Source organism: Paramormyrops kingsleyae, chromosome 21, assembly GCF_048594095.1.
Source record: "Paramormyrops kingsleyae isolate MSU_618 chromosome 21, PKINGS_0.4, whole genome shotgun sequence".
In the NCBI taxonomy this organism is placed as follows: Eukaryota; Metazoa; Chordata; class Actinopteri; order Osteoglossiformes; family Mormyridae; genus Paramormyrops; species Paramormyrops kingsleyae.
The window spans coordinates 4,119,042-4,261,538 of NC_132817.1; the positions used below are offsets into that span (position 1 = coordinate 4,119,042).

The 142,497-nt window shown below is 48.1% G+C and overlaps 3 protein-coding genes and 1 long non-coding RNA gene across 14 annotated transcripts; 3 read left to right on the forward strand and 1 right to left on the reverse strand.

The window, feature by feature from the left end:
* The first annotated feature begins 5,869 nt into the window (after positions 1-5,869).
* tgfbr3 (transforming growth factor, beta receptor III) lies at positions 5,870-72,654 on the forward strand. Of its 4 annotated transcripts, none has more exons than XM_023816622.2 (17): positions 5,870-6,084; positions 11,713-11,847; positions 26,212-26,399; positions 39,216-39,353; positions 47,484-47,661; positions 49,711-49,873; positions 51,535-51,682; positions 54,297-54,480; positions 54,857-55,089; positions 55,992-56,138; positions 57,650-57,802; positions 59,010-59,195; positions 60,240-60,536; positions 61,883-62,009; positions 63,820-63,864; positions 63,971-64,078; positions 70,470-72,654. In XM_023816622.2, exons 2-17 carry the CDS (start codon positions 11,787-11,789, stop codon positions 70,583-70,585), a joined length of 2,472 nt encoding a protein of 823 aa, XP_023672390.2. In that variant the 5' UTR covers positions 5,870-6,084; positions 11,713-11,786; the 3' UTR covers positions 70,586-72,654. The 4 variants fall into 4 exon arrangements, with proteins under 4 accessions (XP_023672390.2, XP_072560561.1, XP_023672391.2 ...); XM_072704460.1 differs by lacking the exon at positions 5,870-6,084 and adding an exon at positions 6,185-6,206; XM_023816623.2 differs by lacking the exon at positions 5,870-6,084 and adding an exon at positions 6,191-6,281.
* Positions 72,655-83,599: 10,945 nt separating this feature from the next.
* hfm1 (helicase for meiosis 1) lies at positions 83,600-112,067 on the reverse strand. Of its 7 annotated transcripts, none has more exons than XM_072704306.1 (51): positions 111,936-112,059; positions 111,667-111,697; positions 111,040-111,136; positions 110,774-110,919; positions 109,123-109,273; positions 108,344-108,624; positions 106,702-106,743; positions 106,011-106,081; positions 105,763-105,895; positions 105,257-105,408; positions 105,049-105,126; positions 104,779-104,934; positions 104,480-104,680; positions 104,307-104,395; positions 103,761-103,804; positions 103,528-103,629; positions 102,953-103,098; positions 102,723-102,817; positions 102,420-102,553; positions 102,289-102,336; positions 102,115-102,195; positions 101,813-101,904; positions 101,607-101,713; positions 101,468-101,515; positions 100,896-100,993; positions 100,462-100,596; positions 99,833-99,918; positions 99,654-99,737; positions 98,933-99,090; positions 98,723-98,826; positions 97,895-98,071; positions 97,651-97,743; positions 97,360-97,484; positions 96,840-96,919; positions 96,518-96,624; positions 96,199-96,279; positions 95,811-96,065; positions 95,515-95,575; positions 95,180-95,282; positions 94,755-94,894; positions 92,732-92,874; positions 92,461-92,547; positions 92,216-92,351; positions 91,400-91,493; positions 91,174-91,316; positions 90,000-90,219; positions 89,158-89,235; positions 88,361-88,539; positions 87,567-87,649; positions 85,962-86,111; positions 83,600-84,171 (listed from the first exon to the last, which is right to left on the reverse strand). In XM_072704306.1, the coding sequence occupies exons 3-51, from the start codon at positions 111,108-111,110 to the stop codon at positions 83,867-83,869; spliced, it is 5,973 nt and encodes a 1,990-aa protein (XP_072560407.1). In that variant the 5' UTR covers positions 111,111-111,136; positions 111,667-111,697; positions 111,936-112,059; the 3' UTR covers positions 83,600-83,866. The 7 variants fall into 7 exon arrangements, with proteins under 7 accessions (XP_072560407.1, XP_072560406.1, XP_072560402.1 ...); XM_072704305.1 differs by having other exon boundaries at positions 95,180-95,279; positions 108,994-109,273; XM_072704301.1 differs by having other exon boundaries at positions 108,994-109,273.
* LOC140581481 (uncharacterized) lies at positions 92,854-99,123 on the forward strand. The gene is made up of 2 exons (XR_011984562.1): positions 92,854-92,990; positions 98,800-99,123. It is a non-coding gene; the product is annotated as an uncharacterized lncRNA (long non-coding RNA).
* A 2,748-nt stretch (positions 112,068-114,815) lies between the features above and the next one.
* Positions 114,816-137,658, forward strand: LOC111846478 (zinc finger protein 644). 2 transcript variants are annotated; one of them, XM_023816675.2, is made up of 6 exons: positions 114,816-114,900; positions 128,243-131,116; positions 131,522-132,091; positions 133,368-133,493; positions 133,862-133,964; positions 134,861-137,658. In XM_023816675.2, the coding sequence occupies exons 2-6, from the start codon at positions 128,257-128,259 to the stop codon at positions 135,051-135,053; spliced, it is 3,852 nt and encodes a 1,283-aa protein (XP_023672443.2). In that variant the 5' UTR covers positions 114,816-114,900; positions 128,243-128,256; the 3' UTR covers positions 135,054-137,658. The 2 variants fall into 2 exon arrangements, with proteins under 2 accessions (XP_023672443.2, XP_023672442.2); XM_023816674.2 differs by having other exon boundaries at positions 114,820-114,940.
* The last annotated feature ends 4,839 nt before the right edge of the window (positions 137,659-142,497 follow it).

Consider the following 142,497-nt stretch of genomic DNA (forward strand, 5'->3'; position numbering starts at 1 on the left):
GTACTACCACAAACAAGCTTTTTAAGAGAAAATGCATAATTCTTTCAACTGATAGCTTACTGACGTCAACTACAGTTTTCTATTAGTTTGATGAGCTAATTTGTAAAATATAGATATGATCTTGTGCAAGTTGTCAAAAGAAATCAGTAGTCACTTTAACATACAATGTTGCATTTCTGATCAATACTGATCAATCAGTTTTAATTGCGCAAAAGATCACACAGCGACTCCGTTTAATCTAGGTCGGTAATTACAATTAAACTACGGGCCCTGTCACCGCAGGTTATGGAGTTAATAAGACACTGATATTTTACGTGACTGTTTGCTTGCAATGGCAGCTTCAGGCGGTCATTTCTGAGAAATGCCTGCTTATTCTTTTATACTATTTTTTTGTACTTACATATTGGGTCTTGATTTAAGGAGGTGTTATTATCGTAACTTAATCCATTAAAAATACTGTCACAGTGTGACCCGTAATTTTACTAAAACCGAGCTTTAAAATACAGGTGCTAAAACGTGTAGGCGGTAGTTTGAACGCCGCATTTTCTGCCACCGTGACATTACGCGTCTGCCGCCAAGACGCGGCCTAAATAAAAGATGCACCGGCTGTCGCCTGGATTTTTAATGCTGTTAAATAAAATGTCACACACACACACACACACACACACACGAACGAAGCCAAAGCCAGCGCGTACTGGGCTTTTCGAAAACATCCCATAAATCTGCCGGCAGAAAGAGTCCTATTTGTGCGCAATAACGTTTCTAGCAGAGTGCGGCCCAGACTGGTCACCAGGGAGCGTCTGCGCCGGGAGCGGAGCGGCAGCGCACTGCGTCTGGCCGGGAGCCTCGGACTCCTCCGCGGTCTCCTCCAGCTACAATAAGCCAATATGCACAGCGAAGAAATACTTCCAGCACCTCGCGAAAAGTGCATGCCATCAACGGACAACAAGTATTTTCACAGCCGTGAAAACATTTGAAGTCTCAAGAATCCTACTGGATATTTCGAATATCTAAAAATATGTTGGACATTTGCGGAATAGAATAGGAATATTGAGGCTTCGTGAATATCGTGTGTAAGGTCGAAAGCGCAGAACACTCCAGACCATTAAACATCATCCGTTGTGAGCGCAAACTGGGGCAAAACCATTGTGAGTTTATGGCAATGACTGGCAATAAAAATTAAGTGGAAATCAGTACGGTTCGTATTTTATTTTATTTATTTGACGAAATATATGAAGAAAGAGGCTGTAATATTATCTATAATCTCCCTTCGTGTACATGAAGGTGTCGTTTGGAACACCTGGGCCCCATTTTATACACCGTATATTAAACCAGACATATTTGTTTATTCCTTTTTGCTAACAGGAAACAGACAGAAAAATATGTATAAACACGCACTTGTAGTAGACAATTTTTATTCCAGTAAGTCCTCTGAATGCCTGATAAAATTACAGACCCAGAGTGGTGTTTTGGAGAGAAATGCTTCTTCATTGATTTTGTGCTAGGAAGCAGGACCGGATATTTCTGTGGTTTGGTGTCCAGGATCCGTAACTGCTCGTAAATACCAATTGTACTGTCGTCGTCATTCTAAACTTCAGAGATTGTCCTACAAAATGCTAAAATATAGAATTATGAGGTTTTTTTTTATAATGGGGAACATTCTCATTAATTATTAATTAAATGAAAGACTTGATATTGATTAAACGAAGTAACATTTGACCAGTTTCCGTATCTCTATGCAGGTAAGAAGGCGTCCATAGTACAGGTCGCCACAAGGGGGCAGTGGTCGCTGTAACCGACAGATTCTGAGTAAAGTTGTATGACATGATAGGTTTTTCTGAATAATATTTATGTCTACAAAAATCCAACAAGGCTGTTGGCTGAAATACTTTAGAATTGTAGTCCAGTATGTAAAATGTGAAATTAGCTCAGATTTAAGAAGAACGTTGTTGCAAATAATTTGGAAAATTTGGTTTCCAACGGCAATATGCAATAATTTCTGCAGTCTGAATAGCCTGCTGCTGTCAGGATTGGAGAGCGACAGACCGTTGGCCAGTTGACCCAAGCTTAGTGAGTTACGTTCTGTGTGCTCAGCCACAAGCCGCATCTCCTGTGTTGGCCTCTCAGTGACATGCTTGCGACCTCTGACCCCGGAAGCTCTCAGTGCTCATAGACACATCTCTTCCTGATTAATGCCTGAGGTCCCAAATAAAGCCACAATCAGCAAATCTGTCACGCCTCCTGCAGTGACCTCTGGAGGATTCCTGTAGATGGGGCGCGTGAATGACTCTGACGTTGATGACAGAGGCCTGGCGTGAAGTTCCTAAGACCCCAGGCCTGGGACGCCCCCCCCTCTCCAGGGATGCTGGGGGAGGGCTGTGGTGCTGAGGTCATTGCCCTCCCCGAAGACTCCTCAACCGTTTCTCTTATGAAGAATTCAGCAGGGAGTTCTGGTGCTGTGTCACACTGCTCTTTGTTTTTCTTGGATAATCTCCATTGACTGTCCTCTCGACCCCCCCCCCCCCCCAGCTGGTTAATTGAACCCCACCACATCCTCGTTGAGGACGTCTGTCCCCCCACTGCTCCTCCAGGGGGCGCTGATTTACAGCCACTCGCACCACAGACTCTCATTCATTGGCTCTTTTATCAGCCTGCGATGTATAACCAGCCATTCCTGCCCTCATCTCAAACCAAACATCTCAAAGGCACCAAGATCTATGAGAAGGACCTTAAATGGTGGGAGTTTTATGGGTCGAGGGTCTGGATGCTTTGGAGGGTAAGATTGCACCTCCAACGTCTGACAGAATGGTAACGAAAGTTTGACATGGAAGCTCAGTATCGTTTATTTGCCTCATAGAGAAATAATATATAAAAACAGTTGAGACTGCAGAGAGGGAACTCTGGACCCCGGCCCGCAAACCCACCTAGACCCCCCATGACCTGACCCAGCTTGTGGCCTGAGCTGCCATCTGTCCTGCGGGTGGCAGCGGATGTGGGACACGGTCGGTCTGCTGTTCTGAATATGGATTTGGTCACAGTGGTGTGTGCCAACCCAGCCCTGGCACACAGTAACCGGCCTTTTGGGGGAAGTTACTGCAGACCCACACGTGGATCCCTGCATTCCCCCAAGCTTCTCTGTGCCGTCGCCCCTGGGCGACTCTGCTGATCATGCAGATTGCTGAGTTTCTAACTAAATTCTTACTTGATTGCCACCCTAGAGGGAAAAAAGTGATGGCTATTGTTTGTGCAGCCCCATGTTGTTTGCGACAGTAAATAGAGAATTGAAAAAGAAAACACTGAAGCTTTCAGCCGATACGCTGGAACTGGCACGTGCCCGAGTTTATGTTGGTGCGGTCTGGCCAGAATAAATAGTGACCCCTGTCCGTTCGGAGGTGGGAGCGCCGTGAGCCTTGGCTGCGCTTTCATTGGCCGACGCGTCACCGGGGCAACACCATGCGGCCGGCGTCTCAGCCTTAACACGGAGCGCCGAACGCCTGGCAGGGGTGCCCCGCGCCTCTTGGTCTAACATTCACATATTCTTGTGGCGGGGCTAAGGGCCTGAACCCCATGACCATCTGCATTTTGACCTCCAGATCTCCCTCCCGCTCTCCACGTCTTTGCAGCGTTGCCGTTTTTTTTGAGGACATTTCGCAGACCTGCTATTTTGCCACCTCAAAGATGCAGTTTTCTGTTGGGAAAACAGCCGCCTGAGGAGAGGCAGAAGAAGAAGCGTTTGTCCAGAAAGACACAACTGGACCGATGGCTTTCTTTGTTTCTGTCTTTTAAAAAATGTAAAGCTTGCGTGAGGATCTTGTCTTCTGGTTGAAAGGGCAGGGAGTGAACGGGAGCGACATAAAGGCAGGCCTGCGGGGCTGAATCAGCCTCTATCGAACACGCACCGCCAGCGCAAACACCAACAGGCCTTAGCAGTAAACAGAACTGCACTCGGCACGGAGTGTTCTAGCTAAACATCCTCTGATGCCACCCCCCCAAGTTCAGCCCGTATATCACGCCAGACCGGCCCCCAGCTGCCACAAGGCGTCTGCGCCACAGGCCAGATCAGTGTAGTGGCAACAGGGTGGGGGGCTGGAAAACTGACATCAGCGTGAGTGATAGGGTGTGTCCTCCCTGACCTCCCTCCGAAAATGTGGCCCCCAACCCCAGTGCTAAACCACGATTTCAACAGAGCCCCCCAGGGACAGCTTGGCCAGACCAATAGATTATTTTTAATACTTTCATATCACCCCTGAAAGAAAGAAAGAGTAAACATTTGATTTAATGAAGAGAAAAGAAGCCGGTTACAGTTTCCAGTTTGATAGGGAAGTGTTTTCCCAGCGCAGTGTGTGCCATTATGAAGGCGGATACTGGGAACGTCTGCACGGTAGACAGTGAGACTCACTGCACAGACTCACGGCTTTTCAAAACACACGATGCTCATAGAGAGATTAAAACTATATGCACCTTAGATTTATGAATCTAGAAAAAAAAATTACTCATTTGCCTTACCAGCTGTCCAAGAGCAGTGCATGCTGGGAAAGAGGAAGTCACTGGCAGTGTTCAGTCTCGAAGGCGGCAGTGTTCAGCACCACTTAAATCACACATTTGGCCACAGTCACTACACTTTGCAAGGGGGCCCAAAATTACTTTTTGAGTGGGGGTCCCGAAACAAGAAACCCATCCTTAGCTACAGACACCCCCCCCGCCCAGCTAGCCTGCCCGTGCCATACCCCATACTGCCTCGGGGCCCCACGAGCCCAGACCTCCAGCTTGGGACCTCTGGCAACAGCTCCATCTGAAAACACCCAGGGGCCAGTCCCAAATTAGACCTGTGTGTGTGTGTGTGTGTGTGTGTGTGTGAGAGAGAGAGAGAGAGAGAGAGAGAGAGAAAGCGAGAGAGCGTGTGTGTACGTGGTTAAAGTTAACTACTGGCATTAAATAATTCGCAAACCGCAATGCTCATTTCCTCGCGAGACAGTAAGGTGGAATTGCGCATTTTTAAAGATGAAGCGATAATAAAACGCAGGCACATTGGTGAATTTTTATTTACATTTAAAAGCATTGCCTCCTTTTCACCGTTTTTAATCCCATCGTTAGATTGCAGTTAATCAAAAATGATGTGAATGGAAACAGATTCTGAGAGATTTCCAGAATTTGCCTGGCAGTCAATGGAGGATTAAACAGATTATATCAAAGACCAGAGACCACAGCAGCCCTGGATCCATTTTTTTTGTCATTTCCCCCCCTATTTTGCTCAAAATAAACTCCGTTTGAGATAAACCTCCCAAACACGTTATTTACTGCGCTTATAAACTCACACTAACGAGCAGTCACTCTGTATCATCACAGAAGTAGCCTAGATGTTATGGGAACACATTAGATCCACTGAGAAAGGTTACACGTCAATTTTACATTTATTGTTCATTATTTTCACATATTAGTTGCCGCTGATCGCCGCCCACGTGCGTGACGGGTGTCAAATTAAATGTGGCTCCCCTTCCCAACGAGGACTTCATGGGCTCTCACCATATTATATTAGTCTGGATCGAGTGCCCAGTCTGGCCAGAAAGCACGAGTTTGCAAGCAATGGGCATATTGAAATAGCAGCCGATCGCAGAGGGTTAGACCAAGTGCAATGATAAATATTTTACCCCACTTTTATTTGGGTCGCCAAGATCAACAATTGCGAACCGCCAGGCGCAAAGCGCTGCCTTTGGGACGCGCTATAAGGGGCCGAACCCGCTGTCTTACTCCGGGCCGTTTAGATCCCCCCCTTCGGCTGTTCGCTCCAATGAGAACCGAAGCGCAGGCTGAGTGACGGCGGCTGGACCCCCTCCAAGCCCCGCCTCGGTACGGCTCATCGCGCACGGCTCATCTTAAAAACTTTTCAACTTTTTCGGTGACAGGAGAGTCGCCGGCGTCAGCGTGGTGACCGGGCGTTTCCCCGCAGCGTTATAATCAGCAGGACCTGCGGACGGGCGTCTCGAGTCCGCCGGAATAAAGTTAAAAGTGAAATCGGCGAGCTTGCAGCCAGCGGGGCGGGACGCGAAGTTTGCCGTCACTTTTTTTGACAAGTTTCCTTCACGGGTACGTCTGCGATCTGCAGTAGGCGCCTGTGTCCGGTGCAATCTGTGTGTAAAGTTAAGGAAAAGCGCGAAACAGCGTTTTTAAAGTTATGCGAGTGGAACAGTAGCGCAGGATGTGTAGGAGTAAGTTAACTGCAGGCGTGTTTACTTCACGTTTGGCTGCTTTTGCTTCGCTTTCTGCTTGGTCGGGTTGTGCGGGTGAGCATTCCAGAGCATTCCACATCATTATTAGGCATTATCGGTTAATTGTTACTGCAGTGACAGCTGACCAGTATTTATGGACGGGGTGCTTACGGGGCAGCAGTGAAGGCATTTTTGCCCCTAGGATGAATATGACTTCGCGACTCCATCACACGCGAACTTGAAGCATTTGCTTCTTTTTGACTGCCGGCACAGTCTGATGAGTTTTACACTCATGTCGGGTTATCTGTAAATACAGTGTATGGTTACTTTGACGGGGGATATGTTTTTCTTAATTAACATGTTTTATGTTATTGAGTTTTGGAGGGTGAAAGCAGGGACAGTGAGTGCATCGCTAGTGTGTAATGGGACACTGAGCGACCGCTTTATCGTACTTGCTGGTTATTAGTGTTGAAAGTTAGTTATGTCCTGCTTAGAGTCAAATCGCTCTCTGGTCACAGGCGGCCAGTGCGCCTTTGAAGGAAAAATCTTATTATACATAATTGACAGTTTGTGATAATAAAACCACTAGGCAAGATCACATTTTAAGCCGTATTACAGATATATTCCAAAGTTATTATTGTAAAATAACATGCATGAATTTGGAACGCAAAGAATTTTTAAATGCTTCGCCAAATAGGTGGCTGTAATGCAGATACATTACACAGTCATTTTAGCAATTAATAAATCCCACCCTGTGTTGGTGCCGCGTGCGTGCCGCGTTCTGCACTCGCACCCACACACACACACGCAGCCACCACCTGGGAGTGTTTAGCTGGCCTGTTTTTTGTTTGCAACTCCAAGACAACGATTGGCACAGCCAGATATCATGCCAACTATTTTCTGTCAATTCAAAGCCCGTCTTAACGCATCTGGTAGCGTTTATACGAGATGTTACGGCTGCGTGTTTCCAGGTTTTGTTTTTTACGTGCTCAGAGTATTGCTGGAAATAATGCTTTAGTTTTGATGTAGATATTGATGCAGATGTTTCATGATGGCCACAAAAGTAAAAACCAACTTTCTGCTTTTTGCGCGAAGTGCACAGGCCTGCATATCCCGTTAGAAACAGAGTGGCAGCCTGGTTTTTGATGTTCCGAATGGTGTCACAAGGTTTCAGTATGTTTGCTGATAATATTCTCACAATAGCTGAACATAATGCAGATGACCCACTGTGCTGAATTGTCTTTGCAGAAAAGTGGCTTTATGTGTCACAGGAAGCATGAGACAAATTTTTCTTAAGCTGTTTCATAGGGCTGCTGAGACAGATCATGATTTGTTTGTTTGGCGGAGTGTCATAACCAGAACAAATTAGATATATCTAGTCGGACAGCATGTGTCAAAAACCCATGAAATTCTAACAACATTCATCTGTTTCTGACTAACAAATGTGCCTGAAGCTGACACAGTCTGCTGTTTTACCGAGTGATTATCTGTATTCAGATTCCTGAGCGGTGTGTGGATAAACCTATTCTGACTTGTAGCTTTCAGAGGGGCGTAATCGATGCTTCTGCCAGGTGTGATCGCCGTAACGACTGTTCACACTCGTACTGCTTGCGGTCCTCAAAGCAGGAAATGCACACGCCACCGGTTCCAAGCACATGCACGTTGCAGATAAGTCACGAGCAGCACGTGTGTGTGAGTGAACCCGAATGGAAGATTCCACAAAAACGGAACGACTTACACTTCAGATACAGTAATCAAATGATGGCCTCAGTTCAGCCTCGCTGCCTCTTCCTGCCTCTGTATAATTTTTACAGGTCGCCTCTGTCCGGTTCCCCCTGTTGGTTCTGGAAGGATCACTCCGCACACGGGTCATTTCTGGGATGTTTATTTGAATAGGTACTTTTTTTCCGAAGGTGGATGTGAGATGGCGATGGCGGGGCGGGGATTGGGGTGGGGGGCGGATAGTTCTGTCCAGCCCACAGGGGCCTGTGTGTTGCTTATATTTGTTTTGGGTGTGAAAGCGGCGTGTTGATCATTCGTTCTCCGTTCCACAAACGTGAGCTCAGGCCACGGGCGAGATTCAGGCTCCGGTGCTCCATCTATGCTTCCTTATTTATTTCATCCTGTTCTGTAGCTAAGCTGCTCTCAACCCTCAGGCCCGCTGTAAACTTATTTAATGCCATGTGACGTGTTCGCTGTCACAGCACTAGTCCCCGGTTTGGTTTGGCTGACGTCGGATCTGTGACAGGCAGCCAAACGGGCTGAGTCACTCCCTCAGGTGGCAGTCGGCCTGCGCACCTGAGCGGAAAGCTCCAGAAGAGCCGATTGGCCAATCGACGGCACATTGACGAAGAGTATGGGATGGAGGGTGTTGCCTAGCAACCGGCCTGCATGCTGGGACAGCATTAATGTTGGCGCTTACCTGAACGTGCCTGTTTTTCGTCATGCGGACATACATCTGCGACCACTTGGGTTTTTAAAGGGACAGTCTAAGCTTTATTTCTCGTAAGCAGCGTTTGAGAGTGAGGCAGGGTGCATGCCAGGGTGCATGCCAGGGTGCATGCCAGGGTGCATGCCATGCCACGGAGCGCGGGAGTGTGTGGGTGCGTGCGTGTGCGTGCGTGAGTCACACGGCGCTGCGGCTCTCTGCAGGGGGCCCTCGCAGCTGGCTGCTGGTGTCTGTGTGCCGGGGGTGAGGTCACTCGCAGTCTCTCGCTGGCGTGTGAGGGAGTTACTCCAAAGAGGCCCTGAGCGGAGGAGCAGATCCGCTCTTATAAACACATGACATCCCTGCGTTGTTTAGGCTGGGCCCCTCGGTTATTTATGAAAAAGCGCTCTGTGCTTGATTAACGTCCCCTGCGGGGCCGTTACACAGGCTCTGGCTTCTCTTCTTCAGACCTGCGGCGGGTGAGAGGCCCCCGTACCTGCGGCTGGGGGGCAGGGCTAACTCTTGGCCAGGTGTTCTTCACCGCTGCCATGGTTGGGAAGGGGGGGTGGCTGGGATATCTGGCCTGGTTCCAGTTTCATAACTTCATGCCGTAATAATAAATGACATATGGTGCCCGAGCTGAGCCTAGAGATGGACCCTAAGGATTAAACCTCAAGATGAGGAGGACGTCTGGCCTGCCGCTTCTAGGTCACCTTGGACTTGTGTTTCTCCTCTTTGCCACTAATAATGTTTAGCCACTTGTGTTTATAATGGGGACACATGAAAAGCGACCCCATCGAAGTACAGCCTGGGGTTTTCCTGTTTCTCCTTCCCCATGGCTCACAGATCGCTGGAGCCCTGCTTTTATTCTGTTCCGGCCCGGCCCGTCTGTAAAATGCGTAATGGTCTAGCGTGTCCCGGCCTGTTGACCTGCCTATATACGGTTTCTCCACCTCATCAGTACCTCGCGGCAGTTAATACTTCTGTGCTGTTGGGGAGAGTTCGGGGCTGATGTGGATCCCAGGCTCAGCGCCGTGGGCTTGCGTGCGGCCCGTGTTCTGCTGACGTTGGGGGGGATCAGGCCAGCGTGGGGATGCTTTGAGTAGAATTATTTGAGCGGAGGACGTTTGCTCTGCACAGCCTGACTGGGGCTCTGAACCCCTTTAAGACAGTTCATAGGTCCGTTTTAGTGTGGGTCTCTCCACCCCCTGTTCCCTGTGAGATTTGTAATGGAGCCCCCCCCCATGACACCAAGCCCCTGGGTTCTTTTATATATCCAGAGGGCCTCTGTTGGAGTCGGGGGTGTGGGCCACTTGTTGAGGTTTTTTAATTTCAGTCTGAAGAAGGGGGCAATAGGGATGCCCCTCCATGTTTTAGCCCAGAAATTCCCTTGCTCTGCAGTTTGAATCCCCCACGGCTAACCCCCGTGGACGATGAATCACCCCCCCACCCTCTGTGTTTGGAAGTGCAATATTTGTCAAGATATTCCAAAACCTCCGTTTATCTCCTGCAGCTGTCAGTGCGTAAAAGGCCCTTTGTCCGCAGTGGCCACGCCCCCCCCCCCCCCAGCGGCACTCCTGCTGCTTAGTGCTGCGCTTTAGCCTGCGCTGACATCACTGCTGTTCCCCGGCCGCCCTGCTCATTGGACGCGGCTTTGACCGTGATGATGGGGGTTTTAGCGCCGCGCTTTTGCGTAATTTGGACGCTTTCCCGCGCGCTCTGCTCATTGTTTATTGTCTTGCCTCTAGGCCTCTGTGCCCCGACCTCCTCGGCTGAGTCTTCATCTTCACACCCTTCTCTAATTCCTTCTCTTGAAAGCTGTGCCGCTCGAGGATGGCTGCTAACATGCTGCAGTAACACGGGGCTCAAATGGGACCCATCACACCTGCGACTGAAGTGAAGCAGCATCTTTCTTGGGTGCGGGGGGGAGCTGAGCATGGTGTCATTAGCTAAGCCGGTGCTTTCACAATGAGCGTTTCGGCGATAATCTCGCCAGCAGTCCGCAAGAGGTGACCAGCCCATCTGAGCTGGAAGGGCCAGAGGTCACGCTCACCCCAGAACGACAAGAACGACAAGGTTTATCCCCTTTCTTTTCAGGGGCCATCTTGGATCATCGGCAGATTAACGCTTGCTAAATTTAACTCTGAGTTCAGGAACGAGTGGGTTCTCCTTGCCTAAAAGTCTGTCTGGGGTTGGCTCAGTCACAAACTGGTTTAAGTAGGGGCTGAATCATGGGAATTCTTGTGTTCTTGATTCGGCCGATGGGAATCGTGTTCATGGTTGGTCCGTGTCCGCCTCGCCCTCGCTGTGGGACTCGCCATTCTGCTTCTTATTAAGGTTGCTCTAGCTGTCTCTTGTGCACGGTGTGCTCTTGACAAACCAAATTTAAGACGCTTCACATGGGAAGGACATTCTCTATAGGCCGCTGGGGATATGTTGTTGATGTGCTGTTGATGTGTCGTTGCTCGGTTGTTGATATTCAGTCAGAATTAAGCGGTGATTAATCGATCGGTAATGAGATACTGTGCTGGTTATTCTGTATGTTTTACTTGAGTCCCAGAGTAATATTGAAAGAATTTGGTGACTCATCAAAGCTAGCAGTTTTTCTGGCTCAGAACAAGGGCTGGGCCCTGTGCTGTAAATTCAAAATGTTATATCTTTTATTTGACATCGGTGACCTGCCAGGACCACAAATGAATTTTAGTGGTGAAAAGAGCAGGATGGGATGTCTGGGGTGACAGTGGGTAAGTTTACAGTGTCTCTCAGCTCTAAGGCTTTGTCAGCCCTAAGGTTATGGCCCTAAAGGTTACCACAGAACCCTGAGTAATTTGTTAACTGTTAAATAACTTAACAGAATAGAATGACATTCAAAAGCTCAGTTGAGTAGGATGGACTAATTGTTCATTGTTCCGGACATCACAGACTCCCCCAGAAGACCACTGACCACCACAGAGGTCACATGACTGGACTGTGGACTCATTTATCTCCAGACTCAGTGCGTCAGTTGTGGTGCCTTTTGTGTATGAGGTTGACTTGATGTTTGTCTTAGGTAGTGATGTACTTTCTGTTCCTCCACAGACGGGGATCTGAGAGTGACCACGAGAGGTTCTTTCTTCATTCTTGCACCTTGAGACAACCATAGCCTCACCAGAATGGCCATCTACCTTCCCTTCCTGTTCCTTCTCCAGACCCTTTGCCCCTTGACCACTGCAGGTAAGACTTGGACCACTTGGCGTTCTGAAAAAGTCCTTGTTGTGATTTCCTTAGCACCTCTGGAATTTTTGGAGTCGTTGTAACCCAGAGGTGTTAATGATTAAAAAGCAATCCTCCTTATAGCGGCTGGTATGTAGATTGACAAACATTCGATTTGAAAAGTGCTGGAAGTGGTTTTTGTTTGTTAAGTCCTCAAGCATATCTTGACGGCATCATTTGGAGAAGGTAATGAGTAACTCACATTTGAGCATTTTCTGGCGATGCTAAAAGCAGGCTGTAACTCTAGAAAGTTAGTGAAGCTTTTGGGTTGCAGTCCTGGTGAGCAGATCCTCCACTTGTGAGCTGCATCACCTTCGCCCTCTTCTAGGGGGAGGGCAACAGCTTTGCCATGGGGGATGACTACGATCTCTGGAACAATGGCTACTTGTTGGTGGGTGCTGGTGGGGGCAGTCAGAAATGATCTTTCCATTCTGGAAGTTGACCCAACGCCCACTCCATGTACCCAGCTGCCATTCCATCACTTTTAAGAGCACGAGGTCCTCTGGGAGCAGCACCAAGGAAGTGCTGACAGCTTAAATTCCAGTCCCCAGATATGTGTCGGGTCCCCGCTGCCCAGCGGCCCCGTCTCCTGGGTCAGCTCCAAGTCCCTTCCCTGACTTCTCAGTTCTGCTATTTATCATTGTCCGCTATATACATAGAAGTTTCTGAGTTATACTGCCGTGGCTCGGACATTGGGACTCACTTTGGTGAAAAGACGTGTTGAGTAATGCTAATTGCCCCCCCCCGCCCAGCCCCCTTCTGACAGAGACAGTGAGGTCATGCTCAACTTTTCCGCCCTCCCCCTTTTACAAGCTCTAGTGGAACAGTCTTGGCTGGGCCGGCATTGTTTTTCCTCACTCAACAGGCTGAAGTCAAATTGGTTAATATTCTCTGTGGGGTGGGGGGGGGGGGGCGTGAAGTGAGATGATGGGACACATAATGTTCTTGCAACATCTCCCCTTACACATGATGAGTAATGCTCGTGGTGAGCTGTACCACCTTGGGCAAGGGGGGGTTAGTGAAAATGAGTGGGGCGTTCTCCAGATGACTTTTTAATTACTACAGCAAACCCTGTTATTATTATTTTGAGGATTTATCTGCTCACCTGGCTCTGGTCTCCAGAGAAACCTCCTCACTACATTGCCCTTGAATTCGATGTGGAGAGATTCGGATTTGGATCGGTGAGGATACGGCACAGTTCCCACCACGTTAGGGTTTGGTGTATAGCTTGGATGTGTGAACATGATTCATCATTCAGCTTTTGGTTCTCCAAGGACTGAGGTATGTTCTTCTGGGAGCAGCTGGGTGGTCAATTTGGACCCCACACTGAATGTCATTAGCATAAGCTAATCTTTACTGTAGCGCAGTTGGAAATACTGAAAGGCCTGTTACAGGTTGAATGCCACCTGGCACTATTACGTTGCTGAAACCTAATAAATGTCCCTCAAAGGGGCTCTGCTGACCCCAGGGGTGTACATACACAGGGGTGGGACCACAGGGGCACTGGCCTTAGCTGAAAGCTGATTGGCTCCCAGAACGTCCCCTCCCCCATCAGTCACTGAATCAAAACATATCATTGGCTAATGATAAGGTTGACCCTGTTCTGTGAATTATGGCCCCTCTCATGCCCCCCCCCCCCCACTTTAAAAAGTCCTAGAATCACCCCTATGTGGCCCATCCGGGTGCTCAGCGAGGGACGCTGAATGTTTATTGAGAGTCGTCTATCAGGCCTGTCGTGTTGCAGTAGAAACGCTAATGAGAGGAGTTTGATTGGGGCTTGTTAGCAGGTTGCATTCTGGGCTATGTTTCTGTAGACGGCTAAATGCAGGTTTCGCTTTTGATTATAGGATATTAAAACCTTAATTTGACCACGTTCACCTTTTAGTCTATTTATAATGAGCCTAGGGGGTGTGGCTGAAAACACCAGGGACATTCTGAGCTGCACAACATGCATCTGACAGATTGACAACTTTTGTTTCTTAAGAGCAGTGAGGAAGGGCAATCGTGAGATCCAGCTGACGGTTAGCCGCTTTGAAGGTGCTGAAGGGACTGTAGGTTTAAGGTCCTGGATGTGAGGTGGGTGTTTAAGGCCCACAGCTACGTGTAGGAGTACTCATCTCTGTGATATTCCATACATAGGCACAAAACAAGTGTGTCTACATTAACCATTAACTTATTTATCAAACGCTTTTGTCCACAGTGAGGCAAATAGCATATTACAAGCATACATGCTGTCAGTCAGTGCAGCTAGACTGAGCTTCCAGTGAACGGCCAGTGTGAGCAGGATTGGAGCAGTAGCTACACTGCACCTTCTGACAAAGCAAGAACCTAAAAAGCCTAACTGTCGTTAAGCGTCACTTTTTTATTTGTTAATTTTGGGAGCAAGAGGTCAAAATGTTGATTTTAGTATGTCCGTACTGCTCGTTTGTCATCGGTGCCGATAGCTGACGGTTAGCCGCAGGAAGCTCGTCCTGTGAGGGTGCCGTCCGCTTCGCCAATCCCGTCTTCTCCCCCAGAATTCTGAGCGGCCTGCCTCCCCTCTAAGGTCATGGGAGCATCGCTAGGCAGTGGGTGGCCTAATGGTTAGGGAAGTGTACCAGTGATTGAAAGATTGCTGGTTGGAATCCTCGACCAGCAAGGCACCACTGAGGTACCCTGAGCAAGGTACCGCCCCCAAGCACTGCTCTCCGGGTGCTGAATTAGCTGCCCCCTGCTGTGTCACAACATAACATATGGGTTAAATGCAGAATTAGGACCCAAGGTGTTTCTCCTGAACTTCTAGACTTATCAGGCTTCATCTTAGTTTGAGAACCTGCACCGGGACAACATGGGGCACGAGGCGGTCCCCCCCCCACCCCCCCATGACTGAAATGCCAGTGAGACCAGCTGGACACCATCAGCTGGCACGGCCCAGGTGAAGACGTCACAATTAAGAGCACAGAACCCCTGGACTGTACCTTGGCCGTTGCCTCTCCTTTGTGTGAACATCAGGCTTCGGGATTTGTCGAGACAATTGTTACGTAACGCAGCGATTTGCGTGCGGCATGGCTGCCTCCGTCACTCACTGGCACTGGGCTTCACACGGCAGGCCGTCGCTCACTGGCGCTGGGCTTCACACGGCAGGCCGTCGCTCACTGGCGCTGGGCTTCACACGGCAGGCCGTCGCTCACTGACGCTGGGCTTCACATGGCCGGCTGTCGCCTCCACCCACTCTGAGTAAAACAGACCAGGAGAACATCCATATTCGTAGCTGTCGAGTAGTGATGGGGCATGAGGCCGGGGGGGTGTGGGTGGTGTGGGACCGGACTGGGGGGGGGAGTGGTGCCAGAAACACCAGCATCTCTCCTGCCAAAAAATGCCCCCCTGGGACGCCGGCGACACCAAACGCATCGGCAGGGGGGGGTTTCAGCGAGAGCACATTGCTATCACCAGTGTGCATGCCCCTCGCACGGCTGCTCACAAAGGGTGCAGGAAAGTCCAGGGTCGGTGGGGCGCCACGCTGACTCATCACAGAACTGGGTTACCGGTCTGTATGTGGTGCCGGTGGCACTCTGATAAACAGGATGTTGAGAAAGTCATGGGGGGGGCGGATGGTGCTGTTTCTGGCCGGCGCTCGATGCTCATGCTGTATTTATATATACATGTTTTCTGTCTTGTATCACTTTATATCCCGAAATCATCCTTCTGCACTGAGGGATGTCTGTTCCCGATTTTCTGCCGCACGCTCTATTTCCGTTATTCCCGTCGGCACAGCATCTTACGCAATCGGCGTAATCGGATACGTGTGTGGACCGCGGCCCCCCCCCCGTCTCCCCTCCCCCTGCACGGGCCCCAGCGAGGGCCCTCTCCCCGATATCCTGGGACCAGATGCTGCCTCCTGATTGGCTCTCCGGCCTCGGTGCTCGGCGATGAGGACGCAGCGTGTTTACATAGCAGCTGGAAACCGGTTGGCTGAGTGCAGGCGCTTAATTAGAGCCCTCGGTATTGCATCGCCGCCGAGGACCAGGCTCCCCGCCCCCCCGCCCCCTTTCCCGGCAACCGTCCCGGCTGCCCGCGGACTTGATCTTGGGCCAGCTGCGGGGCCCGGCTGGTACCAGGCCTCCGCCTGGGAGGGGCACGTGCATGGCTGCATGGCACAGAGGTACACTTCTTATAGCACACAGGGTATGTGTCTCCGCCCTCCCAGCCGCTGGGCCAGCTCGCTTGCACCTCATGAATATTTAAGGTAAATAAAGCTTCATCTGAACTGTGTGCTGCAGACTTTTTCCATTTTGTGCGCGTGTGCCTGCATGCATGTGAGTGCATCACACACATCCCCGTTCAGCCCCTGACAGTCCCCGGAACGGCAGCGGGTCTAGGGGCGCCACGGTCCGCTGGACTGGCTTTGCCAAGAAGCGGTCAGGCGAGGCTCCATTCCCGCTCGTTTGTGGGGCCGCCTGGAGAAACGCCGGCGAGTCCCAGCGGGATCTGGAACCGCTCCCTCCGGAATGCCGGTGCCGGATTCCTGTTGTGGAGTTTACCGCGATCCCCGTGCCACTCCGATGCTGGCCAGCTAGTCAGCCTGTTTGGATTTCGGAACCGGGAAATCGGGGAACTGTATCCGTGTTCTGCAGCCTTAGCAAAGGTGGGAATAGGTTGGTGCCACAGAAAGGGCATGTCGGAACGGTTGGGACCGGGAGCACGACGCAGCTGGACTGTAGCAAGTGAAGAGAGCTTTTACGGAGAGGGCTGCCCATTAGCAAATGAATCTCAGAATGTGAGAATTAATTTTATCGGCTCACCTACATGTCCTAGGAATTCGTCTTGACAGTCTTGGTGCATACATTTAAGACAAACACGGAAAAAGAAAACAATAAATCAGAAGATTTAAAAGCGTGAAAACTGCGAAGGAGCCCTTCTGAGAATCTAACCGTCCGCACATTTCTGACGAGGAGAAGATGGCTGGAAGGCTGTACTTTGAGGAAAGCTCCTGGGGGCTGGGTTCACCTTCTGAAGGTGTGTGAGCCTCACGCACCGTTTGGGGGGGCTTGGGGCAGATGTGCACAGGAATGGTCAGTGAACTGACGTGCAGCACGTTTTTTATTCTGGACGAAATTTTTCTTTACATGCTCCGGGGTTTGGCCAGTCAGCCTGCATGGGCCTTTCATGTGGGGTGTCGCCCCTCAGGGTAAACTTGGCTGCCTGCACAAGCTGTGGCCCCAGCCGCTACACACAGACACACACACACGCATGCAGACACGCACAAACACATGCATGCACACACACACGTATGCACACACACATGTATGGACACACACACACACACACACACACACAATTGCACACATGTGCACAAAGACTCACCCCAGGCTCTGCCTCCTTCCCCAGACAGATAAGAAGCAGTGGTCTGCAGACCCAGCTGTGGGTCTCGTCCCTGACACCTTCTCACATGGAAAACATGCGTCTGTGTGTGTGTTTGTATGCGTCTGTGTGTGTGTGTGTGTGTGTTTGTGTGTGTGCGCGTGCGCACGTGTGCGTTTTTGAGTAAGCGGGCCCAGTGAATGATTTTGGTTTTGCTGTAATGTGCTCCAGATGTGGCCATGCGGACTTTTCCATTGTATTCTGGGGAGCTGCCGAGTCTCGGCCAGCCGCTGGAGGCTGGAGCAGAGAGAGGCCTGCTCAGCCTGGGCCCCCGGTGACAGGGAGAGCCCAGGTGGCAGGTTGGGGAGCCCCCCTCCTGCTCAGCAGGGCCTGCTCAGGCTGACAGGTACAAAATTTGTTTTCCTCTTTTATAAACCAAAGGACATTTATTACTGTCTGATGTCCCCCCCCCCCCAGCTGGATCACTCCACTTTCCACTACTCTGCACCCCCGGTCTGGAGATGTTTTGATCCAGCCGCTCCATTTGCCAGGCCCCTGTCACATTTTCCATATCTTTCTGCTCTTGTTGATAACTCCATGTACACAGAGTCCGTCTGTAACACTCCAAGAGTTAAAAAGGATTTCTAGATAAATCTACATTTACATTGATTTTTTTTTCTTTTTTTTTGGTAGTTTATGTGGGTGTTTTTCTTGACACAGTTCAGGTTAAATACCAAACTGCTCCAGCAGACCCCTGAGTATCCTTAACTACTGCGCCACCTGCTGGCTGCTGTCAAGCGCACAACATGACTCCCCAAGAAAGCAGACTCAATATGATGTCGTCTTCTGTGATTGGTCAATTCAGTGTTGTCAGATTAGACCTTTGTTGGATATTTGAATGTTTGACAGATATATTTACATACCTTCCTGGCTGGGATCCTCCATTTTCAGACAGTTTGGGATTCCTGCCCTTTTAGCTGGGGAGTTGTCAAGGTCTCACTAGCTGTCACACCCCGCTCCGTCCGATCCTAATGTGTGCCACGCCCCCTCGTTAACCTCATGTGGAATCCCAGTGTTTTACAGCTGTTTTGGATTGGATGTCAGTGTATTTAGTCCGCGTTCCCGTTTGTATCCCTAGTCTGGTCATTGACGTTGTTTTGTTGCGTGCTTTGTGTGTTTGGCATTAAACTCCGTATTCCCCGATCCCTGGCTTCCGTTCGCCTGATTCCCCGATCCGTGCGGCACGCACCGTGACACTAGCATCTATTCAGTGACCTTTGACCCCTTGTGACCCGACAGCTACTGTCCATGACTTGCCCAGGAACCTCCCTCCTTCTCCCTCCTTTACCTCACATCCCATAATTTCTGCAGTCATGACTAGTGGAAAGATACAGTGGAAGATTTCACCATGTGTTTCCAGATAATGGCCTTAGGCCCAGGCTCTCGCCGTGTGCTGTTTTATTTTCATTCAGTGTCGTTTTGTTCTGTTTGATTTCATTTGAGCTTGTTTTGTTGCTATATTTTATGTTGTTCAGTGATGGTTTCGTCACCCAGGGCTCTGCATGCTGAAGTCGTTTCTTGTTCATTTTTGTTAATTTGCTTGTTTCGCATCCCCCGCCGTGGGTGGAGAGTCAGCTCGCTCGCTCTGTGGTGAGTGAAATCAGCACTCGTGCGGCTTCCTGTTACAAGAACCGGTGTGCGGGGCAGTCCTGGAGTGTGTCATCCGGCCCGCTGGTGCTGCGGGATCCCAGACCGAGCAGACCGTGGCGTCACCATGAGCACTGGCGTGTTTGTGCAGTGTCTATGCACGAGGCCACAGCGTGGGGGGGGAGACCATGAGCACTGGCGTGTTTGTGCAGTGTCTATGCACGAGGCCACAGCGTGGGGGGGGGGACCATGAGCACTGGCGTGTTTGTGCAGTGACTATGCGCGAGGCCACAGCGTGGGGGGGAGGGACCTTAAGCACTGGCATGTTTGTGCAGTGTCTATGCGCGAGGCCACAGTGTGGGGGGGGACCATGAGCACTGGCATGTTTGTGCAGTGTCTATGCGCGAGGCCACAGTGTGGGGGGGGGACCATGAGCACTGGCGTGTTTGTGCAGTGACTATGCGCGAGGCCACAGCGTGGGGGGGAGGGACCTTGAGCACTGGCATGTTTGTGCAGTGTCTATGCGCGAGGCCACAACATGGCTATCACCAGTGTACATGCCCCTCGCACACCCCTTGCACGGCTGCTCACAAAGGGTGCAGGAAAGTCCAGGGCCCTAGCTGAAAGCCCATGAGCACTGGCGTGTTTGTGCAGTGTCTGTGCGCGAGGCCACAGCGTGGGGGGGGGGACCATGAGCACTGGCGTGTTTGTGCAGTGTCTGTGCGCGAGGCCACAGTGTGGGGGGGGGGGGTGCTTCTTTGAAACTCTACCGCAGCTTTCACTGCTGAGTAAAAGTGTCCCGCTTAGATAAGTGCCACCTTGCACTGTCAGCACGGTGTAAAGATGGCCGCCTCTGAACCACGCGGTCGCGCTCACTCAGGATGGACCAGGTGCCATTCATGTGGGGTACAGCACTTGCACCCCCCATTACTCTTTCTCTAGTAGGAGGGAAGGGCGTTCTCAGACTGAGCTCTGTGGGGGGGGGCCTGCATTTCTTCTCTGTTAAAAGTGACAGTGCTGCCGTTAGCCTGGAATTGCTCTCGTCCTGCTGTGTGCCGCTCGTCAGGTCCGTCCATCTTCAGCAAGCTCTGGGTGGGGGGGGTAGAGGGGGTGGGGGGGGTGTTCCTGATCCTCACAGCTGCCCGAGTGAGATGTTTCTTCTTCACCATGGTGTCATCCTTCAGCACGAAGGCCTGCAAGATTTACACCCTGCGTCTCGAGGCTGTGGGGGGGGGGGGCACAGTGTGGCCCCCAATAATAATCCCCTTTTACTGGCTGTCTCGTCTCCTAGACAAACAGGCCGACTAAGAACATAAAACCCCGAATTGATTTCGCTTCTGCTTAATCTCTCCTAGAATCTCTGGCCCAGATGAATGTCTGAGCCTTATAAAAATATACGAGTCGCTGTCTCTTCTGCAGGACGTGTGTATTTGAGTGATGTGTCTTGAGAGTCCCCAAGAAGGTGAGGCCACCACTGTGTGCATGAGCCTCTTGTTGTTATCGGGCTTATTCTGCATGGCTTACGGAGTTCCCTGAAGATCAGCTCTGCTCCTCCTCCGCTCAGCCCGCTCAGCCCGCTCTGCTCCTCCTCCGCTCAGCCCGCTCTGCTCCTCCTCGGCTCGGTCCGCTTAACGTTTGTTACCAAGGTTTCTAACTCTTTAAAAAAGTCTCCGTGCTCTCTGTGAATTGTGGCCTCTGGCTGAGAGACCTCAGAAGTTGGATTTGTCTTCTGATCCTCGCGTGAACTTTTGTCTGTCCTCTGGGGGGCGCCCCCTGCGCCTCTGAGGCCTTCTTCTTTTGGTCCGAGTGCCGCTTTCAGACTGGGAATCAAACGGATGCTCTGCAGGCTTTAGACCTTGGTGGATCGTTTTATGTCCCTGTTGGTCCATCCCGGTTCAAGGAGTGACCTGCCCTGAGAGCCGGCATGGGGGGCAGGCCCCCAGAAGGAGGATTTATACCCGGCTCTCTTCCCCGCCTGGGACACCCCCACTTTATGTCTTCTCACAGATCTTCTCAGTGCTGTGTGGACGGCTGGAATCTCTGTCTATAAAATCGAAATTTGTTTTGTTAATTTTTGGTTGATCGTCAAGTTCAAAGGAACTATCCTTCCGGCAAATTCCCTCTCTCCCTATGTCGGTGAATCTCTTTTGGCCCTTCTGGGGGTACAGTCGTGTTTCAGATTTCATGTTTGGTCCGGGGAGCTTTACCATCTCCCTCCCTGATTAATGTTGGGCCTTCTCTTCATCCTCACCCCCCCCACCCCCGACTTCCTCCTGTCCTCCCCTGCTTCCACGGCCCCGTGATGCCGAATGCACGTATTTTACTCGCCCAACAACTCTAACACGTGTCGCGCTCACAAAAGAGCGTTATCACAACCCGGAGGCGTGCCCCCCCCCCACGCCACTCTGCTCGCCGATGATCTGAATAACTGTAATGTCCAGATAAAGCTTCCTGTCATTGTGCAGAATTAACTGTAAGGCTCCTACCCACTTTGAGAGCGATGAGTGCAGCAGAAAGCAAAGGGCTCCCCTGTCTCTGCCTGCTTGGTGAGATGAGCCTGTTTTCTGCCGTTTATCAGTGGAATTCTGTCCTCGGTGAGGCCCCTGACGACGGGGGCAGCGTGGCGTGGCACAGGGGGGCCTGCAGTGTTAATGTTTACTGTCGCATTTAACTACCTTACCAATATGGCGCTCGCAGAAAGTCTTGAGACGCTGGCTTAATTCAGAAAAAAATATTGCCAATATTTTGGTTTTATAAGAAAAACATTACTTTATTCTTTTGTTTACAAAATATATATATACCACATTAGAAACAATCAGTAGGTTTATGTACAACATTAATTTCAAGTAGTAATAAATTGAAACCCAAATTATAAATGAGCTGTTCTGAATTAAGAAGTTAATTGACAAGCAGTTTCATTGGGTGCTTTTTAATTAGTAACACATTTGCAATAACATAAAACACCATTTGTATTTAGTGTCCCTTTGGGAGCCAATGACTATGATTGCAATTAATGGCGAAATGGAAAGAACAGAACTGAATGAGTCTGTCAAAAAAATTGTGACAGTTCATAAAACAATATGTCCATGCAGAAGATACGGTGAACAATGCTTGTCAATGGACTTTTGTTAGAAGCTAATAAATGTGTAACATTGTTACAGAATTACACAAGACTTTCCGTGAGCGCTATATATGGCAGGCTTGTGTGCTTGGCGATGGGGGACGTTTACGAGGGATGCCTTGGTACCCGGCTCATGAACGGGCATCTGCGGGAGTATCGTGTGGATGCAGACGGAGAAGATGAGATAGTCAGAACGCTTAAGATTAAATCAAAATAATCCCCGTAGCACCAGTGCCTCCTGAGGGGAAAATCCCGAATCCCTCAGGCTGTAGTGTCTCTTTAGCCCAGAGGCTGTAGTGTCTCTTTAGCCCAGAGGCTGTGGAATCGCGTTTGAGGGAAAGTGTGTCCCCATCACATGACACAGGTGTCTCCGAACGCAGCTCTCTCACTGGCTTTCTGAGCCCAGTGACGGATAGTGCCGCGGTGCCAAATGGAGGTCGGACCGGCACCGTCCTTCCGCTCGCCATGACGATGGCGGTGTGTGTTTATGAGGGAAATGGGTGCTATGTGCTTGCTTGCTAACCTTGGTGTAGCCTGGATTCCCCCAGGCATCATAATGAAACTACACGTGTCATGCTGCAGCGACACTGCCACCAGATCAGCATTCTCACTTTCCCTACCCCCGCCTACGGGCCGTGGTCTTGGCGGGGCGACGCCCACGTGGCACGGGGTCAGCACGGGGTCAGCACGGGGTCAGCACGGGGTCAGCACGGGGTTGATACGTGGCGACCGGTGACCTGCTTCCTGCGGTCCCGCTCATCTGTGTTTGTGATCCTCAGAGTCGCCAGGAGTGCCGTCAAACTTCCGCACAGGCTTTTAAAAATGACTTTGCTGTGAGACGCTCTTGGAGAGCTCTGGGGGCATCAGGAAGTCTGGGGTTCAGTCTGAGTCTCACTCCATTATTTCTGGAGCGGGTCGTGAGGTCGGTGCCAGAAGGACAGAAGCAGTGTTCTGATCCCTGATCACCGTGTTTGTTTTGGTGATTGGCTGTTTTCAGCCCTAGACTGTTTTTGTTGGAGTCCTCCTGTGATGTCAGAAATCTCCTTTTAAAATTGATGCGAGCAGAAAAAAAAAGATGCACAATCCCGGCTGCATGCATTTTTACTGCGGCCACCAGGCACACGGCCCCGCGGTTTGTTTTCATTCCTGCTCTCGCCAGTCATCCGCCACGCGAGAGTCCATCCAGGTCCTGCTTCGTAAGGCTGACCACCTGAAGTGCCTGAAGACATTGGAGGTTTTCAGTAGATGTTTCTGAAGCACACTTGGCGATATGTTAGTATTTTTTCCCGGTTCTTCTGTGTCTTATGACAGAATATGTTAAAAGATCCACAGATAATAATTGAAGAGCATCATGTACTATATGATTTTCTTCACTGTTGCTTGGCTTGAAGGTGGTTAGAAAGGCACTGATACCTTTAAATCACTATCGCGTTTGCTGTTGTGGATCCAAAGCCAATGAATGGCACCCGAGTTCTGCAGAAGTTCAGCCAGGTTTTCTTGGGAGTTCGTTTCTGTGCGACGGCTGACAGCAGAGCCTAAGTACTTCAGTGTCTGTTTACAGCTGAACATCTCAGTCTCATCTTCTCACAGCCCACATGAGGGGCACCACGCGTCCAGTAAAGGTGTCTACCAGGTTTGACTCATGGACTTTGAGTCAGTTGGCTTCAATGTAGTATGGATGCAAAATGCAGTTTGAGCTCTTCTTGCAGAGGAGGTGCCTATGATGTCGGCCATTAGAGGCTGCCCCCCCAAGCAGCGGCGACAGAAACGGCTGCATTTGCTGCTCTGAGACCTGCTCTGTTACTGGCCGAGTAAACACGGCGCTCTTGCTGTATAAGTGTTTTTCTGCTGTTGGCTGGGGCTGCGTAGGTGCTCTGTGTTGATGTTGAGGTGGCCGAGTTTGGCTTCATCTGATAGGCCGTCACCCTCCCAGGCCTTCAGGAAGGTGCCGTTTAGTCTCACCACTGGGAAGGTCTTTCGGCCTCCTGCGCCGCCTCTCAGGGCCCGACTTCAGTCCGTATCGGAGGAACCGCCCGCCTCTCTGGTGGTGGCGGCCATCTTGGTTTCTGTTTACACCTACCTGCCACATGCCGCGCTTCACAGCCACGCACATTCGAACCGGGTTTAATTTGCCCTTATGTGCCCGTGGTGGGCGTCGAGCCTGGCTAGACTGAGCTGGGGACTGCAGGGACAGGGACCGGTTAAGGGTGGATGGGGAGTAGGTGGCAGGAGAGATAAACCATCCTCAAAGCCAGCAGGCGGATAAAGGGCCCTTACGCCTGTCCTCTCAACGGACTGATCGCTGCTCCAGATGTGAGATCATTTATGCACCGTTTGCTTCTCTTTCGGTTAGAATAACAGGGAGAAGGATGTGTCATCCCTGTGATACTGCCAGCGCACGCAGGAAGAGTCGCATTGTGAAAAGCACCATTGATTCTTCACCCCCGAGCGTGTCCCAGAGCCCCTCGGGGTGCGTGTGCCGCGTCCCTGCCAGGTTTTCCACTCTACGGGTCAGGTTGTCAAGAATGGTTTCGCCAGATGTGTGTTGCGACACGCCGAAAAAATCCATAAGGGATCTGACGTGAAATTTCAGGATTTTGATTCTTTTTTGCAAGGCTGCCCACGCACTGGAGGCCCGAGCGCACAGTGGGACCGTACTCGTCCGCGCGGCATCCCTGGCATTTCTTGCAGCTTGATGGTGTTTGGCTTGTGACCTTTACGGCCCCTGTTCCATTTGGGCCGGGGTGGCTTTGAATAGATGCCCTGCATTTCAAAAACAACATTCCTCGGAGCCTGGGAACGTGCCTTGTTTACTGCTGCCCGATTCAATCCCATTTGTTTTAGCGCTGGAAAACAAACGCGGGCTTCCTATAGTTATCTCGCAAATCTTACGTATTCTTTTTCTGATGTACTTTTTTGTTTTTTGTCTGGAAGCACTTGGATGAAACAAAAAATGAATGTAATCTGTCGCCTATCTTCAAGGGAGCCTCTTGTTTTCTGTCTAGCTGATAATGGCCGATCCGCAGCTTGGTGTCTGCATGCTTTTGGCCGGAGTGTCGCTCAGCTGCAGGATTCTGTGGGTAAAATGCGGCACTGCAGTGCACTGTACGACTTACCCCCGCTAATTAGAAATCTGCAGCTCTCTGTGTGTCTGGTGGATTCATTGACCTCTTCCAAGAGGCCTGATATGAGGTTCCTGGATGTGTTATGGGCTTATCTGTGAATCACCAGCACTGATGTTACTCAGATTTTCTTGAAAAGGAATTTCTTGTTGCAGTCATGCTTCTCTGGTTTCTCTGCTTTTCCACTTCTCCAGAGTGTCTCCACGCAGTCTTGCAGCATTGCGTTTGTGCCATCGTATTGCCAAAATGTTAGGGAAATATTGATGGCGCCCCCCAGTGTCCCCTCTGCATCCATACGCCTGGAGGCCAGCTGCCAGCAAACACAGCATGGCCCTCATTGTTTTCCACAAAAGGAGCTAGTCAATACTTAGGAAAACATTGTTTGTATTGTTTGCCACCAAAATTATTCCGTACATCCCTTCCGGGTGGTAATGTGTTTGGACCACAGCCCTGACTGACACTGACCAGGTCCATATCAGAATTAAATCAGCACAAGGAGGAATGTATGATATTAATGCATGCTGTTAAATAAGGAGGATTCAGGCCCTTTAAGAAGTTGAAGAGGAGATGTAGAGTAACCTGTTGGAGTTTAAGGATCCTCCCCCGACTTGATAGACTGTTGCTTGGATGTTACCCAAGTTAGTGGTGCATTAAAAAAACACAGTAATTCCCAAAAAGGTAAAACAAAAGGTTCCTTATATTAGTGCGGAGAGGGGGATGTCACAGCGGTCGTAAAGCAGAGCAGCGTTCTGCTTTCTGAGCCAAGTCTGAACATGCAGTCAGTCCCCGTCTCTCCAGAGGCCTTTGAAGATGACCTCGACTCTTCCTGCCCCCTTGGTCCCTCACGCATGCCCCTCTCCAGACCCCATGTGTTTGATTTGGAAGGTGGAGATCAAGAACGTCACGAGACAGGAAAGGCAAGTCCTCTTGGTAGGGGCATCTGCTGGGTAGCCTGGATCCCCCTGAGAACCAGCTTTGCTCTCCATAGGCCGCATTGGGAATGGTCAATAATTAGATGCCCAGGTTTGTTGTTGTTGACATCATATCCTGTTCTCTCTGAAGGTATATCCTTTCCTTGGTCTGTTGCCCCCGCAGGCCCGTTCTCCCGGAGCCCATGTGAGCTGTTGCCCGTTGGGGAGGGCCACCCGGTGCAGGCGGTGCTGAAAAGCTTCACCGTGTTATCCGGCTGTGCCAGCAAGGGCACCGTCAGCCTCCCACAGGAAGTACACATCATCAACCTGAGGAGGAACGGCCCTAACAGCGGCTTGGAGAAGACCATGGAGGTACGGCATCACCCAACCTGCGAATGGTTGCACACATAATATTTAGTTGATGAATAACTTAATTGACATATCATCGGTTTTGCATTTTGAAACCCCGTTTCGCTGTAGTTGGCCCATAGCCTTGGGGGAAAAGTGGACGTTTATGTCAAGCCGGATGTTCTGGATTTTTCTGAGCCCTGCTGGGTTGAAGCGAGGTGAAGCGATCCTGCTTTGATAAGTGGCCTTTGACTGCGGCTCAGGTTTACTTTGGCCCGAGCAGAATCCCCTCAGCAGGGTCTCCACTGCACAAACACACGCCTGTACCGGCTAAGGAGATTAGCATTGTGCCCTAGTGGGTTCATTTAATTAAGAGCAAAGGTGTAGGAAGTGTCCTGCCATGACTAATGGATGACTGTGTTAATGGCCGGACAGCTCTCCATGCTGACCGCAGCAGTTCTCTGGTGGCGAGAAATGTTTCAGCCTCTTTCACCGTCTCAAACGAGGCCTCTGTGACATCCAAGTGCGAGACCTCGGTCCGGCCTGTAGCCTTGGTGCTGACACCCCCGGGATTCTTCAGACTCCATTGTGGGAGTAGCTGGCTGGGCCCCGCTTGTGACAGAGCAGAGGTCCTATTGCTCGACGGGAGCAGGGGCGACTCATGTGGGTCAAGGTTCTGCGTTCTCTTGGCGGCTGAGAGACGAGGGCTTAAATTGCGCTGAAACTGAATATCTGCCCCAGCGTCGGACACAATGGAGGATTTAATTTGCTCCATTGCCCTCTGTACTTCTCGTACTTTTCTGCTCCGGTGATGCGGAGTGATAAGAGGCCATTCTTACAGCGAGAACAGACCCTTGGAATCGGGCAGCCCGGACAGCCTGGTCCCTTGTCATTGTCCCTCAATGAAGCTCAGCTTAAATGTCTCCAGTAACCCTTGCATGAATGAATTAGACAGTTAGCTGGTCATTTTGTAAGAGCATCTGCCAAAGTTAATGAATGCTAGTCTGAAGAAACACCTCACAGAGGTTAGCAATGAAGCTAAGAGTTGACATTGGTTCTGTGTTGGGTTGGTAGATGTTTACCAAGTTCCTGGTTTGTGTACTAAATTCAAACCGTCCTGGTTTGATGTCACGCCCCCACCAGATCCCTAACTATCACACGCCCGTTTGCATGAAGATAGATAACATTGTTCTCGCTGCTCCTCCCCTGCATCCTTCTTTTCCTGCCAGGGGCTGCCCCCGGAGGCCTGTGTTGCCCCGTTCTGGCGTCTTTTCTCTGCCCCCTTTACCCGCCCCCCCCCCCCATGTGGCAGCAGGCCGAGGTGCCTCCCATGTAAACATCCATAAGAGATCAGATTGAGGCCAGCGACCATGCAGCAAGAAACAATGGTGGAGAATAGAGATGTATGCTATCTTGGTAATTTCACTAGGGGGGAGGAGATAGCTGGCCCCCAGCCTGAGAACCATGATGCTTAGCGAAAATACAGAATCTAAAATCCGTTTGAGCCGTTGTAGTAACGACGTAAAGAAAACAAAACCAGACGTCTGTTCCACGCACAGAAAATGGCGTGATCATTTCATTGGGGGTAAAACATAAATAATTCCATAATATGGAATTACCACATTGGGGAACAGCTGAGAACGTCTGTGCTGAAATCTCGTTAAGTGGAGAAATTTCAACATAATTCGTAATCTCCACGATCATTTATCTCAGCGGCACAGATTTCCTCATTCAGCCGGGGTCTTATTGGCCGCTAGAGTCGTCCACCCCTGTGTTGTGTAGGGAGGCCGCTGACATGGGCAGTGACGCCGCACGGCGATGCCGAGCCGCTTTCGGCGCGCTCCCTGTGACTCACCATGCACCAGTTGTGTTTTTAGCCCGAGGAAATATCTGTCAGTGTGTTAGAATCTAAACTTCACCCATCAGCTACGTGCGAAACATGCTGTCCAGGCTTGTCACGGACGTTTGGGTGCTACTTCGCTCTCTTTTGCCTTCCGATTGTGATTGGAAAGTCTTTGGTTTCCATAAAAGAATCCTGCCATAATACGTGATCAGTTGAGCGTCTCAAATTCCTAAGCGCTGAAAGTTAAGCCATAAGCTGGACAAATTCAATACTCCGGGGGGGGGGGAGGCTCTGATTTCCTCACAGGAATGAGTCATTAATTACTTTTATAATTCAGATAAAGTATTTAAGGAGAGTTTAAGATCTCATCAGTTTAAATGGAAAGCATGTTCACTCCTTGATTAAGACCTCTACGTGAAACTCTGGCCAGATGTTAACTGCTAAACAGTGGAAATGGTATCTCAGAGATGCTTTGCGTCAGACCGATTGCCCATCATTTAATATGCCTGACGCACAGCAGAAAGCCTGTGTACTTACTCATCGAGCTGGTGCCCATACACAGCCACATGCACTCACCTGAAGTCAGATTTCACAATATACAGATATAAACCTCTTATTTCATGTACAAATTTTAAATTTAACAAACTAGCTTTAACAATCTGTTGAAACCAGGGGTTATAATTTTGCCTTCTTCGTGGAATAATCTGCATTTTGCTAAACAGCGGTAAGTAATTGCCTTATATAAATGATAATTGGCTCTTACTGATTTGGATGATTATAAAGGTTGATTTTTTTGGATACCTGTACCTGTTTTTCAGCATAGTGAGCTCAGTAAATTATAGACCAAATGGTAATATAAATGCTTGCCTGTATACCAAAAAAAAGGAGAAATGGACTTAATTGTTAATTGTAAAATCATGCTGTTTTAATGAGGATTCAATCAGAATGTTCTCTGTAGATATTTGGCACGCCAAGCATGATTTCCTGGAAATAAAGCATTTATTGTCTGTCTCTGTTTCTGCCAGTTTTGTTTTCTGGCATTTGCTGGGATTCAGACCAAAAGCAAATTCTATATGTGTTGCATCATATTAAGAAACTAGCGCCTGATTGCCTGTTTTATTGAAGAATGTGATGCAGAGAAGATGTAAGAAAGGTGACCTGGATTGTTTCCTCTTAGGCCCAAACATTCATCATCCGTAATGAGCAATTTTGTTCACAGTCAACATTGTTCATCATTTTATCTTGATTCATCATTTGTTTGATTTGGTGAAATGGAATCCCACTTGTAGAAGCAGATTATTGCGTTGAACTGAGTTGGACATCCCACTGCGGGGTCCCCTGAAGGACAGCATCGGTTTTCTTTGGTTTTGTCATGCTTGCTAGAGTTCTGTTTTTTATGCCGGGGATATCCCGTGCTGAGACGCACTGTAAGTAGGTACCGTTAAACAGTCTGCGAGGAGTTAAACACTGCGAGGAGTTAAGCACACTGTGAGGAGTTAAACACACTGCGAGAAGTTAAGCACACTGCGAGCAGTTAAACACACTGCGAGCAGTTAAATACACTGCGAGGAGTTAAACACATTGTGAGGAGTTAAATACACTGCGAGGAGTTAAACACTGCGAAGAGTTAAGCACACTGCGAGCAGTTAAACACACTGCGAGCAGTTAAATACACTGCGAGGAGTTAAACACATTGTGAGGAGTTAAATACACTGCAAGCATTTAAACACACTGCGAGGAATGAAACACACTGCGAGGAGTTAAACGGACTGCACTTTGTCAGCTGCGGGTCACAGATAAGGTGCTGCACTCAGGTGTTTAAGGTCCTCTATGTCTGTGCACCCTGTACCTGCACTTGACTCTTGATGGGCCAAGAAGAGGACCTTGATGATCGTTGATCTGTTAGCCTTGGAAGCCAAAACATTGAAGGAACATGAGGGTCAAAACGGCCTCTGATCTCTGCACTGAAGCCTTTTCTATATTCTTTCAAGGTCCTGAGGAGATCTTGCTTTTTATTTGTGTCTGTGACACCCAGAAGTGTGGTCATGGTCCACTTAAACTAAACCAGCTAATTCCCACCATGAAGAAATTTCCTGGGTTTCACTTCTTGCTCTTTGGCTTCCTAAAGACTTATGAAACATGACTCCTCTTGGTGCTTCGGGCCTGTGTGGTCCCGGACAAGCTCGCTCGTCTGTGTTGTTCTCTGCAGGCGGGCCAGTTTGGGCACTACGGTCTTGGCTGGTCAGTCCTCAACCGTGAAGGCTCAGCTTAGAGATTAGACACCGCCCATAAAACTGAGGGACACATTTGACAGCTGGCACTCAGCGGTCAGGATCCTGTGGCTCTCATTGGCTCCCACCTGACCATGGGTGGCAGATGCGGCCAGTATTCATTTATCCCCCCCACCTAGAGTGGCTGTTCTAAAGCCACGCCCACCCCAGTGGCAAGCCTGGGATTGGCTGTCTGCTGATGACAAGCCCCTGAGTCAAAGTAAATTTTCCTGCACACATAAACAGTTGGAGGATGAGTGATTTACTGATCTTTGCCGTTGACCAAATGGCTGCACTGGAAACTGAGAAGCCTTATAAAGTTGCAGCTTGGCGATGCCCAGCCTCCTTCAGGAATGCCAAAGAAGCGGATTTTGTTCAGAGGATGCCGGGAGGAATGGGAGACCCGCAGAGCTCAGGACATGATTTTGCTGAACAGTTGAGTTAACCCATTGTGATTTGATTTATGTAGTGTTCTGCTTGCCTGCTCCTGGCTTTTACTGAGACTCCTACAGTTTAAAATATCTGGTATCTGGTGTCTGGCTGTGAAGTGATTTCAGACCCCACGTCATCACTGGTCAGCACTGGTATTCCACTGTGACTTATAGCTCGGTGCCTCTGTTTTGCACTGTTCTGGTGTGCTATCACGTATCTGGACTGCATGTCAACAAGCAGCTTCCGCAAGTTGCTCAGAGGTGAGTCTGTTCCACCCGGACGGGACGTGAAGGAATCGCGAGGCCCTGGTATCTGCCCAGGTGTCCAGTGGAGAGGCGGGATCTTCTTCATTGATGTCAGTCACAGTGCCTCAGTTGAAGGGAGCGTGCTGGCCCTTTAAGAGAGCTTCTCAGAAATCCATGTTGTCCTGCTTTATGAGGGTTTTCCTTTGTTTATTTTGGACGGGAATCTTAGACTACTTGTTTTCCAAGTCAGCGAGTGGCCCGTCAGTAATCCCAGGGCGTGTTTTTTTAATTCTCTTTTTTTTCATCCATGCTGATCTTCTCCTCTCAAACATCTCCCGGCCGGACGCAAGAGGAAGTTGCTTGTTGGCCAGGACATACGTTGCGTCCTGCGGTCTGCAGCGTGTGCCGTCCAGGCCCCGCCCTCGTTTGTGACGCGCCGTTCTCCGCACCGCCTTCGCTTGGCCTCTCCACATCCTGGAAAAGCGTCTGCTGAGGTTCACTTTCTGTACCAAAGCCATTTATTCAGCTCGTTACCAGATGTGAAGCTTAAAGCGTAAAATGAATGTTAAATTTAAAGCGGAGAACAGGCCTGCTCTAAGCTGCTGTCCGTTTTGAGTCAGGGAACGGCTTCCTGCAGCTCTTGGGAGTTGGTGGTAGATTTTTTCTGATGAACTCACACACATCGTTACCTTCACGCATCCCAACCTGTGTCTTCACGCCATGATGGTTTTCTTTGGTCACCGAGTCTCTGGAGGTGTCAGCAGGAATGCGGGCTGAAAAAGTGCTGAATTTAAAAGCAGACCTTAAGCTTCAGGAGAGGCCGCTGACGTTCCTGAAGCTCTTGGGGACGTATCCATTCCTTCTTGAGACCTTCCAGGTTTCTGGTTTCGACATACCGATTTCTCCTGTCCTATGAGGTCACAGACTCACCAGACTCCCCTGCTGCAAACAGCACCAGCCGTCTTAATGTCCTGTCCTGGCATGACCTCATCTTGGACAGTGAAAGACATGGTATTTCATGTTGGATGGTGTAGGTGGAGTGAAGGAGAGGGTGTGGGGGTGGTCTGGTCCTCCTCGCCAGGGCCATGCATGGCCAAGCGTGCCGCCCCACCCAGGCCGGTCTTGGTTTGTCTCTGCCTGTCTTTGCAGCCTGATCTTCAGCATATCTCCTGTTTGGTTGCCCGGTTCCCTGCTCCCTTGCCCTGGCACCAGGCAGCCTGTCCAGCCGTCTGTGCCAGGGCCTGGAGAACCCAGAGAGCAGCTCCTGATAGCTCCATCCAAGGACCACAATTTAAGCAGACTTTATTTTCCAAACTTCATGCAAGAAACGACTGGGGAAGAAAACTGCCAGAGTTATGATTTCCATTATTTTCCTCTGGTGGAAAGTCGGGCTTCTGCACTCGGACGAAACGCTGCACCCATAAACGAGAGCAACGGCGGTGTTAATTTTTTAACGAGCTGGAAACAGGATTCCTGGACCTGCCTTTGACATTCCTGAAGTTAATAAATTTCATGCTGTAGTAACTGAATAACAGCACAAGCACATTGCACCTCAACTAAAGGTTGCAGGGCTGGGAAGAGACCATTGCACAGAGTGTAGTGCAGTCAGTGTAATTCTTTACCATGTGAATGCTTGTCAGACGGGTGGTTTGGTTAGCTTAAGGTGGACCTCCGCTTCAGGGGGGGCCGGCTGGATCGCTTTGCCTCGTTAAGCACTGAGGGATGTGGCTTTGGGCGTTCGGTGCAGGAGACCACCAGAGGAAGTTCTCTCTGTCAGAGACGTCCACCTATTTGGTCATTAAGCTCCTGACGCAGTGCGAATCGAGCCAGTGGGTGGGGTCACCGGCCACCTCGGTAAACACCGGTACTCATGCATGAGCCGGGAGATTGGAGCACAAAGAGGTCATTCTGTGCTGGTATCTGATAACAGAATTACAGAGCGGATCGTGTGTGAGGTGGGGGTCAGCACTGCTTGTTTTCCAGATAAGCGGCTGGATTTTGGCGTGGCTTGCAGTTCAAACGAGCAGCCCGCAGCGTTAATGGGTATCAGAGATGGACGGCTTCAGCTCTGGGCCGGCCTGAACCGTCCTCACCTGCCAGTTAAATTTAGCCGTCTCAGTCGAAGGTGTTTTTCACGCCGTGACATGACCTCATCTCTTTCTGTGTCACTCTGCCAAGTGCTCTAGCTCGGCCTGGCGCTTATGTCTGCCGAATATTCCAGTAAGAATGTGGCTCTCTGTGTTGCCGGGTAACCAGTCTGTCCTACGGGGATGAGGGTCACGGGCCAGGCCTCAGGACTGAGATCCTCTACGCAGCCACGGCGTTCTGTGTTTTTATGGAATCGCAAATTTCGAAGTTGTTTCTTCTCGGAGAAGCCCCTGTCCGCTCCCCTGCACTGCAGATCAAGCCAGCTGGGGACAGGAGTAACGGAAATCAGATCTGCTGAAGCAGCGTGATGCTTTTATTTTATCAAGCTAAACATATTATCTCCCCCCCGCCGGTTTGTGCTGACGGAGGATGTTATAGAATAACAGTGTTCTGGCGAGTGGCTGTATTTTACCCCGGTGGTGAGAGTTAGGCCAAAGGGGCGAGGGCCTGGTGTGGCGGAGTCCCGCCCTCCGCATACGATTTGGAGAAACAAGGGGGGCAAATAAGGGGCCAGACTGCTCTGTTTAATGTCCCGCGTGGGCCACCTTTATCTAAGCTGGAGCCTCTTTGGAGGAGAATCAAAAGTTGCGATGGCAGCAGACCGTTTTATCGGGTTGGGTCCTCAGACAGCTGCAGCCCTGGAGAAGAAGTCATCCTGCCTGCTGGACCAAGAGGCGAATGTTTCCCCGAGGGTCGGCAAAGGGCCCCCGAGGGTCGGCAAAGGGCCCCCGAAGGTCGGCAAAGGGCCCCAGAGGGTCGGCAAAGGGCCCCCGAGGGTCTGAATAGGGCCCCAGAGGGTCGGTAAAGGGCCCCCGAAGGTCGGCAAAGGGCACCCGAGGGTCTGAATAGGGCCCCAGAGGGTCGGTAAAGGGCCCCCGAAGGTCGGCAAAGGGCCCCCAGGGGGAGTTTGGCTCTGTCCCCTACGCCTCTTCCACCGGAGCCAGGACGCGTTACTGGTTCTGCTGGCACATCTCCCCAGCCCGCTTCACCACTCGTGACTTTAAGAGGGCTGAGCATTCCCCCCCGCTAGCAATGGCGTCTTCTGCACGTCAGCGGAAGCGACTTCGGTAATTAATTAAACAGGCGATGGCGGATAGACATTCGACCCTGCGCGCTTCTGGGGTGAGAGCGGCACGATGAAGACCCACGTGGGTTCGATTCTGTTCGGCCGCTACGGTTAAACTTGAAATGCAGGCAGCACAGCAGTGCTTCTGTCACATCGTGGGATGTGGATGGCATTTGCACACTGAATGAGTTTGAAGTCTGCACTGCATCCCACCTCTGAGCCCGTTAGTGTCGCTCATTAGCAGATCATTTCCCTGAGTACGGAGGAATGTGGACATGTGCTCTCACCGTGAGGGCTGTCAGTTACGAGGTCTCCTCTAGAGCCCCCCTAATGCTAAGAACTGAACCTGACCTGGCACCAGCAAAACATCCGACCATATAAATGTGCGAAAACTGTAAAAATGTCCAGTAAAAGACAGCCTGCGTCCAAGTGGGCTATGAAGCCCCCCCCCCTCCCAGTGTTATCTCCCAGTGCTTTTATGTTCTGCCACCGACTGGAGACAGACTGATTTCCATCAGAGTGAAGCAGAGAGGCTCCAGGTACAGATGCGGATCGCCGGGGAGGGGGCGGATGCTGGGGTGGAATAAAGAGCCACCATCGGCTTGTTTCCTTGTGCCCATCGCATCGGCGGCCCACCCTCATCCTCGCCCTGCCCCCCCCAGAGAGCATACTCCATTCTTCATCCTCAATGACCTGTAAAAAACCAAGATGTGCATAAAGAGGTTGTTTACCTCCCCCACACACAGAGGAACACACACACTCACACGCAGACACCAACATACACAAACTCTCTCTCACTTTCTTTTTCATTGCCTGTCTGTGTCTGTCTCTCTCTTTCTCTCTCTCTCACTCTCTCTCACACTTACTCTTTCTTTCACTCTCTCTCTGTCTCTCTCTCACTATTTCTGTCTCTTTCAGACTCTCAGAAGCAACGATGTCCCTGTCACTCTCACAGTCCTTCTCCCTCACTCTTTCTCCCTTACTTTCACTCTTTCTCTCACTCCCTCTGCTTGTCTCTTTTTCACTGTTAAGGATTAATTGTGCATTTGTGTTAATAAAGAAGTTTTTAAAAGTCAAAGTCTCTTTTTCTCTGTCTAACTCTGTCTCCCTCTCTGTCATTCTCTTTTTGCTCTGTTTCTCTTTTGCACTGTCTCGCTCTCTCTAGCTCTCCTTTTCTCTCTCCCCCCTCACTCTCTCTATCTTGTGCTTTCTCTCACTATCTCTCTCTTCCTTGTTGTCTCCCCCCTGCTTTTTCTCTCCCTCACTTGCTTTCTCTCTCGCTCTCTCACTTGTTCTCTCTTTCCCACTCTCTTCCCCGCTTTCTCTTGCTTTCTTTCCCTTTCTCACTCTCTCTCCCTACCTCACTCTCCCTCCCCCTCTCTCTCTCTCTCTCTCTCTCACTCTGTCTCTTGACTCTCTCTCCGTTTCTCTTTTGTGTAGTTACTGAGAACCGATAAGTCACCGACCAGGGCAGTTGCCCCCTTCGGGGGCCCAAATGATGAACCAGTCGCACGCCTGCATTCATTTCGCCGGGTCGCAGTGTCCAGAAGCCCCATCATTGTCCTTTATCTCTGCATGTTTTCTTCCTTCGAGACCTTCAGACCTCCTCGTCTTGGAGTCTTTTCTGTTGTGGAGGGTCTGCCTCTGTGTACCTCAGAGATCCATGCACCTTGCTGCTTCTAGCTGGAGGGGGTCTGGTCACCATCATGGGTGGTGGTGGGAGGGGGGGGTAGCTGCTTCCTTGTCAGCAGAATCGGACCTGAACAGCAGGGTGTGATACTTGTGTCCAGGACATGTGGAGGCATGTGTAGATTCCTTCTGGGGAGGGGGGGGGGGGGTTGTCATTTATAGCAATGACAATTTGGGAGGATTTATAGTACATATTTTTTCCAATCATCGTTGCTTCTGCGGTCATGTGAGAAGCCAGCGGTGGCCACCTTTGCCGGAAGATCACTTTCTGAGAGAGGGGCCTGTCATGTTAGGGGGGCTTCCTGCGTAATGAGACTCGTATTCGCTCTGTCAACAGAGGGAACACCATTTTCCAGCAGCCGGGGTCACACTTGTAGGCAGGGCCGCCGTGTGCAGCTGCGGTAACAGCCTCTGCGCATTTCCCCGCTGGCTCCGAGGCCTTGATTAATCACCTACTGACTGGAATGGCTCACATCTTTTTCACACATTTCAGTGAATTTAACTAGTCAGTGAATTTTCAGTGAGCTGCTTGCAATTTTTTTCTTCAGTGCAGGGAGTGACATCATGCCTGATTGTGACATCACAGTGTGACATCACAGCATCTGATTTCAGAGCCACAAGGTTCCTTAAAACACCCAAAGGGTCGGGTACCTCCTGCGGGGGATTCTGTCACTGTGGCTGCATTGCATGATGGGAATCGGGAATCGGGGAGGTAGCTGAAGGATCCCGAGTGTCCGTAGCATTTTCCCAAGGTCCACGGAGGCGTTATACACGCCCCTGACCTTCCGAAGGCGCGGGCCAAGGAATGCTCGCCTGAACGGCCGCTCTGCTGGACCAACGGCAGCTGTCTCTATGCATGGAGTTCGGGTTTCGCAGTAACACGATCTGTCCTGACAAGCGTCCTCTCCGCTGCCCCCCCCCCCGCTGCTCTGATGCCATTAAACTCCTGGCCATAAATCGGCTCTTTGCGGCCCGCCACGCTCCTGCTCCACCATGCCGCGGACCCCAGGATCTTCCCCGCTGACGCTGGAGTCGCGCGCCGGCATGAGGCCACTCGCCTGAAAGCTGCGGACGGCCCCTGCAGCTTGTTTATGTATCTTGGTTGCCGTGGTGACCGCTGGGCCTCCGTAGTGCCTCCCGGGACCCAGGTTCTGGAGCTGGGTGGGGGAGGAGGTGCAGAGGCCCGGGCCATTCGCTGCTGCTGAGTCCCCTCTTAAAAAAAGGTGTTTACGCTTGTGCTGCGAAATTCATGCTTTTGGAATGATTTGTGTCCGATTGTGAAATTCCACAACTTTTACAAGCTCGAGTTACTCGCCGTGGCTCTCTCTCTCTCTCTCTCTCTCTCTCCCTCTCCCCCTGTCTGGTTTTATTGCCCTTGTTTAATCTGGAATGCCTCTCCGCACTTGAAGCCCGGCCAGAGTGAGCAGGCACTATTTCGCTCCAGAGGACGGCTGCCCGCAATCTGCGTGTGTTTTTCTGTTCTGGAGGCGGGGCCTGAGCGCGATCACTTCAGCAGATTTAGCTCTGCTCTCAAAACATTCGGCAGAGAAAAACACTTTTTTTTAATAAACCAATGAAACGGGCAGTCTGGGTCTAGAAGACCTGCCTCTTGCACTCCTGCCTGCGCCTTTCTGAGTTCCCCATCTCGCGTTTGAATATTCCGGCCATTTTCTGAGCTTGATAGCCCCAGCCGCTAACTCCCGTTGACCTGTGGGTGGTGTCCCGCTCTTTGAAGCTGCCCCTTCCCTCGTACGCCATGTCACTTAATTCCCCAGACCCTCAGGGTGTCTCGGGCACCCTAACCCCTGCCAAGGCCAGTACGTCTGCCCCCGCTGCTCTCAAATGGGCACAAAGCTGGCTTGTCTGTAACGGACAATGAGCAGGTTTGTATGCAGGGTTTGAGGGAGGGTGTGATTATACCTGTGTATGGGCAGTGTGACACAGGTGTAGAGTTAAAGGACTTTGGAACATACCATTCTGGGATTACCTCAGGACCAAAAACGTCACCATGGAAACCTTCACCACATGGGATGTGCTGCAAGATTCAGTGAGCCAGCCTTAGGGGCAGGTCTCCTTTGACCGTAACTGGGGCGTGTTCTTAACAGGCTTGTTACCTGGAAGGTCTGTTTCAGGACTTTGATGGATGACTGGTTCACTTCACAAGAGGGTACCATCCACATCAAACCCAGACAGTAATTAGCCCTGGGTGTTGTCCCCAAGTGTGGAGGTCCGTATGTCACATTCATGAGTTTGCACATCAAACAGATGTGGGCAACGGTTCCTACGCAGAGGGTCCACAGAGCTTTCACCATATTTTTTCCTGGGTTAGTGCTTGAGCATGGGTTGGGGTCACAGATCTTCTCCTCGATGCTCCTGTACTCCCCGATGGTGTTGAGGGATGTTCTCTATGTGCTACTCACGATGTTTTCTTTGTGGGTCCACATCCATAAATGAAAGCAAAATATTATGGAAAGAGCAAAACATAGCAGACCTCTGTCTCCTGGTCCCTGCAGTGGGGATAGAGCCGTCGTGATTGGGTTACGGGGGGGTCGACGTGAATTGGGATAATTTGACGGGAATCCTGATGGATTGGAGCGGCGGGGGGCAGGTCAGCTCACACACAGGAAGTGCCTAATGCGATTAGCCTTGGAGCCGGGTGAACGTTCGGCCACGGGGGCCGGGCAGACATGGGGGGGGGGGGGGTGTTTGGCCGCCACCTAGCATCACCCCTGCTGTTCCTCATCTCATCTTATGCCACTTAAGTCAGTTTCCCAGGGGAGGGGTCCTGTGTTTTTCTTCCCAGCCAGCTGACCCCTGAAAAATAAAAACTCAACTCAGAAAGCCGGAAATGATATTTATTGCGGCTGATGGAGCCGCAGCCTTCTTCAGGGGGGGAGCGAGGGTTGGTTTTGGTGTCGATCGAGGTTCACGGAGGGCCGCCTGCTGCTTCCAAACCCCCCCTATTTGGGGGTCACCCCCTCACACCCTTCTTTTTGTTTGTGGGCACTGTAATGGGTTATGCAGGCATCCGTCGTATTTGTGAAGCTGTTGAAATGAAAATAATGTTGCCGTTGAACTGTGCACTGCCTTCTGGGAACGCATCCCGCGGTGCCAGATGAATACGTAACAAAAACTGTCCCCTTGCAGGTGACCCTTCATCTGAAGCCCATACAGTCCTTGAAGGTCCACCAGAGACCCCTGGCTTTTGTGCTGAACTCACCGCAGCCCGTCCTCTGGAAGCTGGAGATGGAGAAGCTGGCGCCGAGCGTCCGGCGCGTTTTCCACGTAAGTCTGCAGCTGCCCCCCAGCCTCTCACTGGCTCCTGTCTGTCCATCTGTGGCAGTTTCACACAACCACCAAACTTAATACAGGCATCTAATACAGTAATACTGAAATACAGTACAGTAACATAGTAATCCCTTGCACAAACCCTTACGTCAGTTATGTGCCGGATTTGTCCGGATCCTATAGCAAAAAACCATAAACCAAATGCATATATACTTAATTGCATATATACTAAATTAACAGATAAAGTGCACAAGTACATACTGTATGTATGACACCTTTTGTATCAGCTTACATTAACCTCCATGTATGGCAGATATTTTTTGCATATATTTGGATTTACTTTTGGATTTAAGTCGGTCTTAAGTATGCCGAGAGCTGCCTGTAGTCTGATACAGCAATCAAGCACATGTCAGCATGGCAGCTTAACACAGCAGCTGAATGTAACAGGCAAACATATTATTATTATGTTCCTGTGTTTGGTGTGTTTTGGTACCGTGTTTTAGCGTTGCGTTTTGGTGCGGTGGTTTGGTGCTTCTCTTGGTGCCGTGTTTTGGTGCTTCTGTTTGGTGCCGTGTTTTGGTGCTTCTGTTTGGTGCTTGGTTGTGCTTCGTCTGTCCCCTGTAGGAACTTTATTGTGTTCCACAACGTTCTCAGTTTCGCATTAAAACACAGCCATGTGCTATTTTCGTTGCCGAGTGATGTTTCTCATTTCCCTGAGAAATGGTGCTTAAAATCGAACAGTGATCCGCATCCCATAATACTGTCACTGCCTCAGCCTCAAGGTATAGGACTACGGCTGTCATTCATTGGCTTTCGCTGCTGTTACTAGGCAATGATGCAATGCAAAAAAAAAAATAGCTAATGACCAGCGCTGAAATACTTGAGCTTCAGTTATTTTGGGGGTGGGAGGCGACCGGACGGCTCACCGAAAAGTTCTGGCGGACACCGTGCAGATCCAAAGCAGGATCACAATGTTAGACACTGACTCAGTGCCTTTAAACGAGGCCTTTGGGTCTTAATGCTCTGACTCAGGGTTCCGTGGCGCTGTCCGTAACTCAGTGTTCATCATTTCCAATCTCCGCTCGTTTGCTTAGGGCTTTTTTCTTATTTGCTGTAGGCAGGACTTTTGTCGCTAGCCTGTTAGTGTCCGTCCACACTTGGGTGGCACATTTGTGAATGTGGTGCTTTGAGAATTGTGGGTATTTTGGACCTGGCACCGTCTAGGGCACACCCATGCCATGTGCCCTGCGCCATCTTGGACAGGCTCCAGGCTCCTTCCAACCTTGTCAGTGATAAGCAGCTGGAAGATAGAGGGATGGGTTTTCCGGAACATTCTGTTTGTTGTCTGTTAAAAAGGTCAGGATGGGTTAATGATGTCCCAGATTGCCCCTCCTGAACTTGGAGTTTGAATGAGGACATGGGGGGGGCACGGGACCCACTCCTTCCCTTACTAGTATTTCCTGAAAACCAGTAGCTTCTACCATGTGAGCTGGATTGGGAAGGGGTGAGAGCGGCTTTGAGAGCACTTTCCAATATACCTGTTCTTGTATAAATGGCAGATAAAGCAACATTTCATCTAGGATGGGCTGTTTGTGGCTCAGTCAGTTAGGACCCTGTGCCTGTTGTCAGAAAGTTGTCGGTTCCAGTCTCAGAGTCGGCAGAGTGATGTCACCATTGGGCCCCTGAACGAGGCCCTCCAGTCTTGCTGTCTCAAAAAAATGTATGTCGCTTTCAAACAGAAATGTCCCCTACAAAAATGTCTAAAATCTGAGTGTGATACTTGGAGGGAGCAGGGAAGCATAGCGTGTGTGCAGAATGGCGGTCGGAGGTCCTCCAGGCCCCCGGCGGGCCTTCAGTCAGACGGCCGTGCGTCTAAACCTCCTTCTCACATCCTGCAGCAAGATTATAGGCAAGCGGCAGGCATTGCAGTGTGACCTGGCACACTCACGCACATGCAAAGCTGCGTGCACTGTTGTCACAGCAGGAAGCTACACTGTAACACCCCAAAAGTGTGGCTTCGTCCCCACTTGCATTGGGGGTGATGTCAGGGTCACACGTGGCCGTGGGAGCGTGCTCAGGTGGAAAATTCACAGCTCATGCTGAGAGGCCAGCCAGCTGCACACGGCGCGGCTGAAAGAGGCCCAAACATACAGAGAGAGTGATGCTCCCTCACCAGATGGAAGCAGGAAGTGGGCTGAGCTCCTTACTGGTGCGGCTGCCTCATATTTGCCGGGTTACGGGAAGGACGCTCCAGCTGCAGCCGAATGCTTCTCGTGCAATGCAGTGCCTTTCATGTGACCTGTGGCTTCTTATCGTCACGCCAGGAGGACGTCAGATCACGACCCCTGGTTTTGATAGGTGAGTCCTGTCATCACGTGGTTTCACCTTTGCATCATGCAGTATGACGTGACAGGTGCGGTCATCCAGAGCAACAAGCTGAAACACTGAGGTCACCCGCAGGGGGGGGGGGGGGGCGGGCTGGGCTTTCCACAGTATGAGGAAACATACCCTAACCACCCCGGTCTGACTGGACTCTGATCCAGTGTGTGTCAACTGCATCCACAATGTGCACTCGACACATTTACCATAGACACAATAGATCACAGTTAACCTTACAGAGGGGGCAAATTCCAAAAGAATATAAAACTAGTTCTTACTATTAGAATCTTTTCTTCTGTGTTTTACTGGCATGAAACTCGTATGGTTCGTAGCATCCATTTTATGTAGGAAACAGACCACGTGCATCCCAGAAAATATACAACGTTAAAGAAAAAAATTTAAAAAAATTCCAAAACATTTAGACTTAGTCTTATCATTCAGTTTTAACCAATCACCAGCTCACAAAATAAATAAACGACCAATAAAATCACTTTCAAAAATAGTAATTTGACAAAAAAAAAACAGATGGCCAATAGGGGCCCGCTGATCACTCTGGGTCCCCAAGAAGCAGTCTAGTCAAACCTGCTGATTAATTTAATTGGCAGATGCTTTTTTTCAATGTACATTTTTTTGAGATAGTAGGGCAACTCAGGGTGCCGACCCTGGCATTTGACCTTCCGAGCACGGACACAGTGTCCCAGCAGACTGAGCTCCACAGCGCCTCCCACTGACCATCTAAGCCTTGCTTATTGTTACTGGCAGAAAAACTCAGAAGTGAGACTTCATTTCTGGCAGCAGTAGTGAAGCAACAGGTGTGGCGGGGGGGTTGGCCGGTGCCCTGGCTCGAACCACACTCCCCAGATAGCTGATAGACGCCCCGTTATGGTGCTGTTTGTGTGGGTCACCCGAGTATTTATCTGGAAATCAGTGAGCTCCTTTTGCAGCATGCAACTTCCTGTAAACAGGCCCAGATGGGAACTGGGTTGTGAAAGCTGTGCTGGGTTCGCGTCCCGGACGGCTGCAGTGCTCCTCATGCGCTACACCCACAAACGCATGTGCGCACACACATGCAGCCACCACATAGCTGAAGTCCTGACGGAACCAGGCACAGAGTCGCTTTGCTTTGCAGGTAATGTCGTCCCGTGATGTCACGGTGTCACGCCCCTGTCCCCTGACCTGCTGCCCTCGGTCACGGTGTCACGAGAATGCTGCGTGCTAATTGGTCGGTTGGCGAGAAGAAAGGCGCCGTCAGTCAAGCACAGATACCAGGGTGGAGCTCGACCAAAAACAGTGACACTTAATTACTCTCTTCCATTTTGGGCTTCAAGCTAACATCTAGTGCGCTGGGCCTTGTTTTGCGGTGACTGCCTTTTTGAGTGTTTTAAGCTCACGAGTGGATTACTGGTCCCAGCATTACTGGTCCCAGCAGCGGCCATTAAACCTCCACCACTGTCTGTGTTGATGAGCTAGATCATTTATCAGCGTGGTGAAGATGGTTCGGCTCAGTTCCTTGGGAGGCCAAAACACGTACGACGTAAAGAGGATCTGTTTAAGGATGCTAGCGGTTTAGCGTTAACGTTCTGTAGCAGTTATATAAGGCAGGCATTTTGGTGATAAAAGCCAAAACTAAATATAATTTCACAGACATTATAAGAGGCAGATGCAAGCCTCTCTTCCAGCCTGGCTTCAGTACAGCTGTGTCTCCTCCGGGCAGATTAACTAAAGAGCACGTTTTTAATGCGAAACTGCTTTAACTGCAATAAAGTGATTCAATTTTCAGGCAGTCGGATTTCTTTTCTCTTCTGCCAAACGTATGATTTTGTGTTGTTTACTGATCAGCCTGATTGTGCACACTCTGAATTGTGTATTTTAATAGTAGGACTCACGTACAGAGTCCCACTGAAGCACCGGTGTGTGAGAGGGAGCCTCGACGAGGACGGGAGGGGCGTCGGATAGCGGCGTAACATCCCCAGCAGCGCCGCGGTACTCGGGGTGGGGTGGGCGTGGCGTCCCCGAGTTCACGCTGACTGGCGGGAATGAGAGGCAGCTGCTCGTTTCTGGCCTGTTTTTGCGGAAATCAAGATGCATCTCCAAGTGACCATATTTAGTTTGCTTTACAACGACGGGCTCAGGGGTTTATCACGCTGCGATCCCCCCCCCCCCCCCGCCCCCCGGCTCCGGCGCGGATGAGGGGTAACGGCGTGTTCCTGGCTCTCGCTGCGCTGGCTCTGCTCCCGCTTAAATCGGTCACACATTAGTTCATATCTCAGAACGAGGCCGCAACGGACCCCTTCTGGCCCGCGAGCCGCCGGGGTGAAAGTAAACAGGCGTTTGTTTATGTGGGGCGGAGACAGTTCTAGGTCAGAGGGTTTCAGCGTGGGGGGGCTTGTAATTAGCAAGGGCACTAATTGTACCTTTAGGAGGAGGGCAGTAAAACTGCTTTTATGGCCTGTTGATGTGACAGGAGGGGCAGTCGCTGAATACGTATGTGCTGCCCCCCCCCCCAATAAGACTGTAAAGGCCAGCTGAGATTTTTCCTCAGGACCTGATAATCTCTGAGTCGTCAGCTAAATCAGGGTGGAGCCTCTCTCTGTTTGAACCTGCGATGTCCTACGCAGGTGAGCAGCCAGGCCTCGCAAGGGTCGGCTGTTGTACCCTAACGTTCAGTCTGAACATTGTGCTCTGAGACGGCCTGCAGTAAACGGCGCTGGAGACGAGCGCTTCGCCAGAGCCCCCGCAGGCCTGCAGCGGTGAGCTGGCCCCGCCGAGTGCCAGGTCGTTTCCCAGAGGCGCTGTTCCTTAGGCTCTGACCGCTGCATCTCCGTCTTCGGCTCTCGGCAGACGCGCATCACGCTAAAACAATTCCCTCTCGCCGGCAAGCTGGCCGACGCAGCCAAGGTATTCCTGTTAAAGTGACCTCATTTCCAGGTTTTGAGCCCTATGCTCACCCCCACCCCCCAAAAACTATGGCCTATTTGCGGCCTGACGCTTTCTTTGTCGCCTTGATGAGGTCCAGTGTCCCCCGAGGACCAGGCCCGTCAGATGATGCAGCCTGATGCCTTTGAATTGATAATATTTTAAGATTCTGAATCAGGATGATTTTATTGGGCAGGTATCGACACGCAAGGGATTCGTCTTGGTGGATGTGCCCCTGTGTATCATGTAACATGCGAGACAATTTTCCGACAAGTGCGTGCACATGAAATTTCACGCATAATTTTAACCCTGAACGGTCTGCCGACAGTCAGAATCGGCATGGTGTGGAAAATAAAAGGCTGAGCTAAACAGATAGATGAATCGTGAATGTGAGTGGACAGGCGACACTGGGAAGGATTACAGTTACAGCCAGAAGAAGTGCAGAGTGTCTGCTGTTAGTGCAGCAGTTACACTGAGCTCTGAACATGAGCTGCCTTGGCGTGGAGGCCGCCTTCAGTGTCTCCGGGGGGGGGGGGGACAGCGTCCCGGCACTGGGAGGCGACACCCCCAGCCCCTCCTTCCTTTTTCCATACTTTAATCCATGCCAGGGAACGCTCCACGCAAACCTGCATTTTTATTGTTCCCATTTTTTAAATTTTATTTTACCTTTCGTAAAGAACATCAGCGAGACAGCCAGAGGTCAAGCAGATGTTCGGCACCGCGGCAGATTATGATCGCAGGCGAACGAGAACGCCGCGCAACGTAGCGGTACGCCGCTGGGGCGATGCGCCCCTGTCCTCTTTTCCGGTCACCATGTGTTTTTCTCGGAAAGCTTGGAAGTGTTCGAACGGCACCTGTTGGCGTAGTGAATCGAACCCGGAGTTTGACCGTAATGAATCTCGTTAAAGGCGCTGAGCTGACAGCGATTCTCGAAGCGTGATTTCAGCATGCGGATGTTACCTGTGTGCCGGGATCTCATGGATCCGTTTGGAAATGGAATATCAGTCTGAGGTCCATGCCGTGTCGGCCAGTCAGCGTGCTGAACCAGAGCGTAACACACTTATTAAGACCCACCCCCGGTAACCGTAACACAGCGCATTAGGGCCCCTTTTCCTCCCGTATGGTTCGCATTGAACATTCTTGCTTTGTGAGGCAAGGACTGCATTTTGTTTTTCAGCCTGCTTATTTGGTTCAACAATAATTATCAGTTAATGATTTGGTCGCTGGCATGGAGCGGGGGTGGAGGGGGCTCTTATGATGTGGCAAAAACCAGGCGTGCGGCTGGGGGAGTCGGCGTCACCGTGTCGCAGAGTAAGGAAGCCCGCGACTCAACGTGATCGTCTCTGCAGGCCAGCTGCAGGCCCCTACCAGTAGGAGGCACTGTCAGTGGGTCCCGGCTAGGGGGCGGGTAGCTCCAAGAGTTACAGCTGGATTCCACATGACGCACGGGAGCGCGTTATATAAACTGGTGAAACCTGACACTGCATTGTGCAAGCCAGGCGTGTGTGAGAGAGCGGCTTGGTCTCAGCCTCGAGCCGCTGGTCACGGATCCTGCAGAAACATCTCACTCTTAATGTTTACATTTTTTTACCTAAGGAGTCCAGCACCCTGCTGCTCCCTCCGACTGTGTCAGATTTCAGCATTTAATCTTCCTGTTTACCTTTGAAACTGGGCTGTCGTGCTCTGGTCACAGGTGGGCCATAATTGCAAGCAGATTGAAATTTCAACTTAGCACTTAAACACTTAATCAAACTTATTAAAGTGCATATTGAACTCATTTCCTGCCGCTTTTTCAACTGAATCTATCAGCTGTAAAAAAAAGGCACATGCACAATAAATCAGAATGCTGCTCTTACAGTATATGTTTTCATGCTCTGTATTCAGTGATTCATCCATATAGACTGTTGTGAGGTTTTTCTGCCTGAAACCTCGGTTGCGTGAGCCGTCCGACTCCCTGAAACACATCCTGCCTAGGATGACCAGATAATCCATGTCAGGGAGGACACTCTGAGCCAGGACAGGAATTGTAAATTACCATTTCAATTAGACGGACTTGGATTTCACTTGAGCACTGAGTTTTTGCTGTGTGCTGATTGGTCAGTCTCCTATAATCATGCATATGTCACTAATGCTAATGTGAAACAGCTGGATGAGTCTTTCAGTCAAGGAAACAAACCAGTCAAAGCACAGGAAGAGCTGAACTATTTAGCTGAGCACAGGAGCCTTTCAATTCGAAAGTAGTTTGTAAAACCCGAAGTAGCTGAAAGTGTCTCCCTGACATGGATTATCTGGTCACCCTAAGCCTGCTTTCTTCTCCGCTTCTTTCTGAAGAACTGCTCAGCTGAAAATATCATTTTAGTTCATCTTGCAGAGCGACAGGCTGTCAGTTTTTCTCCCTAATGAGGGGGCGCTGCCTGGGGGGTGAGGGGGCGCTGCCTGGGGGGTGATGGGGCGCTGCCTGGGGGGTGAGGGGGCGCTGCCTGGGGGGTGATGGGGCGCTGCCTGAGGGGTGATGGGGCGCTGCCTGGGGGGTGAGGGGGCGCTGCCTGGGGGGTGATAGGGCGCTGCCTGGGGGGTGAGGGGGCTTGGTGACAGGGTCCTCAGTGCTTCCTGGACGTACGGTGCTCCCCTTTCCCCTTGAGCCTGTCTCTCTCTGGTTTCACCACTAGAGGTCCTCGGTGGGGTCAGCGCCTTCTGGCCTGGGGGCTGATTAACAGCACATTAGATAAAAATGGCCCTCTCTTGCCAGGGGGGGGGGGGGGTTCTGGTTCTGGTCCTGTGCCCACCCGAACGGCACCCTCCATCACGGCCTCCTCATTCGTCTCCCCCCAGGTATCCAGGGGCTCCGATATGGAGATGGGACATTTGTGGGACTCCTGTGAGGTTGAGAAGGAGGAGCTCCCTCATGCCAACGAGCGCCTGCTGGCCTGGGCCAACGAGAAGTTCAAGGCTGTCACCTCCTTCTCCGAGCTCCGCATCACCAGGAATGTGTACATCAATGTGGGAGAAGGTAGGTGGATCTAGGCACCAGGGAGGCCAGGAGCATCCGGCTATGCTCAGGCCCTCGCTCACAAACCCAGGACCCTACGACGGTCCACGGTCAGGATGGTGGCCGGAAGGCCAGGAGATGCCATGGTCAGCTGTGTGAGTGGTCAGCATTCCGCTCACGTGATTCCGAATCCATGAGGAATTCTTGCTGGATGGTTTGCCTGCTTGTCACGGTCTCCTCTGACCTGGGTCCACGTGCGCTGGAGTGTGGGTTGGGGGGAAGGGGGATGAGGAGGGGAATTACGGTAACGTACTTTTAGAGACTGACAAAAATGGAGCGAGCAGCTGCCCCGATGCCTGGCTGCAAGCCAGCCATATTGTTTATAGTGTTATTGCAGATTTGTGGAAGGTGGGTAGGATGAGGGGGAGAGCAGGCGAGTGAGAGAGTGAGAGACAGAGAGTGAGAGACAGAGAGCGAGAGAGACGGAGAGAGAGAGAGACAGAGAGAGAGAGAGAGCGAGACAGAGAGAGAGGGAGGTAGCTGGCAGGGGATGACTGAGCAGATGTTTGGACTTTACAGGCCAGACATGGAAAATACAGCATTATTGGAATATGACAAATTCAAACAACAGCTTTGCTCAATCTAGACCTGCGGTTTAGACTCATTTATGCTTAAAGTCAATAAGTAAATAAGAGAGACGAGGGAAGGGTGTTTTTAAAAGCCTATTTTGTAGTACAGAAATCCTCTGCTTGCCAACTACCCCCCAGCCCTCCCTCCCCCGTTTTTCTGAAGTACTCCAAGGGGTGCTAGAAGGGTAGGATGTGGATCCGTAACAATGCAGGGTGGAAACATGCTGCTGACAGTGAGCAGAATGGGCGCACTAAGCAGAGTGAGCCATGTGAGCAGAGTGGACGGGGTGGGCGGAGTGAGCAGAGTGGACTGGGTGGCCGGAGTGAGCGGAGTGAGCAGAGTGAGCCATGTGAGCAGAGTGGACGGTGTGGGTGGCGTGGGTGGAGTGAGTGGGGTGTGCAGAGCGGATAGGTTAGGCGGAGTGAGCAGAGTGAGCAGAGTGGAGTGGGCGGGGAGGATCCGGCAGACCTGCTGATTGCTGGGAAAGGTGCCGTATCACTCCGCTTGCCTGGTTAAGGACCACGAGTCACACCTCCTTTTTTCCACCAGGTCCTGGCCATCCGGAAAAACATCCATATTAACAAGCATCTTTATTAATGGAGTCTTTGCTCTCTGTCTTGGTAGTTTATAGAAGATAAGGACTTTATCTGCACTCAGTGAAATGGGAAATGGATCTCCCTTTATGTGCTGCCTCACGCTGAAATCCTTAACCTCTGACCTCAGGAAGGGAGGGTAACATTAACTCTGCTGTAGTGTCAGCCCCTCCGCACCCCCAGGCCGATCGCAAACCCCCCTTGGGCCATGGAATCTGTGCCTGTGTTTCTCTGTCTCTCTCTTTCCTGCCTCATCTCCCTTTGTCTTTCTCTGACACATCTTCTCTCTCTCTCTCTCTCTCTCTCCCCCTCTCTCTCGCGGAGGTACGGACCAAGTCCATGCTGTTGCCCATGAGAGTAGCCCAGGGCCGGCTTAGGATGGGTGCCAGTCTATAAGAGCCTGCACAGCCCTCCCCCACCCCCCCCGGCTCCCCCCCGGACACCTCCTAATAAGGCAGCACCGGTTTTCCATTTGCCCCGGTGCAGGGAGGGGGTCTTTGGCGCTGACGCTCGGCAGAAGAACAGAGAGGCCCGTCCTGGAAGCCTAACACTGAAAACAATAGGGAGTGCGGGGGCCAGGCGGCGTGCGTCTGCATGCTGGGCCCCGCGGGGGCCACCAGGCCGTCTGCTTCGCCTTCTGCTTTTCGCTGCAGATGAGAAGGTGCCCAACGCTGCAAGTTTGGTCCCTCATCCACAGCATGTCCTGCCTGGGAGGACCAGCACCTGCGTTTATGCTAACATGCTGAAGCGTTTCACAGGCCGGTGGCTCTGTGTCTGTAGTCAGCTATTAGCCGCCAACCCATCCGCCAGCACACCCCCGTAATGCCCCCCCCCCTTTGTCCTGCAGACCTCACCTTCTCCAGCACCTGCAAGATTGACAACAACTTCCTGTCCCTGAACTACCTGGCGGGCTATGAGGACCCGCAGCCGTCTCGGGGCTGCGTCCTGTCGGGTCGGAACCACAACCGCGAGGTCCACATCATCGAGCTGCAGGCCCCCAACTCCAGCAGGTAAGGAGTAGTGTCCCTGCTCCCCCCTCCCCCTTGAATGTGGTGTGGGCCGGTCAGCAGGTTCCAGCCATGCCTCCACCAGTCCACCCCCCCCCCTTGAACGTGGCAGTGCAAATCTGAAGCACCACCCACCAAACATACACATGGTTGGACTCTTCATCATCTTACCCGACACCAACAACAGCCTATGCATCCATGTCCAGGTTTCCTTGGCAATGTTGAGCTTCGTTTAATAATTCATCAGTCTGGGTCCCACCTACGTCAAGAATCTTTGTCGGATCAATTGTGAGTTATTTTCGGTCTATGGCGTACTTCAGTGTGTTAGTGAGTGTGGAGTTGAGGTGAAGAACCATTACCTGAGAGGACCTAAGTGGAAACGCGGCCCGGCTCTTGGCTCTCGGGTACTTGCGCTTCCGCTGGATCAGTCTGGGGGGACGGGAAGCGTAAATATAACGCCGCCTGTGTGTGGAAGCACGCTGGGCCTGTTTTGACAAACTGCGGGTGGCGTATGACAACGCGCCGCGGGCGGGGAGCCACTGCCAGCACCGAATCGGCAAATTTGGGAATTGGACGTGGTTTTAAAGGGCAGCTGGCGATCGATGGCGGCGAGGACGACACTCACCGTAAGCAGCTGTGATTCCGCACTAACGGGAATATGTGTTTGTTAAAAAGCGCATAATAAAGCTGATTCCTCATTAAGAAGAATGATCAGCTCACGGTTCTGTGACTCTGCCTGGGATTATTACTCTATAAGAGAACAATAAACAGGTCACACTTTGCTTAATATTTTTAGTTAAATTGAACGTCACTGCACAGACGCGTTTTGGCGTGATGCCGTCCTCAGTCTGTGTGGTGACGTCCCTGTTTTTGTTATCTTACATTGATTGCTCGTTGTGGTCAGCACTCAAACTTTATGTTCATAGATGCGAAGCCCATCTTTTTCTGTACTCTGGGGTTATTACTTTGTAAGAGTTTTAAGAGATATTTGGAAATATCTTCTTTTTACAACGGTAAACTTGGAAAACAGGCCTGCTTGCCAGAGGCACGGTTAACAGTGAACGGGGCTGTCCTCAGCCTGCATGCGTTTGCTGACAGCACCCTGACCCCCAGTGTGTTTGCCTGAGCGCTGTGTACGCGCCTCATTTTGGGGGTGTGTCTGTACCGACAGCGTCTGCGTGGCTTTTTGTGTGACTCTGCATTTCCAGTTACACAGCTACACCATAAAAAGCCGGTGTTTTTTTAGGGCTGATATTCATTCACAAAGAAAAGTGGTTTTAAGCCGCCCGATTGGTTGAAATTTACTGTGCGGGGCTGAGAACAGTGACGGCATTGGGTAACGGGGACGTCGGTAACGGCAGACTGTCCCGCCCCCCTGATGTGTCAGAGGCCTCTCATGCCTGAGGGTTTGATAATCATTTAAGAATCCTGCAGCGCCATGATACAGTGGAATCCCCAAAGGGCCCTCGTACGGAGGAGCGCGGCCAGGGTAACGGCGCTCCACACACGTCCTGCTCTTCTGGGAGAGCCGCCAGGGTCTTAGTCAGTTGGCCAGACACAGGAGACGTGATAATATGGATAGAGTGTGATAAATCCCCGGCCGTTCTGGCCCTTCAGGGACCTATGTGGTTTATGGCCGCTCTCTTTCGCTGTTTCCATGGCAGCGCGTTCCAGGTGGACGTGATCGTGGAAGTCAGGCCCCTGGCCCCGCATCGCCCCCTGCAGCGAGACCTCGTCCTCCTGCTCAAGTGTGAGAAGTCAGTCAACTGGGTCATCAAGAGCCATGGCGTCACCGGCACCCTGGACATCGTGGTATGTGCTGTGGCCCACCCTCAACCCCCCACCCCGCCGAATGCCCCCACCCAACGTGATATAACTGCACCAGCTGTTACACCCCTGGGGGTATCACCCCCCACAGAGTCAAGGTCTCGCTCTCACACTGGGAGCCCCATCCTGTCACCACACGTGTCAGTCTGTCACTGTGAGTGGCGAAAGAGCGCCAGCCCCCGCAGACACCGGTGTGGACCCGAGCCATCCAATCAGCATCTAGTCAGGCTGTTCTCCTCAGCCCAACCCGTTAGTCATCCGTCGCCTTGAGTTACGAGTCTCTGGCCGCCCCGGATCCCGCAGTTTTCCTGGGATTTCCGTAGTGAGGCATCGGCTCCGGGCTCACAGATCGCCACCCCCATGCCCCCACGCCCCCATACCCCATGCCCCCATACCCCCACGCCCCCATACCCCATACCCCCATGCCCCTGTCCTTTATCCATGTCAGAACCTCATCATTTATTTTTTTCCAGTTATTGCTACTAACTGCAAAAATATCAGTGTGGAATTTCACTCATAAATCAGTGGTGATTAATAAACATTATTGTAACGCACAGCCATAGCATGAAGGGGACCCTGACGGTCGTGCCGTCTTGGGGGGTGGCCAGCCTTCAGCTCCTTGCTGCCTGGGATAGGCTCCAGCCCCCCCCCCCCAACCCTGACCAGGATAAACAGTTTGATGGATGGACATTGATGCGACTTGGCTGTGGAAGGAATAGTATGAGAATGTCAGAGTGGAGAAACGACACCTGTGAAATGTATGTGACGTACAGCACCAGTCAAAAGTCTGGGTACGCCAAGCTGCCTACAAAAGAAAGTGAAGATTGCCGCGTCACATGACCTGGCGACCTGACCCAGACCCATCAGAGATGGGTTTGGAGGAGTTTGAAGGCAAAGCAGCCAATCAGTGCTCAGCATATGTGGGACCTCCTTCAGGACAGCTGGGAAAGCATCCCAGGAGGTACCTCATGGATCTGGCGTAGAGGAGACTGTAGGGGCAGCCAGTCCCTGGGGCAGTTGGGGTTAAGGGCCTTGCTTAAGGGCCCAGTGGTGGGATCACTCTGCTGACCGCGGGTTTTGAACCGGCAACCTTCCAAGTCCCAACTCGCAGAACTGTTTTTTTTTTTTTTTTTTTACAGTTTCAATGTATTTATAATTATATAAACCTTTCAATGGGTAGGTGTGCACAAACTTTTGACTGGTACTGTAAATCTAATGACAAAATTTACACACTAAGAAAAATGGCTTTAGCTTTATGGCAGGCAGGGGGCGCTGATGAGCACGCCCGCGCGAGGTCCCCTTTAGCCTTTAGCCTTTAGCCTCAGCCTGGCTCTTCTGCATCGCTCCGCCCAGGACGGCACACAGTGGCCTCCTTCCTGGGAACATCGGGACATTGCCGCAATTTTGAGTTTTTCAAACAGGTGTTTTAATCTGCCAGGACGGATATCTGTGCCCATACGCATGTGTGAACGGGCATGTTATAGACACACGTGATACCGGTACATTGGTGTGTGTATGTGTATGTGTGTGTGTGTGTGTGTATGTGTGTGTGTGTATGTGGTGTGTGTGTGTACTGTATGTGGTATGTGTGTGTGTGTATGTGTGTGTGTATGTGGTATGTGTGTGTGTGTGTATGTGGTGTGTGTGTATGTGTGTATGTGGTGTGTGTGTGGTGTGTGTGTGTATGTGTGTGTGTGTGTATGTGGTGTGTGTGTGTGTGTGTTTGTGGTGTGTGTGTATGTGGTGTGTGTGTGTATGTGGTGTGTGTGTGTGAACAGCCTGGGTGCAGCAGGGAATGTGGGATATGCGTGTGATATGATAGCCTCGTAAAATCAAAGCCCCGCTACCGTTGGTGGATTGGAGGGGGCTCAACCCAGGTCCGTGGGAAACCACTGTGGGAAGGGATTAGCGTCCACTTCCATTAACAAGCCAAGCAACTGGGGAACGAATGCGGAATTTGGGGGAAACCAGACACATCCGCGTGGGACCGTGGATCCCGGGAAGGACCGCAATCAAAGAGGGACTCTCGCCATGGCGACCCGAGTAATAAGGGCGGGTGATTAACGAGCAGCCGGAGCGTTATCCAGTTGGCTTATCTGCGAAGTCAGCGCTTCCAGGGGCAGATAGGGCACAGGAAGTGATGCGACTGCATTTGCCACTCGGCACGGAGCCTGGCCTTCCTTCTCTGTCCAGCGGGGAGGAGGGAAGGAGCCTCTGTCTGATCTGAAGATGACAATGTCCGTATGGTATAACAGAGCCTGACTTGGCTCTCAGACGTGCGCTAATCACTGGCATTGATGGGTGGGGGGGCTGACTTCCTGTCCTGATAAAGAATCCTCACTCCTTCCTGATTTGTGTGTAGCCGTTTTACAACAGCCACGATAATGGAACATGAGGGTGCCTCTCGAACCTCGTACCAGTGGCTCTTGTTTGGATTCCTGTGACCCCAGGATATCTTACTGCACTTCTAATACATTTTTCAGGCAGCATTTATGATCCACCACCAAAAAGAGCTTCTACAATCCCAGGTCACACACAAACCTTCAGAGCCCACTAGGCGTTTTACGAATTCCTAAATGTTTACCCACGTGTCATGCAGACGTCGGACAGCGTCAATCTGGACCCAGCCGTGGACAAGAGCACAGCGAAGATCCACAAACACCACCTCCCTTCAGATCCTCAGGCACTGATCCGGTGGGCTGAAGACCACCGCTACAGCCCGGTGACCTCCTTCACCAGCACGCCTGTGGCTAATCACTTCAACTTGCATCTGAAGGAGCCAGGTAGGGGACTGGTGTCACTCAAACGCCTAGCCGCCCAAGAGGTGGGGAATGTTGGGGATTGGTGCAGCTGTCTGTCACTCAAACGCCTAGCCGCCCAAGAGGTGGGGAATGTTGGGGATTGGTGCGGCTGTCTGTCAATGAAACGCCGAGCCACCCAAGAGGTGGGGAATGTTGGGGATTGGTGCGGCTGTCTGTCAATCAAACGCCGAGCCACCCAAGAGGTGGGGAATGTTGGGGATTGGTGCGGCTGTCTGTCAATTAAACACCGAGCCACCCCGGAGGCGGGGAATGAGGACGCGAGGCTTGTCTCACTTGTGCTGTTTCCCCGGCCTTATAACTTGCACACAGAATAAGGTCTTTTCTTTTTGACTCGTAGATATTCCAGATGATATCCTCGAGAGGGAACTCCCTCCTGTCCTGTTTCAGCCTGACCCCCAGCCAGGTTCAGAGGGCCTGCCCTTCCAACGGGGCCGCCCCTTCTCCCTATTCCCACCCGTGGATGGACCCTTGTCAGAAGACGTGCCCCTGAGCCTTGCCATTGACATTGAGCTGAGCGTGCAGTGTGAGGAGCAGACGATGGTGGTGATCCTGCCCCAGGAGAGGCTGGAGGTAGGCCTGGCGCCGTCCATAACCGTCCCGCGTACACAGCATGGGGCCCGCCAGCCCAGTCACTCTCTCCATCCCAGAGCTATTGAGTTGTCAAGCAGTTACTTGCACTACTGACACTGTAACATGCAGCTGCCTGGAGGTTCAGTGAACTTTGGGTCAGTCACTTCACTCGCCTCAGCACTTAATACGTCGTGGAACAGCGGAGAGCTGCTGAGCACCATGAAGTGTGTTTTCTAGCATTACTGAAAAGGACAGCCTATTGTTTTAAATCACTCAGGGCTCTGAGCCGGGGGTACTGTCACGTTCGGACAGCTAATAGTTTCTGTCTGTACATTGGTTTTGTGTGCCTTGCATCTGTAACGAGTTTAATAATGCCTTCCAAAACCTCTGGTGGTGTTCAATTATATTTGGAGTTTCCATAGAAGCATTTGTGCGTCGCAAAGCTGTCATAAATAGCAGAGCGTCGCAGGCCTGTGGCACGCTCTGTTTGGACTGCACAGGTTCCCCTCCGCCAGTGTGTGGCCCTACCCCCCCCCCCCTTCTGGCCCCTCGAGAGGAAGACCACATCACAGCCCTGCTCAGAACCCCCACCCGCCCCAGTGGTGGAAATAAACCCTCTCCCATCTTGGGGCCCCAAAGCTGCTCCAGGAATGAGCAGTTTGTGTTTCTGCTCAGAATAAATCCCCATTTTGCCAGGCTCACAAACCTCTCATGTTAATGGCTTTTAATTAAAGGCACATGAAGAGTTTCTACGGATCACATGTTTCTACGGATCAAATTCTTACAGAGCTTCCCGATCCCGTTAAAAGGCATTAATGGCTTGAGCAGATTGTACGCCAGAGAGCCGCAGGAGAGAGCAGTCGCTCTGTCAGTAGGCTGACATCTGCCCCATTCCTTTCCAGGCACTTGGGCTTAAGGAGCCAGAGGTCACCCTTTTGGACCAGTCATGCAAAGCCAGACACAACGGCACTCACTACGTCCTGGAGACCCCGCTGATGGGATGCCAGACCACCAAATTCTCCAGCCTTCCGGCCGTCTTCATCAACCAGGTTAACTAGCTTCACCGAGAAACTGCGGAGAGGAGGTCGTCTCTCAGCTTTGCACTAAAAAGTGACCACCAGTGATAATTTCGTTGACGAAATATTTTCGTTATAATTTTCGTCAACGACAAATTTTCACTGACGAAAACGAGACGATAACTAAATAAAAATTAAGTGATGATGACGAAAACTATAATAAAAATATATTGACATTTTCGTTAACTAATAAAAACGAGACGAAAATGTGAGTGAGGGACGTTTTTGGAAATGATCCAATCAGAATTAATCTTGGTGCGTGGCGCGGTGAGACGCACACGCACATTTGGAAAATTAAGATACTGATTCACCTTGCGACGCGAGATGCGACAGTACATCTTGCATACATTGGTGGGTGTCTGTCTGACTTAAACTAAAATGACATGGCAATGGCTGGGAGAAAAAGAAGAGAAGATATATGGAATAATTTCACGTTTGATGTCAAGACAAACAAGACCTTGTGTAAACCGTGTGGAGCGGAAATCGCTGGTAAAAATACAACAAATCTAAAGCGACATCTGCAAGGTAATTTTTTCAGGTCATGCAGTATTTGCAATGGCATTACTGCCAAATACAGTTTTTCTTTTAAATAATTTGGAGTTGCACTTTTGCTTTACAGAATGAAGAATGTCATATGCAAGTTCTAAACAATGCATATCTAATTTTTGGTTTTTATGGAAAGACGATATTCCACATATTTAATGAGACTTGGCTTTATTTAATTTTAAGTTAGAATATTTTGTATATTACCACGGTTTAACTAAATTACATTTAAATTAAACCCAATATATTTTAGTCAACTAAATCTACAGTAGATTTAGTCGACTAAAATCTTATGCTTTTTAGTCGACTAAAACTAGACTAAAACTAAAACAAAACAGATGACTAAAATATGACTAAAACTAAAATTGCATTTTAGTCAAAAGACTATGACTAAAACTAAATTGAAATCTGCTGTCAAAATTAACACTGGTGACCACATCCTGCTGCATCTTTAGCCCTTTAAATATTAACCTTGCACAATAGCAGCCTGTTTTCTTGAAGCTCGAGCGTTTTGTTTTGGTTGTAAAGTCGCGGACGCTGACGACACCGGTGTTCCCACATCACATCTTCATCGTGTTTCACCACACTCCTAATGTTTCTCAAGACTCCCTGACCTCACTTGGCCCAGATATGACCACATATAAAAATGAATCATCTAAATGCAGTATATTGAGCTTGACACCAGTCTTGTCTTTCTCATTTTTTTATAATAGAATTAAAAAGCATTTCCTGGACTGGCCTTCAGTTTGATGTTGAAATGTCATTCTTGTCTTAATTCCCGTTAATTTCTTCCTGTATATTTTGGCAGCTCTGTCCCGTATTGCATGTAGAGTGCGAGTTTATGTCCTCCCAGGCACACAAATGTTTCAAGCTACAACCAGAGTTGTCTGGCGTGGATAGTTCTGCTACCCCACTTCTGACACTTCTGCCATGTGACGCAGGTCCTGATCCACCAATCGGAAGGCCAGGAAGAGAGTGGCTGGCATGACGACTATGAGGACATGGAGTCGGGTGACGGGGGCTTCCCCTCAGACGTGGAAGGGCAGGGCAGGCCTTTCTTGCAGCACAGGGAGCCCATGCTCTACTCCATCATGGTAGGCCATCCTCTCCATGTTCCTCCTGCCGCAGAGCTTCTGTACAGTACCGGGGCTGGATACAGGGCTGACCTCATAGAGTACTGAGCTGGACACATCAACCTGGACTGTAAAAAAAAAAAAAAAAACACTAGTAGTATATCTGTGTGCATATAAAACACACACCTCTTACAGCTACATAAGAACATAAGAAATTTACAAATGAGAGGGGGCCATTCGGCCCATCAAGCTCGTTTGGGGAGAACTAAATAGCTCAGAGTTGTTAAAATCTTATCTAGCTCTGATTTAAAGGAACCCAGGGTTTTAGCTTCCGCTACACTAACAGGAAGACTATTCCATACTCTGACTACACGCTGTGTAAAGAAGTGCTTCCTCAAATTTGTTTTAAAATGTTCTCCCGCTAATTTCCACTTATGGCCACGAGTTCTAGTATTTAAACTAATATTGAAATAGCCATTTGGCTGAACAGCATTCAGACCCGTTAGAATCTTATAGACCTGGATCATGTCCCCCCTTAGGCTCAAGGCTAAACAGATTCAGCTCAGCTAACCTCTCCTCATAAGACATTCCTCTAAGACCAGGAATCATTCTCGTAGCCCTCTGTTGCACCTTTTCTAAGGCAGCAATGTCCTTCTTAAGGTATGACTTGTGTGACTTGCACCCCCAACCTTGTGTAATTAATGTGTAAGGAAGTCAGTGGAGAGCCATTGTATACCGAACAGGCCTGAACACCAGTCACACCCCCTGGTGGAGAGTCATGATATACCGAACAGGCCTGAACGCCCCCCTGACAGAGAGTATTGAAGTAGATGTGGTGTACTGAACAGGCCTGAGCACAGGTGAAACCCCCCAGGGGAGAGTAACAGTGTAATGAACAGGTTGTACTAAGACAGGGAGAGCCGTCACTGCCCACCCGCGTCCCCCAGACCCAACAGAATCTTTCTGGCATCTCCACACGACGGAGGGGTCTTCCCTCCAAGCTCCATCCATAACGTCTGTCTCTTGAACTTCTGCTGACCTGATGTTTGGAGAGCTTCCACTCTTTCCATGCAGAATCCAATTCCAGAACCTCTCCTGCTTTAGGCCTCTTCAGATCCTCCCCCACCGTGCATTGTGAATGTCACACGCAGTGTCCTATGTGTCGAACCTGGGGATCTGTTCCCTCTTGACGGCCATTCTCTGTGTCCCCCCACCCCCCACCCCACAGTTTAACTGCACCTACGGGAAGCTGCCAGAGGCCCCACAGTCCAGGGTCCCCAAGCCTGATACCAAAAAAGGCTTGGTCAGCAAGGGTGTGACCTTCAGCATGGAGCTCTACGACTCGGACCTCTTTCAACACCATATGCCTGAAGTCCCACTCAGAACTGCAGACAACAAATCCATAAATGTGGAGGTAGATGACTTGGGGGGGGGGGGGAGGGGGTAGCATATTGACCTTACTCTCATGCATTCCCAAACACCACACATACGTGAACCCATTGAGATTCCTTAAGAGAAGAACTTTAGAATTTCTGTTTGAACCATTTGGGTTCTGAGCATCTAGACAAACATTTAAATGAGTGTACTTGGTCCTTTGTATGTTTAGTGATCATTTGTACATCTACATGTTTGGCTGGCACATTTTCCTACATGGCAGAATTGCGGGAGATGAAACATGGGGTTGAGCTTGATCCTCGTCTTGCATCTGCATGCTCTGAGCAGGTCTTCTCGGGTCTGACTCTCGATGTCGGCTTTCCTAGCGGCATTCTGGCCTCGGATCAGGCTCCTTTCTCCCTGTACGTTTCAGGAATACAACCACAGCTGTTTAGTGGTTGGAAAATGAAGCTGCAGGCCCACTGGAGAGGCCAGGTGTCTGTTGCTCATGCCTGCAAACCCCTTGATTGATAGTGAATTTTTGAGATAAGTGAACTTCAAGCCAGCCGGATGCCATGGAGAGGCCCTCCAGGCCACCAGCCGTGTCCAAACGCCCCCCCTGCAGACCTTCACGCTGTTTGGGGAGGGATCTAAAGAAGACTGAATCCCGTGGCACTTCTCGAATTTATGACACCACCAGGCCTTCCCAGCAGATGAGGTCCGGGTAGAAGGACAGATGTTAGGGAGCAGACTGCGGGCCACTCCGCCTCGCATCTTGAATGAGCAGCCTTTGCGCGGTTAGGTCCGGCAATGTGGAAAGGAAATTCTGCAGATGTAATGGTCTGTAGGAAGGCGGTACGGTCTGCTGCTGGAAAGATCAGAGAAGAGGCCTCACCTTCTGTCGTTCTGCTCATAAAATCCAGATGCCAGCTCTTGGACAGGTGCTTTCAGTGGTCAGCGGTCTTGGGGAACACCTTGTAAAAGGGTGGCTTCAAGCTGCCATTCATGTCAGTTATTGAAAAAAATTAAATATGGTGACTTTATGTGTCAACTCTGAAATTTAATTTTGTACCTCATTTTCCAGGTTACTATAAATCAAGCGGATAACGATATGGATTTCATGATCCAAGCATGCCACATCTCGCCCTGTGACAACGCCAACGAGATGCTTGACTATGCAATCATCGAGAACGTCTGCCCGACAGAGGACTCGCTGGTATTCCTCACACAGGCAGCCGACTTCCTCCCTGTGCAGGAGTGGACTGGTACAAAGAAGTTCAGCTTCACCTTCAGGTCAAAGTTCAAAGAGACCATTCAGTTCCTCCACTGCCAGATAACTCCATGCACCGAGGGGCCTTCTGACAGCCGAGGACTGCCCAAGGTAGACGCTCTGTCCTTCCTGCCTGTGGGATGGGTCTTACTGTGCGTACTAACCTGGTCTCAGTGACTGTGCGTACTAACCTGGTCTCAGTGACTGTGCGTACTAACCTGGTCTCAGTGACTGTGCATACTAACCTGGTCTCAGTGACTGTGGGTACTAACCTGGTTTCAGTGACTGTGGGTACTAACCTAGCCTCAGTGACTGTGCGTACTAACCTAGCCTCAGGGACTGTGCATACTAACCTAGCCTCAGTGACTGTGCGTACTAACCTGGTCTCAGTGACTGTGCATACTAACCTGGTCTCAGTGACTGTGCATACTAACCTGGTCTCAGTGACTGTGGGTACTAACCTGGTTTCAGTGACTGTGGGTACTAAGTGTTGTCACGAGAACGGTTTCAGAAAGCTTCCCATGGATGCTATACATTTCAGTGTTCAGTATCCTTGAACCATTTTTCCCTTACATTACCACACACTAATTCTTACCTTTTAGTAGATTTGACATGGGCATGATTTGTCTTAATACTGTGATAATTGACAGAGATGAAAAACTGGATTTAGAATTTGGGGATAATTTCCATAAAATCCATTCAGTGGTTTTTGGCAGTTGTTGATGTCTATAGAGAGTCCCTCCTTACGCACTTCCTTACATGCTTAAAGCACTCTTTTCTGGTAGGCCTTCCTATTTCCATTAACAGCTAAACATTTTTAATGGCTTATATAGTTTAGGGGAGGATTCCTTCATAAATTGGTCTGTCTTTACCAAGCTGCCCACGAAGTGAAGCTAAAACCTTCCTCTGTTTGTTTTGCTTTTATCAAGAGCCGCTTGGACTTTGTACATATTTGTCTAGAAATCGCTCAAATGTGAAGAAACCAGGTGCACTCCCTGCTACGTAAAAAATCCCAAAAGACCATTCTTGAAAATACCATTCTGAAACGCTCTAGAATGACAGGCAAGCCATTCGGAAGCCGTCTTTGCTAATAATCCAGTGCTGAGTAAGCAGGCTGTTTTCATCCTGTGTTTTAAAATAGTTTTTGTAGAAAGACAAAGTACAGTACCTACAAAACCCAGTGTCTAATGGAGGCAGTGCTCAGTTCCAAGGCAAAGCAGACGCAAGATTCACAGTATTTGGAAATGTGCAGGACAAAGGTCAGCATTAGACGGAATGTCCTGTTCGATCACATTCGCTGCCCCTCGCACAGTCATACGGGGAAGGTGTCCGCTGGTGTTGTGATGTGAAAATGTTTTTTTACTTGTATACTACTTTGGACAAACATCTACTTATAGATATAGTACAAATGTGCGGCTCTCACCCTGCTGTGTGTGTTTGTGCGTGTCTCTCGGCAGTGTATGTCCCCGGATGAGGCCTGCACTTCTGCCGACTTCAGCTTCATCATGTCCATGACGATGAACGCCGAGACCATCACCCGAGCGCTGGCGGTGACATCCAACCCGGAGCCCACAGAGCCACAGCGTAGGTTCCACCCCCAACCTGAGCACAGTACAGCGTGTCCTACACAGTGCGCCCCCCCCCCCCCGATTCTCAGTGTTTAAAAAAACACCAGAGAGGGAAAAACACAACGTATCTCCAGCAGGAGGCTGCAGTTGTTTTCATTTAGCAGCCCAGAGGCCCCCCCAACCCCGAGTGAGGGTGGGGGCCTGTGTGGAGGGAGAGGGGCTCTGATGCAGCACTGCAGCCAGATTCTGAGCCCCTTACTATGACAGTACACACTCGCGGGTCCCACTTGGCACCCCAGCGTCCCTGACTAGCCTTTTACTCAGGGGGTGTCTCCCCCCCACCCCCCACATGAACCCACAAACACACCCCTTCCTTCTCTGGAATCGCGTCTGCCGATGTTTTCGCCACTGTGCTCCAGCTGAGCCGCAGGGGTGAGAGTCGTTTGTTTCGCTCTGAGTTTGGGTAACCCACCCCCCTGGATTTCTTCAAAGGAAACGAGCGCAGTGAAGAGGGTTCCCGCACTGGAAATGTATGTCTAGCACAAAGGTTTCTCTCAGGTGGAGATGGTAAAGAAAACAAGCATGCTGGTTGGGGCTGTTGGCCTCTTGGCCAACCAGCACAGCATAGGATTGTTTGGGGGCTCAAACTGCAGGCACTATCTTTAAATCAGACCCCCCCCCTTCTTAAGAGCAGTACTAAGATGGACATTGACTGCGCTAATATGTTTTCGGGCTTGATAAATGAGATGACGTGAGTTCGTCTTTGTTTCAAGAGCCACACGACATGGGGCCGCTTTTGCAGGCTTCAAACTGACCCGCTGTCTGCCTCATCCGGCCTGCCGCGCTTGGTTTGGTGTCACTCCGCCCACCGCGCGGATTTCGGGAGCGGGAGTGTGGCTCACGTCACCATGGCGAGGCGGCCATGCCAGATGGGAGTGGCAAGGTTCAGGCTTTGCGGTTTCAGCACAAACTGAGGTCGGCCGAGATGAACCCACAAGCATGGCATCGTCCCCGTATCCCGCAGCATCTGAGGTCCCGAGAGATGCACTTCATCTTTAAATGAAAGCAATGAAGCAGAAAATCAAGCTAAACTAATCAGCTAAAATTAGGTTAACAAAAATAGTTTACAGACTCTGGGACACACAGAGCAGCGTTTGTTTGTTGTCTCTCACTCGCAGAGCGAGGTCAGAGGTCAGGTGCCCCCCCCACCTCTCGCTGTGGTCTCCCCCTGGTTTGGGAAGCCCCTAAACGGCCCAGTGGGTAGCTGAGCCATGCTTTCCCCACACAGAGGTCCAGCATGAGGGTGCCTCTGTTCCCCCCGGCTGCCTCAGCCCGGCCGGACACAGGACCCAGAGCGCCTCGGTGCCCCTTACCAAGAATAGCTCCCATTGTTCGACACATTTAATCCCGTACCCGGCTCTGTCCAGCTCACAAAAAGCCACAAAGAAAGTCCTCACAAAAGTGCCATTATATCAGTGATGGGGACATAACTACGCGAAATGTGGCTTTAATGCCATGCATGTCACGGTTTAAACCGGCAGGTCAGATATCGACTTGTAGCGCATTCTTAAGGCGAATGCTTTGATGGGGGGTCACATAAATCCCTAGGAGCAGAGCGGGATGCGGACGCACGTCTTTTGGTCGATAAGGACCTGCCTTTGACTCCAGCTAAGTAACTTAAAATTGTGCTCAGAACATTTACTATAGATTTACTAAGGGCTCACGTGGGCCGGCGCCGTCTCAGTGAGACTCTGAGCCTTACCCTGCAGATAACGGGTGGCACTGAGTCAATGTTTGTCCTTACAGTGATTTCTCTCCTATTTCAGAAACTCCGTCCACGGTAGATCCTGACGACACCGTGCAGCCTAACTGTAAGTACTCCTAGGTTTACCGAAAGTCCGGGACAGTGAGCTGGGCATATCGGTGTAACGTAGACTGTGTGCTATGATGAAACAGCGAGCTCTCTTTGGTCCACAGCTGCAGCGCACGTGCTGAACACCCCCACCGTGGTCGGGATCGCCTTCGCGGCTTTCGTCATCGGTGCTTTGCTGACGGGAGTCTTGTGGTTCATATATTCACACACGGGTGAGTGCGGTCCTGCATGCCTCAGTCTCATTCGCTGGAATGGGTCTAAACAAAGTGTGGCTTCCCTCTTCTCCCTGTGTCACCATGGGATTTCCTCCAGGTAAAAAGAAACAGAAAATTTTACCAAATCAAACAGTGTGTAAAAATTTTGAAATGTGAAACTTAAAAATGTGACCAAAGTTAAGAGCAATGAAAGGCATTATGTTAAAAAGGTCCTATTGCATGTTTGCTGCCTGAATTTTTAATAACTATTCTTCATGACCTATTTTTAAGTCAACAGAGATAAATGTGTGTGGCTTGGTGGTGTAGTGGTTAGTGCTGTTGCCTCACACCTCTGGGACCAGGGTTCAAGTCCCTGCCAGGGTGGGGTGTGCAGGGTTTGGGTACTTTGGTTTTCCCTCACAGTCCAAAAACACCCTGAGGTTTTTCGTGTGTGCTCAGTATCCCTCCACACACTCCTCCCAAATGTGGTGCAGTGGTCAGCACTGTCACTCACGCCACTGGGCCCAGCGTTCATGGGAAGACCAGGGATCCATGTGTGTGGCGTTTGCATTTTCTCCCTCTGTCGCCATGGGGTTTCCCCCGGTTCCCCCCACAGTCCAAAATCATGCCGAGGCCAATTGGAGTTGGCAAATCACTTGTGTGAGTGTCAGTGCCCCCCTGGGTGGGTTGGTGCCCCATCCTGGGTCGTTCCCCGCTATGTGCCTGTAACCTTTAGGCTATGCACCCCCACCCCTCCCACCCTGTGACTCAATAGAATAAGTGGTTACAGAAGACGGATAAACTAAACCGTGCCGTTATAGCAATCAAGAATAAAAATCAAATGAATGACCCAAGAAATATTACCGACAGTGGATATGACTAAACTAGGCTTAAGCATGCTTGAAAAATCATCTAAAATCTCATTTAAGGACCACACTGTTAGTCACGTATGTAAAACCCTGGCATTTCTCTTCATTTTCGTTCACACTGTTTGTAAATGCCAGTCTCCGAGTCCTTGGCCGAAGGTAACTGGGTACTGAACTCAACGAGGAATGTCAAAGGCCAAGTCTTTTTCCACGTGTGCCTCATTGAAGCATATCCTGTTTGTTAGCTGACGCGAGCCCTTTGTCTTTTGTCCGATGGATTGTTTGTGGGGTGAGGCCCGCTTGCTTGTATTCATAGAACCAGCACAGTGGGAATCCCCCCTCTCTCCACCCCCAGCGGTAACCATGACCACAGAAGCCTGCACAAGAAAAGACACAATCCAGCCTCTGGATGCCAGGTCCATTTCAGTGACCCTCCCCCGGGGTGCAGAAGTCAACGTTGCATCCTGGCTGGTGTCTCCATTCTGCCTCACTTCTCGGCCATCAATATGCATATCCGTCCTTTAACTGGTCTGGTGGAAAATCCCCTAATTCCCTGTCAGTACAGAAGGACAGCAGTGTCCTGCTTTGCTCAGCCTAGATAGCCTCAAACCAACAAGAGAAATCCCTCAGATAAATAGGGTGAAGCCCTTTCACGGCGTAATGAGGATCTTTGACAGCTGTGCCGCATCAAAAGGCAGAGAACCTTAGCATCCTTTTGCTGAAAGGTCAATGCTGTACTTGACCTTGCAAATGCTTCGGGACGAGTCATTGAAGCTACTGCACACACAGCTGCCCGTCGGTCCAGTGGCATCAAGGCGAAACCATCTGCAGCCCCTTAGGGCTCCCCCAAGAAACTTGGTATCAGTGTTCTTCAGTTGAGCAGCGTTTGTTTGAGAAAGGTTTAGTTCACGGGGTCCGTGAGAGGTGCAGCCATTTTTTCTCTATTTCTCAGTCATTTTTAAACTATAACTTGATCATTCTGAAGGATAATTTATAGGAGGAGACATCTGAAAATTCTGGGATCTGTAGCAAAGAAGTTGGGAGGATTCCTACGATTTAACATGGTTTTCATCTGGCACAATGCACTGTGTTGTCTACAAAGTGACATGTTATACTGAGCCTTCATGGACCAGGAAGTTCTACTACCGTTGAACTTCATGGCCAACAAGGGTAACACTTCAAAGAGGAGGATGACACTTTTCCTTTTCCAACATGCATGACCTCCTGTCAGAGCTGGGAAAGTGATTACTTTTTTTATTTATTTTTTTTACAACAAGATGTCCAAACATGGACATTTTGTGAGACTTCAGTGTCCTTTATTTTTGAAAGTTAAAAAAAATCCAAGCTATTTAAAATATCATCTAAAGGATTTCAAAACAGCAAGACGTTCTCTTAAAATAGCCCCATGGTTCTCTGGAGGCTAAAGAAAATCAACCACAAATGCTAGAAACAATACAGTTTACATACATTTGGGCAGCTTCTCCAAATTCTGTGGACGATGCCTTCTTTAAATATCACAAAGGATTGTGGGAGCCATGACCTTCATCGCCGCCGCGATGGCTCATTCCCTCCCTAGCAGAAGTCAGAAGTTAGGAGAGGATGAAAAGCTTTAGTGGTCTGTTACGGAGATGTAACCAGTCCCCTGAGAATGGTGGCAGCCAGTGATGAAGTGCCACAGTGTCTGGCCTTCAAACAGTATTGTGAAATTAGAAATGGTGGAAGATATGAGAGGACATCTGGCCCACGATCGTCGATCCACGATGCGAGCTCTGGGGGGCTGCTGGAAACAGTGTGGCCCTTGGGAGAGGCTTGTTTGATCTACACCCTCAGTTGTAGTGCAGGTGCTGCTCTCACAGGAATACAGCCCCCAGATGAGCCCTTGGAGATGTCGGTACCTCACACATTGCATAATTGTGTCAGCCAAACACTTTCTGATTCCAACAAGCAAAGTTTTGACATTGAGATCTTATGAAAACAGGAAATGAAGCGCTGGGTGTGACATTCTTATCAGATGACTTCCTGTTGTCTCAAAGATCGTTTGTTAGACCCAGTCCACAGCTGGAATAATTTGAAAAAGTGACCGAAGACTTAAAATTCTGTAACATTGTGAATACTGTGTATGAGTACAGAACATAAATATTATTTTAAAAAAATGTACAGATGACTCCCCGTTCCAGATGAAAGAACATTTCATATAAACATACTTATAGCTCTTTTGTGGTTGTCCATCTTGAGTGCCTTTAAATATAAGTGCTGTTCTTCAAGAGTTTAAAAAACAAAAAAAAAAGAACAGACCTTCTTTTGAACCTTTATCCAGATGTGACTTCTTTACATCTCCTTCATGGATGCTGAGAGGTATGTGAAAGCCATTGCGGACTGTGCCTGGAAAGGTCACTCCCAGTGCGGATCACTGGCCAATGAGCCGCCCTCGACAGCAGGGCCGACCAAGCGCATTCTCCGCTTTGAGAGGGGGGCACTCTGTCATTCAACATGGCTCCGTTTATAAGGAGCTGCAGCGGTGAGGGCCAGTCCTGCTACAGAAACTGCAGTGAAGTCTCCAGCACAGCAGGGGGCAGCGTCCTTTTTCATAGAAGACGCCACGGGGGGGGGGGGGGTCTGGCTGCGTCACCTTCAGCGGGTGGTCAGGCATCGCTCCTTTTAAACCTACGAAAGCTGACTTAAATTCATTAAAAGCCAGAAATAAATATGTAAAACGACAAAAGGGATGATCTTAATAATCACGGGTCTGCAAGCGGCACGCGGGATGTGGTCGTGTCAGCCTCCACCGCACTGCAACAAACCTGCATGTCAGATTCAACCAGAGGTTGTTTCTTCTGCTCCGTCTTTAAAAGGAGGTGCACGGTCACGGGGGTGGGGGCCCTCAGGAGCTGTTTTTAGCTAGGCCTCTTGTCCGGGCTTGGCAGAGCATCTCAGATCAGAGGAGGAGATGGAGCCAGCTTTCAGGGGGGGAATAACAGCCCCCCCACAGGGGACTTTGGCCTGCCCTCGGTCGACCATGCAGGAAGACAGGCCGCTCACAAACAACCAGCGGAAGGAGAGTGTTCTTGCACGCAGCGTGCGGCGTGCCAAAAATTTCAAACAAACAAACAGCTTTTTCCCCAAATGCTTGTAATCCCTATGCCAGGCAAACATTCCAGAGAAATATGCTTTTTTTTTAATTGCCCTGAAAAAAAAGGAAGATCCTCTTTCACAACATGGGAAAATGAGGATGAATGTGCATTTGAAATGCAATGAAGAGAGCAGGCCTGACAGGTGGGAAGGGAGTCGGGGGCCAGAATGGCATGGAGAGAGTGGCGGGTCCACCACATGGGGAGAGAGCAGCGGGGAGAGAGCGGCGGGGCCCCTAGATGGGGAGAGAGCTGCGGGGAGAGAGAGGTGGGCCCACCCGGTGGGGAGAGAGTGATGGGGCCCCCAAATGGGGAGAGAGCAGCAGGGAGAGAGCGGCGGGGCCCCCAGATGGGGAGAGAGCAGCGGGGCCCTTAGATGGAGAGAGCGCAGTGGGCCCACCCGGTGGGGAGAGAGTGATGGGGCCCCCAGATGGGGAGAGAGCAGCGGGGCCCTTAGATGGAGAGAGCGCAGTGGGCCCACCCGGTGGGGAGAGAGCTACGGGGCCCCCAGATGGGGAGAGAGCTGCGGGGAGAGAGAGGTGGGCCCACCCGGTGGGGAGAGAGTGGCGGGTTCACTTAGTGGGGAGAGAGTGGGCCTGACCGGCGAGGAGAGAGGGTGACCCTCTCCGTGTCTCAGTTTTCTGAGTATAAACATGCGGAGAAGCATGGAAAAGAGGGAAGCTCTCATCAGGATCTTAAATCCGGCCCGGGGGGTGGGGTTACCCATTGGGCCCTTCTGTCTCCACAGACCCCACTGCATATGGGGCTTGACTTCTCTGCTGCAAGCCGCCCCTGCAGTAATTGGGCTGTTTCACTGCAGTCTTTAGTGGTGTTAGCATGGTAGCTGCATCATTAGAAAGGGGCCTGGGTAGCAGAGAGCACTGAGGAGCACGGCAGCTAACCTCAGCATCATGTGTTTATAGCACTGAGGAGCACGGCGGCTAGCCTCAGCGTCATGTGTTAATAGCACTGAGGAGCACGGCGGCTAGCCTCAGCGTCATGTGTTAATAGCACTGAGGAGCACGGCGGCTAGCCTCAGCGTCATGTATTTATAGCACTGAGGAGCACGGCGGCTAGCCTCAGCGTCATGTGTTAATAGCACTGAGGAGCACGGCGGCTAGCCTCAGCGTCATGTGTTAATAGCACTGAGGAGCACGGCGGCTAGCCTCAGCGTCATGTGTTAATAGCACTGAGGAGCACGGCGGCTAGCCTCAGCGTCATGTGTTAATAGCACTGAGGAGCACGGCGGCTAGCCTCAGCGTCATGTGTTTATAGCACTGAGGAGCACGGCGGCTAGCCTCAGCGTCATGTGTTAATAGCACTGAGGAGCACGGCGGCTAGCCTCAGCGTCATGTGTTAATAGCACTGAGGAGCACGGCGGCTAGCCTCAGCGTCATGTGTTAATAGCACTGAGGAGCACGGCGGCTAGCCTCAGCGTCATGTGTTAATAGCACTGAGGAGCACGGCGGCTAGCCTCAGCGTCATGTGTTTATAGCACTGAGGAGCACGGCGGCTAGCCTCAGCGTCATGTGTTAATAGCACTGAGGAGCACGGCGGCTAGCCTCAGCGTCATGTGTTAATAGCATTGAGGAGCACGGCGGCTAGCCTCAGCGTCATGTGCTAATAGCACTGAGGAGCACGGCGGCTAGCCTCAGCGTCATGTGTTAATAGCACTGAGGAGCACGGCGGCTAGCCTCAGCGTCATGTGTTAATAGCACTGAGGAGCACGGCGGCTAGCCTCAGCGTCATGTGTTTATAGCACTGAGGAGCACGGCGGCTAGCCTCAGCGTCATGTGTTTATAGCACTGAGGAGCACGGCGGCTAGCCTCAGCGTCATGTGCTAATAGCACTGAGGAGCACGGCGGCTAGCCTCAGCGTCATGTGCTAATAGCACTGAGGAGCACGGCGGCTAGCCTCAGCGTCATGTGTTAATAGCACTGAGGAGCACGGCGGCTAGCCTCAGCGTCATGTGTTTATAGCACTGAGGAGCACGGCGGCTAGCCTCAGCGTCATGTGTTTATAGCACTGAGGAGCACGGCGGCTAGCCTCAGCGTCATGTGCTAATAGCACTGAGGAGCACGGCGGCTAGCCTCAGCGTCATGTGTTAATAGCACTGAGGAGCACGGCGGCTAGCCTCAGCGTCATGTGTTTATAGCACTGAGGAGCACGGCGGCTAGCCTCAGCGTCATGTGTTTATAGCACTGAGGAGCACGGCGGCTAGCCTCAGCGTCATGTGTTAATAGCACTGAGGAGCACGGCGGCTAGCCTCAGCGTCATGTGTTAATATCCCTGAGTTTAGGCAACACTGAGGAATTGTCCTTCCATGATGCATGGTTGAAACTCCACAACCTTTTCTGTTGGCCCGACGGGCTCCAGCCTGCAGGCGTTTTATGAGGCCCCTATTCCCGCCCCCAGGTGAGACGGCCGGCCGGCAGCAGGTGCCCCAGTCCCAGCCAGCCTCGGAGAGCAGCAGCGCCGCCCACAGCATCGGCAGCACGCAGAGCACGCCCTGCTCCAGCAGCACTGCCTAGCCGACATGCGCCCGCCAGCGCATGCCCTGGGATGAAAGGGATTACTTTGGATTGTTCTTTAAAAGACAGAACAGCCCCCCCCCCCCCATTCAGTGTGTTTTTATGGTTCTGCAACCAAAGAACGACGTTCACTTGACATGCCGAGGTTCGGAGCAGCCCGAAATGCTGTACTGCCATCCCATACAAGCTGTGATGGAACCGATGCGAATGGTTCTGGACATGCAGGATCTAAGGGGAAAGCAGCAGAACGCCAGTCAGATTTTTAATTCCTTACCAGTGGGGGGGGGGGAGACATCGAAAAGCTGTCCATCTAAATCTATATAGACAAATGTCTGATAAAGAATAGGGCTATCTGTAATTATGTTAATAATATAGTTTTTATTGCTGTTAATATTGTAAATAAGTCAAATTTTAACCTCTAAAATGGCCAAACATTATTTTCAACTAATAATTATTTAATTTTGTTAAACATCCTACAACAGGGGTAGGATCCTGATCCTGGAGGGCTGGTACCCACCCAGTATTCCATCCTTCCTGAGCAGTTACCATCTGCCTGAGATCAGCTGTGGTTCATCAGAGACCAGGTGGGATGGAAAACCCGCTGGATACAGACACTCCGGGATCAGGGTCGCCTGCCCCTGTGCTCCAGTATATCACGTTATACTGTCTCCCGATTGGGCATTAAACAAAAAAAAAAAATAGTTTTTGCTTGAGATATTATGTGACTTTTCTGGGTCTTATGCCACTATCTCCTGTGACATGCTTGCGTGTTCATGTGCCTGATCTGGGGCTTGTCCGTTAAGCTGAACGTCTACGCCTGTATTCCCACCCGGACAGGTCATGTGACCTTTTCACTCCTCACCGACATTAGATAATGTATCTTGGAATTCAGGCTCACTGCCCACATGGTGATACAGGGGCCGTAGAGGTGCTCGTTTGCTCTGACGCCACCAGGAAATCCATTTAGGGTGTTTTGCCCTTTGAACATTCACATCTTTGTAGCCTTTGCAGACATGGACAGATGGGGCCGTCGTGTTGCTCCCAGAATCCTGAGCGACCCGCTCAGTGAGCGACGGTTACCGTCTGTGATTCTCATGCTGTTGTGTGAGTGTGTGTGTGTGAGTGACTGAGTGAGTGAGTGAGTGAGTGAGTAAGTGAGCTCTGAGTATTTACCACAGATGATATGTATTCTTAGTTTACTATACATGCATGTAAACGTCATCATCATAAGCATGCTGTGCCCACTGCCACTCATTTAATCACACCGTGGGGAAGTGTGGGAGGGTATTTTTGTTCCTGTATTGTTCTTTTTTTGAACCTTAAAGTGACGGGAAATTTTGTAAGTTTGATATATTTGTACTAATCATACAATGTATATATGTGAAACAAAGATATATTTAGACTAACTGTTTGCATAAACCGTTAGAATTAGCTGTACAACAGTGTTACCACCTGCAGACCTTATAGATTGTATATTAACGCAAAAGCTTTTTAAGTCCGGTGTGTAAAACCTGTATAGGGGTCTTCAGAGAAGACCAGAGAGTATTTTAGTAACACATGTATATTTTTATTGTTTTGTGGGTCGTTTGTATAGAGGTATATAAGCATATTTTTTAAGGTATGTACCTGAGAGCCAGCATATCCCGTTCTGTTCGTACTGTGAATCTTTGCCCGCTGTTGTATTCTTCTACTGCTGCGTTTCATTGTCTTGCTCCCCTTCCTGATGTCTGGGTTCTGTGCCGCGTCTGAAAAGAGTTGTAAAAAGAGAGGATATTGGAGCCGTGCTGACCAGAGTGGGCTGCCGCTGACTGGCACTCAGGCAGCTGCAGAAGACACGTTCTCCAGACGCCACTGCAGAGCTTGTGTAGCTTATTTGCACCTGATATTTGTTGTTTTTTTTTGGGAGGGGATGGGGGTATTATGTTGTTTGTTATAGCTATTGGATGCTACAATCAGCCATTTAGATGTCTTGTAATCGATAAAAGCACTATAATTTTGCAGTTCACTACCGATGTTGAATGAATGAATGAACGTTACATTTATATAGCGCTTTAAGACACCCAGAACGCTTTACAGAACCAATGGGGAGCCACTGCAAACAACTCCACTGCAAAGCCCCCACCTGGGTTTAAGCTGAAGGGATGCAGGCCCTCCGCAGGCTCGAAGGAGACGGACGAAATGGGCCAGAGGCCTGACAGGGTCTACAGCGAGGTCCTCTCTCCAGATGTGAGATTCCCACCAAGTTCCAATAACCCCCCCAGAGGAGGAAGTCTGTGGTCTGTTGTGATGGTATTGATCAGTCGTGGTGACAGTGATGTCATATTGGGGGGGGGGGGGGGGTGTTGTGAAAGCTCAAGTCTGCCACATGCGAGAGGCCCTGAGCTGGGGGGGGGGGGGTGATGAGGTATTACCACGGCTGGCAGCTGCCTTTATAGCGGGGGGGAGGGGGCGCAAACTAACATCCCAGCAGATTACCCCCCAGGCCCTCTCGCTTGGAACAGACTCAGAATTGTATATTTTGTTTCTGAGTCGTTTTGACTGTCTACCTCATTTTTATTTCTTTTTTTGAGAGAGGGTTTGTTTGTGTGAGACTGTAATTGTGGCAACAAGCAGGTGTACTGGGTTTTTTTTAAAGGGAGTTTGAATCCTGTGAGATTATGATCCTGTGGCCGGAATCCAACGCCTCGTGCTTAGATTGGCAAACGGGTCTATTTCATTGTGGGGGGGTGGGTGGAATGTAAACCACAATATGTATAACACTTTGAGCGCCAACCAAAGCAAAAGCCCGTGGCTGGTTTGGACGCCCCGAAAGCTTTGTGTTTCCTTGAGTTTGCATTGTACAATCTTCGCTGTAAATATGCACATCTTTTATATGCAAAATAAAGCCTCCTTACCTTCCATGAAATGTCCCGTCTTCTTGTCTGTTTCCTAACCTGACAATCAGACTCATTAATTCTGCAGAAAAGTAAGAAGCACCAGCGCTGCACTGTCCAATGGCGTGCCAGCTTCTGGGCTGCGGATGGCCAGCCGGGTTACGACTGGCTCTGGCCAGGCCTTGGAGACCCTGGGGGAGGTGACCTCTGACCCCAGAGCAACACTCTTTAGTAGCCTGGGATTGAGAAAGATAGTGGGGGGGGGGTGGGTGTAACAGCACAGCTGGTCTGTCTCCCATTATTCCCATTACTTTAACATTCCAGAAATCGTTATCTGTGGGTGTGGTACCTTCAGATTGGAAGCATGCTAATATAACACCCATATTCAAAAAAGGGGATAGAAGTAATAAAGCAAACTATAGGCCAATCAGTTTAACTAGCATTACTGGAAAAATAATGGAAGCTATAATCCAAGTGAAAATGGTAGATTACCTGGATGCAAATAATATTCTGAGCGATAGCCAACTTGGATTTAGGAGAGGTAGATCCTGTTTAACAAATCTACTTGAGTTCTTTGAGGAAGCTACAAGTGAAATTGATCACAAAAAGGCCTACGATGTGATCTACTTAGATTTCCAGAAGGCCTTTGATGTTGTCCCCCACAAACAGCTCTTGCTAAAGCTCAAAGCTGCAGGGATTTTAGGAACTGTGGCAGTTCGAAAACTGTGGATCGAAAACTGGTTAACTGACAGGAAGCAGCGAGTAGTTATTAGAGGCACAATGTCACAGTGGGCCTGCGTTCATAGTGGGGTACCGCAGGGTTCAATTTTAGGACCACTATTGTTCCTAATTTACATTAATGATATTGACACTAATACATACAGTAAACTGGTTAAATTTGCAGATGACACCAAGGTGGGTAGTGTAGCAGATACTGATCTAGCAGCAGAGCGGCTACAACGGGATCTGGATTTAATTAGCGACTGGGCTGATAATTGGCAGATGAAATTTAACACAGATAAATGTAAGGTAATCCATGCAGGGAGCAAAAATATAAAGTACAGATATTTTATGGGTTCCACTGAAATAAAGGTAGCTGATTACGAGAAAGATCATGTCCCACTCTTGCCAGTGTGGGGAAGCAATAAAAAAGGCCAATAGAATGTTTGGTTCTCTAGGTGTGTGGAGTTTAAGTCAAGGGAGGTGATGTTACATTTCTATAATTCCTTGGTAAGACCCCACCTAGAATATTGTGTGCAGGTTTGGTCACCATACCTCAAGAAGGACATTGCTGCGTTAGAAAAGGTGCAACGGAGGGCTACGAGAATGCAAAGGAGCAGGAGCAAAGGAGACTAAGGGGAGACATGATCCAGGTCTATAAGATTCTAATGGGTCTGGATGCTGTACAGGCAAATGGCCATTTCAATATTAGTTTAAATACTAGAACTCGTGGCCATAAGTGGAAATTAGCGGGAGAACATTTGAAAACAAATTTGAGGAAGCACTTCTTTACACAGCGTGTAGTAAGAGTATGGAATACTCTTCCTGCTAGTGTAGCGGAAGCTAAAACCCTGGGTTCCTTTAAATCAGAGCTAGATAAGATTTGAACAACTCTGAGCTATTAGTTAAGTTCTCCCCAAACGAGCTTGAATTTAAAATAGGCTTTTTACGCAGTTACACGTAAGTGCGCACATCTGGAAATATTTTGCTAGCAATCTATCTATATTCGTATAGCTGGGAGTGGATCAATAAATTGGGCCTGACAGCAAGCTGGGGACTCGCACCGCAGCTACTGATGGAGGCTACGTGTAATTAACCTACGAGCTTTACGACACGCAAACTCCCACGGGGGTCCACACTTTCATTACCTACTTTAATTAATTAGCAATTAAACACCCTGCCGGCACTTGGATTCGAGTTTTGTGAAAGCGGCCATGGTTGGGTGGGGGGCGGGGAGACTGCACCGCTTAACGTAATAAGAGCACTGGCTGTGCAGAGAACACTGGCTGTGCAGAGAGCACTGGCTGTGCAGAGAGCACTGCAGACGGAGCAGGTGCTGCTGGTGTCACAGAGCCAGACGTCTGATTAGAAAGTGAACCTGAATTCCTCAAAGCCAGCAGCTGCACACTGACTAGCAAACAGCCCGTTTTATGCATGACAGCCAGCAAGACTCCTGGTTAAAAGCAGCTGGTGGGCTACTGCCAGCATTAGCTCGTATCTAGAGCTAATTAGCGAGAACCCACGGTTAGTGCATAGCCAGAGTTAGCACGTACCCAGGGTTCGCACATAGCCAGGATTTACTTAGCACATACTCAGGGTTAGCACATAGCCAGGATTTACTTAGCACATAGCCAGGATTTACTTAGCACGTACCCAGGGTTAGCACATAGCCAGATTTACTTAGCACGTACCCAGGGTTAGCACATAGCCAGGATTTACTTAGCACATAGCCAGGATTTACTTAGCACGTACCCAGGGTTAGCACATAGCCAGATTTACTTAGCACGTACCCAGGGTTAGCACATAGCCAGATTTACTTAGCGCATACCCAGGGTTAGCACATAGCCAGATTTACTTAGCATATACCCAGGGTTAGCACATAGCCAGGATTTACTTAGCACATAGCCAGGGTTAGCACATAGCCAGATTTAATTAGGATGTACCCAGGATTAGCACATAGCGCATACCCAGGGTTAGCACATAGCCAGATTTACTTAGCACGTACCCAGGGTTAGCGCGTTTGCAGAGTTAGAAATTACCAAGAGTTATTAAATACCCAGAGCAGTTAAGCACCCAGGGTTACCACATTGGGCTGTGTAGAATAATCCATGCAAGAAATGTAAAAAATGTTTTTAGTATCTTTAGTTGCTACTGGCCCTGTGATGGGCTGGCCCCCTGTCCAGGGTTGTTCCCTGCCTCGTGCCCATTGCTTCCGGGATAGGCTCCGGACCCCCCGCGACCCAGTAGGATAAGCGGGTTGGAAAATGGATGGATGGATAGTTGCTACTGGCAATCAACTTTAACAAGAGGAAAACAATACACACTCAGGCTTGTGATTTTGTAAAAACCATCAGTTTGAACACCTGACAAACCAGCAATGTTCCAGGGCACTGTATCTCTGCAGGCTTTCTGTGAAGCCTTGCAGCCGGCTCATCTCTGCCTGGACTTTGTGGTTCAGCATAATTACGTTATGTGGGTCAGTCTGGTTTGTTTCTGGACAGATTTCAGATCCTTATAGTGAAAGGCAGTGGTTTGGGGAACTGCATTACACAACGGCACTCACTCCACCAGGCTGGATCCCGCCCGAGATCGCATGGCCCTCATCTGCTCTCAGCAGGGGTGTTTTCCAATGCTGTTTTTTGCCAAGACGGAGCGAACACCCACAGCGATCCCTTTGGCTAAAGCTTGAAAGGAACCATGACCCGGTTTGGTCTGGTCACGCTTGCTTCATCACAGGACAATGGGCCCATTCTCGGTTTGCGGTGCGGAACTGTCCTTCATCCATTTAACAGGAACAAGCTGGATCTCGACCTTCGCCATAGGGCTGGAGAGTCAAAAGCTTATAGTACAGGTACAGTGTATAATGTGTGGCTTTGCCTACTTCTTCTATTGTGTTTTCCACATTTCGGCCACCACGAAGCTTCCCTTTACATACAGCACCGCTAAAGCTTACTTCAGAAGGGTCTTTGGGCTGTGGGTGAAGTCTGAAGTGATGCCGAGGAGCAGAGTTGGTGAAGGTAGCATAATGACGTGTGGGAGACTCACTGGCATTCAGGGTCTGTTGAGGGGGTGGCCCTTCTGAATCCAGCACAAATGAGCTTTCAAATACATCTTCATGTGGTCTTAACAGCTGCCACGCCCACCCTTCCCCCTGTTCCCTGTAAAGATGCCTTCATCACTCTGCCCCCTTTTGGTCAGATTCACTCATGACAGAGTCTGAGATCTAAGCAGCCAGCACCCTGCCTCTCCACATGTTCTTTGTTAAACAGACCCTGGGTGACCAGGCATCGTTATCAAGAGAAAGAGCAATTGTCTTCTCGAAGAATCTCTCTTGGGTTCCAGATGTTTGCTTCCAGTGTGACACAAGCGCCATCCCCCTCCAGATGTTGCACAGGCTCTCATTCTGCAGATCGGGCTTTTTCACATTCAGATAAATGTCTCACTGTCAAGCTAGTGTGAAACCAGTCTGAAAAGCTTTTATCCAGCGCTGCAGGAGCAAATGGGTGCCAGGACAGCTAAATGGCATCCCGGCTTTGGGTACCAGTCAGCTGAGACGAGTCGCTCCTCGCCAGCTTCTGGGGTGTAAGAAACTGTCACATGCCCCATCGAGAGGATCACAGCCCCAAAGGCTCAGCTGTGATTCTTTAAAATAACTAAAAGAAAGACATAAAAAAAGTTGTGAAAACAGGCCGCAGCTTGTCCGCCACTTGGTCTGAAACGTTGCAGTGGGCACTGCAGGCTCTCACTCTGCTACCCCCAGCATGAGGTGTCCACTCGCCTGGGTTCTACTTCCTCTCAAACGCGCTGTGTGGTGTCCCTCTCATCACATATCCTTAAGTCATAGATACCACCTCGGGGGGAAGGAGGGGGCATTCGGCAAGCTGGGGCTTGGAGGGGGTAAGTACTCAACTACACCCTGTTATTAACATATCCCAGGGCGACCCAGGCCTGGAGGTAATTAGCAGAGCCCGCAGTGGAGGCTTCGCAAGGGTCTGGCCAGGAGACTCCTTCTCTGTTTTTCTTATGATGTAGTTCTCGGTTTAAGAGCAGGGAAAAAAAAAACTCCATCTTCACAGGCTTGATAAATCTGCACTGAACTTTCTGGAAGGACTTTTTGCTGTGCTGCCGCGGGCCTGCCGATCCATCACAGTCGGCTGTCCTTCCGAACAAAACCGCTGAGAAAATGAACATACAAACCGAAAACGCACGACTTGATTGCTGACAGGATGTTATCGGGGAAAATGTCATCTCTTGCCTGACTCACGAGCTAGCGGTCGGCTGCAGGGAAGCAGCGGTCTGCTGCAGGGAAGCAGCTTCCATGGCTTTAATGAGGAAATCCTACTTCACGACGATCTTTAAATGTGGTCGTTCTGATATCATTTGTGGGCTTCATTAGCCCCGCAGCCAAACTACGGGACTCAAGAAGTTTGGCGTTGAACCAGCCCACAAGTTTTATTTCTTTAAAATTCCATGTTGATGTTGAATCCAAAGTTCTGCTACGCTAAGCGAAGGGTTAGATTACAGGGGCCTCAGAGGCAGGGACACTGCTAATGACGCTGGAGCTTCGTTGACTCTCTGTTTACATAAGTGGGCGTAAGGTGAAAAGATATCAGGAGAATAGATCTTCCGCACCTGCAGAGACCCTGAGTTTGTCCGCAAGCAACGTCGACACGAAGGGGATGAGATCTGCTTTATTGCTGGTAAATGTGGCGCTCATCCAGTGCAGAGATCAGATTAGAAGCAGACGTCCCACCAAGGCAGCCTGGCCTGTGAGACTATGGGAAACAGCTTCACTCCCTTGCGGTCGCCCTCCCGTCGAAGGGAGAAAAATGCAGCCGCATGGTATCAGTGCATACTGCTAGGACACGAGGCGCATGCAAACCGGGCCAATTGGCAACCCGCACTCGGCCGTCGGACTCGCCAGGGCGAAGCTCACCAGCATGCGGGGGGAGTGGCTGTGCCATGTCTTCCGAGAGCCCATTCGTCAGGCCTAATTGTGGTGCTCCAGCGCTAATGGAAACCAAATGGCGATGGAACAAACAGTCGCAGACTGAGCGCCAGTATCTGTGATGATAGGAAAATGATTTCATGGGCCCTTGGGTGAGCTCAAAATCAGGGGGATTTCAGCATTTACCTGGGGGGGGGGGGGGCAAAGAGGCAAAGAGGGATAAAAGAGACACTATCAGAAAGAAAAAACACAAAGTCCGGTACTGGTTTTAATGGCGTGGCCACACTAACTCCATGGCATCCAATAGACCTAGGCACACTCTGACCATGTCCTTTGACGTCACCTGAAGTCTACGTCCCGTGGAAAGCGGATCCTGTGAACAAACATTCCTCTAATCTAGACCAAGGCAACACGTCTCCTCTGGATCTGTGAAAGGCAAATGCCATGGAGGAGGACGCTTACAAGGCAGTGAACAGACAGATTTCCCTGAAATCAACCCCTGAGAGTCGTGATCAGGCGTTACATCCAAGTTCAAACAAAAAAAAAAAAGAAGTTCAGAATGACTAAATATTTTCTCATAACTTCTTGAGTAATCTGTTTCATTACATGGGTCAAGGGTCTCAACCCTGCAGTCAGCACACACATGGAGATGAGCTCAGCCTGGAATATGCCTGCACCTCATCCAGTTACAGCATGACGATAACAGCACTGAGAATCGCTCCCATGCCAATGTCAAAAACGAGCATGTCCTTAATTACAGGGGTGTGTGGTGAAGCCTCCCCCGGCCGGCACCTCCACTGTACATCGGCCTCGCATTTCTGGCCCAAAACCTCCCAAGATTCACAACCCAGATGTTCGAGAACATCACCTCTCTCTGCCCGCGCTTTTGAAAAACAAACCCCAACAAAGCTGGAAGCTTTACTCTCCATTCAAGCCAAGTTCGCTTTTAAGCTTTTCGTCCCAACACATCCAACATGAAACAACTATCTCTGCGATTCATGTTCTGCTCAGTTTTGAATATTTCAGGAACTCTGGGCGTCGTCCTTCTGTTCAAGCACAAAAGGCAGCATGAGCAGATTACACTCCAATCCAAGTTTATCCAAGGAATAATATTTTTAGAGCAGTTTCATCTTTATAAAAAGACTTGACGCGAACATCCAGCTCACGACTCGAAACGGTAACATGACAACAGTGATTATTGAAATTAACCACATCAGAGTTCATTTTTAACCGTAATTTTTGTGGCACTAATGTTATTAAAAACATTTCAAGGCCACATGTGAAGGAGATGTTATGGATCTGCACCTTCCGCTCCTGCCAGGCTGAGACTCAGAGTCAGAGCCCGAAAAAGCCCTACCACAGCACCGCTCGACCCGCATAAACGCGAGCAGATGTGTTGCTTTGGGCCCCTAATCGGATTAAACCCATGTGGGCCCCGAGTTTCGTCACTGCAAGGCTCCAGGGGCCAGCTGAAGCGCTTTCACAGCCTGGGGTGCTACTGAGAGGGTGGGGTACCAGGCAGACATTGTGGGAGAACAAGCACCCCCAAAAATATGCCAGATTTTAGCCAGGACCGTGTAGGACACGATGTAAAAACTCACCATTAGTACAAGCTAGAGCTGCTTTCCAATGAGGCCAAATTCAAAACAGGCTTTTCCAAATTAAAATGATTTCCATCCGATATTTCTACCACAACAAATCCCAGAATCTCTACAACCTGAAAAAGCCACCGAATTTCACCAAAAACAGCCAGCAGATGGAGAGTTTCACAATGACCAGTGAGGAAGGAGCTCTGAGACTCTAACTGCCGAGGTCCTCAAGGTCGCCAGGAAAGCACCTGAACGCGCGCGCACCTGAACGCAAGCTCGTGGGACTCGTTAAGCCGCAGCTGAAGCCCCGTGGGCTGTAATTAGCCTCAGTCTCCATTACACTCTGCCGTTTCTAAACCGGCCTGAGATCTCCCATATTTCATCTCGACAGCTACACGGAGAATAAACATTTTGAGCAGTTTACTGTATTTATGTGTTTACGTCTACAAAAATAGGAGAAGGTCCAGAACATTCCTAGAGACCCAAGAAACAGCCGCAAATATCTTTACGTTAAGTGGGGCAGATGATGAAGAGCGGTTTGTTGGCGGGTGGCCGCCTGATTCTCCATTCCGTGAACTTTCTGCCTTCCCTAAGAGCCTCCGTCTGATCCCATCGATCTCAATAGCAGATTCTTCCACGTGTCGGTGTCTGAGTCGAGCCTCTTAGGGCCACGGTCAGCCCTTCTGCTTTTTCACTCTGCCGCTGCCTGTACTGCATGCGGGTCCGAGGGGCCAGTCCTTACGGAGCCGGAGACGCTCCAGCACAGCAGGTCAGGAGAGCAGGTGACAGGTGGTCTGGGAGCATCCAGCACCTCTGGGAGGAACACGTCTGAGTTTTAAGCGCTGTTGAACATTAATTTTCTTTGTGGCTTCAAACTTCCCTCATGGAATCACGCCCATGCATGAAGTGACAGTGTTTACCACTACACATTTGTGTGGGCCACCTGAGATAAACATACATCTAGAAATATGTACAGCCCCCCCCCCCATTGGCAAGAATCAGTCACTACACTAGAGGGAGTGGGGGCCTCAGACACATAAGGCCGTCCATGCATGCATGTGCACACAAGGATGCACCAAGGCCCTCGGATATCTCCTTCATCAGAATGCTAACAAAACACCACCTATGGAAGGCGACAGCCCTTCCATTGGCTGTGTGGGTAGCACTCACTAGCCAATAGCAACACACACGGCGTGAGGCCATCACGTGAAATATAAACAGCGTCAAAGTGCCTGGCTGAATACTGATCCGAATATTTACACACTTTTACAGTAAAATATTGTAATGCATTTAGCAGTACCGTACACAGGCAGTTCATTTAAAAGCTCTGATAAAAATGACTGCTGGGCCACGGGCTGATTTCCTCACGTTATCCTTCACGAAATTCACCCAGACTTAATTCCATACAAGAAAAACAAGAATTAACACAATACACAGTTGCCCTTTAATTAAGGGCCATTTGGGTCCAATTCCGCTAATCTTGTTTAGCAGTAATGTGGCTGGCATTAGGGACGGTAAAGAAAAGGATGTGTGAATGCGTTTATGCCCTCAGAAGGGCCTGCGTGGCCCATCAGGCTAGCATGCAGGAAAATAAAAATCCTTTCAGTGAAAAATAAAATTCAATAAAAAAATAAAGCCCTTTTAGTGGCGTGCTGTGCGTCAAATCACATAAACAGCAGAAGAAAGCAGAGGCCTAGTGCTGTGTTTCCCTTCACGCAATTAACGTCGCCATCTGCAAGCATTTTGCTACAATCTGCCTGCCAAGCTGCTGCAGATTTTTATTTTTGGGGGGGGGGGGGGGGTGGTACAATCCCTCATTTTCAAAGTCACATGTGCTTTGGTTCAGGACTGGCACGGCTGAAGTCCGCTGCCACTATTGAAATGCAGACAATGACAACTTAAGAGGTTACGAAATCGCTAAACACCCCCCTCCCACCGAACTTCCAATCAGAGGAAGAGCATGACCAAGCGTGCCAAACACGGACGAGGGGGCCCGACGGGTCAGGCCTGTGCGAGGACAGCGGTGTGGCTTCAGGACAGCCTGAAACAGGGAAGCAGCCCACTTTCATATAAAAATGTGGAGCAATAGCATCATTCATAATTAAAAAAAACCCTCTAGTCTTTCACAGCAGTAATATTTCGGGGTCTGATTACATTTATGCTTTTGTTTTAGTTAGCAGATGAAGATATTTTGTTGAGGGAGCAGGGTCAGGCAGTCTTTGGAGTAACTGGGAGTTAAGGGCCTTGCTCAAGGGCTCAACAATAAAATCACTCTGCCAACATGGGGATTCAAACCCATGACCATCTGATCACAGACACACCACCCCCAAGACTGAGGGTAGTTACACATAATTAGTAAATTAAAAGCATCTGATCCTCCTTGAGGCGACTGATTAGGCCTCCTAGCTGTGTACAGGCACCTTGACAACAGTCTCCGCCCATCGGCCGGCTGGACGTGATGCTCCCACAACAGACATGTGACCTCGGTGGCCTTCGGCTCTCCCACACCACACGGAGCCAGGTGGCCCTGCTCAGATTGTAACAGCTGTCCGGTGTTGGATCCGGTCATAAATTCCACGGCTGCTCCAAACTCCCTCGTACTGAATTTGAAAAACATTCAAATTTACAAAATTGCCACAGCGTCCGCTGTTTCGAGCGAGTCTGCATTAAACATACACTTTGAAAATATTCCGTAACCATCATGAAAGAACGGCCCCCTTCACGGGAAAACCACCCAAAACTCACTTCACCGGTATGAGTTACTTCACTCGCAGACCCACCTTAGGGTTTCCCAAAAACAGCATCATTTAAAAACACTGTGAATGATGTCACATGACTCACACGTGATTCTGCGGCTAGACACACGAGGCAGTGCCACCCCTCGTAAGAAATCATGCTTTTATTTACATTAAATACAACATGACATAAAACAGGTAAAACAGCCCATCTAAAAACTAGCTTAAATCAAAACTTCAGGAGTTGTGGTCCTATTAAAAGGGCGTGAAAAGGCGCACAAAGATTAAAGCGATGGGAAGTGTCGGGGCGGGATTGAGAGCCAGTTGGCCCAGGCTGAGGTAACGGGCCACATGAAGTACCATGGCATTGCCAGCGAGGAGACGATTTCAGAAGGAAAGCTCTCGTTCTGGCCTTATTAAAACTCTAGAAGGTCCTCGAAGAGATGGTGGCGGAGAGCCGCGGACGCCGATATCCGCGTGGCGGGATTCAGGTCCAGCAGCTTGTCCAGGAGGTCATATGCAGCGTCCGGCACGCAGTCCCACCCCTTTCTGTCTGCGGTGGGCCCGGCGTCCTCAGGCAGCAAATGGCACCGCCTGGGAGGGGTCGCGGGCAGGCCGAGGTCTCTCTCCGTGTCCCCGCAGGGCCGTGTCCCTCTCAGCTTCTCGCAGAGCAGTCGGAGATCCTGGGTAGGCAGTTCACGGCTGCACAGGACGGATTTGCCTATGTGAGGAAGAAGCCCACCCCCCCAGCTGGGTTACACCCTTGCTCCGGATTAAACACACCCCTCCCTCATCGGAACACCATCAGGGCCCTCGGTACGGTCACAGGTCAAGAGGGGAAAGGACCACAAGCTTATCGCACAGCAGACAGCCATGGGTCTGCCAGACCGGGGCCTCTTCTTACCAGCAGCGTCCGCAAAAAGCCAGAGGTGATTTTTTTACTCCCGTTTAACCCCCTGGGGTCTGAGGCCTCTTTTCCACTTTCGAGGTAGTCTGACATACCTTGACATTTCAAAATATTTCACCTATCTAAAAAACATTTATCCCAAAGTGTTCCATGTGTTTTTATTCAGCACAAACTCAGCACCAAAAATCTAACACATGCTTTTCAAAAACCTTTTTTCAGACATGCTGATAAATTGCAAAAAATCACATTATAGACATTTCTAGGTAAGACTTTTGAGCTCTGAAGCTTATAGACACAGGGGTTGGCTACACATAGGTGAAAGAGACATTCTGAAATTTTATGTGGTTTGATTACTAAAGTGTTAGAACTTTGGAGTGACACTCTTTTTCTCAAAGTCAGTGGCCTGCACAATGAATATTGATGAGATAGGTGTCCCCACACCTGTAGTAGTTTGCATACTGTCAATGGCCCATCAGTCTGGAATGTCACTGCACCCCACACCCATCACTTTGGAAAGGCAGTTTGAAACACAAGAAAAGTAGCAACAATAAAATCCCGTTCATAGTTTATTGGTAGATGGAACGAAAAATTAAAAACTGTGACCATATAAATATAGAAAGCGATAAATATGATGCAGTGACTATTATTAACGCTCTGGGGACGAGGGCATCATCGACCGCGTATCTTTCTCGTGTATTTCAGTTTATATCTCGCTGGAATCATTATGTAGAATCATGAAAAAAAAACACTGACTAAATCCATAATCTGTCTTCTTTTCAAAACTTCCATTGTCGGAAGTAGTAAAGTTTTTAAAATTAAGTTAAAATAGGTAACAAAAGCAAACCGTATCATCTTTCTTCGTTTTACTTGCATCGGGAGCGTGGAGCACCGTTCTCAGCTGAAGATCGCTATTCACGTTCTAAATAGGCTGGGTTTGAACTGCCGACCGTATGACTACAGGCATACAGGCTTAGCCCACTGAGCCATGAACACAGGTATGAGATTGGCTGCTGAAAATGGCAACATTGGCGCAAAGCTTCAGCGGCAGAGACGTATCCGTGTGCTATATTGTAGCTGATCAATGTAAACACTACCCAGACATGTGCTCTTGTTTATTTTGGTCACAATGGGCGTATTCACATATTTCTTTACCCAATACTAACTGTCGGATTATCATGTTATTATCATGCGAATAGCGCGATTTGCAAGTGGGAAGGCGATCAGAGCTGCTTCGAGACGCAGATGCTTAAGTCAGTCACTCTTGTTCTTTCTATTCGTATCACGAAGCTGTAAAAATATATTTAGTTTCTACCTATATATATTTGAAAAGTAGACCGTCCAAGGTTTCTGAGGGTGTTTTAAAAATATGTATATGACAAAAACTCGCAGAGTTATTTAAACGGTTTGGCGAAATTTCTGTCAGATCCCGCCGGCGGGACCGCCGACCCCAGGGGGTTAACGCTTAACCGGTCTCCAAACATCCTAAAACACCCCTCCTGAACCAGGCACCGCATTCATCCGGGTGCGTGTTTACGAAAGAATCATGGATCCTTGTTTAGAAATTGCAAGCATACTGAGGCGGGGGGGGGGCAAAGGCCACATACCAAACTTCCTAGCAGCTTGCATGGTCTCCCGGGACCCACGGACGGTCATGATCTGAGCCAGGGCCACCAGGTCATCGCTGGCTTTGAAGAACGGGTACCGGCAACTGAGCAGCGACAGCAGGATCACGCCTGCCGACCACATGTCGATCGCTGGCAGGAAGAAGAGCAGATTGTCAATGCATCATGTGACCCTCCCCACCGAAGAAACTCACTGGCCAAAGCAGCGACCATGATAGGCCGCACCAGAAGCTCAAGAGTGAGGAGTTTCTCCCCTCCCAGAAATCTGTGCTGTTCGCATCTCCTGCGGCTTTGGTATGCAGCACGCAGGGGACGGGGGGGGGGAGGCGTGGGGGGGGGGCAGACTCTGCATCTTTTCCTGACAAAACCAGAAAACATGGAAGTACGTGGAAACACTAAACAATACCAGCCCCAAAATAACAGGGTAGCAGAGGAAACTATAGCATGAGCCAAGGAATTTGGTGTAAATAAAGACCTAGATTATAGAAGAGACACACACACACAGTTTGTCTTTGTTGGGACTGTCCATTCATTTCTATGGAAAAACCCCTAATCCTAAAACCAAAAAAAAAAATAACAGGTTATCATCACATTGTGGGGGCATTTGGTCCCCACAATGTAATATCTACATAACGCACACAGACAGGCGAACGTCAGTGTAACTAAAGGGGACCTGACCACACAGAGCGAGAGGTGGCATGGGGGCCCCAGCAGAGAGGGGCCCTGGTCACCCTCCTCAAGCTCTCAGAGATCTAACTAAATTATTCACACAGCATCTTAAATGAAGCCCCCCCCCCCACCCCTGATCAATAAACTCTGGGCGCAGTGAGCCGACCAGTCTGCGTCGTTTGAACAGCGTTGTCACACCAGCCACATTAGGAAAACCCACAAGCGGGTTCCTGGGGGCAGCTGCCTGACGGGCCAGTGCTGGGACACCGCACTGACGCTTGGGGGGGCGGCGTGCATAACGGATCTGATACAGGACACCTGGTCTTACCCCGCAAGCTGCAGTGACCCATCTGACTTGATGTAGACATCCCCCCTACCCCTAACAGGGGCGAGCCCCCTCCCATCCTGCCGGCCCCGGTCCACAGCATCCATTAGGTTCCAGTGAGTGAAACTGGACCAGGCTTCTGCATGATCCAGTTCCAGAGAGGTGGCGCCATTACAGGTACTACCCCATTATGATGACATCTTATCACCTCCAGTGTGGTGCCCCATGCATGCCTAAGAGCGATGGCGCACTGTCAGGACACGGCAACTCAAAGGCAGCAGCTCAGCGGGCCCCCACCGGCTCGCAGGTCGCCGGCTTCTCTGAGACGGACACCCCGCAGGAAAAGGAGACAGAACCTCCACAAAGAGAGCGCAGTGAAAGCAGGGGAAGGGGAATCTATTACAGCAAAACAGGAAATGATCTCACTGCATTACAATCTGCGGGCAAATAAACTCCATATGTCACGCAGAGCCGTGGATGCAGGAGATGCCGATTTCAAACCCAGAGCCTAAAGCTCACGTGCTGCACACACGCAGGAAGCCGGCGGGGGGGGGGGGGGGGGGGGGGGGATTGGCAAGCTGCGGGTGCTTTACCTGTCCCTTGATTGGGGCACTTGGTGAGGACTTCGGGGGCTCGGAATCCCGGCGTTCCCGCCCTGGGGGCCACCTGTTGTTTTCTGGGGGGGAGGAAGGAAAGAGGAGCGTCAGGCCATGAGGGGGCACATGTGTGTGTTTGTGTTTCTAAAGGTGTTCACAGGGCAGACATACTAAAGGACGCGAAATAACCTCACTAAAAAATTTATCTTAACACCAGCCTGTAGAAAACGGCGTCTGAGAAATGCTGCCACGCTGGTTTTGGTTTGGTCTGTGTAATCAGAACCTCTCAGGGACTGTTATAATAAAACAAAAATAATATAAAATAAAGGCACAAATTATACAGAGGAACCTGGACTGGCTGCCCAGAATAATTTAATAGCAAAGCCTGAAAGGAGGCCTCTGGCCTCCTCCCGGCGTGTCGGGTTACGCGAGCGAGACGCGGAGCAGCCACGGCCCGAAAGAGCCTGGCAGGCATGGGCGACGATGCGAGGGTCTCCGCGACGACATGCGTGATCGGGAAGCACTCATCCACACTCAGGCGCTTCGCCTGCAGTTTGGTGAGGGGGGGGCTCTACCTAAGCGTGTGGGTTTTTTTTTCTCTGCCACTCTGCAAGCTGATCACCTTCGGAACGTAAGCGAGAACTAAATTAAAGTGAGTGGACTGGGACCAGGCAGCCGCCGGCACTCAGCGAGAAACTCCAGAATATTTATGATGAGGACCGTGGCTGCCGTAACCATAAATCACTCTGGGGTGTTACGCCAATCAGGTCACGCGAGCTCGCCGCGCATACCTGGACAGGCAGACGTTGCACACCCGGTCCGTCATGTAGCAGTCGCAGGTCAGGCCCGGCCCAAGGCTGGTTCGGGGCCTCTGGCCGCTCACCGGCGCCCTCCCTGGCATGGCCCGGCGCTTCGACACCACCAGTTTCCTTGCCGGCACACTCTCCGTCTTGGGGGCTTTCACTAGCTGCTTGGACAGACCCAGGAACAGAGGCTCATATGACAGGTGACCCGTTTGGTCCTCTCGTTCTTTACTGTCAAACAAACGGAGGAGAGTTCACGCCTTATCTCCCAAACAGACGGTACTGGAAGGTGGTTGGGTAAGACATGGCGTGGCGGTGTCTATCCCACAATCCTCCACTCCACCCACCAACAATAATACTAATCAGTAAGACTACAGCCTATCAGAAACGGGACATTCTCCAGAGTAAGTGAGCGGGGCTTATCCTGAGGTAACAGCCGCATCCACGCCACGCAGCACCGGCTGCCCTCTCTGTGACCCGCGGCTGGGATCATCTTTATGTTTACAGCACAGTTCCAATGACCTTCTACCAAACATCTGACAAAAAAATCCGTACATGACTGCGAAACGCAGCAATTCCTGGGAGCCGAACACATCTGTCTTCGCTGACCGCCAGCTCTCAACGAACATTACTCTGCTTAGTGACCGACATTAATTATTAAGTCACATTTTAAAAAGTTTCTCTCGGTCACGCACTGTGATCAGGTAAGATTTTATAAAAAGAAAGGCAGCTTCACCTCAGTGTGCACCGAATGCTTCAGAGCAGGAAGCCATGAGTCTGGTTACCTTGATGACGGCGCCCTCACAGTGGTTGAGGCTGTTGAGGTTCCTCTCCCCAAACACAGAGCGCTGGGCCACAGCGTCCTGGGGGGGGGATGGGGGAGAGTCAGGGCTCCGGCACGCATGAAAGCCGCGCATGCTGAGATATACAGCATAATGCAGGCAAGGTCTTACTGTGTGCAAGGGCGTCAGCATCCCTGCCATGCACTTCCACAGGCCGCCCAGCAGAGAGCGACGGCGCACAGGGCATAAGCCTGACTTTGTGAACTCCCTCCACACCAAAGCCCCTCTTACACTCATCTGTCTGGTAATGGGACCTCACAAGCATTTCATATTTTAACAGCACAACTCTGTATGCTTCTCCATACAGAAAAGGCACTAGAGCAGGTGCTTATAAATCACCCCCATCTCCCTGCACTGAGGCCACAGTAGGGTAATAAACACTTCTGAGAGTGACGTGCCATGTGGATCTGGTGAGACGGGCCAGAACCCTCTGTGGCCAGCAGGTTTTATACATACATCTAAATATATAAATGTGCGGGTGCCAGAGGCTGGAGCGGGCTTTAAGTGTTCCACTTAGAGGGAGGCAGACTCGCACGGGATCTATATATCAACAACCTGTGCGTAGAGAGGCCGTGCCAAACAAATGGCCGATTCTTTGGATGCAGCTCCCCCTACTGGCCAGAAGTCAGAACACCCCATATAGCCCCTAAAAGCTATAAAACACATAGGACAAACAAGGATTATCGATTAATTGCCTTGGTTAAAGTCAGCTTCTGGAGGTCCATTTAGATTTGTGCATTAATCGGTTTACAGGGCACCATGTGAGAGGTAACCTGAAGCAGTACCTTGCTGCGTTTAGCTTGAGCAAGAGGCAGAGACCTGCGGGCAGCAGGTACCAGGGGGTGCTGCAATGCCGGACCCGGGGTGGCGGCCGCACTCTGGGCCACCCGCTCTGCTGGGGGCCCTGGGGGTCTCTCCTGATGACTCTTCAGCTTGACCACCTTGAGCAGCTCAATCTGCGTGTCTGGTGTGCCCTGTGCCAGCCCGAAATCCACCAGAGCGTACCTGGAACAGCAAGAGGCGTTTACATCGAGTTCAGTCGAAAGGCCGAGACTGGGCATGCAGAGAAACGGCTCCGAGCCGTTCAGCTCGCACAGATGGGAGCCCGGCTTCACTCCAGGGAACTGACAACAAGGCCCCGCCTGGGACCAGAGCCAAGGAACTCGCAGCACATGGAGCCCTGTGGACAGCAGATCACTGGGAACTTTAAGAGCGAGAATTACCCTTTCGGAAAAGACATCTGGAGCAGCACCAGCAAAGCGTGAGCATATGGTCCTTAAAGAAAGGAGGCTCTTCCCTGCTTGCAGAAAAGGCTGCAAAGACGATCCAAACGGAAGCTTCATACCAGTTTAAGAAAAGGTGCTTTCTGGGATTAACTAGAATCATCTGGCTTTAACAGCAAACTGACATCCACGTGAGATGGGTAAAGGAATCAATTTCCGCTGAAGGCATATCGGAGACATACGAAGCAGATTCCTCCACAAGAAGCCAAAGCTTTCCACGGTCCACATGTCGTGAAAAGTGCTTAGAGCAGAACCCCACACTCAGTAGAGAACGCTAGACCGAGGATCATGGAGGAGGATCTCCTCCAGGGCCTGACTTCCCTGGGGCAGGTTTCAGCCCCACAGCCCATGGGCTTCACCAGGACTAACATTATGTTTCATTCCGACTGTTTGTTTATTCCTATGACGACATAGCTTACACTCGCAGGCCAGGTCAAGGCCGGGCCACTCTTAGACATGACGCACACAGCGATTACAGAGGGGCAAGCAGGTGGCCTGCTTTGGACAGATGTGCTCACAGACCCTCCCTACAACAAATATTTAGAGCAAGTTAGGGGTGAGTAAACAGGGCATCATTAATGGAGCACGGCCTGACGGCATGCGGGTTTGAGAAGATACCAGGATGGACTACTTTCCCGTCCCCTGGAAGGCACTGGAACCAGGTGACGACACACACCTCCTGTGCAGCCGGTCGTACAGGAAGTTGCTCGGCTTGATGTCGCGGTGGATGATTCCAAAATGGTGAACGTGCGCGAGGGCTTTGAGCAAGTGGAACATGTACTGTCGCACCTCTTCAAAGCTTAGGGAGCCCAAGACATCCTGAAGGAGGAACCAGACAGCAGCACCATGTCAGGCCTTGTCATCAATGTGGTTGGGGCCCTCCCGCACTGCGGTACACTCACCACAAAAGCCTGATGTTCCATGTATGGCATGACGACGACCACGTGGTCATCCTTCCGGAAGCAGTACGTCACCCCCATGACGTTCTCCTTCCCACTGCAGCAAGCAGCAAGCAAGCTTCATCAACCACGCCATAAAGACGACCGTTTTAAAAAGACCTTTCTAACTCAGAAAACAACCCTCGATATGTCAATGATATTTCACAAAGCATACACGGTGATATACAGTATATCCAGAAACAGTACAATGTTTCACTCTCGGTGATGGTTTCTGAATAAACAAGATGTCCCAGTTTCCAGGCACAGGGAAATAACTGACATCATGCAAAAACACTCCTCACAAAAAATATTTTTAGATTTCTTCCATTTTATAAAGATTGGGGGACATACTGTAGTGAGCACCATCTTTGGAGTGGAGAACGGTACTAAGCTTAAGCCCTTGGTTTAATCAGAATCTGTTATGAAAATAAAAATGACACTGGATTCCGAATGTGTTTTGCATATACTATTTCTGTTCTGCAGCAAAAGAATTGAAGGCTGCTTCTAACATGGGGCTGGTTTGCATGTCAAATTTAAGCCAAGGATGGTTGGATAGACTGGGGGGGGGGTCTTCTGCAATGTAACTCGACCAGATTTTCATTTTAAAAATTTTGGCTGCATATACAATACACTTATGAGCAAAGAGGTAAGGGGACTGTGCAGAGAGACCAGCCCAATGCTGAATGAGGTGATGACCTCATCTAAGCTTTCATGTAATTACCATAAATAGTGTAAAACGAGCTATAGCAGATTCCCGCATTGGGGCACAGGCCGACTCACCCAGCAACCGTTAGGCACTGCAGCTCTGCGGCGATGCGCAGTGGGTGGCTGGTGGGAATCAGGTGCTTGAGTGCAAACTTCTCCCTGACCCCAGTCTTCATCTGGGCCTCTGCCAGGTACACGGAGCTGAAGGTACCTGGTAATAAGGAACCACATCTGAAAGCCTGACGGAGCATACGGTGAAAGATGAGCTCTGAAGCAAGCCTTCGCTAGAATCCGGCCTAAGGTCATCGAGGGAGTCTTACCCTCTCCAATCTTGTCGATGATGTGAAACACTTTGGTGAGCTGAGGTACGGCTTCGTACAACTGCTCGATATCCATCTTCACCTCACCTGCAGTGAAGCAGCACAGTCTCCATTCAGACACAAAGCTGCAAACCCCTTCCTTATAAAGTTAATTTTAGCAAAAGAAAACATTTTTTTAAAACCCCCACTACTGTATTTAATAATTATCTGAAAGTGACCTCCCTCCTCCAGTACATATTGAATATCAGAACGTGACCCCCCCCCTACATACTGGATATTTTGCCTTTCCTGCTTCTCTCCACCGCAGGCTGGCTCTCCAGCCCACCAGGCTCCCCACATGTCCGGTCAGTCTCTACTTCCTCCATTTGGCGGAACAACAGAAAAGGCGGGCCGGGGTCCGATAAGAGCAGGCGGCTACGTATCAGAGAAAATGGTGCCGCTTAATAGCAGGCTGACCAAACAGGAGAGAAATGGAAGGGCAGGCCGCCAGTTGATGTGCGGATGCCGATCAGAGTGCGGCCCCCGGGGAGGTAAGCAGCACCACAGCGCCGAGCGCTACGACAGTAACCAGCTGGAGACAGAAAGCCAGTCTGGGCGCTCATGCAGCCCGGTTAGCGGTTAGCCGAACTACGGGATAAAAGCGAAGCCCCCGACCAGCAACCTCCGAAACACGGCACATTACAAACCATTCGCTTTGTTTGCCGCTTTTTAAATCTGCCTGTAAATTAAGCGACATGCACCTATTTCGCGGGAGGATTTAAAGTTACACAGACAAGGCGGCCATCGCTCAAAAAGCCAGCAAACACTCTCCGTACGCCATCACTCCGTGTCCTACTTTTACTTTACTCACTTTTATTGTGTACTTTGCCATTAAGCTTAAGGTCTAAGTTGAAATACTTTGATAAATCTAAAAATAATATAATAAAAGATTCCGTAGTAACTTACTGGTTTACTTCTGCCAACTCTTTTTCCGCCAGCAAACTGCGCGCTAAAACATGACGTAAGAGGGACGGCCTCCATGTGCTAATTAATATTCATGAGGCGTCCCTTCATGAATGAATATTCATATAGGCTCCCTGACGATTATTCGTCTATCTGCGCTGCTAGGAAGATGGAAACATCAGCCATACATATCGTGCTAGTAAAACATTTTTACTGAAATAAAAATAAAAGACATCTGCGTACAGAAGAATCACTAGAGGAAACTGTTTCCATTCCCTTTTTTCATACATTTATTTGTAGTCTGCCACTAGCAACTTTATTTTTAAAAATCATTTCAGCACCAACGCCACAATATAAAACTATTGCAAAAATCATTAACCAAATCCATTTCTGTTGAAAAAACAAAAGGAAAAAGTCTCATTAAACAAACATCATATTCATCAAAAAACAAATTAAATCCCTAAAATATTCCATCAAATATTCCAATGAATGCTTCCATTTCAGAGGAGCAGTCTTCTGCTTGAAGCCTGTAATCAATCACAGGTGTACTGTAAGCACAGCAGTAATAAAATAGCTCTTTTTCTCATTAGATTGAACAGAAAAATAGACTTGTAAATGTCACGGCACTCACACTGTATGGACAAAAGTATTGGGACCCATACACCCATAGGATCTTGTATGACATCCCAATCTAAATCCATAGGCTTCAATATGGAGTTGGTCCCCCCTTTGCAGCTATAACAGCTGCCACTCTCCTGGGTGAGGCTTTCCACCAGATTTTGGGGTGTGTCTGTGGGAATTTTCATTCATTCATCCAAAAGAGCATTTGTGAGGTCAGGCACTGATGTTCGACGTGAAGGCCTGGCTCACGATCTCTGTTCTAGTTCATCCCAAAAGTTTTTGATGGGGTTGAGGTCTGGGCTCTGTGTGGGCCAGTCAAGTTCTTCTACACTAAACGCACCCAACCATGTCTTCATGAACCTCAGCACTCGGTGACCCCGCTCTCTCACTTTACGTGGTCTGCAGCTTCATGGCTGGGTTTGTGTTGTTCCGAAGTGCTTCCACTTTGCAATAATACCACTTACAGTTGAATGTGGAATATCTATCTGGGAAGAAATTTCACAAACTGACTTATTGCAAAGGTAGCATCCTATGACGCTTGAATTCACTGAGCTCTTCAGAACGTCCCATTCTGTCTGTAAACCTGTCTGCATGGATAGGTGCTTGAATTTATACACCTGTGGCAGAGGATTTGAGTGAAACACCTGAATTCATTGATTAAGAGGTGCATCCCAATACTTTTGCCCATGTAGTCTATATACTTTACACAGACATTTCAGAACATCTCCTACCTGCCAATTTTATCTGTTGTTTTTTCTGGGACACTGGGCTTGGCAAAAAAGTCATACTTTCTACACGGTGCAGTCAGGTTGAATCCACCATGTTTTGGCAGCAAAGACACATTATTCCCGTGCATTTCTGTGGATGATTTCTACAGAAGAAAAAAAAAATCCGCTTCCAATCTTGTATCCTTAGAAAGGTACAAATTTCACATGCTAGGATGTGGTCACCTGTATGTTTTCAAATGGCAGTGTAATCTCAAGTAGAGCAGCAAATTTTCAACGAATTGAAAGCTTGCAGTTTAAATGAAACCATCTCCACATGATTACTGATACACACCCTAGTATCAAGCTCGATAGCTAAAGTAACTCATTCAGCCGTGGCTTGGGAACACAGAGTGACTTTACAGCCATGTACACAGTTTTATGTGACTCACGGTGTCTTCATCAGCAAGGCCTTGGAAGTCACATGGTTTGGGAGATGGAGAGAGAGGAGGCACACACACGGATGGCATGGGGCAGCTGGCTGCAGCTGAGCTTCTGAATGAAACGTGATTTTGTTAAAGCATTTTAAAACGGGTAAATACGATTTAGTGCATACTACAAGAGGCAAACATGAAAAGCAGTACACCAACCGCAGTGCTTAGAACTGTCAGACACTCTTTGTTGTTCATCTGCTTTTTTGTTGTTTGACTATTAGTGGAAAACTGCCCTGCTAAACTGTGCAGTTCTTAATGTGCAGATAGTGATGTGTTTTAATTGGTTAGCTTACCCAGGCAATCTGTCATCCTGTAAGATAGATTCCGGCTGATCGTTGCAGGGAGAGAAGCTTGCTGGAGGGATAGTTCATTATGCATTCAGTGATAATTCAGTCGTTATATATTCAGTGTGAAAAATCAGTGAAAGACAAACCAAGTTGTTTCTGTTAAGATTGGCATTTTATAGAAAAGAGATGACAGTAAATTCACTCCCATTTGTAAATAGTATAACACTAGTGAGTAGGTTTGACACAGTAGTGAGTAGGTTTGACACAGTAGTGAGTAGGTTTAACACATCCAGAGAGAATACCTCCGGGCCCTTCATGGTCTTTCTCTTGTGTTGCCGATTCTGAAATCTCACTGGCCTGCACTAAATTCTCATCGTCAAAATCACCCCAGTCGTCTATTCCCAAGTCAAAGTTCACATCCAGGATATCAGAAGGGAAGTGGTCACTGTCGTGTGTGGGACCTGCTTCTGGTATGTTGAAATCACAGTGCATTTGGCTTTGATGGGTAAGAACCAAATCCTCACTGCCGGAGTCAGATCGCTCGCACACTAAAACATCTGAAATATAAGAACATACATAAACATGTGTCATAAGTTTACTGTAAGTTATTTTCAGGAAAGAGACTAAGTACTAGTGTTAGTGAGGCAGTAAGTAAATGACTCGGGCCCAGGTCAGTAAGGCAGGCTGTACCCTCAGCAGTGCTGCTGACTGACTGGTTCTTCCCAGCTTCATCTGTCCGGGGACATGTGCCGCCCAGAGACGTGCTGAGGTCTGCAGGGTTGCAAAACAGAGGAGATCTTAATGTTGGGAATGGCTGCTTACACTGTGGTCATAATTCTCGGCAAATGAGCATTCATGGGAAATGGCTGCTGTGATGGGATCATTTTGATTCTTTAACACGTCATTTGCTATGGCTGTAAGTTCTCTCGCCATCTGGTGATCCCTCAAGTGAGACCACGAAAGACTGCGGGTCTGCCTCTTCATACATGTTTTTCAAGGCTGCACATACTGTCAGAATAAGCAGCTCCTTTCCACATCTCCATGGAGCTTCCAAAGTCCTCTACAGATTCCACAAATTCTACTTGTGCATGAGGATTATAATAGTTTCCTTCGTACCTCAAAAAAAATTGGACAGATAAACAATTTACTTAATGCCCTAATGTAACTCTAGACAAGTACTACGACTAGGATCCTAAATGAAGATGTATACACAGAATATGATGATAAGAAATCTTTCATTTATTCCCTGATAACTTACCAGGTTTACACAAAATAACGAGACTTCCTTATAACAACTAGTTGAGAAGAATGTTTTTGGTACCAATGTCTACCTTGATGCAGCAGCGAGGGTGTCCTTGGGACAGTATGCAAAATGCTGAATGCCCACAGCGGCCTCTTCGGACATCCTCATCTAGTGGAGGAAAGTGCATTTGAAAAGGCCTTTGTTATTGTAGGAGGTTAGGAGCATTTCCTATTTTTCACCTCTAGGGGTCAGCAACATATCTCCATCTATCTGCAAAGCTTCCATTTTCTAAAGGACTCTTAAGGATAGCTCAGTATGACTGTATTGTCTCCAACTGCAAAAAAATATTTGTTTTGCACTTTGACACACAGAAGAAATTTCCCCAAGATGCACAAGCTGAAGAAAACATGTTAACAAGCGCCAAAATCCTGAGCCCCCAAGCCAATTCAGATGGAATACCGCCAAGGAGCATGAGATCTGAGCAGCAGTCAGGGCAGTTTACGCTCTACCAGGACCTCAGCCGGACAGGCAGGACTGCACTGACAAGTCATTCTGGGGTGAAGTGACATTCCGCAGCCCACTGCTGGATACCATTCAGCCTTGCGCACCTTGAGACGTTTTACTGGGGTATCCGTCAGGGTTTCAGTCCTGTTTCTGAGATCCCTGAGGTAGGAAGAAATGCCAGACCCGCGGTCTGTGGTCCTCTTCAGCAGCCCCCCCACACCAACCTTACCTGAAGGACAGACATGTATCACTGCAACAAAAAAGCACTAAAATGAGAGTTTACAAAATGACTGATGTGTTACGTAACAGGAGTGCACCTGTCACCCTAGTAACCCCTTCTGCAAGGGAAGGTAACATTTTCAGTTACATTAAGAAGTCACTTTTCAATTACTTACAACAGTCATGTCCGCATTGCTCCTTATTTTTACAAAAATGGTTACACTGTCTTCTTCCTGAATCTGGGTTGACATTCTCTTTTAAACCTTTATCTGAAAAGGAGACCATTGTAATTATAAAAGTAAAATCGTAAAACTGTCAATCATGTTGCAGAACATGGATGGATGAATGATGGATGGATGAGATTGTAAATAAGGTCATATGACACATATCTTACGGTATGCTGTCCTGCCCTTAACATACCTTTGGTTTTTTGGTTAACTGTCTTCTGAGCTCCTTGGGCTGAGCTCAGTGCTTCCTGCAGTTTGCTCTGTACAGCATGGGCTTTGACCTGCATGTTTTCTGAACCAGTACTTTCAGCACCAAACCTTTTGGCTCCAGAATAGAAAACACTGTACTTCTGCTGAATGTCAAATCCAACTTCAAGATAAGAAATGAATGCAATTAAGAGTCAAACTGATTAACATGACATATTGGGACTGTGCCAACAAAATGGTGTGAATACAAAATTGTGAATATAAAAGTCCTTCCTGAGAATTAAGATTAGTGTGGACTCATTACTCGTGTTTCCTTCGGCCCTGAATAGAAGTGATTCTGTGCGGATTAAGACTGGGTAAGAAACACTGTGCTGCCTGACAAAGTCTACCTTTCCCCGAGAACATGTCTTTCTTCAAGTTTTTTTTCTAGTAGGGTGCTGATTATTTTGCGTTATGAATTATATTTTCACTAGCTGTAACTGAATATTAAATATCTGTCAAAAAAAATATTTAAAAATAATAATGCTATCCCAACTTGTCAATGGAATTGTCTCAATGAAGTAAACTAATGAGAGGTATTTTATCTGGCATAAAAAACACAACTCCCAAAATTCAGAGACAGACTATTAGATGCAGAGATTCTGTACAGTGATGTGGACCTAAGATGAGTTGGTACTCTGCCAACTGGCAAATTGCTAACAATGCTAATTGAATCAGTGACCACAAATGTACAAAAGAATTTCCCTTCTTCTCTAGTTGTTATGTCATTAGTCTATAATGTCAGAAAACATAAATCACTGAAGGCCACACCCACCTAACTCTGAGCTAATCAGATTCACACTGAGTTCCTCTCCCTTGGGTGCTCTTGTAACTTCAATTTTCCTTGACCAGCTCCCAGTCTTCAGCAACAGAAAATCGCTGCAAGGGAAAACACAGACCGCCATTTTGTCCATATCTGGCTGTGCGCATGGGACGGAGAAAAACCAACAGTGAAGGAATGCTGAGATGGGAATGCAGCCCTTACGTTATTTTCTGAATGAACACCACACTGTTGTCACAGTCCCCTATAATTAGGGTGACAAAATGATGATTTGGTGCCGTTCTCTTGTTCTTCAGCTGCTCATAGTTTTTTAAGTGTACAGTCACAACGATTTCTGCAGTTGAAAAACTGTACCTTGAAATCTATGAAGTGCAAATAAAATATTTAATCAGATATTCATGTGACACAACTGTCAATCTGTTTGTGTGAATGAGTGCCACATTGATATCACTCTCAGACTGCTTGACGGGAGAGCTGATAATGGCTGGTCACAGGGCTCCTAATTGGTTCACCAAAAAAAGGTGACCACCCTGCATTGAAGTGGAGGCTGTGAGCGAAAACAACTCAACTGGCATTATACTGTTCTGGGGACGGGTTAATATTGCTAGGGTGTCGAAATAACCGCCCCCTGAACACTCACAAGCTGCCTGCATGTTCAGGACATCACTGACAGGTATGGAGGGTGCTGTGTGTGGCCAAACCTGACACAGATTAAATAATGACATCGTGACGACAGTGACTGTGGCATTGCTTGGTGAACACTATGCCTGTGCTAGTGTGTTTCTGAATCTACAAAGCACAAACAAAACAACCAGACTTGGCAAAATGAGTAATCACCCCCATCTTACTGGCATAAAATAGGATTGCTAATAATTCTCATTCTGTTGTTTCGAAATGTTTTTGAAAATAGGTCAGCACTTATTACCTGTTCCAAACCGACTTCATACTTAGGAAGATGGATGACTGCTTCCCTGATCTGGTTTCCAAAAGGAGGGTGCCTGTTGACAATCTGGAGAGCGTTATATTAGCCTTGCAGGAGGTCGGTTTCATGTAGGGCACTAAGAGAATAAGCATGGATGTGATTCGCTAACGAGCTCCACGCACCAGCTCCAGCTCTCTGGGGTTAGTCTCCTCTATCTTCTGGAACGTAGTCAGGCCAGCATTCACCATCGCTGTGGACAGCATTAAACCTGACAGGAAAAGGCACTGTCAGCTGAATGTAGCTAATCCGGCCTGAAATCAGGTCTGGGATTGACAAAAGCCACATTTCGACCTGGCCATGACCCAGGTGGAGGTGACATCGTAAATAAAGAGTAGTAACCATGTAACTGCAACTGGCCAAAATCCCCTTTATGTTCTGTTAAGGCACTGAAGTCACGTGGCCCTTTAATGGGCAGAGATGGTCTAAATCGATAACAGAGGCACAAGAGCTCCTCTGTTCTGTTACATGTATATTTTTGGCAAAGCAGTCCAGCTACAGGCTATTATTTGTCAGTAATAAAGTGTTTTATTGACTGTGCAGCTTGTCCAGTTATGGAAAAGGGCAATAAGTGTTACAGGTTTGCATTAAACTCATTCTCCTTGAGTTTTTGTTCTGGCACGACATCTGGAGTTACATGCATCGGAGCCAATCTATTATTGTTTGTATCTCAAAGGGAACCAGTGGGCCTCCTCACTGTGAAGTCTGCTCCAGCCAAAGCCCGTCCTCAGCTCTCTGACTGAAATACACCCACCTATCTTCTCCAGCTGCTTTGAGACGAATGGCGAATTCTCCCATAGCCTGGCCCGGAAGCACTTGGACAAAATTAGAGAGTTGAGCAGTGCCGTGAACTTCCTCCTGGGGTGTTGGCTGAGGTACTCTGACAAACCTGGTCCAACACAAGCCAATGAGTGACCTATTACCATTGAAGTTGTTGTGAACTAGCTCACTGTTCCTGGGATGAGATACAGTTCAGTGATAATGATTCTGTTGCTGCCCCAGCTGAGTGTTCTAGGACATTCCGTACTGCCACCCTGCAAGTCTCCATTTCATCTCATTCTCAGGTGGCTGCTGTTTTATGGTTTAAAGGCAGGAGGCATTAGGAACAGACTGTGCAGCGTGAGCCAAGCTAACAGGAACAATGCCGATATTACTGACTGAGAAAAGGAAGAGGAAAAAATGCATTACATTTAGTCATGCGAATTCCAATTCGGAATATCTTTCCAGTATCCTGAGTGAGTCCAAACTCCTGAGTCGGGATGCAGCCAAGGTGAGCTTGTATCAGGCTATGAAAATACAAGGGGACTTACAAAGGATTCAGCACACAACAGGCAAATAGAAAATGCTCACTGGACTATGTAGTTTCTGCGTATTCCTAAGGAAAGAGATGGTTTTGCACAATGGAGGCACCAAAACTGAAATACATTTATAACTGATTCTATCAGTATGCCAGTTTCTTCCTATTTTTTATTTCTAAAAAAATGAGGCGCGATGGAGCATATTAGTATCACTGGAGTCTGTTGGAAACTACACAACCTAAAAACTATCATCAGAAAGCTAATTATTAAAAATCTTTTGTGACATTTCTTTGAAAATCTTGTTGGAAATTCCATCACTGCGTAAAATAAGTAAGAAGGTTCCATAAATCACATTCAGTCAGGAAAGTGGTAAGAAATATTGTCGAAGAACAGCTGCAAAAAAATATGCATGTGCTGAAAGAATGTGTTTGCGGAGGGTTTATGGGGGTCTGTGCGACATACCAGTTGACTTTCATTTCCCTGTTTTTAATCTTTCCTTCCATTGGAAATCTGAAAACACAGAAAACAAGCATGACTATGGCTAACAGGATTTATACCTGCAGTCTTTTCCAGAAAAATGCACTTTCCGCTATGCTCCGACCTGATCGTTATCCTGTGTTTATCCTTGTTCAGAGTATTCAGAGTTCGCTTTTCATTCATCCTGAGCTGCACATCATTGAACTCCTTGCCTTTGGATATGACCTTGATCTTGTTATGAAAAGGCATGCCGTCAGTTTGGGGGCTCTTTTAATCAGTAAATGCCGCAATAACAAGTCAAAATGCAAGAGGCTTGGAAAAATCACCCACCAGCTCAGGCAGCGATTCCGTCCCGCACACCGAACTGAAATGCTTCATGGTGTCAAATGCTATGCAGTACCTGGCCATCAGCCTACCTGCCTCTGCAGATGAGAGGTACAAAACCTGTGTTCCTATTCACCGGCTCCTCATTTCAGCAAATAAAATACCACATAAATAAATTGGGCTATAGTCACAGGTTAATCTGGATTTTCTGGACTCGACAACACATCAGTAAGAAATACGGATGCAGCAGTATCATGAGAGATCTTACACATGCCAACACGTTTCCTGACACAGAAATAGCGCTTTACCAGTGGGTTTAAAATTTATGTCCTCGTCCATAGTGATCAGGCATATTTCAGCCAGTGAGTTTATATTCTTAAGACAGAGCTCTGAAAAGATAAGAAGATTGGTCTGATTTATAATGACCTGCTTAAAACCACATTCCAAGAACATTCCACTATCTTTCAGGGATTATTGTATACCTTGCAGTCTTGTTTCAATTCCAACTCTGTCCAGGCTTGACGTGAAACCTTCAGATAAATCGTTGTAAAATGAGGGAAACAACACATGTTAATATGCGTCTGTTCCATGTGGATGGAGAGTGCATGCTCACCATAATAGCTGGGGTTCTTCAGTGCTCGAATGTACAGGAAGGTGGAACGAATCCAGTCCAGAGCCACATTCACATCAGAGATGGTGTGAAGGACTATCTCTGCATTCAGGTGTTCCACGAGGTGTTTGTGTAAGCTGGAGGGCACATAAGAAAGGTCAAGTGTCCATGAATAAAGAGACGCATACATGCATTCAAATGCAGGCGTTATTTTATCATTTAATTCTCTGTATTTTATTGCTGTAATCTTTATTTCTGATCAAACAGGTACAAAGTGATTCTTCATCTTAACGAGCAGTGCCTTACCTGCTCTCAATGGTTTCGGAGCCACTCACTAGCTTCAGGTATTTTGCTTTTGTCTGGGACCTAGTCATGATCACTGCTGTCGCGGTCGTGTCAAACTAGAACAGAAAGCACATTTCCCACATGCACACGGAAGTACACGGCAAGCCGGTGGTGCCTCTGAGGTGGCTGTGCCTTGCAGGGTTGAGGAGCATGCATGGCCTCTGGGTGTAGGCCAGCGTGCGACTGCGTACCTGAGGTCGGCCAGCCCGGCCAATCATCTGCAGGATGTCCATCTCGCTGTATTCCTCACAGGAACCACCGACGTAGTGCACCGTGGACTTGATCACCACCAGGTGAGCGGGCAGGTTCACTCCCATTGCTAAAGTACTGGTTGTAACTGGGTGAAATAAATAAAACTGTTCTGCCCATTATATATTACTTCAGTCTGTTTGTATCTAAGAGCGCATACTTGAGGAAATTAAATCCTTTTTTAAGTTAAATTTTCCATACAAAACAACATAAATCACTGTTTTAACCTAAATCATTTGTATTCAATTCACTTCTTGGTGTATAAATGAATATACCTTGATGGCTCTGCGTTTATCATAGTAAAAATCCAAAATATGTGTTTAACACACAGAAAGACAAAGGCATACTGGGAGGTGATTCAAAGCCTGCATCTTGTCTATTTTTTATCATTCTCCTGTCTAACAGCTAGGTTAAGAATAAGTTAAGGTTAAAACCTGTCATGGTACCAAACTTTTCACAAATTATTGATAGTTTCAAGGAATGAAAGGAGGCTTCGAAGACCCAAGGTGACGCTCACAGAGTACCGGTAGGTCTCCAGCGGTGAACACATCTTCGATTATCTTCCGGTCAGAAACGTCTATCCCGGCATGATGAAAACCAACTCCGTGTGTTATTAGATCTGGAACACGAAAAACATGTAGAGGTCACTTATGAAATATTAATATCACAAAGAAAGTTTCAGAAGCACTTCCATATGCACTTATGGGCAGACACACATGAATGCTGTGGGGGAGGAGGTACCAGGGATACCTTTGAGTTTGGAATCAAGAAGGGAGTTTGCATATTTCATCAGCCTGCAAAATGAGAACAATAGCCCATCAGAAAAAAACGAGTACTTTCCTGGCAGAATAAACAGGTTGGAGATGTTGTGCACCTTCAAAAGCTCAACGAGTGCCTCTTTTGGAGTTAATACAATTCAGCTAGAGCAGGGGTGGGCAATCTTATCCACAAAAGGCAGGTGTGTATGCAGGTTTTTAGGATAACCTTTAGGTAAGTTGTTCAAACCCAGGTCCAGTGAGGATTCTTCAGCCGATCAGTCCTCTAATTAGTAATCTAATTAGGGAGTTGCAGCAAAAACCCGCATACACAGCGGCCCTTTCTGGATAAGATTGCCCACCCCTGAGCTAGAGGATGTGTATAACATTTTAGAAAAAAAATGATAAATCACTCAATCTAAATGTATTTTACGTTTCTTGGATTCAGATCAGTAACAAATGCTTTAGACATGATGCAACAAGGACTATGATCTTGCTATGGAGTGTGGATTAAAGAATAAATGCACAAGAGCCGAATGACCTCTGTTTCTGTTCCACGCTCATGATAAAGCGGGCGTCTTTTGCCAGCACAGATGCAGACTGCTGCACACCTTTCCTCGTGGAGCAGAACTACACAAAAACAAGCAGGGAGAATGTCAGCTGATTTCCAGGCATCTGAATCAAAGCCTGGCATTTAGAGAAGCCCGCAGTCACCACAAGCGTGGGCTTCTGGTCCGAGTACGTCTGGATGATGTTCGCCATCTTGTAGTTGAGGGACAGGTCGAATTTGAAGTCTGTCTGATTGGTGCCGCATGGGAAGCCAAGCACCAGCTTCCTGAGCTTCACCGGCCTGTAGCTCTCGTCTAGCTGCAGGCAGGAAGCTGGACCCAAGGCGTCCGAGAGCCATTCGGCGACCTGAGAGCACAGCTGGTGTTAGCACTAACTGAACATCAGAATATCACACCCAGACAATTTCCCCTTCCATCTGCTCTGCCATCCGAACAACGACTCACGTCAGCAATGTTCGGAATGGTAGCAGACACGGCCACAAATCTCATGGGAAGACGTGACTGGTGGTCGCCTCCATCGCGATAGGCATTCATCGTTTTCATTCGGCTGACAACAACCTCCAGAGTTGCTCCGCGAGTTGAGTCTTTCACCACATGGATCTGGAGATGGTTCATAAATATGTACCACATGCCAAACATACAGTGAAATATATACTTTGTTTGAAGAGAAAAGATATTAAAAATGGAGCAGGTCACTGCAGGGAAACTTCTGACCTCATCTATGAGAAACAACTTGACCAGTTGCACTGGGCTGCTAAGCCTCCACTTCCTTGTCATACTGTCCCACTTTTCCTTGAAGGTGAGAAGAAAGACAGAGATACAAGTCAAAGGGAACCAGGTGCACACAGTGGTCAATGTGCCCAGACCGGCAGTGTTTGTGTAGTCTAAACCCACACAGCACCAACGCGAAAGCCTGGCCTACCGGTGTGGTCATGATGACGTGGGCGTCCTGAACCTCAAAGAAGTCATCGATTTCTGTGTCACCGGTCAGTTCTTTGCAGTTGAGCCCGAGAGACCCAAATTTCTGCCTCCAATTTTCGTAACACTGGCTGCAAAGGGCTTTAATTGGTGCCACTGCAAGCATATAACACAGAACAAGAGCACGGTCAGGCTACTTCTTCAATCAGTGAGTCAATGAAGCAATTCAAGCTTTAACTCCAGGAAACATAAAGGCAGCTGGCAAAAGATTACCTCTCTGAAAAAAACAGCTAAAATCACAGCACATCTCAGAGTGCAATAACAAAATCAAGTTTAAAAAGTGAGTCTTGTTTACCAAACCTGCACTCTGAAAAGTTCATCTTCACTGTGCCAGAAGCAGGGATGTTTGACCGCGAATGGAGCGCTAACCCAGAGGTTGTGTTCCAACGATCAAACGAGAGAAACACCCTTGTGGCCTTCCTTTAATAACTGTGAACGACCAATACTTACTGTACACAACTTTAACAGAGTGCCAGGGAGCAGGGACCTCCATCAGCAATCGAATAATTGCCAATTCAAAGAGCACTGTTTTTCCAGAGCCAGTGGGAGCACAGGCCACAAAATTTTTACTGGTGTAAAGGATCTGTAAAACAGATCATTTTATTATATTTGCATGTTATTCATCTGAATTAGAACCACTGAACTGAATTAATTTAACAGATAAAAAGCATGAGTATGGGAGAGATTCACCCACTTACATCATCCAGGGCTTTCGACTGCACATAATTAAAGTAAGGGAACTCTTTGAAGACGGATCTGAACTGTGCAGCTTTGCAAGTCATATCAAGGCTTTTGTGTTTTAACATTTTCCCTTTAGTGAAATAGGCTGTCCGAGAAAAATAAAATTGCAATTATCTGGCTTAGTGATCCTTCTCGTTTTTAAATTTTATATACCTGTAAAGTGTTTTGGATGAAATACATATATCAACAAAATGAACACAATAAGAAACCAATTTTGCATACAATTCACATACAATTAGGCTATGCCTTAAAATCTCAATGGTATGCATCCTCCATTCTGACCAATGACAAACACGGGTCATTCAGTATGGTGGGGAATCCACCCTTCTGCTGGAGGTTTGATGTGCCATTGGGCACCTTCTCTTTGTTGATACAAGGCCCTTACTGCACTTTGAGGAAGCGGCATTACCCACAAAGGGATACGCTGCCCCAACACGTCACGTTTAATCTATCAGACAAATAATAGCCACCCCTTTAACAATGCATGAGCACACTGACACTGGCTGGCGGCATGCAGGGAGCCACCTGAGCACTCGAGAGCTTTATGTATGTTAACCTGAAGCACAGAGGGACAGATAACTACTCTGGGAAGCCGCCACTGAGGCTCATTGCGATCAGCGCAGGGGAATTAAGATGGCAGAAGGATACGGATTTCGGTGACGGAGCGGAGGACTCCCGGCCCAGATCCACCTGAAAAGAAGGAGTCGTTAATAAATCATCCCTCATCTAATGAGGTGCAGCTCTGTAGAATATATTAGCACTAATCTTCCACAGTACCTGATCTGGCATATTCAAGAAGGACTAAAGCGATGTATATTCTCTGTTGACCCTGCTCATGCCGATGCTGATTAATTTATATAAAACCCAAACATCAAAGCACATCTAAAACGATGTAACAATGTCCATATCATATTGACTAGCTGACATAAATGAATTTTCATGGTACAAATTGTATCTGATAACCAGCAGTTAAGCAGCCAGTGTCTGCCACCTGGTGGCCTCAACGGGGACTGTCGACCAGGCCATAATCTGTTTAAAGTGTTTACTTTGAGTAAAGTCATCCCTTTAAACCACTCAAATGTGAACGTAGCATTTTTAGGTACAAAAAATGTATATGTTTTGTACATTCTGATGAGACTGTTGAGAGATATAAGAAGATATAATAACTCTTATTGGGACAGGCTGTCAAAAAAGCCCAGAGATGAGTTTAATTTATGTCTAGGCCTTTGCTTGGTCACTAATACACTGGGGAGGGACCCGCTGATGAGCATCCCCTTCAAAACAGACTTCCTTTCCAGTTGCTTGAAAGTGTACCCGTTTACAGTTAAAACAGGAAGAGTGTTCTGTCAATGTCAGGAAGTGGCCAGCACCAAGGGATACCACACGTCACCTCGGCTGAGACGAGCCACGGAGGTGTAGAAGTGGCTGGCAAAAGGGAGGCATGTTACTAGTTTCACACATTACCAGAATAAGAGATTAAATTACAGTCTCCAAAACAGAAAATGATAGACATCTTTGTCCAGGTAGACCATGGCAATGAATGAATGACAATAAAAGATCTAGAATATGTTGTTAATTTAAACAGAATTATATGGACATGACCCATTTCAACTGACTCACGTTTATAAACCAGCTTAATAGTCTTAGCTGTGAGAGGGTTAGAGGCCCTTCTGAAAAATGTAATACTGGAATTTTAAAAAGGGGTTATGCATATTCAGTCTTTAATAATGCTTTAGCGGTCCACCAATCCACATAAAAGACAACGACTGTTAAATGAATTTCTGTCTTGAGTAGTTTTACAGGCAAATCTCCCCAGGTGAAATCCTGAACTTTGTTGTGCCCAGGATTTAAACTTCTGGTTTTGAGCCCCTTGCTGAACTGACTGCTCTATAACGATGTGCTTTCCTCTGAAGTTCCCGTGCAGAGAGCTCGAGGCAGCAGCTCAGCGTGCGCGATGCGAGATCGGAAAAGATGGGCGAAGTCAGAAACGAAGAAAAATAGCCTGCAGTGCCCTAAGGTATAAAATAAATTGCAGTGGATGACTGGGAGCTCAAGACACAAACGGCATAATAGATCATCTAAGATCTTGTAGCCTTTCAGGAGGCCGAAATCAAACTCTGCTGCACACGCATGACAGGCCATTAAAAGAATAATTTCATGCTCTAAGAACAGAAATCCGATGTCATATCTGATTTCTCAAAAAAGAAATAGAAAACAAAAAGAAAGACATTCATCCTGTGTTGTGTAAGATGCTCACGGCTGGAATGAGCACACTGCCCGGCAGACTCACCTTGACCTTGTATATTGAGCGATTGGGGATTAAATGGAAGGATATGAACTTTTTGTATGGTTCGATCACACTCTGACGAAGGTGGGCCGTCTGCACCGGGCACATATGAACTTGTGAAAGGAGCCATGGAGAAAGTAGCAGCTGGTGTCATGAATGGATTTTCTGCCGCCTTAGAAACTTGGCCAGTGGTAGCATCATCGGTCCCGGCCTCTTTCGGACATGGCGCACTGCTCAAATGACCGCTGGGCTCTGCAGCCACCTTAGGTGGAGGTTTAAATGGCCTGAAAAATGAATTTAGATCAATGTTTCCCAATCCACCGCTTGAGGAGCCCCAGACAGTACACACAGGAGGGAGCTGGGAGGGAACAAAAATGTGGACTGGCTGTGGGTCCCTGAGGACCGGGTTGGGAAACACCGATTTAAATAAATATGTCTGAAAACGTATAGCTATGTATACAGATACAAATTTCAGAATGAAGTACCCAGAACAGTACCTAGAAATAGCTGCATGCAAATCAAATTACTGTATGCTTCTATGAGCTACTCCAAAGACTTAAGCACAGCATCATAAAAGCCATCATGTGGATATTACCAGCATTACGCTCCCACACAACAAAACATGCACACTTATGACAGAAGACAAACTATACCTTCTCCCGAGCTCAGAGATATCCCTATTGTTTTGGCTAAACGAAGAAGTGAAAGTTTGCTTTTCCAGCAGATATTCTGAGAATCGTGATGTGTTAGCGCTGACCAGGAGACTCTGAGATTGTGTGCACCTGTCAGCCATCAAAACACGGGACCCTTCTTGTTCAGGTAATTCAACTGGTGCTCCGAGATTCAGAAACTGCCCTTTTTGTGAGGAAAAACATCTATCCCCACCAGCTTTTTTCAAAGGAGGCAGGAATTTCTTTGACTTCTGATAAGAGCCTGTGAAAAGGAGAATCAGTTTGGACTTGAGATTTCAACCAATGCTGTGAATGACTTTCAGCAGCTCGATGAACTTCAGTTTTATAAAGTACAGAGTATAAGCTTCACCTAGGGCTATTCCGTGGTAGTGTGCAAAAGATTCAAGTTTCTGAGCACAAAATATAGATTTTGGGACAAAGTACACTGTAGCAGATTAGATCCAGATGCAACTTATTCACAGATGAGGAGTATATATAACAGCAGCCTTCATATAACAACTGTCTCCAATGTACTGCTTTACCAATAAGATCCTCCTCTATCCTGGAACTTGCACCGTGTCAGAGTACAACTGGGATGGACTGCATGACCAACAGAGGGCACGAATATTTTTTGACACCAAGGTCTTCGTACCAGCAGAGGACGAAAAACCTTACAAACCTGATAAAAACACAGCATGTACACAGCCAGATCTGCTAGATCTGAACCCTCACCCTAGGAGATATGAAGTCACGACCTTCTCCACTGAATGACTGTCATATCTCAGGTGTACCATGATTAAAATTAATGTAGTAAAATTACTACGTATTCATATTTTCATTAATAGATTAGAGTGCTTTAATTTACAATTTAATAGTTTAAGGTTAAGGGTGCTTAATCCCATAAAATATAAAATTATTTTAAATGACAAAAATAATGACAATAAAGAACAATAATAAGTCCTCAACTCATGTCTGAATTAACCAGAATATGACAATAGCTGATATAGGTTAATTAAGAGCTTGGCAGAAACAAAAACCTGCACTCCCTTCAACACAAAAGCCAAAAAGTGCCCTTCCGTAGAGCAGGGTCAGTGAACAAATGCTGAATTAATGATACTTTATTCTCAATTCTATATGCTATTTATAAGATATTTCCTATGGCATTTGGTCTTTTAGAACATCTTATGTGATTCTCAGCTACTATGATGAACTGGAATCCCATTCAGGATATTCCCTGGCCTTGCTCCCTATGCTGCTTGGGACTAATTCCCGGCTACCCCCAACTGCCAGGACTGGATAGGTGGATGGATGAATATCTTAATACATGTAAATGCAATGGTAATTTACAAATACGGAAAACCAGTGAAAAAAACTATATTAAGTATCATACCTCAGGGCTAATTTTGTTGATTTGGACCAGGGGTGGCCAATTTTATCTGCAAAGGGCCAGTGTGTATGCAGGTTTTTGTGATAACCTTTAGGTCAGCTGTTCAGACCCAGGTGTGAGGATTCTCCAGCCAATCAGTCCTCTAGTTAGTAATCTAATTAGGGAGTTGTAACGAAATCCCACATATACACTGGCCCTTTGTGGATAAGACTGGACAACCCTGATTTAGACTAATAGCTCTTTACAATGTGCTGGTTGTTTTAAATATAAATTCATTTAAAATGTGACAGAGTTTTCTCAAACACACCAGAGGTAAACAGACCTGTTTTTTTAACTGGATTGTGTATACCTTTTTTAGGGGTTGAAGACCCTTACCTGCCAAGCATCCCAGATGATCTGTCATAGGGAGCTTGACCCCACAAGAAAGAGATTCTGCCGTTCCCTTTAAATGCTGAGTTTCCGGTATTTCGGAAGACAACAGAAGTGGTTCCGATTGCCAAGTGATTTGCTCCTGACATTTTCTATAGATATTGGGAATAAAAACACCACAGAAAACTACACTTTAAATAATTTTGGTTGAGGGTCAGTGTACATATGGAGACTCATGTTCCCATGGCATCCATTGCAGAAGTTCCACTCACGCTTGAAGAACAACGGGTCTTTCATAGAACAGGCTCTCCAAGGACAGAGTGCAGTCTTCAGAGTCCAGCATTGTCTTAGATCATCATGCAGCATCAGCTGTGGGTAACAAGATCAGATGAATCAAGTAACAAGGATCTGAGATTTTTCACTACTTATCTGATGCCATACAAGTCATTATATGAGAATTGCAGCACTCAGATAACTATGCTTTACTCAGTGTTGAGGAAAGTCACTCCCAAAAGTAATCCATTATAGGCAGAGATGGAAAGTTCAGGACCAGAAGTTAGAAATCCAGACCAAGATTTGGTTTCAACTAAACAGTTGAGCATAAACATTCACATGCAGTCATAGAGTACTCGACTGGTTCGCTGAAACAAAACCTTGGTCTGGACTTGTACGAACACATGTTCGTCCATAACCACGCATGCCTACACGAACAAATATTAACAAATGAACAGGAATTTTAACAAATAATACAAATATTTTAAAACGTAAATACTCATTTAAAGCTGGAGTTATATAATTGAGACTGGTGGAGAGCACACAAATAGGCTTGTTAATAAACAAACATGACATCGGATAACACGTAATACAGCTAATACGGATAATTAGATAACATACTATACCGGCTTTCCACAATATGCTTTTCTTGAACACCTTGTGGATGATAGCATAATTAATAATTAGGAGGTTAGCTCTGGTATGAACATTTAAGTTAAGTCTTGTATGATGGGTGTTGTTATGTATTGATTAAACATGCTAATTCGCTTCAAGAATTTTATCCGCCAGCTAAAACAATGTAAATTTTGCGTGATAATATAGACCGATATTTTTCGAGGGGGTAAATAATAAGTGAATTCTGTGAGGAAAACTAATTCAATAAGACATATACTACCTTATTAAATGTACTGTAGTTTAGGAAATTAACGACTAAAAAGAGAACGCGGTACTATAATCCCCTTCGGCTACGCCAGCCCGCCAAACCTGCCCACCGGCATCGCTCGAGCGCAGCGCTCACGCCCCTCGCGCCAGCCGCAGAGGACACTGCACCTGCGCGTGGCCGCGGTGCAGGAGCAACGCCGCCGCCGGCCTCGCGTAGCGCAGCCGGGTCTCCCGGTCATGTGACCGCGCCATAGCCGTGCGACGCACTGCAGGCGGTTAAGGTGACATCCTGGCTGAATGGACAATGCGTTTACCGTGCTGTTTAAATGCACGTTAATATGCAAAAGTCTACTACGTGTGAGATTACTCAGATGTACTAGACAAATATTAAACCCAATTTAGAAACAGGTTTAAGAGAAAATACTGCATACATTTAGCGATTCTGCAGTACACTGTTACAACGTTACATAAACATATATATGTGATCTGCTTCCGCTGTTTTTGGTCGATGCATAACATGTTGAGGGCTGCCAGAGACACTGAATGTTAATTAAGAACTACGTACATTACAGTGGATCACTATATATATGTGCTCACTAAATAACAGATAAATAAACCTTTATAATTAACATTAATATCAATGTATTCAGGACATACCCCGAACAGCTAAGACATTAAAACCACTGACAGGTGAAGTGAATAACATTATCTTGCTTCAACGGCACCTGTCAAGGGTCTCATTATATTGGCAAGTGAATAGTCAGTTTTTTAAAGATGATATGTTGGAAGCAAATCCTGATGACTAGAAGACTGGGTCAGAGCATCTCCAAAACAGCAGGTCTTGTGGGGAGTTCCTGGTATGCAGTGGTCAGCACCTACTAAAGGTGGTCCAAGGAAGGCCATCCAGGGAACCAGCAACAGGGTAACGGGTTCCAAGGCTCAGTGATACATGTGAGGAGTGAAGACTAGCCTGTTTGGTCCGACCCTACATTGCAGCTTGATGCACATGGGACTGTGTAGCCCCAGACCGATCAGAATGCCTACGCTGACCCCTGTCTCCCACCAAAAGCACCTACAATGGACATGTGAGCTTCAGAACTGGACCATGGAGCAATGGAAGAAGGGAGCCTGGTCTGATGAGTCATGTTTTCTGTTACTTCAGGTGGATGATCCGGTGTATGTTCATTGTTTACCTGGGGAAAGGAGGGCACCAGGATGCACTATGGGAAGAAGGCGAGTCAGCGGAGGCAGAGTGGCGCTCTGGGCAATGTTCTACAGAGAAACCTTGGGTCCTTGCTTTCATGTGGATGTTAATTTGATACATATCACCTACCTAAACGTTGTTGCAGAATAAGTACACCCCTTCATGGCAGCGGTATTCCCTGATGGCAGCAGCCTTTCAGTAGGATAATGCACCCTGTCACACTGCATAAATTGTTCAGAAATAGCTTTAGGGACATAAAAAACAGTTGAAGTTCTTGACTTGGCCTCTAAATCCCCCAGTTCTCAATCCAAGGTATGTTTCCCAAAGCCTCCCGGTAGCCGCTCATATAGTTGGAACGACTCAGTTGTATGGTTCCATATATGTAAGTTGGTAATATTGTTAGCAACTATGTTTCTGGGAAACATACCACCGATCGAGCATCTGTGGGATGTGCTGGACAAATAAGTCCAATCCATGGAGGCCACACCTCTCAATTTACAGGACTTAAAGGATCTGCTGCGGACATCTTGGTGCCAGGTACTATAGGACACCATCAAAGGTCTTGTGGAGTCCATGCTTCGATGGGTCAGAGCTATTTTGGCAGCACAAGAGGGACGTACACAATATTACGCAGGTAGGTTTAATATTATGACCAGTTGGTATATAGCAGAGTTGCCATCTGAGTCCCATAAAATCCTGGACACCCAGTCTTTGACCCAACACCCGACATCATTCCAAAGGTTTGTTTAGGTCTGTTTCTTAGGGGAATTCATAGGGGCATTCCATGTCCAGGAATGAAATTTGAATCAAAATCTGGGGTGGTCCCGGAAAATCCTGGATGGGTGGCAATGCTAGTATATAGATGTCATCATCATTAGTTATATGTCTTTTAACCTTTTATTGTCAAACATTGTCTTAGACATGAACAGTTTATGTGAATGTTCTTATTTAAAGCAGGAACAGCATCACTGGAATGTTTGTAGACATCTTGATTTGTTTGCTATTGGTGCTGATGTTACCATAGTACTCAAATTGTCAATGAAATGGAGAAGAAATACTCAGCTTTCAGTTGAACACTTATCTCACTTTAATGTCTTTAAGTACAGTATACATGTATACTTTGCTATTTAAAAATGTAGACATGATTCATTACAAATGGAAATTTACCTAAAAGATATTACTAAAATGTTTGATTTTTAAATGATTTTAGTGTGGCCTACCACAGCATATTAACAATAAGCTTTTATACTTAAAGGTGTTCTCTGCGATATTGTGCAACATTCAGAATTCTAATCCACATATTCGAAATACGTACTGGTCATTATAGAGGCGATATATTTCCCTAAATGTATCTTGGTGCGATAGGTGCATTGTACCATTTAATATATTTAAAGGGCAATGTGTCTGTGCCCACTCCCACCATTTTTCCAATCTTCCAAGCAGCCACTTTTAACCAAGAATTTTTCTGCCGTCTGTCTGGAATAATCCATTTATTAAAAAGGGGGGTATTTCTATTTGACAGCCAAACCCGTACTATGAACCAAGTAATGTTAGACGGAAAATATAAATAAAGTGAAATAAAATAAGTCATAAGCTCAGTCTGAGCTTTGATGTGATAATACATCAGACACTTATTCCAGTAATTATCCTTATTGGCACTCACTGTGGACACATCATCCCTTTTACAGACATAGTTTGACCTGCAGAGTATCAGGCAAAATGGCGGCGGTGAAATGGATGGAGGACGAAAGCGAACAATAACCAAGAGTTGACGGTACAGCGTACATATCATTTACGTTTCCTACGCTGGGAAGGTAGGTTTTTTTTTAATGCTGCTTGCACGGACCCCGCGGTATGGGCGCGCCGAGGGGACGCGTGTACGCTTGGTTTGCCAGCATGTTGGCCGGGGTCCTCGCCTCTGGTGCGGAGCATTAATGGACACGGCGGTGCGCGACGACAGCGCGAGCCGGGCGATGTCTGTTTGATGCGGCCGGCGCGCGTGTGCATGTGCGCGGACGCGGCCGCGACTCCCGAAGTGTTCAAGCCTGGAGCGTGTGATCGCGGCTTCAGGGGATTTTTTTTCCACGGGTGCGCGTTTGCTTGCAACTCCGGCAGAAAAAAGTTTCGCAGGCTTAAAAGCCGCTTAAGTTAAAAGGAACTTGACGTCGTGCCCCCTTGTTTTACGCGGCTGATGTCAGGGATGATACAAAGCAGTGTCAGTCACCGTGTGATGTAAACCCTCCGTGCCGGAAGATTTTCCCCCACACCTCTTTTATATAGCTTTGTACTTGGGCTGCATTGTCGCAGCTGCAGCTCAGGCTGCACGGGGAGCTTTGACACTTGGATCCCGCAGACGGGGGCGGGCTGCGTCGGCATCCCCCAGACTGCCGAAGGGCGCATTCTGCGCATCTTGCGCACCTTACGCAGCCAGTGGGCCGCACGCTGCGCCAAGCTCACCTGCCAACTTCCTTGGGCCTCACACTCCTCCCCCCGTCCCGCCACGCAGGGATCCACTCGTATTTTTAATCATACCTGCAGTGTCCGCTCGTGCCTCAATAGTGAGCTACTGAAAATAATGATCCCGGCTCCAGAGCTGACTCTCACCTGTTTTATGCATACGGTACTGACTACACTTACATGAAATGTGGTTATTAGTATGGAATAATTATCCACAGACATGTAATCTGTCTCTGCACCGCCACCCTACTTTTTCTGGACCATAACATGTGACCTTATTTCAAAATTCCTTGTCTCAGAATTTAGTTGGGTCACTGCTGGAATATTTTTAACAAACTGCTCTAATTTTTGAATATAGGATAAACTGTAGACCTACCCTAATTATAAGTGTTTTTCATGCCATATCTTTGTACTGTACCTGTTTTAACCTACCAAGCACCCAAGGCAATTCATTGTAATAGTATTTATACATTTATATCAGTTTAATGTTAATCAGTATAATACTTAATCCAGAAATTTTAGTAAATATTTATTAACTTGATTTATGAATGTGATTTTCACAGAAAGTAATATATATCTCTTCTTTGCATATTATTTATAGTATTGTACAGTGACTTGTTGGGAGGCCTGTGGTCGCACACCTCTAAGGTTGTGGGTTCTAATTCTGCAACCGCTCTGGTTGTGTGGTGTTTAGTGTCGTTCAGGTTTTCCCTGCGTACTCCAATTTCCTCCCACAGTCCAAAGACATGCAAATCGGTGTGTCTATACTGTACATAAAGTATGTATGGGATTTGATCCTTCACTAGTGACCAGAAGGTTGCTGGTTCAAATCGCATAGTTGGCAGAATTGAGGCACTGTCTGACCTTGCTTTGTACATTGATTTGGATAAAGGCATCTGATAGATAGATATATAGATAGATAAAATGAAAATGATTTTTTTTGTGATGGTAGATTAGCTGTCGGCGAGTTTCCATCCCAGGGTAGTGATTTCTGTGTCCATTAGGGATTCTGTTCTGTCCATCATGGCTGTTCATAATGTGTCCATGTCTGTCAGATAGCAGAGGGACATGCTCGCCTGTTTCCCCAGTTCCCTGTCGGTCCGCTTTCTGATTCGCATTGTCAAGCACAACATGGTGCTGTGCACGACAGCAAAGCCGCCAGCCTCCGCCAGTGACGACTGTGGGCTTTCCTCCAGTGGCCGCCCAACTTATCCCTGCCAATTTAGACCGTCCTTTTTTCTCTCTGTGTGACAGTGGTGTTGTATCGGGCCCCTGTGGGACTCCAGGTCACAGTCGTTAAACGACATTGCCGAGCAACCAGCCCCTGCTTCGGAAAAGCGCTCCAGCTGATTGAGGCGCTCGGGGATCCCCGGACGCCGCTGTCCGATGGCCCTGCCTTCAGCCTGGGTTCTCTCTGCTCTGTTTTCTTCCCCAGAATGGCGAGCCGTTTGCCTAATAATGATGTCTAAATCTGTGCATCGTGACAATCAAGTTGTGTTTCTGCGGGAATCGGCGGCAGAGAGACGCCAAATCGATCTCATAGACCTTTTGGTTAATTGGTACTGTGATTATTACTTAGCAAATGAAAAGCAAAAGTATTTCTGTTTAACTAGTTTTGATCCGGCCAAATCCAGTGTGATGTTTCTCTGTAAAAAAAACAAAAAATATTTTAATTAAAAAAAACCTTATTTCACTGTTTAGCTTGCTGAGTCTCTGGGCCGCTGTACAGCCCGTGTTTGCTTTAGCTGGATTGGTTGGGCTATTAATCACATTTCTGTAAGGATTTCTTAGCTCTTTGGTTTGTTGCTTGGTTTACTGACAATAAAAATGTGGCATTTATACAAAAGACGACCACTGGGCACTGAAATTGGAACTCTGCTCTCTGCATACCTTAGATGGCAAGACACCCTCCAGCAGGGCAGAGTCGAAGGTCTTACGGCAGTACATTTAACGGGCACGGCTTGGAATCGTGACATCACCGTTGCAGAGGTCACACAGAGGCTATAAACGGAAAACCCCGGCTGTATTTTTTTATGCCTCTGAAACCTGCTGGATGCACTGGACTCTGTTTATTCCTGCTTTGCGCTGGGCTGAAGCCCTTAAGTGTGCAGTGCTTGCAGTGTTTTGGAGGGGCTGAGTCAGGTGGCACGTTAAAAAAAATAAAAGAAAGAAAGAAAAATTCAGCACTTTGGAATCTGGAGGCATGTTCAGAGACTGTCCTGAAGGTGCAGACTGGTGCCATTAAATCACAGATACTTGGAATGATGAATGTATTACAATAAAAAATAATATATACAGGGGCTGGTGTGTCCTTTAGCGGATCAGGAGTCTATTCTTGTGACAGGAAGGTTGTGGGCTCGGGTCTCAGTAATCGCATCACAGTTGCGACCTTGAGCAAGGGCCTTAACCCCAGCTGCTCCAGGGACACTGCCTCACGTTGGCTGTCTGTCCCTTAGCTTTGGACAAAAACATCTGGTAAATGTAAATAAAATGAAATTACTGCTGTGCTGTTGTCTGATTTGCAAATCTGTGGAGGCCGGCTTCCTTTGTGCTGTTTGTTTTTAAATGTCCGTTTGTACCTTAGCATCTCATGCCAACCGTCGCTGACCTATTCTATGGCAGTGCAGTCTGCAACCATCAAAGTTAAGTTAAGTTAAGTTAAGAAGTTCTTAGATCTAAGGTGTGAGACGGAGATAGATTTGTAGAGGACATTAGACTGGGCTCTGATGTAATGTACTGATGTGAGTCCTGTAAATAGTGGGGTGTTTACCTGTTTCCATATGGTGGGGGTCAGTGATGGGGTCCATTCTGCACTGTGCTGGTTTTATGGTCCCCACATTAGAGGTGTAAACCATCCGGAGGTAGGAACCCATCTACCAGACACCTGAGCTCCATACCCAACAAAAGGTTGCACGGAAGCCTGAGAATCCACTGTTAATCTATCTTATGCACTAAATAAATGCAGGCCGTGTGTGGCTCTGGGTTGGGATGCTGTGTGTGTGATCAGAAGGTCATTGGTTCGAATCCCATGGTTATCAGAGTGATTTCACTGTTGGGCCCTTGAGTGAGGCCCTTACAGTTACTCCAGGGACAGTCTGAACCTGCTTCTCAAAAAGGCTTTGGGTAAAAGCATCAGAACGCATAGCAGTGTGGCACCTCTTGGTGCTGGTAACCTGAAGCACGCGGATACTTCTTCCATTTATATGAAGCTGTACAGAGAGTCTGAGGAAGAGCTCTTGTAAGGATGTGTTTTTCAGCAGTCCACTTGGAATATTTATCCATTAAGTACAGTTGTAAATAGGGCTGCACGATATATCGTTTCAGCATCGTCATCGCGATGTACGCACGTGCAATAGTCACATCGCAGAACGTGCAATGTTAAGTAACGCAAAATTAAATTAAGCGTCGTGGACTAATGAATTCCATTATAAACCTAAAATAAGCTACGTCAAAAGTATATTTACACTGTTAAATACAAAAGCAGACTATTTACAAGGTAAGAATTATTACATATCTATGCAGACATCTTGAATTGAACTGTACTGAATTAACTTGACAGTGAGATACTGATTACATACAATGTTGATACAACCGATAGGCTACTTAAATATACATCACACTAAATAGTTCGACATTATGATCTTCCGGACCTTTGCTTCAAGAAATTTTCTGTAACTGGACCTCTTTACATTTTAGCTGAATACCCCTGCAATACAGCTATTAAACTAATTAGATTTTTTTTAAATCCCAATATCGCAATATATATCGCAGAAAGAATAAATATCGCAATGTGATTTTTTTCCCCAATATCGTGCAGCCCTAGTTGTAAATGTGTTTCTCACTCCGTCTGGTTTAAGCATACAAACCCGGGGGCCGCTGTTGTTTGTGTGAGACATCAGTGCCCATCTTCCCTTGGGAAAGTCATGGAAATTCTGTAGCAGTCCCTCTGGAAGGGTGTGTTTGTGTTATGGCCCATTAGGGTAGGACTGCAGCAAGGTGCCAGCCCCCCTGTCTGCCAACCCCCCCCACGGGCTCATCGCTCACACGACGTCATTAACGGTGTCCTCCTTAGCCAGCTAGCCTTACTGCTAATTTGGATTTTCCATGCTTATGTTCAATACTTACGTGGGTACTGGGTAGTGGCAGTACTCACATGGGTACTAACTTTTCGGTACTATACGGACATTTATATATGCCCACAATTTGGTAAGCAGATTAGTACTATGCCTAAAATATTAATGAGGCATTTTGTGATACCCAAAGGTTAGTAATCAGTATAAATTCGGCAAATCCTTATGTTTCATAAGCGTGTCGAACTTTAAGCTGTAGAAAGTACTGCCACACCACAGACGACTTTTTACCTTGTCTCCTCTTTTAAAATATGTCATGGCTGCTGAGCTGTTCCTTTCTTCATCTCCACTTCAGTGAATATCGCACTGGAGTATACCAAACCACAGTATACCAAAACAGTATTATGTGGTGTGCACCACCGCAGTGCATATTGCACTGAAGTATACCAAACCACAGTATACCAAAAGAGTTTTATGTGGTGTGCACCATTACAGTGCATATTGCAATGAAGTACACCAAACCACAGTACACCAAAACAGTATTATGTGGTGTACACCGCTACAGTGCATATTGCACTGAAGTATACCAAACCATAGTATACCAAAACAGTATTATGTGGTGTGCACTGCGACAGTGCATATCGCACTGAAGTATACCAAATCACTGTACACCAAAACAGTATTATGTGGTGTGCGCCGCTACAGTGCATATCGCACTGAAGTATACCAAAACAGTATTATGTTGTGTGCGCCGCTACAGTGCATATCGCATTGAAGTATACCAAACCATAGTATACCAAAACAGTATTATGTGGTGTGCACCGCGACAGTGCATATCGCACTGAAGTATACCAAACCACAGTATACCAAAACAGTATTATGTTGTGTGCGCCGCTACAGTGCATATTGCATTGAAGTATACCAAACCATAGTATACCAAAACAGTATTATGTGGTGTGCACCGTGACAGTGCATATCGCACTGAAGTATACCAAACCACAGTATACCAAAACAGTATTATGTGGTGTGCACCGCTACTGTGCATGTTGCACTGAAGTATACCAAAACAGTATTATGTTGTGTGCGCCGCTACAGTGCATATTGCACTGAAGTATACCAAACCATAGTATACCAAAACAGTATTATGTGGTGTGCACTGCGACAGTGCATATCGCACTGAAGTATACCAAATCACTGTACACCAAAACAGTATTATGTGGTGTGCGCCGCTACAGTGCATATCGCACTGAAGTATACCAAAACAGTATTATGTTGTGTGCGCCGCTACAGTGCATATCGCATTGAAGTATACCAAACCATAGTATACCAAAACAGTATTATGTGGTGTGCACCGCGACAGTGCATATCGCACTGAAGTATACCAAACCACAGTATACCAAAACAGTATTATGTTGTGTGCGCCGCTACAGTGCATATTGCATTGAAGTATACCAAACCATAGTATACCAAAACAGTATTATGTGGTGTGCACCGTGACAGTGCATATCGCACTGAAGTATACCAAACCACAGTATACCAAAACAGTATTATGTGGTGTGCACCGCTACTGTGCATGTTGCACTGAAGTATACCAAAACAGTATTATGTTGTGTGCGCCGCTACAGTGCATATTGCACTGAAGTATACCAAACCATAGTATACCAAAACAGTATTATGTGGTGTGCACTGCGACAGTGCATATCGCACTGAAGTATACCAAATCACTGTACACCAAAACAGTATTATGTGGTGTGCACCGCTATGGTGCATATCACACTGAAGTATACCAAACCATAGTATACCACAACAATATTATGTGGTGTGTTCCACTAACCGAATTTAATAAACATAAAGATTACTAACTTTTTGGGTGTCACAAAATGCATCTCATTAATATTTTAGCTGTACTACTAATCTGCTTATCAAATTGTGGGCTGTATAGTATCGAAAAGCTGGCATCCCACCAAATGCTTTGTCCATTTTCTAAAGCCCAAGTGATTATTGCGCATGCTTGATATAATATTGATATGATATTGCCCAGGCCTAGTACTGGGTATCAGCAATACTCACATGGGTACTGGGCATCGCCAATACCCACGAGGGTACTGGGTATCGGCAATACAAGGATACTGGGCACTGGCAATGGTCGCCAAGGTACCCACCATGTTTGCCTTCCTGACTGACTCATTGAGCTGAGTGCAGCCTTACCTGCTCACACTGAAGAGATAATGGATGTAACAGTGACAGACCTCATTCTCACAGTTATCACAGTCGGAAAATAAACCAGTCATCGATAAATAATAATGATAATAATGGCAAAGAGACTATGAACTGTGTTACTGTCACAATGAAACCAATTAAACCCTCATGGTATATCCCAGTAACTGAAGCGATTATTGCAGTTAGTGTCGAAATTGTTTCTGCTGTTCTAATTGCTGTATTTGAAGACTGTGACGTGTGCGATGCCATCGGTAAAGCCCCAGAGCACCCGAGTAACTCTGAGTACTAAGTAGGTCGCCGTCGGCTCTCCGGTCTGTCTCCTGGTGCCGATTCTAATGTGTGATGCTTGGAGCCGGTGGCAAGGGCTCGCGACGCAGGGGAGGAAACGGCCCTGAATTAGCAACTTTGTACGAGATCAGCTGCCAAGACAAGATATTTCCGTAATATGTCAGATCTCCCGAGAGCGTGTATGCCAGCATCTTTTCAATTAGTGCTAGGAAAGGAGGGGACATGTCACATCCGTGTGACGTCCGGGGACAATCTGCGCTTTTTCGACTTGGTTCGGTTCTAATCTGCTTGAAACTCCGGTTCTATTTAACTTGGTTCCTGATCTGCAAACAGCTCGGCAAATGGCTTGGAAGACATTACGTGAAATTCTTGGGTTAAGTGCAGATGAACCTTTGTTTTTAAAACCGCATTTTCAAAGTGTGTTTCAGGAATATTGCACAATATGTGTGTATTTATATGATTATAATTGCCCTCAGTTACATTCAGGCGCCGCATGAGTTGTCTTTCAGAAGAGCCAACAGATATCTCTTAGGAAATGTTTGTTCTTATCTCAGACTCTTTTTGAGATGATAAAGACCTCTGTTATTCTCACCGGGGCCAAACTGTGCTCTGTTCACAGCAAACAAACTGAGTGTCTGTGGGCCTTGCTTGTGCCAGTGTTTCAGCCAACTCCAATTCGTCTTTCCCCCTGATCTGTGTTATACATTCATATGGCCACATGGTGGCAGCACGGGCTCAGATATCCTGCAGAATTCTTAAATACAAGCTGGGTAGATACTTTGAGGAATGGTTAATCCCGAGAAGTGTGGGCAGATGATTCCCCTGTGTGTGGTGCTGCTTTGCTCCGTGTTGGAAATGACCCGCAAAGATTTATAAACTTGTAGATCCTGCTGGCGTGTTGGTCCACGGGGCCAGGAGAGGCGGGGCTGCAATTATTCCTTGAAAATTATGTTTTTGAGGCGAACTGGGGAATGGAACCTTTTCTTGAACATTAATTCAAGACTTAATTTGTGACTTTTTCCTAAAAGGCTTTCTTCTTTTGATATTGCAGCTTATATTGCTATTACAGGTTTTAAAAAAGTGCGAATATGATTACATTTTTAAAATACGTAGAATATATATTTTTAGCATGTCTGTGTTTAGTATGAGCTATATGTTGGTCCCTTATTTTGGAAAAACCCTTTTGTTAGTTGGCTGTACCTGAGTAAGACCTTGCAGAAGGGACCTTGGCTACAGTGGAGTAAAGGCCTCTCTGGCCAGTTAGTTTTGGAGCCATCTTCTGGCGGCTGGTGGGATTGCAGCTTTGGGAATGGCGGCAGGAATCCAGTCGGAATTCGCTGTGAGCGGTCCCTGCGTGTGACCCGCTTCTCATCTAGCCCTGTGTTTGTCGGTTTCACTTATTTCCACCTGTCATCGGCGAGCTGTCCCCTCTGCCCGGACTCTACTGACCTGTGCACGTCGCTGCACATTATTAAACGAACACGTTGTCGTTCCCATGTCCGGATGCATGGATCGAGGCATTAAAGATTCCCTTTCAGCGTGGAAGCGGTCAGGTATTGATGAGCGGCGTGGCTGGGTGTGGAGCCCCTCGTCAGGGTAACGGCGGTACGGCGTGCAGCGCCTTTCATGCGGTGACTCGCCACGGTGCAGCCTGTCCTGCTTTAAGACGGCATTAATTGGGATGATGAGGCTCCTCATTTTCCTTTGTATACATTAACCATTATCCTCATTAGCTCCGCGTTGCCTCCCAGCAAGGCTCCCCTTCACCCCCCCCACCCCCGCTCCCCCCAGCCTCGCGGGAGGTAATTTGCATCCCCCCCCCTTGCCGGATTCCTCGCCGCATCAGCTCACCATGGAAACATTAAGCCCTGTCTGTGGCGCCGCCCTGATTTCTTTGCGATCCGCGGTACCGCGGATCGGCTCCTCCGGTGATGACAAGCGGCGGGGTGGATTGCCACCCCCACTTGGCCGTCCCGACCCTGAAAACGTCGCCCTTTTGGTGGTGTGGGGGGGGGGGTCTCGTGCACAGATGGCTTCTGTTCCAGATGCTGACGGTCCTGGTCCGGTGGTCATTACCTCAGTGATGTCACCGTTTATGAGCACCGTTCCAAAATGACACTATTTATAGCTGCATCTATGTCAGCCCTCTTTGGGCAAACAGTAGAGTTATTGAGCCAAATGTTTACTCTTATGGGTTTTTTTAATCAGGTTTAGATTTTGAATATGACACAATATGATTTGATAGTATACTGTTAAGAAGTGCTGCGGTATGCAAGATGCCACGTGACTTCAAATTGAAATATTTCCCCGGGAACTAAGTGGCAGAAATGCATCTGAATTTTTACGGGAGGAACGTTATTTAAGTATGTAGCTAAAATGAACGCTTCGCCTGCTGTTTGAGACATGGATGAATGTGTGTGAGAATACGACCTCTGGCTTCTGAGAGAGAGAGAGAGAGAGAGAGAGAGAGAGAGAGAGAGAGGCATTAACATAGCACAGGCCTCGGAGACCCCTGTCAGAGGGACTTCTGTAATCTGTTTAATTTTGAAAGGTATTGTCTTAAGCTTCAAAGTTTACGTGGCTTAATCCTCTACCTAACTCCACAGGCGGCCGGGCCCAGGCCCTGTCAGTAGCCCAGCGCGTATCTCATCTACTCCCCGCGACAGAAATCCTCCTCCGAGACGCGTCTGTCCGCGTCTTCCCGCTAACCCTTTGTTTGATGTCGCTGCCTGTTCTCAAACACGACTTGTGCCTTAACCCAGCTGTCACCCGTGCCCTGTCCCCTTTTATCACCTCGTACCCAGGCCTTTTTTCATCAGCACATCCGCTCTCGGGAAGCGGGCGGGTGGGCGTTAGGGGGAGTGTTTTTGTTTATTGGCTTTTATTGCTTTTGATGGGTCGGCGTCTGGGGCCCCCGCCTGTGAGAGTGCAGCGTTCCTCTTTAAAGCAGCTTCCCCTGCCCTCTGGCCCCCACTACCTGCCTGCCGCCATAACTAAGCCAAAGTCAACATTTAACTCGACGCTTCAGAATCCCTCCTAGGTTGTTTGTTTTAATGATACAGCGCGGCCTCCTGTCGCCAGGTGTGTTCGTGCTCCATAAACGCTGTCCCGATGGAACTTCATTTTCCGAAGTGTGACGTTTTTATCGTGCTGGGCTCACTTCCCGCGGCACTGTGCCACGCCACGCCACGCCAGCTGGCCTTGCCGGGGCACTTGGGGACACACGCCTGTGACCTCGTGCCCCGTCCCGGCGTCTTTACTTCAGAGAGTCTCGACTCATGGCACGCTGGTGCTAAGTCGGGTTCATTCTCAGTCTTGCCAAATCACATGTTACTCAGGCTTTCATGCTTTATTTCTTTATTTAGATTTTTTTTTTATATATATATCTCGGTGGTCAAACAGACCTTTGTCGTGAATGGCTAACAAAGCGCGTGCAGCACAGGTCGCCCAAACGAGGTGCGGGGGCCCCTTGCTTTGCCTGGACTGCATCTCTCCAGCTCCCAGCTCTTTATCTCTTGGTCTCTTGCCTCTGTTTTGTTTTGCATTCATTCATTTTCTGTTAGGTGTGACCTGCCCCCCGCCCCCCCCCCCAAATTCATCTGCATGGTCTGCTGGCTTCATCCTTACTGTCACACCACCCTATTTCTCACTATAACAGTGACAGCCGTGAGTTTTTTTTTAACAGCCAATAATAGCTGTTGCTATGTTGTTAAAAATCAATGATATTAAGTTGCATTTTCCACCCCAAACCAATTTTTCTTCTTAAGAAACACTTAAACTTCCTGGTGCTATTGATGATTAGCATAGCATATCATTGTTGTGCTTATTATCCTGCTTCATTGGGCCTGATTATTTTGGTGGAATGTTGGTGTTATAGACATTGAAGACTTATGGGTAATAAATTGGTTTAGATGAAATTGGTTTAGATGTCAGTTTTTAAAAATAAAACGGTAAAGTTCTTCTGTTACTTCTATTAAGTCTACTGTTCGTGTGCGTTGTCCAGGTGTGGATACGTGGAACTATTTTCGGGGACATGGTTAATGGCTTTTGTTTCCGCCGGTTTTATTTTGAGGACGGACACCAATTGTGAGGGGTCTTCTCATTAGCTGCCACAGCTCCCGGCCTTGGATCGTCCCGTTGTTGAGGCAAAGCCCTGGTTCACATTATATGACATTAATATTCATCAGTTACTGGATGGAAAAAGATGTCCAAAACAAAAACCCGTTAGGGATGTCCAGGGACCCTAAGAGCTCTGACAGATAATCAGGGGACTCCATCCGAATGGTAAAGGTGTTTGAGGCCACTGTCCAGTGGTTAGAGCCACTGTTTCTGTCATTCATAGCTGTGTTGCACTGGGGAGTGTTTCAGGAGACAGAGTGGTTGGCCAGCTTCAAACCGAAAGCCTGAAGTACGTCTGGCACATGGTATCGTTTTCATTCAAGATCTGGAACAAAGCCCAGGTTCTTAATAAAGCTATTTGATGGAAGCTCCATGCAAATGTCAGTCTGTTTGCACTGTCTAACCTGAGCTGGTTTTATGTGTGTTTTTTGCGAGGTGTCATGAGCGCCAGAAATCTGTAAAATATCGTAAACAGGAGAGGGAAGAGGCTTAATGAAATGTGGCCAACACTTTTTGAATTTTATGATTCAATATCCCGGGAAGCTTGATCTTCAGGGATTAGAGAATAATTATGATAATGTGCAATTATCACTTTGTGTTTTTTTTTTTCTTTTTTTCCCCCTGCAGTAACCTCCAGAAGACGTGTGGGGAAGGTGTTAGCTGAAGTGCTGATAGTTTAAGAACAGAGCTATGAGGAGAAGGAGAACTCCTCCCAAAACCACAGCTTTCATCTGTGGACGGGAACAAATCCGGCTTTCCCGAGATTCGTATTTAAGCTACGCTGAGCAGCGAGACTTACTGGTCTTCTTGTTTGTTTGGGGTGATGATCGTCATAGCAAGTCGCGTCACCGGACCGGTAACACGTGACGGAGGATGTAGGAGATTGAGATGTTGAGCGTTGGGTACGCGGGGGTTGCTAATGAAGGTTTTAGCTCGCACGTGCATGGCTTGGCTCGCCCCCTCCTCCGTCAGCCCGGAACAGGGAGCGTCTGGTCTCCCTCTGAACCTCTAACACCCCAACAGATGGGAAGAATATGGGGCACTGGATTTTTTTTCCCGTTTTTTCCTACCTCCGAGGTGATGCCGGTGAAGACTCTCATTAACACCAGATTCACCACTTTGTTAGCGAGTTGGCCTCCTGTTGGGGGTGGCGGGGGGCAGGTGGGTGGTGGGGCTTATGGTATCTGCCAGGAGGGGTGCATCACAGCTGGCTGCAGGTCCACAGCGATTCCAGACGGTGGTGGGTATAGGCACACCGAAGCACTACGGCTCGAACCCAGAGCTATATTTGTGGGCTCCAGAAATGATTAGCTGGGGTTTCAGATGCATTAAACCCCTCCCCCTCCGCAATCCTCTTCCTGCATCCCCCTCCCCCGAATCTGTCAGGAGCTTTCGGTTCCGCCAGCCAGCCACGCTTTTTTAACCGTGGCTGGTGTTTACCCATTTGTAAGGATTTGAGCAACATGCGCGGCTCTCGCTGCGCCTGGCGCTGGCACCATTTGCGAGTGAGAAGCAGGAATATGATCTCATTGAAGGTGTACCTTTGTTCCCATGGAAATAGGCGTGTTCCTGTAACAGCTGAGAGTTTTTGAGCGAGTTGTGGGAGGGTTGGCGGTGAGAGGTGGGGATTCTTAATGCTCACATAATTAGAGCTCACCAGTGCATCCAGGGCTAGCAGCGGGGTGCGCCGTGAATGCAAGTGGTGAAAATAGGGGTCACGTAAGCACAATGCGACACTGAATAATATTCATGTCTATCTGTGCGGAAGCCATTTGTTTCTGCTGGCGATTTTCATGCATAGATGTAATTTTATATTTATGCACGTGTGTTATTCTTGTGTAATTTTTTTTTAGTGTTTAAATTTAGTTCATGTGAAAGTATAGTCAAAGGGTAAGCAGTTGAGTCAAGTCGGTTTAGGCTGCCCAGTTCACACCTGGCTAATGTTTCTAACTTGCCTTTCAGGTTGCATTGCCAAAATGGCCGACCTGAAGCAGAATGCCAAGGAGGAGAGTGACACGGGGGCTGCGTCGGACAGCGCCGGTGACTCCCAGGAGCCCTTCGGGGGTCCGGCCATCGCTCTGAAGGGTGGAGCGTCGCAGGCGCTGTTGCCGAAATTGTCAGACCGCGGTGACAAACCTCTTAATGGAATCCAGTCAGCTCTGTCCAAACACCGCAGAACTTCCGGAAGCGATTCGGAAACTGGAGCTTTCACAAATGGACCTGGCTCACACAGTGACCCGGAGGAGCCCGGGGCTTCACCAGGAAAAGCCGCACCTGCCGAACGGCCAGGGAATGCCACCAGTCCACTTCCATCACAGGCACCCGGCAAGTCGAGGTCTACAGACTCGAATAACGGTGCAGGTCTCAGCCCCAAACCATTTGCAACACCAGGCTCCCATGACAGTGAGTCCGAGGAACCCGACCGGCTTTCTGTGGATGACCAAGACAAAATCCCAGTTGGCCGATACAGGTCCCCTGATGGGCTCGGCGGCAGAAGAATATGGGACTTTGATATAGACTCTTCAGAGAGCTCCTCTGATGACTATGAGAGTGATCTGAACTGGGACCCGCAGAAGGAGTTTATGCAGTTCTTGTGGAGTGACCACAGCCAGCCGGAACTGGAGCAAAAGCAGGAGACCACTACGCCACCTTCAGGCCAGAGGAGGAGGAAGCGCAAGGTGCAAATGCTGGAGAGGCCCAGTGTTCCCGAACGTGTTTACCCCCTGAAGAAGTCCCCCGCCCACGAAGGGCCTCCTGTAGACACCCATCCCTTTAAGAAGAAGCCCAACTCTCAGCCTACAGTGGAAACATGTGACAAATATCCCAATGACACCGTAGAGGCCATCAAACAGCTCATTTTACACGCACCCACGAAGAAATCCCAAGATGACGTTGACGTCCATGAGTTGGACGTGGGCAGTAAGCCAAAGCAGCAGAGTGCCGGTCCTCTGGCGGAGCTGAGCTCGGAGGAGGAGCCCTCGTTCTTCCCCTGCACCAAGTGCAACGTCAACTTCAAAGAGAAGAAGCATTTGCATAGACACATGATGTACCACTTAGATGGGAACAGTCAGGTCCGGCATGTCAACGTGCCCCGGCCCTTCATATGCAGGGAGTGTGGACGCTCCTTTCGGGATCGCAATTCTCTCCTGAAGCACATGATCATTCACCAGGAGAGGAGGGAAAAGCTCATGGAGGAGATCAAGGGCCTCAACGAACTGAAGGACGAGGGCAGGACCGCCAGGCTGCAGTGTCCACAGTGTGTCTTTGGGACAAACTGCCCCAACACCTTCGTCCAGCACGCCAAGACACATGAGAAGGACAAGCGGTATTACTGCTGTGAGGAGTGTAGCCACATGGCTGTGACAGAGCAGGAGCTGGAAACCCATCTGTACGCAGCTCACCGTGTCGTGCGTAAACCGCAGTGCGACATGATGGGAAAAAGTGGCGGGCAAAAGGAGCAGAGGAGGTTTACCATGGTGCGAAACAACGTGCCAGACGCCACCTCCTTTCCCTGCAAAATATGCCCCTTTAGCACTCGGAACAAGAACATTCTGAAGAAGCATGTGGAGCTCATTCATCAGCAGCCGTACCATGCTGATGAGGAGGACGTTGACAACAGGGAACCCCTGTATGACGTTGCAGACGACTATGCAACACCTGCGTACAGGCAGCACAAGTTGACGGGCAAGGCCCAGAAATCAGACACTCAGAGGCTGCAGCTGAAGCCAAAGTTCTGCATGGAGAAGCAGGCTTTCAGGAAGAGGGCAGAGCTGCCCTTTTGGTCTGAAGGCTTGGCCCACCTGTTCAGAAAGAGCAAAGTCACTCAGAAAGCTCGCAAGGGCCTGGGCTTCCCACTGTCCAAGTGGAGCCCCGGAAATTCACTCAACAAGCTGTCAGCCTCTTTACGGAAAAGTGACAAGCAAAGCAAATTATCTTCTCAGCAGGCTGCAAGAATAGACGTCACGACAGGGCTCCCTTATGTGGAAGACGGCTACAACGATGACGACCAGGGTTACGGGAGCCTATTTTCAGGAAACTTGGAGAAGCCAAACTCCATCCCTCGCTGCTACAAGCCCCTGCTACCGAAAACGGAGAAATCCAACAGCATCTTCTACACTGGTTATGAGCTTGAGAAGGGACAGGGAGATAGCGAGGAGAGCGACAGCAGGCATTTGAGAGTGGAGCCATCCATTAAGAGGAAGTCTCCCTCCAAGAGGAAGATGTCTACGCCATTTCACAACACTATGGAAAAGACGACCCATGTGATTTTACCAAAACATGAACAGACTCCAAAGAAGCATGAAATTCTCAAGGACGTGAGCTACGAGGACCCATATGACTTCAGCGATTACACGAGCGAAGCCACAGCCAACTTCCTGGACAGTAACGAGAATGAACAGAATCCCTACGCTCGGAACTACTTCATCCGGAGGCAGAGGTTTCCCGCCAAAGAGGATCGGGGCTCGTCTGGGGACACATTTGAAAAGAGCGGAGACTCTGGGAATGAAAGCGACACCATTCAGAAGCTGATTGTGAAGGAGGAGCGCATCGAGACGGACGTGTCTGCACACACCCCTGGGGTGGACATAGACCCCCATGTGGACTCGTTCTCCGACTTTGATCCACCCACCTTCGGGGGCGAGCGGAAGTCCTGCCCATATTGTCCCGCCATGTTTGAGTCCGGGGTGGGGCTGTCCAATCACGTGCGGGGACACCTGCACCGGGTGGGGCTGAGCTATGATGCGCGTCATGTGGTTTCACCAGAGCAAGTGGCATCTCAGGACCGCAGACCTCGCATCCGGCGGAAGATTACCACCATACGGCGGATGAGGAAAGGTGCCCCGTGCCGGTCGTTTGGTTGTCTGGTTAAAGCCTGAAACTTGGGGCTAATCTTGTGAAAGGCCAGCTGGTAGCACGGTGGCTAGGACATGTGCTTGTAACCTGAAGGTTGCTGGTTCAAGTCCCAGGAGAGCCCCTACTGCTGTACGCTAGAGTGAGGTATTTAACCTGAATTGTTCTACTGAAATATCCAACTGTTAACAAGTGATGCTGTCACTTTGGGTAAAAGCGTCAGCAAGACATTTAATCTGTTTATTTATCCAACTAGTGCAATAGTTTCATTTTGGAAAGTCGGGAAAAATGCGTCGGACATGAATTATAACTCTTTTTGGTGCATTGTGTACATTGAGCGTGGTTTGACAGGACACTAACAAATTGCTGTATTGTCCGTGTATCCTTCAGCGCACAAATCGGAGTCGCAGTCTGGCCACACGTGCCCGTTGTGCGGAGGCTGGTTCGACACCAAGACGGGCCTGTCGAACCACGTCCGCGGCCACCTGAAACGCATCGGCTGCACCGTGTCCAGCACGAGCAAGTCGCCGCTGTGCATCCTCAATGAGATGATGCAGGATGAGAAGGAGTGTCAGCACATCCTACAGGTGCTTAACAGGAAGCGCTTCCTGTCGCGCCCCTTTGTCTCGCAGAAGTTTGCCAGCAGCGATGGCCTCTTCCTGTCCCCCACTGGCATCCCTGTCAAGATTCAACACATGAGCCATGAAGAGGGAGCGTGGGGGCCTGCCCCCCCACGGCATGCGGCGGAGGGTCTGCAACCCAAACAGGAGGAGGCCAGGCCTGAGGTCGCCACCACCCCCTCCAGCACTTTGATTGAGCTGCTGAAGAGGAAGAAGCTGGATGAGGAGATGGAGATGAACAATCGCTCGCAGACAGCCAGGAAGTGTCTTGGGGTGTCCCCTCCCAAAGAGCGCAATGCAGCACTGCATCCACTAGGGGCAGAATCCACCTGGACACCAGGTAGGCAGGCTTATCACAACAGACCCACAAAAAGCAGGGCCCAACTCATGGCTGAGGATGTCAGAGAATGTTTCAAGCACAGTCAGCATCTTTAATGTTTATTCTACTAGCTATTTTGTACTTAATTACTGAAACCAGATGATGTGAACCACAGAGTAGGAGCAGGTAAATGAATCATCTGTTTCTTTCCTAAAAGATATTGAGACCTGCAACTTGGACAAATGAACTAAACTTTGGTTTTCCTGTCATGACTGTAGTGAGAGGGTCTCGAGACAAAGTGTCAGGCGTGTTTAAGCCGTTCCGTGGGCTTCATTATTTACACGACTACCGTGTTTGACTGCTACCCCGTTGTAGTTGTGTGTGTGTGTGTGTGTGTGTGTGTGTGTGGGGGGGGGGGGGCTGTGAAATATTCATGCAGGTTTCATCATGTTTTTGGGCAGTAATCCCAGAGCAATCGTCACCGGCCGCGTGTAGAGAAAGTTCACGATCGCTTCAATTATTGTAGCGTGTTCAAAAAGAATACAAGCCAGCCAAGGCCTTTGAAATTCAAATGAAAGCGATGGCAGGCTTTGATGTGGATTTGGAAACACATCCATTCTGTTTATTCACCTTTGTTTTATGTCGGTCCAAATAAACCCTTCAGTCGAATGTGGAGCCGCTCGTTTTTTTTGTTTTTTTTTTAAAAAAAGAAAACAGCGAGCAGCTTTTTCAGTCATTATGCTGGTTCTGACTCCCCATTAACACGGCGCTGCTTCATTAGTATGTAAACTAGCTCTGTAATGGTGATTCCGGGTCTGTTCACCTCCATCTTCCACGCATGTTTACTTTCTACCTTTGCACGGAGGCGATGCACTTAACCAAAATGTAATTGTTTCTCGCATAAACGTTCTGTTATTCAAACCACTTTCGTTGACAGGAGAAAATCCAAAAAACATGCATGTTTCGGCAACGTAATCACTGTGTTAACAGCTTGACGCATTTCATGCTGTTATCACCCCCCTTAGTGTTATGTGACAAGGCAAGTGTGGTGTAATTCATGCTATTCAATCACTACTTTAATAATTAAGTCAGTATTTTGTCCTATGGATACAGTATTTTATCTTTCTTATGGAACCTGATGGCTTTATTTACCATCTAATAATGCTAATTTTGTAATTTTAGTCACCTATTTGATTTAGTACAAAGCATCTTTGCGAAACTCTAGAGGACTTTAAATGAGCATGGTACAGCGATTTAGGATTTAATCTGACAGACGATTTTTGCCCTTATTTTCCAGAGAAGAATGATTTGAACAAGAAGGTGTGTGTTCACTGTAACACGACATTCCACAGTGCAGTCAGCCTGTCCAATCATCTGCGAGCTTATGCACGGCGCAAGAGGGCCGCCCTGCTGGAAGGCACAAGTAAGGTGTCTTCTCCTCTGACTCACACAAATGCAGTTAATGTTCTGTACATTTTCCTGAGTTTTTTTTTTTTATTTCTGTTTAATAAGTAAAAATATTTGTTTTGAGATGCTGTAACATCTTTGTTTTGACATTTTGTCAGTGAAATTTGCACACGGGTATATTTCTCTTGGCCCGACAATGGAAGGGGGCCTGTAGCAGGTGTGTGGAGCCCCTGTTTGTGCCGCGGACGCAGCATCTTTGCAGAGCTGATGTTGCTGAAAAGCGGCCGGTGGTGTGTGCTCTTCTGAGGTGGAGCCCATTTCCAGGCGAGCACGCATACTGCCATGCTTGCAGTAACGGCCATGTCTGTAATCCCCATTTTTCAGCCTACGACTGCAAACAGAAGAAGCAGAGATCAAGGCCCGGGCCCAAGAAAAAAATGTTCCGGTTGCCACATGCAGCTGACGAGATCTATAGACTCACCTGCAGGTAGGCACACCATGCTACACTGCAATGTATTATGATACGCCGCGCTATGCTATGTCATGCTATGCTATCTCATGCTATGCTACGCTGCAGTGTATTATGATATTCTGTGCTATGCTGTGTGATGCTATGCTACGCTGCAGTGTATTATGATATTCTGTACTATGCTATGTCATGCTATGCTATGCTGCAGTGTATTACGATATTCTGCGCTATGCTATGTGATGCTATGCTACGCTGCAGTGTATTACGATATGATGTGCAATGCTATATGATGCTATGCTTTGTTGCAGCTTAATATGCATACATGTTACGCAATGCTAAATGATGCTATGTCACAGAGTGCTATGTTACGCTTAGGCTACAGTATGCTACATTACATTATGCTGCATTATATTGTGGTACAGTATGTTATGCTATGCTAATATGTTCTGTTCAATGCTCTATCAGTAGCGACTAAAATAACATAAAAGGTACAAAGGAAATGCGATGGCCAAAAGATTAGCATGCAGGAGAAATGGAGGATGTTTCTTATTTAGCATTTAGATAACTGTCTATCCTTCAGAGCAAGCTTCAAAGTTGAACCCCGTTTAGACCAAGAGGATTAATTCTTTCTGCCACATGCTTCATTGAATCTCTCATTACCAAACTTTGTCTGTGTGGTTGTAAGGTTCGATTGAAGATTAAAACATTTAGCGAATCTTGCTTTTCCGCCCACAGCAGTCTTTTTCAAGCACCCAGCACAGTGTCCGTGGTCAGTGCCCTTACAGTTTATTCATTTAGGCGTAACCGACTCCGTCAGCACCATCGTTAGCGTTTCTTTGTGTGCCGTTACCGCCGGTGGCCCGGCATTTTTGTCCAGCACTGCCCAGTGTCCCTGTCTGCTCCCATCTCCACAGGTTCTGCGATCTAGTCTTCCAGGGTCCGCTGTCAGTCCAGGAGGACTGGATCAAGCACTTACAGAGACACATAATGAACACCGGCGTGCCACGTACGGGGGCGGGCATGGTGGAGGTGACTTCTGTGCCCAAAGACCCCCCCTCTCCCCCCCAAGAGCAGACCCCCCCCTTGGTGTCTCAGATGGCCTACTGAGCCAAGGAAACTTTTATAAACTCACTATTTTCACTTTAGGTCAATTGTGCATATGTACATATATAAATAAATATAAGTATATCTATATATAAATATATAATTTCATACAATGTATACAGATCTCGCTTTCCCTTTTTATATGGGTATCTTTTAAATCTGGTGAATTGGTTTAGGAACATTCAATTCAAAGGTGCAGCAACTTAGGTGTGACAGGGATGAGTTTGAAGTCTTTGTATCACGCTCTCTTGTGTGACTAACACTATTTTTCACTAAATTTTAGTGGTATTTTACTCTGTCCACGTTTTAGGGTAGAATTCATGCTGAGAATATGATTTGTCCTCAGTTTTCTTTTTTTATGCAGTGATATGAACAGTGTGAACGCACTACCAAATGAGACAACCCATACCTCAGATAGTGTCCATTAGGTCAACAGTGGTCTCCGGGAACAGTGATCAGCACGTTTTTCTTTTCTTTTTTTTCTTCGTTGGTTTGTTTGTTTTCCCGGTACGGTCAGCCTTTGTACTGTGGCGTGCAGTCAACATTAGTACTGTAGAGTAGGTGACGCAAACAGGGTGAAAGGCATTCTGGGTAACTGGAACGCTGTTTCGATTTGTCCCACATGCTTAAATAAACACCACGTGACTTTTCTGGAACCAAGACAACTAATTATTCATGTAATACACTTACAGGCTGTCAAGTAAAGTCTGTACATACAGTTTTCATTTTTTTGTTGCTTTAAACCTTTATTTAAGTCTGATCGAAGCTTCAGTGAAGAGCATGGATTGCGTTTCGTACAGAACCCTGCAAGCGTGCCAATGGATTTTCGTGCCCCTGTGGCTGGCATGACTCAGTCGACCTCATCGCGCTCACAGACTGCCGTCTTTGCGGATCTCCGGTCCTCAAGTTGTTTATAACATCCTGGAGCACATTCGCGTTTTGTAACGTCGTTTTCACGCCGTGACTCCTGCAATTACTGCTTCCTGGAAAAGATAAACCCTCTCGTTCACTTACCGTATTTAAAAGAAAAAACTGATTTACTGTGCCAGAAACGTTGCCGTAAACATTGGTTTTTAATTTTTTTTATTGTATGTAAAACACATAGTTATGGTGCTGAAAACCTCATGTTAGATATGCTTATTAAATAATTAAGGACTAAGGCTGAAGGTTTAGTTGTACCGATCCTGGCGAAATCGTGTGTTTCTGAGTAGTGAATGTAACCGTTAAACGTGTATTTGGTTTGTGGACGTGTTGAGCTGAGAGTTACCCTGTATTCATTTGCCGTAGTGCTCTAGATATAGCCGCCTTTCGATGACAATAAGTATGAGACTAATTCTGCTTTTGTGTTTCAAGTTCGACTCGACTGTAAACTTCTTTTTTTATCTGTGTAAAAGAAATTGGTGCAAATAAAAATATGCTTGGTAACGGACATATCATGTGGTGGGAATATCTAGGTAGGGCGTTAAGGACGTTTTTTTGTTTTGTTGTTTTTTGGTTATGTGCCTTCAGATGCATGTCGACGTACCATAACGGTTAACCTCAATGTGTTAGTTATGAAAAACCATAAACCTGAGCTACATTTATCACAGAACGTTTATTTTGCCTGCATTAATTGCAGGTAATGTGAGTAAATAATGACATTATATACACAAGGTAATGATTTTTGCCCAACTCTATTTCTGTTTTATACTGCATATATTAGATATAACAACTATACTACTAAATTACGGTGTTTCAAACGTTCATCCTCACAATTTTTTTTTTTTGGAGGGGGGAAGGATTTTATAACTATTAATATTCCGTGTGTACTGTAAGACATTGCTCATTGTAAAAAGTGAAAGCCTTTTAATTAATGTTACATTTGTAGGAGTCTGTTCAGTATATCTGCGAATGCACGTACGAAGAAACGGTAACACCTTAAATTAAGGTACTCGCACACTTCAGTCCCTTCTCAGTCGCGAGCGGGAGCGCGTTCTCGGAGTGCCGCGCCGTGCACGAACAGCCGGGCCCTCCAACTTCTGTCCTCCAGAACAAAGGAACAGCCGCATCTCAATTATTTAACGGCTAATACTCTTTAAGCTTTTGTAAATGAATTATTCTGTCTTGGTGACACGTCGTTAAGGCCCCTTTCACTTCTCTCAGACTGTTGCTACTTTCAACTTTGGTAGCGTCACTGGAGATTCAGGGTCCATGAGAAATGAGATGTGATCTTAACACTAGAGGTTCTGTAGGGCTTGTCGGCACCAAGGGGCAGCCACTGTGTACAAGTCATTCACAATAGTTTGTGTCAATGTTTATAGCTAAATCTGGGTTGAACTGTAAACAACATGCACATATATAACAATCACTATATATAGGCTACACTAATTCTGTGATATACTATATTCATTATTTTTCAGGGAACTTTTTAATGACCCACTCTTTTGGACATCAGCAGAAAGATGGTTAGTGTCAGACATAAAAAAAAGTCATTTGCAATATCCAATAATATCCCGTCACTTTGGTGCATAATTAGAACCTGTTGGTTTTATGTGAACCTTTCCCTTGACTGTTAACTTAAGTGTTTATGCAAAAGTTTTTCTTTAAATAAAGTGATATTGAACTGCGAGGCTGGCTTGAACTTGACCTTTTAAAAACAATGTGTTGATATGTTGTGGGAGCCGTGCAGAGGCCATCCTGGATATACTGAAGCACGTGGGAGGCCTTAAGGTGAGCAGACCGCCGGCCTTAATTAACCGCAGTGAAAGCGCATTGCAGCTGTTCGCATTTTATTAAGACACTACATCGAGGTTTGGCGTGATGAACTTCGGGGGTGTGTTTAATAAAATCAAACCTCTATATTCGGTCTGTCCTCTCTTCCTTTTCCTTCCAGGGCGCTCAAGTCACCATATGGATGTCAAATGTTCCGAGACTGTAACGCGACGGCGGACGGTGTCACGTGACGAGCGCCGGAGACGCGCAGGTGATCCTCTGCACCGGCGGCTTGGACAGTTGACCTGCAAAATCGTAAATGTCTGACACGCATAACGTTGTCGGTACGCGGCATGGTTAATTGCAAGTGTAAAAATACACGAGCGCGACCGTAATCATTGCCAAGGAGTTATTTTCGTAAGCGGATACATTTCATGCAAACATTGCATTTTCGTGATTCTGTTGGTCCAGATATGGTATTAAAGTATCCGGCTGTATAATATTCGTTATGATATGTCACACAGAATAAATAAAATCTGAATAATAATAATAACCGGAATATTGTTATTGATAACAATAATAATAACAATAATAGTTGCATGTAATAATAATAACAGATTTTTTCCCCTTAAAATCAGTGACGAGGGGCAGATCAGAACCTTATCTGGGGCAGTATTTAAATCGTGGATCAAAGCAGCGCAAAAAAACAATTGGCATCGTGCACCTCCAGAGGGAATTTGATTACATTAATGCTTTTCTCTGGGAAATAATTGTACCGTTCGATGGCTTCATTCGGTCCCATGGCTGTATCAAAATATGCTCTCCGTGGAGACTGGAAGTCATGTCGTGGACAGACAACCTCCCACGGGGCCCAATAAATAAAAAGATTATAATGAGATTGTAGTACCGTGACCAGACTCCCGCCCCTCCCTTTTGGCAGCATTATGCATGAGAAAGAAAATGAACATAAAGAAACGTGTTGCTGTTATGGGGCTCACACCTGCCATCTGCCACCGAAGTCCTCTGGTAGCAGCCCAATGCATGATAAGTCAATTTTCATTAGGCAGTGTATCAGAGTACCTCCCTACGGAGTCTATCTTTATTAAAACTGTATATAAATGTAATCCCTTTCCAATAGAAAAAAAGATGGCAACCATTCATTGACTTTGTTTAAATTAGCAAAGATAATAAGCTGGTATTGTACAATGGGAGTACGGTAATACGGGCGTATTAAATGAGCGTATTTTATTTATTTTTAAATTAAAGTTGCCTCTGAAATGGAAGAACAGCGCCTTGGACTTGGAGTTTTTAAAAGTCGCCCACGCGGAATCGGGGACGCTTTCCGTCCGCGTGGAGAAGGTGCTGGAGCGCGATCTATTTGATTTTGCTTTTTTGTCTTATTTAGCACTACAGGTTCACCTGTAGGTTTGTGTCTTGATTGATATGTTTGACTTTTCTCAAGTTGACGGCATTATCTCCTTCTGGCAAGGGTGATCCAAAGATCAAGTCAATTGATCAAGTCCCCGTTTGGCTAGTTATTGTAAATTGCCCCCTGGACCTCGGGAAAATCGATGTGTTTCCATTATCGGGCCGGGCAGTGTCACCGGCCTGTCAGTCGTCGCGTTACAAGGGTGAGACGGGCCAGTCGATGGCCGCTGACAAGCGAGGGAACATGCTGACGGCCGCCAGGAACAAGCCGCAACACGGATTTGCACTTCAAGGGCTGCCGGAGGAGACCCGGCTGGGGGGGAGGGGGTGATGTGTGTGTGTGTGTATGGGGGGGGCGGCATGCAGGAGGCATGGGGCGCAGTCGGTCTGAAAGCGGGGACCGGCCGGCCGGGGCCTCGGCCCTGTGCGCGCGGTCCCCTCCGCAGCCCGACCGCTTTTATCCCCCGCATCAATTATTTAGCTCCGAGCGCGCCAGAGGATACCGAGGTGCGCCGATTGCAGCCCAAAGAAATTCATCACCTCGTCTTTGTCGCTCACTGTTTATTCCGCCTTGTCTGTCTTCATTGTTTCGTCTGTTTTGTGTGACTCGTATGTATGAACACACGTAGCCTATAGCTTGTGTTTGCTGAATGCGTGCGCGCGCAAAAATGAGTAATTTAAATTAGCATTGCTTTATGTTCAGGTTTTGACACATACAGCATCTCCATTGTGACGTTTTCAAAAACTTTACTTGGTGAACGGCAAAATCAAATGGTGATGGTGTCATGTTTTTAAAAGTAACATCTTGCTGTCCTTAACTGATTAAATCGCAAATTAGCAGCATGTTTCTCATCAATCACATTGTCAAGGACAAGGGAATGCGGACTGCTCTTGAAAAGACGGGGTAAATTAAAACATAAGCCGTTGGCTAATGAGAAATAAATCAATACAATCTGACATGGAGATTTGCGCTGCCATCTAAAAATACAGACTCATTCCTGTCAAATTTCGTCACGTCGGAGTCGCTGTACTTGCATGAAACCTGTAGCAACGCCGTGTATGAAATTGCATCAAGCTGAATGTGCAGAAAGTCCAGCCTTTCTGAATACACTTTACACTTTAATCATCTAACCAGCGTTCTTGAATTACGTGCGTTTTGCCCTCATTATCGTCATACTTGATCATTACCTTTCCGCCACATTTGTTTAAAAAAAGCTTAACAGAGTCTTTGAACTTTAAACTCAACCGTTAGTTAGGACATATCAAAAATCTGCAGCATATTTTGGGGAGTATTTTTAATAAACTAAAAGGTCTGACGTAAATGATTTCAGCGAAGAGGCGCGCGCATTAGGGCTATGGTAAAATGACAGCTGTTCTATCCCTTTTCCTTTTTCTTTTAAATGTAAGTACTGCGATCATGATGACTGTAGGGAATTCAGGTTAATATGTTGACAAGTCTTAACAATACCGGGTCACGTTGCCCAACACGCTTGACTGGTTCGGTTCAGTTCAGCGGTTGACAGCTCCTAATTACCCTCTCCCCTAAAGGCACGGGCTAGGGAGGATTTTAATTACTCAGTTATAGGCTAGTTTGCCAGCGTTAAATTGAGACATAATTAAGACTAGATGTGTAATAATTGTCTGTTAATTTTACATACAAAACTCCCCAGTAATTGTATAGACAATACCATAAGGTGATTATAAGCAAGCACTGAAAAGAAATCATTGATGTTGTTGATTATATTTGACATTCGTTACACTTTGCACAGCATATGTAAGACTATCAAAGCGGCCACGCGTCAGGTAAGTATGTTCCGTACGTGCAAACTGACTACAAGGAAGTAATTAGTGAAAAACGGTGAATTCAAGAAAAAAGTCTTATACATAAATGTAAAATCTAAAGTGAATTTCAACGTTTCAGCATTACTGAACTCATTACCGAATGATCCCACACATTAAATCAATGGATTCAAAACTGTCGGCCGAACCTTTTCCCTTTTCCATGTAAACAAAGACAAATTGACCTCTTGTTTATGAAGATGAATTGAAAACGTACTTTAATTTAATTATCCGTGCAATTGCGCATCCTTTTCCATAGTTATAAAAAGAATGTGCCCATTAGGCACGCCACATAACGTTATTAATAACAGAAAGAACCCTTATCGCCAAATTAGACGAGTTTCATAATTGCCAGTTATGGATGTGATCTGTTTGGACTGGGTCGCCAACTACCGACGCGTGGCTGATGTCACTTTTCATAGAACATTATATTACTTTATATGTCATTTAAACATAGCAAAGTAATAATAATGTTGTGAGTGTCCTGGTTAAAATGTGACACGCACGAGTCTGGTGTTGAACCTCTGGCAATGTCACCCACGATTCCCTATTAATTACTCGCTAAAGAATGGATTTTGGAAATAAAGGTAGGTGTGACAGCGAGCTGGTCAGCAAGCAGCTGGCGCTCATCCCTTCAGGCGCAACCTGACCTCGTTTTTTACTTCAATAAACCGCGGGCTTGTCAAGACACAAAACGAAAGGATTTTATTTGGACACCGAAAGAACTGCGGACGGGATTCAGAGACGACAATGCCAGCACAGGACAGAGAAAAAATATCGCCGTTTTGAGTCTGTTTTAAAGGCTGCCAGTTTTGTATATAATTGAAATGTAACGATTTTAAACGCTTCTTCCATAATTATTTTAAAAATCCGTTTATATTGTTATTTGCGACGTGAAGCAGCTCATCTACTAATGTAAATCATCAAAATTTCCTCAAGCATATTTCTAAATTATATAAAAAACGAAAATTATTAACGATTTTAACATTATAGTGTAGACTTTCATATTTGCATCGACAAACCCAAAACAGTTTACGGCTGCTATAGCATTCTCCGTTCCCAAGTGCTCAGAATAAATGCGTGCCGTTTATCCTGATACGCAAACAGCGACAATTTGGTCTTCATCACATTTCAATGGTGTTAATTCGTCGTTTCGAATCAAGAGCAATTTAGAATTATCTAAACCAATGAGAACCGCTTTTACCGCACTTGGCTGTGCGCTTCGTTGCATTCATTAGGCATTTGAATCGCATAGATATTCTGGAATATTTATATGAAGATATGCAAGTCTACAGGCAAGCGCCAGGGGGCACTGTAACTCGCAGCATAAAGCCGAGCCAGCGAAAAACGCAGCCAGGAACTGGAGGGACCTCGGTGTTTGACAGTAATTAATGGAAAGCCGTCTTCATGTTTGTGTTTAGACAACATACGTCTTGGAATTGTGATTTTAGCCATGCACAGCTACATACTATTACATGCTAATGATTTA

Coding starts and splice junctions, on each gene's coding strand:
- tgfbr3 (XM_023816622.2), top strand. CDS start 11,787: ATGGCCATCTACCTTCCCTTCCTGTTCCTTCTCCAGACCCTTTGCCCC. Junction 26,400..39,215: donor GCTTGGAGAAGACCATGGAG/GTACGGCATCAC, acceptor GTCCCCTTGCAG/GTGACCCTTCATCTGAAGCC. Junction 64,079..70,469: donor GTTCATATATTCACACACGG/GTGAGTGCGGTC, acceptor TCCCGCCCCCAG/GTGAGACGGCCGGCCGGCAG.
- hfm1 (XM_072704302.1), bottom strand. CDS start 111,110: ATGCTGGACTCTGAAGACTGCACTCTGTCCTTGGAGAGCCTGTTCTAT. Junction 105,127..105,256: donor ACGTCATCATGACCACACCG/GTAGGCCAGGCT, acceptor CTCACCTTCAAG/GAAAAGTGGGACAGTATGAC. Junction 102,337..102,419: donor GAAGAACCCCAGCTATTATG/GTGAGCATGCAC, acceptor ATTTATCTGAAG/GTTTCACGTCAAGCCTGGAC.
- LOC111846478 (XM_023816675.2), top strand. CDS start 128,257: ATGGCCGACCTGAAGCAGAATGCCAAGGAGGAGAGTGACACGGGGGCT. Junction 131,117..131,521: donor CATACGGCGGATGAGGAAAG/GTGCCCCGTGCC, acceptor TGTATCCTTCAG/CGCACAAATCGGAGTCGCAG. Junction 133,494..133,861: donor CGCCCTGCTGGAAGGCACAA/GTAAGGTGTCTT, acceptor CCCATTTTTCAG/CCTACGACTGCAAACAGAAG.